Source organism: Melospiza georgiana, chromosome 24 (assembly GCF_028018845.1).
Source record: "Melospiza georgiana isolate bMelGeo1 chromosome 24, bMelGeo1.pri, whole genome shotgun sequence".
In the NCBI taxonomy this organism is placed as follows: Eukaryota; Metazoa; Chordata; class Aves; order Passeriformes; family Passerellidae; genus Melospiza; species Melospiza georgiana.
In genome coordinates this window covers 4,529,901-4,671,329 of record NC_080453.1, presented here as the reverse complement: position 1 = coordinate 4,671,329, position 141,429 = coordinate 4,529,901, and the positions used below count along the sequence as shown (strand labels likewise).

General features: G+C 55.5%; 1 protein-coding gene across 1 annotated transcript; it reads left to right on the top strand.

Moving 5' to 3' along the window:
- Positions 1-50,712: 50,712 nt before the first annotated feature.
- On the top strand, positions 50,713-98,020 carry FOXO6 (forkhead box O6). Its single transcript, XM_058040455.1, has 2 exons — positions 50,713-51,681; positions 96,598-98,020. Exons 1-2 carry the CDS (start codon positions 51,259-51,261, stop codon positions 98,014-98,016), a joined length of 1,842 nt encoding a protein of 613 aa, XP_057896438.1. The 5' UTR covers positions 50,713-51,258; the 3' UTR covers positions 98,017-98,020.
- The last annotated feature ends 43,409 nt before the right edge of the window (positions 98,021-141,429 follow it).

Below are 141,429 nucleotides of genomic sequence, written 5' to 3'. Positions count from 1 at the left end.
TGCATTGCAATCTTCAACATATATATTACATTAAAACTATACTAAAAGAATAGAAGAAAGGATTTCATCAGAAGGCTGGCTAAGAATACAAAAAGAAAGAATGATAACAAAGGTTTGTGGCTCAGACCCTGTCTGAGCCAGCTGACTGTGATTGGCCATTAATTAGAAACATCCAACATGAGACCAATCCCAGATGCACCTGTTGCCTCCCACAGCAGCAGATAATCAATGTTTACAGTTTGTTCCTGAGGCCTCTTAGCTTCTCGGGAGGAAAAATCCTAAGGAAAGGATTTTCCATAAAAGATGTCTGGGACACAATCCCTGAGGGCTGCAGGCCATGGGAAGCAGCTCCTACCCTACAGAAGCTGCAATATTCCCATCAGGTCCCAGAATTTTGGGTACAGCTCCTGCCAAGGAGTGAACCCAAGGACACAGTGCTGATCCAGGAGGTGCCCAGAGTGGGGGAAGATGTGATGGCACTGCCGGAGCCAATTGTGGGGGCATTTAGGGGAGTCCCATTGAGGAGGTTTTTGAGAATTCTGAATTTGGTGGGTTTTGGGGTCCCATTTGGGGGATTTTGGGTCCCAGTTTGGGGACTTCGGGGTCCCTTCCTGGAGATTTTGGGGTCCAATTCTTGTGGGTCTTGGGGTCCCATTTGGGGGATTTTGCGTCCCAATTTGGGGACTTTGGAGTCTGAATTTGGGGATTTTTGGCTCCCATTTGGGGGATTTTGGGTCCCAATTTTGGGTCTTTGGGGTCCTTTTCTGGAGATTTTGGGCCCATCCTTGTGGGGATCCCATTTAGGGAATTTTTGGGGTCCTATTCTTGTGGGGGTCTCATTTGGGAGATTTTTGGGGTCCTGATTTGGGGATCTTTTGGTCTTAATTTGGGGATTTTGAGGTCCCATTTTGGGGATATTTTGGGTTCCATTTTGGGGATATTTTGGGTTCCATTTAGGGGATATTTGGGGTCCCAATTTGGAGGTTTTGTGGTCCCATTTAGGGGGTTTTGGGGTCACATTCTTGCAGGGTTTGGGGTCCCATTTGGGGAACTTTTGGGGTCCTGATTTGGGGATCTTGGGGTTTGAATTTGGGGGATTTTGGGATCCCAATTTGGGGCCTTTGGGGTCCCATTCCTGTGGGATGTCTGTTTGGCACCCCATAATGATGCAGCCCATCCTGCCCCGCTCCCAGCCAGGTCTGGTCAGGCTCCAGGGCTGGAACAGCCCTGAGAAGGACCGACACACTCATCACCCAAGGCCTCTCTGTGCCTTGGAAGGAAGCTCAGCTGCGCTTGCCAACACGGCTGCAGGACAAGCAGCTGCCTGAAGGGATGTCTGGGATGTCTGCACCACTGGTGCCAAATTATCCCAGACAGGACAGTCCTGGGGGAGCTCAGCACAGACCCAAAACAGAGGAGATTCCCGGAGACCTTTCCCAACGCCAATGACCCCACAATTCCCAACTGCTTCTCCCTGTAGTATTCATAGGGAACCCGAGACAAGGGGAGAGAATGATGAGGACTCCATATTATCAGAAGGTTAGTTAATTACTTTATTATACTATATTATTCTGTACTATATTACTTTACATCTAAACTGAATCTGCCAAGCACCCAACCCTGCACACACTGCACAGAATCTCGTGACTATCACCCTACAGTCCCAACACACACACACACACCTGGCCCTGACAGGCCAAGGAACCAAAACCCCATCACTGTGGGTAAAAAAATCTCCATATTGCATTCTACTTTGGCACAAAGGCACAGCAAATGAGTTAAGAATATTCTTGGGAAGAATTGTGCCTTGCTTTTCTCTGTGGAGAGAAATGTGGGGCTGCACACTTGGCCCTGACAGGCCAAGGAACCCAAACACCATCACTGTGGGTGAACAATCTCCATTTTGCATTCTACTTTGGCACAAACATGGGCACAGCAAATGATAAGAATTATTTTTCCTTTCTGTGAGGTTCAAAGAATGTGAAACCCAGAAATATTCTTGGGAAGAATTGTGCCTTGCTTAGAAATGTGGGGATACACACTTGGGCCTGACAGGCCGAGGAACCCAAACCCCATCACTGTGGGTGAACAATCTCCATATTGCATTCTACTTTGGCACAAACACAGGCACAGTAAATGATAAGAATGGTTTTTCATTTCTCTGAGGTTCAGAGAATGTGAAACCCAGAAATATTCTTGGGAAGAATTGTGCCTTGCTTTTCTCTGTGAGGAGAAATGTGGGGCTGCATCTCCCTGCTCCTGTCCCTTCTGTGCTCCCTGTGGGACAGAGTGCATTTCCCCCGCACCAAACCCTTGCTCTGCCTCATGTCCCAGCCCAGGACAGCCCCTCTCACCTGCCCAGCCCCAGGAATTTGGCCCAGGATGGTGCAGGGCCCAGGGAAAAGCAGGAATGGGCAGAATTGTGCAAGGCTGGGAGAGATGGAGAGGCTCAGCTTATTTACTTTATCAAGGGGAGGTTAAGAGGCAACTTGATCATAGTCTATAAATACTTATGGAGGGAGGAGATTTCTGATAATGGAGGGGTTTTTAATCTAGCAGATAAAAAATGTAATGAGATTCATTGGCTGGAAGCTGAAGCTAGGAAAAAAACTAAATTGGAAATAAGATGCATCTTTTAAGCAGGGAGTATAATTAACTATTGGAGCAATTTGCTAAGAGATGTGGTGGATTCTCCATCATTTCTGGTCTTTAAATCAAGACTTTCTAAAAGAGATGCCAGGTGTCCCTGGGCTCCACAGTGCCACTGCTGGGGGAGAGCAGTGGCCACAGTGGGTGCCCTGAGGTGACACCCAAAATCCCTGCTGCCCGCCCAGGCTGGGCTCTCCATCACTCACCTCCCACAAATTCCTGTGTGAGACCAGGACAGCTCAAGACACACGTGGAGAGGATCCAGAGCCCTGTGCATCCTCTTACGCATCTTCAGTGTCCATCCCAGGACCACAAATGATGGAGAATCTACCACATCTCTTAGCACATTGCTCCCATAGTTAATTATACCCACTCACCTTGTCGCCAGCCCCACAAAACCGCTCCAAGGCCCCACAAAGCCCCCCAAGCTCTCCAGACCCCAGCACCACGTCCTGCCCTTGATCCTGCTGCTGCTCAGGGTGGCTTTCCCAGAAGCCTGGCAGCCTCTCACACTCCCTCACTGGTGCTGTTGCTTCCCTGCCTCTTTTTTTTTTTTTTTTTTTCCCCTTGGTTTCTTTCTTGATATTTTTTCCTTGCTGCCCTAATTTTTTTTTTCCCCTATAATTTTCTCCATTGACTTTAATTAAGCTCTCCCCAGGCTCGCTCTGTAGGCAGGCTTCCCCGGGTCTAATTAGACTCTCATCATAAGTAATCTACATGGAAAGCAAACATGTGTGTGTGTGAGAGAGCCAGGGAGATTTATAGAGAGCATGCAGGGAGCAGATGGGTGCATAAAACACTACAAATAATTCTGGTACAGATGCAGAAAAGGCAGGCTCTGTGCTGAGGGCTGGAGCCTTCCCCACATGCTCACATAAGTCAAATCTCTGTCTCACTCTCTCTCTCTCTAGGTATCACCACATTTCCCACCATAAAATCAATAGTGCAGATCAGAGTAAATCATCTCGGGCTGGGTGATGGCAGCCATTCCCAGGTGAGTCTTAAGGAGATGTCTCACACTGATCTGTTCCTAACCAGGTGCTTAGAGCCAAGGTGTGTGCTGAGGTAATTACCAGGGGTGTGCTGGGAGCTCTGGGCCTTTGCTCAGGGCTGGAGGATGGTTTGTGCTGTGGGGCTGGCAGCTGCTGCCCTCTCACCTCCCCAGAAGAGGAAGTTGCCCTGAGGGGAAAGAGCTGGGAAAGAGGCAAGGTTGGAAAAAGAGATAAAAATACCCAGAGCTGGGAGGCTGGGAGCTGATCCTGCCCCGGGCTGCTGCTGCCCTGGAGCCTCCTCTGCCCTGGAACAGGGCTGGGCTGGGGGGTGGGAGGGGTCTGGGATCCCCTGGGCAACTTGTGGGAGAGAGGAGGCAAGGTGCAGCTCCATCCTGACCCTCCAGCTCCATCCTGATCCTTCAGATCCATCCCTGCCCATCCCAGCCCCTCCAGCTCCATCCTGGCCCCTCCAGCTCCATCTCGGCCCCTCCAGCTCCATCCTGGCCCCTCCACCTCCATCTCTGCCCATCCCAGCCCCTCCAGCTCCATCCTGGCCCCTCCAGCTCCATCTCGGCCCCTCCAGCTCCATCCCAGACCTTCCAGCTCCATCCCTGCCCATCCCAGCCCTTCCAGCTCCATCTCAGCCCCTCCAGCTCCATCCCTGCCCATCCCAGCCCTTCCAGCTCCATCCCAGCCCTTCCAGCTCCATCCCTGCCCATCCCAGCCCTTCCAGCTCCATCCCAGCCCCTCCAGCTCCATCCCTGCCCCTCCAGCTCCATCCCAGACCTTCCAGCTCCATCCCTGCCCATCCCAGCCCTTCCAGCTCCATCCCAGTCCCTCCAGCTCCATCCTGGTCCCTCCAGCTCCATCCCAGCCCTTCCAGCTCCATCCCAGCCCTTCCAGCTCCATCCCTGCCCATCCCTGCTCCTCCAGCTCCATCCCTGCTCCTCCAGCTCCATCCCTGCCCCTCCAGCTCTCAGGGGCAGCACCAGACTTGGCCTTGTTAATCCTGAGAGATTCCCATGGCTGTCCACAGCCTGGATTTTCCAATATTCCCAGTTTTACCTGTGCATTTACAGCATAGTGTGGCTAAAGCTGGTAGGCCAAGAAACACAGTGTTTTGTAATTAGGAAATAATTGGCTTCTGATTGTTATAGCGTGAATTATAACATCTGTATTGTCTCACCCTTCCCATGAGAATGAAAATGGAATAAAAGTTTTAAAAACACCTCTCAGTTGCCCCATCTCTGGGTCAGAAAAGGGATTAATCTGACATTTACCCCCCCAGGACCTGGAGTTGCTGTCCTGTCCCTGCCCTGTGTCCTGCTATGTCCAACCCCCCGAGCCCCACACCAAACATTCCCAGCCTGGCAGGGGTTTGGGGCTGCTCCTAACATCCAGCAGAAGGATTTGCAGGTGTCAGAAATCATTCATTGCTGAGTGAGAAATCCCAGCCGGCTGTGTCCAGTTTCACCCACCACCACTCCAAATCCTTCTCCCAGGGTTGCTCTATCTGGATCCATCCTAAAAGTTTCTCCCTGCCCTGTGCGAGGTGAGGAGGGGGCCCAGCACCCACCATGGGGATCTGAGCTCTGCCTTGGAGCTCCTGGGGCTTCTCTGGCAGGATAAGGGGTCAGTCCTCTGCCCATGCCACAGCCTCAGGGGTTTGGTGCCCCATCCCCTCACCTGGATCCGCATGGACAACCACAGGGTGCAGAGAGGAAGCCACCAGAGCTGGCTGAGACGTTTCTCTGGTGGCTGGCACTACCCTAGGCTGTGACATTCACACTTCACCCCCCTCACTGGGGAGCCTGGGCCCAGCTCCCATCACCTCCTCCCATCTTGGACAGTCTCATGGCCACACCTGGGATGAACTGAGTGACCTCAACAAGGTTGGGAGAAACAGTCACAGTCTGCACATCCCCTCTGGACCCTCTGAGAGCTCTGCCAGTTGTCTGCAGGCTCTAAAACCCCAAATCCAGCATGAGGTTTGAAGGCAGCTGTGGAGGAATGGTGGCTGACCAGGGGACACAGGCATCCACTCAGGCAGTTCACAGCAATCTCAGTAACTCAGCACTCCTGCAGCTCAGGAACCTCCTCTGGGCTCTTGTGATGCTTGTGGGGTCTGAGCTCTAGACCTGCACCTCATTTCTGTGGTCATAAAATCATTTAGCACTAACCGTGCAGGGCTGCAGAAACCCTCAGCCAGCTCTTCTCAGACTCTTCACACGTGAAATTAGACTGATAATTGAGATTACTATTATTTTTAGGGTGATTTGAAAATGTTTGTCCCGTGTAGATGTTGTTTGACATTCTCCTTAGGTACCAAGAGCCTGAAGAGCCCTTCATTGTCCTCGCCTGTTGGAAGTGCTTCCTCCCAACCACACGGAGCAGAGATGCTGAAATGCTCCCTGCTCACGTCTGCCTCTCCTGCCTCGTTATGAGCAATTTCCCCGTCTCTGTGGAGCAGCACCCTCTGCCATTGCTGGGCTTTCTGCTGCTCCTAATAGACCCCTAAAACCTCTTCACTTTGCCAGCCCAGTCCTTGTGCCACTTGTGCTTTGAGGGCTGTCCCTGTCTGCCAGGAGTGGAGAGTGTGAGAGGATAGAGAGGGATGGAAGGATGGGGTGGACACCAGGAGGGGCTGGGAAGGATCAGAGATGTGGCCACAGGTTTAAGCTCCTCCTGGAGGGCAGATACTCAGATATTCGGATATTCTGTGATTCCGTGACTGATAAAAGGTGCTCCTGATGGAATCAGATAAAACAGGGAGCTGGAGCCTGCTGAGCCGGGGCTGTCAAAAACCCCACAGCTGGCCCTGGTGGCATGGGCAGACAGAAGCCTGAGAAGGTAGGAGCCTGAGAAATCCCAAATTTCTGGCTGTTCCAGATCGCAATGCAAGATGTATTCCATTACCATCTGTATGGCAGATTATCTTTTGTCAAGTGGGCAGTTTGCCTTATCTCTCTCTCTGAGTGACCACAATTGCTCCTCCCTCAGGAGGGGACACTGCTGATAACAGCTATTGAATGTCCCTGCATGGCTGATAAGAACTACAGCATCCCATTGGCAGATGGGAGCCCAGAGGGAGGAGCCAAGCATTCCTACCCGGATAGAATCTGGAGATTCTGGAACACCAGCACGGCTTCTGCACTGGATTGCCCAGAGGAACAGCAGCTGCCTCTGCCCCTGGATCTTCAGAGGCAGAGACTGCACCTTTCTCCAGGATCCCTGCTCCAGCAGAACCAGCCCTGACACTGCAGGAGGGCTGAGCCACAATTCCAATGGCACTGCTGCCAACAGCCTGACCCACAGGGTGTCAGGTTGGGTTCTGGCTCTGGCAGTGTTGGTTTAGTTCACTGCATTGTTTCTTTTAGCCTTTTATTTTTTTTCCTTTCCCTATTAAAGAATTATTATTTCTGCTCCCATATTTGTTGCCTGAGAGTCCCTTAATTTAAAATTGATAGCAATTGGGAGGGGTGGGGAGGGTTTACATTTTCCATTTCAGGGGAGGCTCCTGCCTTCCTTAGCAGACACCTGGCTTTCCAAACCAAGACATTGGCATTGCCCAGAGACACCTGTGAGAGGAGGAACATTCCTGATGTTGGTACCTGACTTGGTGCCAGGGTTTAGTGAAGGTGTTTAGGGCATGGGTTGGACTTGATGACCTCGAAGGTCTCTTCCAACCCAGTGATTCTGTGATTTGTAGCCTCTCTTGGCTCCCAGCCTTTGCTGCCTCCATCCCCTGGTGTGGGACGGCCCCTGTATGATCTACACATGGATGTGGAAGGACACAGAGAGCAGGACACAACCCCAAGGCTGTGTATTGCTGGTCCCCTTGTCCTGCTGAGGGCTCCTTCCATCCCATGCAGCCCCAGCAGTCTGACAAAGCACTCACTGAGGATTTGTCTCAGATATTTAAATACATCTCAGGGTTCAGATCGCAGCTTCTCAACAGCAGTTAAATAAGTAACACATTCATATTTTGTAAACTGTTTCTCACAGCTTGTTTATTTAGGGTTATAACTCGATTTGGGCTCCTTATGGAAGTGTGACTCATTGTTTAATGTGTCAGCTCATTAGCAATACTTGTTTTTGCCTTATATTTCTGTGCTACCACTAATTGCTGAGCCCACTGTGAGCTTCAGCTTCCAATGACACTGTGGAAAATGCAAGAAAATAGATCAGTTACTAGATAAAAGGCAACAGAAATAAACAAACTCATGAACCTGCAGAGGAAGCTTTTTAGCTGCTGTGATTTTACTTCACAAGGAGACCTCCCTCGATTGGGAAATTGATACCACCATCTCCTGGGATCTTATGTCAAGAGGATTTGAGCAAGAGAGGAAAACCACAGGCAAGGCCAATGAGTCAGGGTCATTTCTGCACATCAACACAGGTGGGTGGAACACCTGCAGCTCGAGGGCCGCCAGCCTGGTGCCCTGGCAGAGGAGAAATCGAGGGGCTGGGCTTGAGTGTCTTCACAGTGCAATCCATTTATTTGATGCACAGTCCCTGAGGGCCTTTGCTGAGAAGACACATCCCAAGCAATGCCTGTGGGAACTCAGTGCATCCCTTTGGATGCCCAGAATTGCCAAGAACCCCATCAGGGGCCTCAGAGACCCTGGCACACAGCCCAGAACACCTGGGGATTTGATTTTGACCCCTGGAGCAAGTTACCAGCTTTGTGTGAGGACCTGAAAGTCACTCAGGTTTGAATGGTGTAATAATAAAATATTCACAGGGTGAAAATGTAGATTTTAGGATTTTTGATATGGAGGTTATGGGGATAAGATGGAGGAACTTGGGCATGTCCAGCCTTTCTCCTTCTTCTTCGTCTTGTTCTCCATTTTCTGCAGTGATGTTGGCACTTCGGGATTGGTTTAGAGTAGAAGTGCACTGTCTAACATAGGTGATAGGTATTGGGAATTAAGTGTAAATATGTTATATGTAGTTTGTAGTATAAAAGGACAACACAGAGAGTGCCTGTGGCTGCCCTGCTGAGCAGACCTCGGCTGGGCAAAAAGAAAATTTTATAGATAAAAATTAATAAACAACCTCAAGACTGAAAAGTGAAGAGTCCAGACTCATTCTTCAGCCACGCGGGCCGAAGCAGAGACACCCTGCACATCTCAGGGCAGAGAATATCAACAGCTGACCCGAGAAATGCCTATCAAGGACTTGCTAAGGAGCAAACCTGACCAAAGCATCCCTTTGGAGAGCTGCAGGTGAGGCTGGGAGCAGCTTCAGCTGTTGCAAAAGGCACCATGGCAGGATCGTGGCTCCCCTGGGGCTGCAGGTCTGGGCTCAGCAGCTCCTGCTCCATCCTGACCCCTCAGCCTGCAGCAGTTGTTAATAGGAGAAGTGTCCTGGCCACAGGAGAGGTGGTTTCCACCTTGGGGTTTTCTGCTCAGAGCATCTGACATCTCTAGGAATTGACAGCTGGAGATGGAAGAGCCCATTTTTGTCATTTAGATTTCATGGGCTCTCTGGAACAAGGCTGGAAAATGCTGATGTTCATGGTCACAGTCTTTGGCAAAGCAATTGTTCTGGACATGTGAAAATCAACCTTCCTTGCCTGTGTCCCTGCTTGCTTCCTGCCTTCCTTTATTCCTTACTTCTCTCTGCATCACTCCAGCAAGATTTTTTTTCCTGCTCTGCTGGCAGAAGCTTCTTTCTAAGAAGAAAACGGCTGCTTGTTTCCACCTAGTTTTATGAGCTTTCATAAGTATTTAAAGGAACAACAGCCACTAAATGAAAAACATTTTATGGGAGAGAGAATGAAGGAAAAAAACCCACAGAAGTGGAGGGGTCGGTGATGACGACGAAGAAAGGGGAAAGGAGCCAGACCTGCCTGATGGATGTGTTTAACTTTTCCTCCTTACAGAGCCCCCAGGGAGCCCTGCTGGAGAGGGGTTGCTGGAAGAGGCTCTCGAGGTCGTGAGGAGTCAGGAGATGTGATTTCTGATCCATCCTGCCAGTGATTGATTTCTGATCCATCCTGCCAGTGATTGATTTCTGATCCATCCTCCCTGTGATTGATTTCTGATCCATCCTCCCTGTGATTGATTTCTGATCCATCCTCCCAGTGATTTCTGATCCATCCTCCCAGTGATTTCTGATCCATCCTCACAGTGATTTCTGATCCATCCTCCCTGTGATTTCTGATCCATCCTCCCTGTGATTTCTGATCCATCCTCCCAATGATTCCTGATCCATCCTCCCACTGATTTCTAATCCATCTTCCCAGTGATTCCTGATCCATCCTCCCAGTGATTTCTGATCCATCCACCCCCTCCATCCTCTGGTCCCAGCACCTCTGCTCCCTGCCAGGAGGGATGGAGCCCCTGCTGCAGCTCCTTCCCCCTGCCCACAGCCCAGCAGCAGTGCCAACACTGCCAGTCCCTCCCTGCCAGCCCTCGGGGAGTGTGACACTGGCACATGTCACACACATGTCCTGTGTCCCTGTGACACGGGAGCAGCACAGGAGACACCAGCACAACGTGCCTGGCCTCAAGAGCAGCATTTCAATCAGGAACAGGAAGGCCAGGGAAGGCTAAGCAAACTCAGGCTGTCCAAAGGAGGCTGCAGGAGCCAAAACTCCAGGGCTGCGTTTCTGGCAAGAAGTGCTGCAGATTTGGAAAATTACTCCACTGGAGCAGGGGAACATCCAGCCTGGGCATGAAACTGCTAGAGAGAGTCCAAAGGAGGGACAAGGAGACAGTCAAAGGTCAGGAGAGGCCACAGGAGGAGCAGCTGAGGGCTCTTGGTGTGTGCAGCTGGAGCAGGGCACACTGAGGGCAGAGCTCAGGGATCTGCAGCTCCTCCCGAGGGGCAGCTCCCATCCCTGCTCTGGGACAGGGACAGCAGCCAGGGCACGGCTGGGGCTGGGCCAGGGCAGCTCAGGCTGGAGATCAGGGCAAGGCTCTTCCCCCAGAGGGTGCTGGCACTGCCCAGGCTGCCCAGGCAATGGGCACGGCCCCGAGGCTGCCAGAGCTCCAGGGATGCCCAGGCTGGGCTTGCTGGGGGCTCTGGGCAGGGTTTGGCTTTGGGATTGATCATCCCTGTGGGTCCCTTCCAGCTCAGCACATTCCATGATTGTGTGAGAGTGAGGGATGGGGGAGATGAAGGATGGGGGAGAAATTTGGGCAGCGCAGCAGGGATGGCCAGGGTGGGGCTGGTCGGGGGGTCTGGGCAGGGCCAGGGGCTGCACTGGATCATCCTGTGGGTCCCTTCCATCCCAGGGTGTTCTGTGATTCCATGGCTGATCAAAGATGCTCCCAATGGAATCAGATAAAACAAACCCTCTCCTGCCCAGGATATGGGGATCACTCCCCAGCATTCCTTATCTGCTCCATTTTCCAAGGCAGCCTTTGGGATATGCCAGGGCTGCACGGGATGTCTCCACACAGCTGAAAAAATTAATTAAAATAAATAAATAAAACAAAAAAAGAAATAAAATAAAACATTAAAGCCATCTGTTATCCTCCCACAGTGACATCCACCACACTGGATGCCCTACAATCTGCCTGTCCCACTGCAGCAGGTCCCGTGCTCCTGGAGCTCTGCAGGAGGAACACTCACCCCACCTACCCCAGCCCAGGACACTCCAGCTCCATTCCTGCTCAGCATTGCAGAGAGAAAGCAAAATTCCTTGTCTGGGAGATGTAACAGGGCAGAATTGCATTTTCCAGCACTGAGGAGGGCTCTGTGAACAATGGAGATTAAAAAATAAATAAAAGCTATAAAAACTGCTCGGCAATGTCCTTTTAAATTATATTTTTTTTCCTGAAAATATGAAATAAATCCCATGCAAGAGCCATAAAAGTACCTGAAATGCTCCTAGAAAGATTTATGGGCACCTTACCACTATTCTCAATAAAGTGAATATGCTGGTTCCAAAATAATTTCTCATCACCCATACTTCAAATTCCTGAACTCCTTTCAGTGAGCCTATCCCAAGAATTACTGTAACGTCAGGAGGGCTGTATTACATCCCCTCAGAAATAACCCTCCTGTCTGATTTATACACCCTGGGATCTTCCTGCTTTGTCCACGTTGCTGAATCCAGAAATTCTCAGCCCTGACCCTGTGCCAAAGAAGTGTCCCTGTAACTTTTCCAGGGAGCTGAAATAACCTCATCATGTCTCAAAGCAGTTTGGAAACTTGGCTTTTGGGATGAACATTCCTGGCAGGGAGCAGGAGGGGAGTCCTGACACCTGCAGATGGGATGGTGTTGGTTGTCGCAGACATCTTTTCATGAAAATCCTTTCCTTAGGATTTTTTCCTCCTGAGAAGCTGAGAGGCCTCAGGAACAAAATGTAAACATTGATTATCTGCTGCTGTGGGATGCAACAGGTGCATCTGTGATTGGTCTCATGCAGTTGTTTCTAATTAATGGCCAATCACAGCCAGCTGGCTCAGACTCTCTGACCAAGCCACAAACCTTTGTTATTCATTCCTTTCTATTCTATTCTATTCTTAGCCAGCCTTCTGAGATGAAACCTTATCTTCTATTCCTTTAGTATAGTTTTAATGTAATATATATCATAAAATAATAAATCAGCCTTCTGAAACATGGAGTCAGATCCTCATCTCTTCCCTCACCCTCAGACCCCTGTGAACACCGTCACAGTTGGCCAAGGGAGGTGTCCAGGAGAAGGTGGGGACAACCTCCCTGTCATGATGGAAATGGAGACAAAGGGCTGGATTGGGACTGGAAGGGCACAAAAAGGCATAAAAAATGGATCCTGTCCCCAGGGCCACCTTGTGAGAGCCCTTGGAGCTGAGCAGCCTCTGTGGGGGACAGGGAAGGGCCTGCATGGCTGGGTTTGGGGTTTGCCATAGCCACCTCAGCTCATCCCCTTCTGCTCTTCCCTTCTCTACCTCATGCCTTGAGGGGCTCCCTGGAACAGGGGATGGACAAAATTAAGATAATAAAGTGGGTTTTTATTAAAGGGTTTTTATTAAAGACCTTTTATTAAAGGTCTTCAACAAACACACATTGGGCGGCCAAAACCTCCCAGAGGCTGCACCCAAGATGGACAATGGTCACCAATATATCAGACAATTATCAGTTTGGTCTGTTCACATATTGGGGTTAATTCTCCAATTACACCTTCAGGTAATGAAGTAATTTACCCCCAGATTGCTCCCCCCAGTTTGTTTTTGTTTGCACTTTTTGAGGTCTGAGGCTGAAGGGTATCCTTGGATCTCAGTCCCAGAGAAGAATTGTTTTGTCTGAATAAAAGGGGAGAACAGCAGCTGACAGGCCATGGAGTTTTGGAGTAATACCCTACAGCAGTACAGGCTCTGAAAAATATAAAAGCTAAAATCCTAAGGCATCAACCAGCCAAGGCTTTCCATCCATCTCAGGACTGTCCCTAAGTGCTGCTGTGGGGCTGGGGGCTGTGGCTTTGCCCCACAAACACTCAGAAATCAGCTATCAGCACAGGGACAGGCTGTGGGATGTCTCTGTGCCCTCCTGTGCCTCCACAGAACCTCAGAACAGCTCGGGTTGGAAGGGCCTTTAAAGGTCAGGTGCTCCAGCCCTTGTTCTGCTCCGCTCTTGCAGCTTTGCTCCCCAAATCTCTGCCCTGGGCAGAGCAGTGCAGCCTCTGGGATGTTCAGAGACAGCTGCCAGAACCTGGCAGCACCGAGCTCACTCAGGGGTGAAATTTATTGAGGAGAAAGCAATAGCACTGGGGAAGAAATGCCCCAAATGTCTGTGGTTTATGTTCTTTCCCCAGCAGGAAGAATGGCTTTTAATTATTTGATTAAACCAGCCATGACATGGAGGAGATTTGGGCTGCTCATCCTCCTTCCCACCTTTCCCATTTCTTTCATTTCACCACTGGTAACCCCAAAAATGTGATGCCCAGATTTACCAAGGACTCTGGGTTTATTTTAGCTTTTCATCTTCATTCTTTGCAGCCCTTTTTACCACTTTTCTAATGTGGAGAAGCTTGCAAAATTGGACATTAGCAAAGGGAAAATTACAAAAAAACCCCAAGGAACAAGGCTGATGCCCTTCATCCTGTGGTAACCAGGGTCTGACAAAAGGATGTGGAAAATAGCAATCAGCTAAAACACCCTGAAAATGGGCAAAGGAAAAAGGAAACAACAACAATGGAAAATTAAAGAAAATCACATCCGTGGGGGTGTTGGTGAAATGACGGATTTTTGATGAGGGGGAATTGTGGTGAATTTCTTGGGATAAAAGTGCTGTTCTCAGAGGCACCTGGGGAAGGTGGCCCTGCTGGGTGGGCAGTGCTGGGAAAGCAGCAAAGGCTTTTTGGGAAGCTCCTCCCTTGGAGCCTGCATCCCCAGCAGCACTGTGGGAACCTCATTGTGCCTTTGTTGTGGGATTTGCTGGTGACAGGCAGTGGTGACACAACCCAAGGGTGGCAACACAGGGCAGGGAGGGATCCCCAGGAGGGCATCAAATCCATCCCTCACCCTTCAACAGGTTCTTCACTGGAGGGTGAACGACCATCCTGCTTTGGAAGGTGCTGCTCTCTTATCTCCAGTGCTGGGGGCACTTTTGGGTGCCATAATATGAGAAGGACTTAGGGCCGTTAAAAAGTGTCCAAATGAGAGACCCAGAGCTGCTGAAGGGAAATGAAGAAATGAATTTCCATTATTTAATGATGTAAATTATATACATTTTTATCTATATATTATATAATATACAAATATATTTATATATTATACATTATACAATAAACAATATATACTATATACTATATGCTATATACTATATACTATATAATATATACTATATAATATATAATATATACTATATAATATATATTATATGTTGTATATTATATTATATATTATATATTATATATTATATATTATATATTATGTATTATATATTATATATTATATATTATATATTATATATTATATATTATATATTATATATTATATATTATATATTATACATTATACGTTATATGTTATATGTTATATGTTATATATTATTATATTTAATTATATAAATTATATAAATTTATATAACTAGAAATTATATGAAAATCCAAACCAAACAACAAAACAAAACAATACCAAAAACCTCCTTGCACTTTCAGAGATGTTTTATTTACATTTATAAAATATTTATATATTATATTATATTATATTATATTATATTATATTATATTATATTATATTATATTATATTATATTATATTATATTATATTATATTATATTATATTATATTATATTATATTATATTATATATATATTTTACATTATGTATTATATAATATCAAAATATGTATATATTATATAGTAAAAAATATAATTTATTGTATTTAATTATATAATTATAGAAATGTATATAAATATAAATTATATGAAAACCCAACCCAAACAATAAAACACTAAAAACCTCCTTGCACTTTCAGATGAGTCAGTGCTATTCTCTTATTTTTAAATGGCAACTGCAATGTTGGAAACTTTGATCTAGAGCCAGGGAAGGAAAGATCTGAGGCCTGGGCCAGAATCTGTGTCCAGCAGTGCCTGAGCAGGGGCTGAGGGACACTTGGGGCACAGGGTGGAGTGGCACAAGGGACACAGATCCATCACTCGCCTTCCAATGGCACAAAGATCCTCCTTGCCCCAAAAAGCTGATGACAGCCTCAGAAATCAGCCTTTTCAGCCCTGACCAAACCTCTCTGTGCTGTGAGCACTGAGAGATGGAGCCTCCAATTTGGGGCCATTCTCAGCTGTCCAGTCATGCATTTCAGTGGTGAGATCTGGGTGTTTGCTTTTCTGCACTGCCAAATAAATCCTGCCCTAAAAACACATTTATTCCTCTCCACTGGTGCCTTGGTGAGAGTCGCAGCTGTGTCCCTCAGATGCTGCAGGAAGCCCCTCAGAAAGAGCCTGAATGAGGGATGCAGGACTCCAGGCTGCTCTCCAAAATGCAGTTTATTCCATCCAAGGTGTTACAGCAATCCAGGGTCATGGGTGACAGAGCTGTGCCCACAGCTGTCAGCTGCAGCTGCAGGCAGGCCTGGACACCCTGAGTTTAGGTTACAAATGCGTTATATACATTTCTTTTGGTTACAATGCATTATACACTTTCTTTGGGTTACAATTCTTTATATACTTTTATTTTGGTTACAATGCATTCTATGCTTTTCTTTGCTGAGCATCACAATACAGCAGAACCAATCTATACCTTAACTTTTATCTCTAGCCTATCATAACTACTATAATTCCCCTATTCATGTTACTGTTCTCCAATCACTAAAAGTCAGTACATTACAGTTTAAGCTAGAAGTTGGTTTTCAGTTTTCTTGCAGGGGAAAATTCTGAGATCTTTTTTCTACTTGCAACACTGGCAGACTTGTTTGCCTGTGCTTTCTGCTTTTTGTTTAAAAACATTTTTTATCAATTTCCCAATTGATAAAAACATCTTTTTGTGTGAGGTGGGTTTATCCTTTGCTCTAAGTCATAAAACCCCTTCTAACTAACATAGCCTCGGTTATCCTCGGTTATCCAGTCAGACTGGCCCAGCAATTCTTTTCTTCTATATCAAAACTTGCTTTCATTTCTATTCCTTCTTCAGATTCTATATTTTAAATTTTTTTTTCTGCCAAGCATATACATATCTGTGGGACTTCCTTGTCAAACTTTCATCCTTCCCTACACCCCTGGAGCGCCCTGGGCTGTCCAGCCCTGCTCCAGAGTTTGAGCCAGTCCATGCTGTGCTCCCCAGACATACCCTGAGGGGATGCAGCCACCCCAGAGCCACAGCCTGACGTGGGCAGAGCTGCCTTGACCTTGAAGCAGTGGTGCCTGAGCCAGGAGTGATTTTCCAGCTGGTTGCCCTTGGCTGCTCCAGTCAGGGCTGGAGCTGACTGCCCTGCTGTGGGGAGTGCCAGGCTCATGCCTGCCTGTGCTGCCTGGAGAGCATCAGCACAGAAATAATCAGGGAGGGAAAATCCAGCGTGGGGAGGAGAGGAGGGACAGCAGCACACGGCCTCTGTTCTGGTGAGAGGGAGAGAAAACCCAGCACTCAAACACTTCAGCAATTAATTGGGAGTGTGACAGGGAACATGCACGGACTGTAAAGCGCTGCCGTGTCTGCAAGCACAGATATGTGAGGGAGGGCACAACACTGGGGATGGGCGGCTTTCCTGGCATTCCTTGACATTCTGGAGGTTTTTTTCTGCAATATTGACCTGCCTTAAGGGAGCTCAGCTGCCCCTCCTTGTGCTCCCTGCAGAGCCAAGAGCACCCTGTGGGCTCTGCCCAGCCCTCAGGGCACTGGCACCTGCTGCCCTCACACCCCACCCCTCTGACGCCTTTTGGGGACTACATAAAAGCACAGGCCAGGCAAAATTCAGGCCATAAAAGGCAGTTTTATTTATTGAAGGGCCTTCAGGGATATTTCAGGCAGATGAAGCTCCCCTGGGGCTGCCCCCAAAAAATGGACTCGGGGGTTTTTGTGCTTTTATAAGTTTGGGCCATTTGTATATTGGGGGTTCATCTTCCAATTACAGCTTCAGGTAATGAAGTCATTCACCCCCAATTTGCTCCCCCCAACTCACTTTTCTCATTTAAATTTCTTAGGGGCTGAGGCAGTGAGGTGTCCTTGATTCCCAGGCCTGGAAAGGAATTGTTGTGTCTGCCCAAAATGAGAAAGCATCAGCTCACACTGTGTGTGTGTAGAGTTTGGAGTTACACACTAAAGAACTACAGGATTATGAATATATGAAAAATATAAAAGCTGAAATCCTGAGGCATCACCACCCAAGGGCAAATTCTCTCCTCCAGGGTGGAGGCACACGTCACAGAACGAGCAAGTAAAGTTATTTGGGATGTTTGGGGCTGAGCAAACGGGTGGGTGAGGCCTCTGTGCCCCCTTTCCCTGCATCCCTGCCCCACTCCCCAGCGAGGGGACACAGGGACAGAGGACAGGGAGGGTGTGAGTGCTGCAGAGAGGCTCCTGTGTCTGCTGAGCTCCCTGTGGGACCCATGTCTCTAAGAATAAGTGTCTGTGTCTCCATGGCCTCCGGAAAGCCAATCAACAGCACTCGTTAGCTGCCATTTGGGCTCCCAGTGTCTCCAGCCTATAATTCAGTGGCTTGCACGCATTAATTGTCAAGCTTGGAGTGCTACAAAGAAGCCCAGCCTGGCTTTCTTGTGGTTTGCACTGGCGCCTCGCAGCACAGCTCTCCATCCTTCAGCTCAGGGACTTGGCACAGCAGCCTGGGCCCAGGGCTGTGCTCTCTGAGCTGCATCCCTGCTCCACGCTCTGCTTCCAGACAGCTGCGCTGCCCCTGGGCTACCTGGGGGCTCTTCTCACCCTCCTCACCCCTTCCTCAACCTCTTCTACCCTTTCTAACCCTCCTCTACCCTTTCCTCACCCTCTTCTAGGCTTTCTCACCGTCCTCACCCCTTCCTCACCTTCTTCTGCCCTTTCTACTCTTCTTCACCCCTTCCTCAGCCTCCTCTACCCTTTCTGACCCTCCTCACTCCTTCCTCACCCTCCTCTACCCTTTCTATCCTTCCTCACTCCTTTCTCACACTCCTCTACCCTTCCTCATCCTCCTCACCCCTTTCTCACCCTTCCAAGCAGATCTGAAGGGATTCATCCATGAGCAGGTCCCCATCCCAGGTCCATCTGCAGGAATTCATTCTCATCCCCAGGCCTCTTTATTAGGGAAGAAAATAAAAGGATAAAATAAACAATGCAGTGAACTAAACCAACACTGTCAGAGCCAGAACCCAACCTGACACCCTGTGGGTCAGGCTGTTGGCAGCAGTGCCATTGGAATTGTGGCTCAGCCTCCTGCAGTGTCAGGGCTGGTTCTGCTGGAGCAGGGATCCTGGAGAAAGGTGCAGTCTCTGCCTCTGAAGATCCAGGGGCAGAGGCAGCTGCTGTTCCTCTGGGCAATCCAGTGCAGAAGCCGTGCTGGTGTTGCAGAATCTCCAGATTCTATCCGGGTAGGAATGCTTGGCTCCTCCCTCTGGGCTCCCATCTCCCAATGGGATGCTGTAGTTCTTATCAGCCATGCAGGGACATTCCATAGCTGTTATCAGCAGGTGTCTCCCCAGCGGGAAGAGTGGGTGTGGAAGAGATAAGGAAAACTGCCCATGAACAGAAGCCAGCTGCCATACAGATTGTAACAGAATACAATAGAACACATCTTGCCCTGCAATCTGGGACACCCAGCCATGGCTGTGTTCTTGCAGGTCATGCCAAGCCCAGAGAGAGCAAACATCTGCCCACAGTGAGGGTCTGCAGCTGTGGGGGCATGTCCAGCATCTCCTGTCACTCTGGAGGCACAGAGGCTGATGAGTGAATTAACAAAGTACTTCAGTTCTTTGTTCTTCAGCCTTTGCAAAGGGCACTGAGACATTCAAGCCCTGCCCCAAGAGCTTGGGTGCAGCCTGGAGCAGAGCCCAGTGAGTGCTGGGGGTGGATTTGTGCTGTCCCAACTGCAGCCCCGCAGCTCCTCAGGTGGGGAATTCCTCAGGCATGATCTAAGCTCTGGAAACACCCAGAGGGTTTGGAACCAGCCCAGGGCTCTGCTTGCACTCACCCCTGCAAACCTGGCACTCCAATCCCTCCCCTTCTCACCATCCTCTCAGATCTCTGGCCATGAGAAGAGCAAAGCCTGGAGAAGAGGAGCTCAGGGAGACCTTCTTGTTCTCTACAATGAAAGGAGGGTCTAGCTGGGGGATGTCAGGGTCTATCCCAGGAAACAGGGATGGGACAAGAGGGAACAGCCTCAAGCTGTGCCAGGGGAGGTTTAGGTTGGATATTAAGAAAAAAATTCTTCGCTGAAAGGGCTGTCAGTCCGTGGCGCAGCTGCCCAAGGCAGTGGTGGAGTCCCCATCCCTGGAGGGACTCTGAAAGAGGTGGAGATGTGGTGCTTGGGGCCATGGTTTAATGGTGCAGTTGTCAGTGTTAGGGAAATATTTGGATCTGATGATCCTGGACATCTCTTCCAACCTAAACAATCCCATGGTTCTGTGTTTCTATAAGAAAATGGTGCAACATGCTGTAAAACCCCTCGAGATGACACCTAGCTCTCAAAGGGATCAATTTGTATCCTTGTTCCTTCCCATGTGCATTCCTTGCATTCACTGGTGCTGAATTTAACCTGCAGCTGTATTTGCCAGCAGCTCCTGTCTGGGTTCATCCCACACACCCCAGCAGCTCTGTGATCTCTGCCCAGCCAGGTTTCCCCACGAGGAGTGGGAGAGCAGCACACCCAAGGCACAGCTCCCCCCATCCTCAGGCAGGGCAGCTGGGCCACCCCAGGGGCTGAGGGCTTGTGAGCAGCTCGAGCAGAGGCTGCTATGGATGAGGGAAGGGGCTGGCAGCTCCTCCTCCTCCTCTTCCTCCTCCTCCTCCTCTTCCTCTGTGAGCAAGGCACGAGGCTCGGGTGGGAGTGATGGGAGCACAAGTGCTGCAGTGCTGGGAGCAGATTTCCAGCTCTGTGTGCTGAAAAATCACTCTGATAGACTGATATTGCAAATCCCCAAACCCTGCACTCCCCACCAGCACAGGCCAGCCCTGCTCTGCTCTCAGAACTCAGTGCATCCCTCTGGGTGTCCAGAGTTGGGGGGCTCAGAGAGCCTGGCACACAGCCCAGAACACCTGGGGATTTCATTGTGACCCCTGGAGCAAGTTACCAGCTTTGCATGAGCACCTGAAAGTCCCACAGGTTGGAATGCTGTAATAACAAAATGATCACAGGGTGAAAATGTAGATTTTAGGATTTTTCATATGGAGGTTATGGGGACAAGATGGAGGAACTTGGGCTTGTCCAGCCCTTCTTCTTCTTCCTCTTGTTCTCCATTTTCTGCAGTGATGTTGGCACTTTGGGATTGGTTTAGAGTAGAAGTGCACTGTCTAACATAGGTGATAGGTATTGGAAATTAAGTGTAAATATGTTATACGTAGTTTGTAGTATAAAAGGACAACACAGAGAGCCTGTGGCTGCCCTGCTGAGCAGATCTCAGCTGGGCAGAAAGAAAATTTTATAGATAAGAATTAATAAACAACCTCAAGATCAAAAAGTGAAGAGTCCAGACTCGTTCTTCAGCTGTGTGGGCTGAAACAGAGACATCCTGCACATCTCAGGGCAGCAATTAACAACCAAAACCCGAGACTGCCTGCCTGGGTCACCTCCCTGGCCTTCCTCAGGCGATGCCACCTCTGCCCTCCCCACTCCTGTGGCACTCAGTAGTTCAGTGCTTTCACCACCGGGTTCCTCAGGCCTCCAGAGCCAAATCCACCTGGTTCTGGTGCTTGGCTCCTGCTTGTGATGGATGGTTCAGTTTGAAATGCTTCCCAGATCCCCATCCCCAAAGAGCTGCTCTGGCACTGGCACCTCACACAGCTCCCCCTGTGAACGATGATGCAGATCATTCATCTGTGTGACCTTTTCCTCACCGAGTGTTTCTCTTACATCTTCACCATCTCTTGGCCCTGCAGACTTTTTGGCAGGCTCTTTGCTTCTGATGTATTTGAAAAAGCTTTTATTACCAGCTTTTACACCATTAGCAAGCTGCTCCTCCAAGTCATTCCTGGCAGGATCTGCCAGGCTTTAATTTTTAGCTCGCTTGCCTTTGTGCCATCCCATTATGTGCACATGGAGAGGGGGCTGGTCCCAGCTAAACCTCCTGGGCCTCCTCTCTCCCCTCATTCCTGAACCAGTGGTTCTCCTGGTGTATAAAAACATGGATGAAACCTTTTTATGCTGCTGCAACATTTGGTGCCTTTCTTAAAGATTCCATTTCTGGAATCAGGTAAATCCCTGGAAAATTCAGGGAAAATCTGGAATCCCTGGAAGATTCAGCTTTTGTTGTCACTTTTTTCCCAGCTCAGAAACAAGGGGAAAGGGAGAGATGAAAGGTGAGTGGAACAGGAGCTGCCTGGAAGCTGCTGTGGGGAGCAGGGGATGCTCATGGATGGGGATCAGAGATCAGCAGGATCTAGCAGTGGAGGTCCCTAAAGGGGAGATGGGATGTGCTATGGGGTCACAGGAGCTTGTGCTGGGATGTGGCTGAAGGCTTGGGCCTGCCAGGGCCTTTATGTAGCATCCAGCCTTGGGCTGGCAGCAGGAGACATGTCTTGTAATGCAGTAATTTACCCCAAATTTCTCTCCCCAATATGCTTTTCTCATTTACATTTCTCAGGGCCTGAGACAGTGAGATGTCCTCAATTCCCAGGCCTAGATGGGAATTGTGTCTGACCAAAATGGGAAAGCAGCAGCTCACACTGTGTATGGAGTTTAGTTTAAAGAACTGCGGGATTACAAATATATGAAAAATATAAAAGCTAAAATCCTAAGGCATCAGCTTTGAGATGGAAATGTGCCCCATGCTCAGAGCCACCTGCTCCTGATGGTGCTTGTGGCTCCTGGGACTGGAAACTCAGCACTGCTGGCAGCTTCTCCTGGTGCTCGTGGTAAATTCAGTGCTCATAAATCCCTGGGGATGTGGTTAAACCTCCATGGTGTTGTTTAGATGCATGTCAGGGGTTCACAGGGACATATCCAGGAGGATGAAGACTTTACCTCAGTGCTCTCCAAGGGGAGCTGCTGATTGTGGGCAGTGTTGGGAGCATTCTTCATCCGGACAATTGAAATAAGAGATGTTAAATTCCAGAGCTCCTGATCTGTGTGAGATTACATAGGCAGTCACACACACATGTAATCCTTCCTTCCTTCCTTCCTTCCTTCCTTCCTTCCTTCCTTCCTTCCTTCCTTCCTTCCTTCCTTCCTTCCTTCCTTCCTTCCTTCCTTCCTTCCTTCCTTCCTTCCTTCCTTCCTTCCTTCCTTCCTTCCTTCCTTCCTTCCTTCCTTCCTTCCTTCCTTCCTTCCTTCCTTCCTTCCTTCCTTCCTTCCTTCCTTCCTTCCTTCCTTCCTTCCTTCCTTCCTTCCTTCCTTCCTTCCTTCCTTCCTTCCTTCCTTCCTTCCTTCCTTCCTTCCTTCCTTCCTTCCTTCCTTCCTTCCTTCCTTCCTTCCTTCCTTCCTTCCTTCCTTCTTTTAGACAAATTTCCTCCATAAAACACCAAATTCTGTCCCCTGACTGATGCAGACTCTGAAGCCACCTGCTTTGCAACCTCTGGGGAACTTTAACTGTGTCCTTGGTCCTGAAGCAGGTGGTGAATCCCCTCACGTCCACTGTGTCCATTCCAAACACCCTTCCAATCTTTCCTCCCACTGCAGCTCTCTGGGTCTCCCAGGGTTGAGGTGGGCACACCTGGAGCTGCTCTCTGGGCTCTGCTGCTCTTTGATACTGAACATTCTGCTCCAGCTTTGGCTGCCAGCTGCCAGGGAGCAGGAAATGAATGGATGAACAGGATATTCCCAGGAGGAGAAGGAGATGAGCCTTCAGCATCCTCCTCCTGCCTTTTCCCAGCTTGCTTCCCCACCTCCTGCTGCTCAGCAGCTTTGGGTGAGATCCCAGAGCCCCAATCCCTTCCCACAAGCTGTCCCCTCCCTGGCTTGGGGAACCAGCACATGCATGGCTGGAGAGGAGGAGGTGGCATGGGGGGATTTGGGACAGGACTCCCACCACAGAAGGACCCCCACCTTGGTCTCAGGCTGAGCCCTGCTTGGGCCAGCAGGGAAAGCCAGGATCTGCAGGGTTGGAGGAGCCCAGGTGTTGCAGATTGCAATGCAAGATGTTTTCCATTACCATCTGTATGGCAGATTATTTTTTGTCAAGTGGGCAGTTTGCCTTATCTCTCTCTTTGAGTGACCACATTCACATCTCCCTCCAGGCAGACCCCTGCTGATAACAGCTATGGAATGTCCCTGCATGGCTGATAAGAACTACAGCATCCCATTGGGAGATGGGAGCCCAGAGGGAGGAGCCAAGCATTCCTACCCGGATAGAATCTGGAGATTCTGGAACACCAGCACGGCTTCTGCACTGGATTGCCCAGAGGAACAGCAGCTGCCTCTGGCCCTGGATCTTCAGAGGCAGAGACTGCACCTTTCTGCAGGATCCCTGCTCCAGCAGAACCAGCCCTGACACTGCAGGAGGGCTGAGCCACAATTCCAATGGCACTGCTGCCAACAGCCTGACCCACAGGATGTCAGGTTGGGTTCTGACTCTGCCAGTGTTGGTTTAGTTCACTGCATTGTTTATTTTATATTTTTTTCCTTTTCCCTATTAAAGAAATGTTATTTCCTGCTCCCATATTTTTTTCCTGAGAGCCCCTTAATTTAAAATTGATAGCAATTTGGAGGGGTGGGGAGGGTTTACATTCTCCATTTCAGGGGAGGCTCCTGCCTTCCTTAGCAGACTCCTCTTTCCAAACCAAGCCACCAGGTCTCCCCCAGCTCCAAGAGCCCTCCAAGGGAGGAGCAGGGGAGCTGAGCAGCCCCCACAGCCCAGCAGCAGCAGCAGAGGTTGAGGTTCAGCCCAAAACCAGCTCCAAGATCTGTGTTGAGATCTCCCTGGGAAGGAACACACAACCTTGAACATTTCAGTTTGATCTGAGGAAGGTGAGAAGCAGCACCTGAGCCAGCAGCAGGGTGAGCCTCCCCTGGGAAGGCAGGTGTGGAATTAACTCTCGCCTTGCTGCCAGGTGTTCCTGCCTGCTGGGGGTCTGGGGGGGTGACAGAGCCCTTTGTTCAGAAAGGAGAACAATTAACAAGAAATAAAATACCAGCGAGCCCTGAAAATCACCTGCAAGATAATAAAGAGAAAACAAATCTACCCTTTTTCATTGAGAGCCCTTCTTAGCTCAGCAGATTTATTGTTGCCTTTTTAAATTTTAACAACTTGCAAGGCCACTGTGCTGGCTCCCATTACATTAAAACTTTTGCTTTTTATTCCCTAATTCGGAGCAGAAGAGAAGCGAAATCACCAGGCAGTGAGAGGTTTGCAGCTGACAGGTGCTGCTGTGAGAGGAAATAGGTTTCTCTCAAGGTGTCCCACTGGGCAGCAGGCAGTGAGAGGGGGGCTGCCTCACCCTGCTCCTCGTGGGGAGTGGGGGCAGTAGGTTCCTGCAGTTTTGCGGGTCCCTAGAGTGAGACTTTGCTGTGAGGATCAGCTCCAGCATTCCCACATCAGAGCTGTGCACTTTCCAGGGCACATTCTGGTATTGGAGATGCAGTTTCTGAGTGCCTGTGGCTCAGGTTTTGAGGTTATTTTTGTTGTTGATGATGTTTTTTTTGGTGTGGGGTTTTTTTTTTTTTTGTGGGGTTTTTAAAGTTTTTTTTTTTTTTGTTGTTTTCTAGGTTTTTTTTTTTTGTTTTGTTTTGTTTTTGTTTTTGGTTTTTTTTTTTTTTTCTTTTTCTTTTGGTTTTTTGGGTTTTTTTGGGGGTGTTTTTTTTTTTTTTTTTTTGTTTTTGCTTTTTGGGTTTTTTGAGTGTTTTCTCTGTGTGTGTCATGATGTGGCTCGGTGTGAACCATCTCTGTGCTCCCACAGCTCTGTGGGCTCTGATCCCTCCCAGAGGTGATGAGGCCTCGGTCCAGCAAGGACAAGGTGATGGAAGATGTGCTTGACCACTCCCCTGACACAAGACACTTCTGCCAAGCTCCAGATGGCTCAGGTTTTGGTGTGGTTTTTTTTTTTTTTTCCTTGTTTGTTTGTTTTTTGTTTTTTGGGCGTTTTTTTTTTTGGTTGTTTTTTTTTTTTCACTTCAGCCAAACTTCATCTGCAAGATGAACCACCAAAAAAATCCTTTCCCTTGAGTGCCTTGCAAGCTTTCCCCAGGTGCCACTGTTTGGGAAGGGCCTGGGAGGCCTCAGAGGGATGCCCATGGTAGTTCCCACATGCTCCAGCAGGCACAGGGCTGCCACACTCCCTCCCTGCTGTGTGGCACTGCTGGCACTCTGCTCATCCCTTACACTCTCAGTGGTGACCCAGGGCTCCATGAGCACGTCCAGCAACTCCCTGGGCTTTCAGAAGGCCTGGGTATGGCAGTGCAGGGAGATGTGTGGGCTGCTGGAGCAGGATGGGCTTTGAGGTCCTTTCTAACCCACTCCACCCAGTGATTCTGCAGTTCAGTGCTCCAAGGGGGCAGCCAGAGCCACCCTGGGGCTGGGAGTCTTGGGCCTCTGTGTTGCTGGCTCTGTGCACTGTGAGTAATTAATGCAATTTGCTGATCCTGGTGGCAATCCAGTGACTTCTTCATTAATGAGGGACAAGGACCTGTCAGTCTGTGCCAGTCTCACAAGCAGGAGGCGTCAGCTCAGCAGCCTGGGGCTGGTATTGAATTTGCAGGGAACCCCAATGAGGGGAGAGAATGATGCATCTGACTCCATCTTATCAGAAGGCTAATTAATTATTATATTATATTATATTATATTATATTATATTATATTATATTATATTATATTATATTATATTATATTATATTATTCTATACTATATTACCCTATATTACATTACGTCTAAACTGAATCTGCCAAGCACCCAACCCTGCACACACTGCACAGAATCTCGTGACTGTCACCCAACAATCCTGATACACACACACTGATAGGCCCTGGTAGGCCAAGGAACCAAAACCCCATCACTGTGGGTAAAAAATCTCCATATTGCATTCTACTGCGGCACAAGCACAGGCACAGCCAATGAGATAAGAATATTCTTGGGAAGCCAATGAGATAAGAATATTTCTTTTCCCTATTAAATAACTGTTATTTCCTTCTCCCATAATTTTTTGTTGCCTGAGAGCCCCTTAATTTAAAATTTATAGCAATTCAGAGGGGTGGGGAGGGTTTACATTCTCCATTTCAGGGGAGGCTCCTGCCTTCCTTAGCAGACTCCTGTCTTTCCAAACCAAGACACCAACCTGCAGCCAAACAGCTCCAGGGCCCATCTGTGGGCTCTGCTGAGCAGCGTTCAGAGCCAGCCCTTCTTTCCTTACAAAGTAAGGATATTTCAGCAGGAAAACAGGTTTTCCTGACCTGGCAGAACTAGTGTCCCCAGTCCTGCAGGTGTCTTCAGTCTGGCATCACCCACATGCCACGGGGAGCTGCCAGCAGCAGCCAGGGGTGATGCCCGGGCTTTGGGTTTCGTCAGGGTGGAAAGGGGAGCGAGATGGCACAGGCAGGGCTTGTGCAACCACGGGGAGTTACTCATGGTCACAGGCAGCACCAGGAACCTGCTTTTCACGAGCAACTCGACTTGCTAATGAGGCCTGAATCTGGGTCAGGCATTTCCCACACTGGGGATGGGTGGACACGGGCACTGGCAGAGCAGCTGGGCACCAGGAGACACAAGCAGAGCGCCTGGGAACCAACAGGGGCAGAACACTCAGGAGCCTGCAGAGACAAGGGCAGAGCTCCTGGAGATGGGGGCAGAGCAGCTGGAGAATAGAGCAGAGCACCTGGGGACCTACAGACAGGGGCAGAGCACCTGGAGAACAGGGCAGAGCACCTGGACACCTGGAGAACAGGGCAGAGCACCTGGCACCTGGAGATGGGGGCAGAGCAGCTGGAGAACAGGGCAAAGCACCTGGGGACCTACAGACAGGGGCAGAGCACCTGGAGAACAGGGCAGAGCACCTGGGCACCTGGAGATGGGGGCAGAGCATCTGGAGAACAGGGGCAGAGCATCTGGGCACCTGGAGAACAGGGCAGAGCACCTCGAAAACAGGCAAAAGCACCTGGAGACAGGGGCAGAACACCTGGGCATCTGGAGATGGGGGCAGAGCATCTGGGCATTTGGAGAACAGGGGCAGAGCACCTGGAGAACAGGGAGGAGCACCTGGGCACCTGGGGACAGGGCCAAGGATCTGGGAACCTGGAAAATGGCAGAGCACCTGGAGACAGAGGCAGAGCACCTGGGCACCTGGAGATGGGCACAGAGCATCCAGGAACCTGGAGAAGAGGGCAGAGCACCTGGAGATGGGGCAGAGCACCTGGAGACAGGGCAGAGCACCTGGAGAACAGGAGCAGAAACCTGCAGGCAGGGCAGAGCACGTAGAGAGAAGGGCAGAGCACCTGGACACCTGGAGACCAGGGCAGAGCACCTGGAAACAGGGCAGAGCACCTGGAGAACAGGGCAGAGCACCCAGATCATCTCTGGCTGCCACAGCCACGGGTGAAATTCTGCAAGGAGCTCTTGGCTCCTGCCTCCTGCCAGTTTCAGCAGGCTGGGGTGTGTGTGTCTCTGCTGCTGCTGTGAATCTGGCCCTGAGATCATCACAGAAACTTGGCTTTCAGCTGCAGGTGTCTGATGGGGACAAGTCCCTTCAGGCCCTGGCTCCTCCTGGCGACCACGGCTGCCTCTCTCCTGGGAGCAAAGCAAAGTTGCTTTGGAGATGATGCATTATTTTCTTCAACACAGATCAGCCAGACTGGGTGCTGCCCTTCCCGAGGTCATCCTGGGGTGGGGGAGAGGCTGACACCAACCAGACCATGCCAAGGGCAGGTCCCGCCCCAGGAGAAGGGAGCTGACACCTCTGAGGTGGCTGCCTGGGTCACCCCAGTGCTTGTCCAACGCTGCCAGGGTGAGAAATCATTCCCTGACACCTCCAGATGGCTGCTTTCCACATGCTCCTGCCATGCTGGGGAGATGCTCCAGCACCCAGGTCTGCTGATGCCCAGTGCTGCTCCATGGGGCAAACAGGAGGCTCCTGTGCAGGATATGATTTATTCCAGTGTTACTCTGTTCTTTGACCAAAATTTTCAAGACTGGGTCCAGCAGCCTCTCTTGTTTGTGTGCATTCCTGGGCTGTGGATGTGAACGTGGAAATGGTGCAGCAAACAGAGGTTAAAGCCCAGGCAAGTGGCAATCAGATCTTATATCCCATGTGCCAGCTGCGATGCCCTCACCTGATCTGCAGGTTACCATTTGCTGAATGCCCAGTGCTGCACCACGGGGCAAACAGGAGGCTCCTGTGCAGGATATGATTTGGGTATTTTATTCCAGTGTTGCTCTGTTCTTTGGCCAAAATTTCCAACACTGGACCCATCAGCCTGTTTCATTTGTATGCATTTCTGAGATCTGGATGTGAACACGGAAATGATGCAGCAAACAGAGGTTAAAGCCCAGGCAAGTGGCAATCAGATCTCAGATCCATGTGCCAGCTGGGATGCCCTCACCCGATCTGCAGGTTACCCTCATCTTGCAGTCCTTTAATTCCTTGATCCAAGCAGCCCATTCCATGGAAATCTGTGGGATCTCAGCACCTCAGGACTGAGGTGCAGAGTGGCCGAGACCACCCTTGGGGGGCTCGGAGGTCCTGGAATGTTGCCAGAAGTGTCTGGTGGCTGGACTTTGATCCTGCACAGGAGACGACACCTGTATGAGGATGGGAGGATTTCACTGGGGTGAATGGTGAAGGGATAAGTTAATTAGAGTGTGAAACACAGGGTTTAGGATTTCTGTACAGGGGGGTCTAAAGAAGTAAGATGGAGGAATTGGGGCGTGTCCTGTCCTTCTTCTTCTTCTTCTTGGCCTCCATCTTCTGTGGTGATGGTGGCACTTTGGGATTGGTTATTACTAAAAGTGCACCGGTTAATAAGGGTGAAAGGTATTGGGGAAAATTGATAAATATTGTATATGTAACTTTGAGTATAAAGATAAGTGACCGCCCCAGGGGCTCTCAGTGTGCTCATGGCTGGCTGCTGGGCAGACCTCTGTTGGGCTGAAAGAAAATCTTTTAGATAAACAATTAATAAACACCGAGACCGAGAAAAGATCAGAAGTCTCTTCTCGTCCTTTGAAGCGCCGGACTGTCCAAGGCCACCCTGGGCCTTTCCAGGTCACCCAAACAGCCGAGAAACCGACAGAAATCAACATAAATAACACTCCTGTGGTTCTGCCTCTCACCATCAGCAGCCCTTGAGTCAGATGGTCCAAAACCTGCCGTCAGCCATTTATTTATTTTTTAAAACGAACCCAGCCTAGAGCAGGATTACACGGATTAGCAGCTGAGCATTCCCCTGCCTGCAGAACATGCCCAGCCAGACGGAGCCACGCTGACAGGAATGCTGTCCTGCAAATGTGACAGGGATTTCCGTGCCCTCCTGGCTGCTGCCATCTGAGCCCATCTGCTTGGCTGATGCCAGCTCTGCCCAGGAGTGCCAGCCTGGGGCAGGGGTGCCCCAAGCCTCTGCTGATGGAGCAGAGAGGGAAACCTCCCTGGGGCAGGGTGCAGGACGTGGCCTTTGTCAGTGAAAGCCCTGCAGGTTCGGGCTGGGGGATGAAGCAGGGAGATACCAGGAGAAATGCCAGGGCAGGAGTGATGGACTGGGCTGCAAAATTGGGCTGTGAAATCTGGGTAAGGAATTGGGCTATAGGATTGTTGTGGGAAATTGGGCTACAAAGTCTGGGTACAGAATTGGGCTACAAAATCTGGGTAAAAAATTGGTCTATAAAGATTCCGTATAAAATTGGGCTACAAAATCTGGGTACAGAATTGGGCTATAGAATTGCTGTGGGAAATTGGGCTACAAAGTCTGGGTACAGAACTGGGCTACAAAATCTGGGTAAAAAAATTGGGCTATAAAGTTTCTGTATAAAATTGGGCTACAAAGTCTGGGTACAGAATTGGGCTATAAATTTCTGTATAAAACTGGGCTATAAAGTTTCTGTATAAAATTGGGCTGTGAAATCTGGGTACAGAATTGGGCTATAAATTTCTGTATAAAACTGGGCTATAAAGTTTCTGTATAAAATTGGGCTACAAAATCTGGGTACAGAATTGGGCTATAAATTTCTGTATAAAATTGGGCTATAAAGTTTCTGTATGAAATTGGGCTACAAAATTTGGCTGCAAAATCCGGGTACAGAACTGGGCTATAAAATTGCTATGTAAAATTCGGCTACAAAACTTCTATATAAAATTTGGCTACAAAATCTGGGTACAAATTTGGTCTATAGGATTGCTATATATTGGGCTACAAAGTCTGGGTACAGAATTGGGCTAAAAAGTTTCTGTATAAACTTGGGCTACAAAATTAGGTTAAAAAATCTGGGTACAAAATTAAGCTATAGAATTGCTATGTAAAATTGGGCTACAAAATCTGGGTACAGAATTGGGCTATAAAATTGCTATATAAAATTGGGCTACGAAATCTGGATACAAAATTAGACTATAAAACTGTTATATGAAATTTGGCTACGAAATCTGGGTACAGAATTGGGCTATAAAGTTTCTATATAAAATTGGGCCACAAAATTGGGGTATAGGATTGCTATATAAAATTGGGCTACAAAATTGGTTTAAAAAATCTGGGTACAAAATCAAGCTATAGAATTGCTATGTAAAATTGGGCTACAAAATCTGGGTACAATATTGGGCTATAAGATTTCCATGCAAAATTGGGCTACAAAATTTGAGTACAAAATTGGACTAGAGAATCGCCACGTAAATTTTGGGTACAAAATTGGCCTGTGGAATTGCTATGTAAAATCGAGCTGGGCAGGTGGGCAGGACAGGGCAGGGTGGGCACACAGGACAGGGTGGGCACACAGGAGAGGGTGGGCACAGAGGACAGCACATGCAGATGGGCAGGACAGGGCAGGTGGGCACACAGAGCAGGGCAGGGTGGGCACACGGGCAGCAAGTCTGCTGCCTTCTGCTGTTCCCTGGGCACACAGGGCAGGACAGGCAGTGTGTGCACAGAGAGGAAGAAGCTCTTGGGAAGAACCTTCCCTTTGCTCCCAGGGTGATGCTGAGCACTGGGAAACACTGGCACTTAATAAAAAATAAATAAAAATCGCTGTGTGGCAGAGCAGGCTGTCCTGTGTCCCTCTGTCCCTGTCCCTGCTGCAGGGAGCTGCCTGGATCCCACAGCTCTGCCAGTGCCAGCTCCCTCTGCTCCCTGCCTGGCACAGTGTGGAGGTGCTCAGCCCCAGCCCCATGCCAGGGAAGCCCGTTTGGCTAAACAAGTTTTCACCGACACCTTTTTATTTTATTTATTTTTTTTTCCTTCAGTGGAATCCTTCCAGCGATTTTTCAATTGCTCTGTGCCAGTGGAGAGCAGCCAGCTCCCTGCCCGCTCCTGGCTGGGAGCAGACAGCTGGCTCTGCCCTGAGCTGGCCTGCCAGGCACTGTGCCAGCTGGGCAGGACGTGTGTCCCACGCTCCCAGCATGGCCAGCGGGTGCCAGGCAGCTGCACAGCCCTGGCATCACTGCCAGCTCTGCCCCAGGACAGGCTCTGCTCTGCCCAGGGAACAGAAGGGTCTGGCCCACAACCTCATCTGCAGCTGCCCTGGGTCCCCTCTGTGAGCCCAGAGGCCAAGGGATGGCAGTGCCAGGCTGGGCAGGTGCTGGGCACCACTGACCCAGTGGGCAGGACCTCTCTGCATCCCTCTGCCCACTGGGTCACACTGCTCGTTATCCCTCTGCCCACACCCAGCACTGCCCTGCAGCCCTGGCCCTCTCTGCCAAGGAGCTCCCCAGGACCTGTCCCTGGGGTTAAAAACTCATTTTCTAAAAATTCATTTTCTAAGTGGTGCCCTGGCATCACTGCCAGCTCTGCCCCAGGACAGGCTCTGCTCTGCCCAGGGAACAGCAGGGTCCAGCCCAGCCCTCATCTGCAGCTGTCCTGGCTCCCCTCTGTGTGCCCAGAGGCCAAGGGATGGCAGTGCCAGGCTGGGCACGGTGCTGTCCCGCTGGGTCAGACTGCTCTGCATCCCTCTGCCTGCTCATCCACACCCAGCACTGCCCTGCAGCCCTGGCCCTCTCTGCCAAGGAGCTTCCCAGGACCTGTCCCTGGGGTTAAAAGCATTCTCTGAGGAAGATGGGCAGAGATGAGAAGAGCAGAGGCTGCATGGAGGAAGGCAGGAATAATTCTGGCGTGTTTGATGGCAGCACAGAGCTGGGGGTTCCTGCCTTGCTCAGGCCAAGAGTGACACAGGATCCTTGTGCCTGGCTCAGCACAGAAGTGGAATAGAATTGGACAGAAAAAGTGGAACATCCTGAGCTGGAGGGACCCACAGGATCATCCAGTCCCACCCCAAACCCTGCCCAGAACCCCACCAACCCCACCCTGGCCATCCCTGCAGCGCTGCCCAAATTTCTCCCCCATCCTTCATCTCCCCCATCCCTCACTCTCACACAATCATGGAATGTGCTGAGCTGGAAGGGACCCACAGGGATGATCAATCCCAAAGCCAAACCCTGCCCAGAGCCCCCAGCAAGCCCAGCCTGGGCATCCCTGGAGCTCTGGCAGCCTCGGGGCCGTGCCCATTGCCTGGGCAGCCTGGGCAGTGCCAGCACCCTCTGGGGGAAGAGCCTTGTCCTGAGCTCCTCCCTGGCCCAGCTCCAGCTCGGGTCCTATCAAGGTTTGGACGTGCAGGATCCTGTGATTCACTGGGAAGCACAAGGAAAGGAAAGTGTTGAGCAGCTTTGTCATTCCAGACACATCACTCCTCCTCCACTGAACCAGGCAGGAGTGCGTGCTGATAATCTGGGATCTCGTAATTAAATACCCTGCAGCCTGAATATGGATAAGAAGGCACAGTTATGGTTTTGTGGACTGTGTCACTTGTGGCATTTCTGTGGGTTGGAGTTGCTTTGCTTTGCAACTTAAGTGCTCGTGTAGCTGCTGTGTGTGGCACGCTATCAATCACGGGTGTGAAAAATCCCCCAAGCCACCAGAAAATGGAAACAATCTCGAATGCTCCTGAAGTGAAAGCGCAAAGCCATTCCCAAGACATTCCTTCAACAGTGAAATGGCTTTTTAAGGAATTCAGACAGAAGATATAATAAGGGGAAAACTGTACAGAGAAAGAATACCACCCCACCTGCAGCAGCACAGCACGACAGGAAAATTGAGGGTGGAGGACTCTGAAGGTCTCTTGTTCAACCTTGTGCTCCAAGCAGGACCAGAGCAGGCTGCTCAGGGATTTTTCCCCATGATCAGTCAGGTCCTGAAGGCCTCCAAGGACACAGAGGCTGCACAGCCTTTCTGGGCAATTTGCTGCCAGGTTTGACCTTCCCCATGGTGAAATATTCCCAACATATCCAGTTCAAAGTTGTTCTGGTTCATCTCTGCTGCCTTCATCCTCCTGGATGGACAGCTGTGGAGATCCTGGGTCTGCCCTCTTGGTGATCTCCTTGCAGGTGGCTGTGGAGGTCCCAGTCTGAGCAAACCTCATTGCCTCAGGCTCTCCACACAGTGGAACACACTCCAGCCCACAGGGCCTGTCACAGACATCTCTTATAAAAATCCTTTCCTGAGGATTTTTCCTTCTGAGAAGCTGAGAAGCCTCAGGAACAAAATGTAAACATTGATTATCTGCTGCTGTAGAATGCAACAGGTGCATCTGTGATTGGTCTCATGTGGTTGTTTCTAATTAATGGCCAATCACAGTCAGCTGGCTCAGACACAGAGCTCAAGCCACAAACCTTTGTTATCATTCTTTCCTTTTCTATTCTTAGCCAGCCTTCTGATGAGAACCTTTTCTTCTATTCTTTTAGTATAGTTTTAATGTAATATATACCATAAAATAATAAATCAGCCTTCTGAAACATGGAGTCAGATCCTCATCTCTTCCCTCATCCCCAGACCCCTGTGAACACGGTCACAGTGGGGTTGTTGGGGGGTCCAGGAGCTGGATCAATGATCTCTGTGGATATTCCAGCTCAGGATGCCCAGGATGAGGTTGTTGGGGGGTCTGGGCAGGGTTTGGGGTTGCAATCCATGCTCCCTGTGGGTCCTTTCCATCTCAGGCTGTTCTCTCACAGCCCAGGGAGATCATTTGTCCTCTGTGGGACAGCACCAAACCCACAGCACCTGCCACCCCCCTGAAAAAACGCCCTGGGGGAGTGTGAGGAGGCAGCAGCACGCAGGGTGGAGATGTCAGTGTGGGGAAATCAGCTTGGCTGCAGCTGCTCTGTGGCAGGGAAAGTGCAGCACCACCCTCCCATCCCCGGGCATGGGGCCAGCACGTCCCGGCACGAACAGGCAGCTCCCAGCACAGGCTGGGGGTGTTTATGGGGGACACGGCTGAAACACTGCTGGAAGGGCTGCTGGAAGGGCTTCCCAAGCCTTCTGTGCCTCTCAGAGGTGTCTGGCACCACTGACACTGCACCCAAGGGCTGTGCCCGTGATGGTGGCCAGGGACTCAAAGGGCAGTGAAAGCTTTGGGCAGAGTTTGCTCCATGGTCCTGCCAGGACTCTGCCTGCAGCAGCTGAAAGGGATGGGCCAGAGGGTCACTGAACAGCCTTTGTCATCAATTTAGGGCTGATTAAAGCTAATTTAGTGCTGAGATTTCAGCAGCAGCTGCAGGGGATGAAGTGCTTGCACCCTCCTTGCTGTGCCACGGCTGCTATGGGAGCCCCAGTGCCAATGTCCCTCTGAACCAGCACAAACTGGGCTCCAGGAACTCTGCTGGGCCTGGCAGCAACAGCCCTGGCAGCCCGATGGCCCCTGTGCTTGGGGGGCTCCGTGCACAGCTCTGCAGGGTGGAGTGCTGGGGAAGGTGAAACAGGAAAGCCTTATAAGTGTGATTGCCTGGCAAAAGATTGTGAGAATATGGAAACTCTAAGTGAGATTGAAATGAAAGCAAGCTTTGAGATCCCTCAGTTACTGAACAACTGGAAAACAATGGCAGGGCCAGCTGAAGGTGATCCCCTTTGGATCAAACAATCCCCTCTGCTTGCAGACAGGCCCAAGGCTCAGAGCAGACCCTGCCAGCTTGGCAGAAGGGCCCAAAGAGGAGTTTTTAGGGTTTAAAATGTAACCCAGTGTGGGAATGTAATGATTCTTATGGGCTGTATGGAAATGCTGTAGGATTTGTATCTTGTACTGGATTGGTTAGTGAGAATGAGAATATTCAGCACAGAAGAAGATTTATGGTATTGTAATGAGAACTTCGCCCTCTTACCCTCTTACTCTCTTATGTTTTTGCTCTCTTGCCCCTTTTAGTCTCTCACCCTCTCACCCTCTCTCCCCCTCTCTTCTCTCAGCCTGCTCTGAGCTGTGTTTGGCAGCTCCCAGCAGGGCCCTGCACCCAGGCCCTTTGCAATAACCCACAAGTTCCCAGCCCTGGCTGCAGAGATCTCTGTTCTCTGTCCATCCCCACCATCCCACCCCTGTCTCTCCTACAGTGGAGCACAGTGCAGGGCTGTCACTGTCCCTGCCTGGGGGTTTGGATGTCACCTGCAGCAGGTACAACCCCTTGGTGCCTTCCTCTGGTGCTCTACAGCTGCTGAAGGCCTGTGGATACCTGTGGAGATTCCCTCTGCTCTCCTTCGGAGCCCTCTGAGTCTCTGGAACCCTCAGACCACGCAGCAGATGATCTGCAGGATGTCTTGCTCGCCATTTGGATCCATTTGGGTCCCTGGGATCCCCTGGCAGTGGGGCAGGTCCTGCTGTGGGGACATCACAGAGGTGTGAGACGCACTGCAAGGGAAGAGGACAGTGCCTGTGGTGTGGGGTGGCCCAGTAACCCCAAAAAAGGCTGCACTGGTTCTGTTAGATCCCTCCTATTGCAAGAAATATGGAAATTAGTGGGGTTTACTTTGCCTTTCGTGAGAGAAACGTGCCAGCTCTCAGGTTATGCCAGAGGACATCCAGGTTGGATATTAGGAGAAGTTTCTCCACTGAAAGAGTGGTCAGGAACCAGCATAGCATGAGCAGGGTGGAGTCACCATCCCTGGAAGAACTCAAAACCCAGCAGGTGTGGCCCTTTGTTACATGGTCCAGTGGGCATGGTGGCACTTGATGGTCCTGGAGCTCTTTCCCAGCCTGAATGACTCTGTGTCTGTCCCCTGACAGCATGAGGGACCTCCTGGAGCTGCCCATGCCTGAGCCCTGAGTGAGGACACAGCTCCCTGTTCACAGAGAGGGATTTTCCTGTGGATTCCCATCCTGAAGTTGCCTGACACAAATGAGGGAGCATGTGGGTGTAGGGGTGGAGGCTCAGGACGTGCAGGAGCGGCTCAGAGTAGGAGTGGGGACGTTGCCCTGCTGTGGGAGAGCATGGCAAGGTTGGGAATGAGGGGCCTGGCAGGATTTGGGATGTTCCTCTCCTGCTCCTGGTGCTGAGGGGCACAAAGAGCTCTCTTGGAGCCCAGGGACAGGAGGGTCGTGCTTCCAGAGGGGACTGATTCTGCTTCCAGAGGGGGTCCAGGGCAGGATCACCTGTCCAGAAAGGGCTCGGTGCTGCTGGACAGGACAGGAGAGGCTGAGGGGATGCTGGGCAGGGGTTCTGCCATGTGCCTTTCCTGCCAGCTTCCATCTCAGCTGCTGAGCCAGTTTGTCCACTGCAGCCCAGTTCCTCCCTGTTTATCCTGGGGCAGTGGCGCTGCAGTGTTTAAATCCAGATTTTCCCTGCAAAGAAACAGTTCATCCCACGCTCCCTGGTGCTGAAAGAGTTCATAGAATCACAGAATCTGAGACTGGCTTGGGTTGAAAGGGATCTCCAACCCCCTGCCATGGGCAGGGAAACCTTCTAATATATCTGGTTGGTCCAAGCCCTGTCCAACCCTGGCCTTGGACACTTCCAGGGATGGGACAGCCACAGCTTCTCTGGGCAGCTGTGCCAGGGCCTCATCACCCTCATAATAAAGAATTTCCTCCCAATTGTCTCAGACATCTTTTATGAAAAATCCTTTCCTTAGAATTTTTCCTCCTGAGAAGCTGAGAGGCCTCAGGAACAAAATGTAAACATTGATTATCTGCTGCTGTGGGATGCAACAGGTGCATCTGTGATTGGTCTCATGTGCTTGTTTCTAATTAATGGCCAATCACAGTCAGCTGGCTCAGACTCCCTGTCCGAGACAGAATATTTGTTATCATTTTTTGCTATTCTATTCTTAGCCAGCCTTCTGATGAGAACCTTTTCTTCTATTCTTTTAGTATAGTTTTAACGTAATATATATCATAAAATAATAAATCAAGCCTTCTGAACCATGGAGTCAGATCTTTGTCTCTTCCCTCATCCAAGAACCCCATCACACCCAATATCCCATCTAAACCCACTCTGTCAGCTGGAAGCCATTCCCCGTGTGCTGTCGCTGCAGGATGATCTGACCACCCCAGCAGGGCAGTGACTCCATCCCCTCCCACAGCAGGAAGGGTTTCCCCAGGGTTACACCCCTGGAAGGAGCCCCGGGCAGGGCAGGAGGTGGTGGCCATGGCACCCACGTTTCCTGGCCCTTGGCTGGAGCCCGTAACCCCAGGAAGAGCTGGCCCCCAGCCCCGTGCGTGGGAGGAGGGCGGGAGCAGAGAGAACACGGGCTCCAATCCAGCAAGGAGGATTCCACCCCAGTCTGGCTGGAGGCAGCACTTCCCAGAGGCTGGGTCAGGAATTCTGCATCCCCCTGACCCTTCCCTGGGCTGTGGGATGCTCAGGGCACATCTCCATGTGCTGGGGACCCACTGGGGGCTGCACAGGGCTGGTGCATGGTGGAGTGAGGAGAGCTCCAGGGTCCTGCACAAGGGCAGAGCCCACCTCACCACGGCCCCCTGCACTCTCTTGTAAACTACACCAGGCTTAGGGGAAACTGAGGCAGGCTGGGCATGGCAGAAGCTTCCAGATTGCTGGAAGCAAAAAGCAATGAGCAGGAAGTAACAAGGCTGTGGGGAACAAGTGACCACATCCACCGTGTCCCTCTGGGCAGGGTGGGAGCTGTTAAAAACGAGAGCAGGCTCCTGGTGCTAAAGTGATTTCAGCATTTATTACAATAAAAGAAAGGCCCAAAGCAGGGGCCCGGGCCGAGCAGGAGCGTTCCCATCGAGGATGGAGCAGTCGAGGATGGAGCAGCGATGTCCCTGATCTCCCAGAGAGAGTGGCACACCTTCCCTGGGTCAGAGGCTTCTTTTTATCCTTTTTTGTCCCTTTGGATTGTTTTCTGTTGGGATCCTTCATTTGCATGAAGGTTTAAGGTGCTTGATTGGCCATTACAGTTCTGTCTAGGCTGGCTTGTTTTGCTGGGGGGTGGTGCACTTTGCTTAAATGTAATTTCTTACAACTCCCCTTTTAACCCCTTTTACCATAACCAAACTAACAGTACATGTTAAAAACGGAACCAGGTTCCTGGTAGTAAAGTGATTTCAGCATTTATTATAATCAAAGAAAGGCCCAAAGCAGGGGCCCGGGCCGAGCAGGAGCGTTCCCATTGAGCAGCGATGTCCCAGATGGAGTGGCACAGATTCAGGGGTCAGAGGCCCCTTTTTATCCTGTTTTTTGTCCCTTTGGATTGGTTTTTGTTTGGATCCTCCATTTGCATAAAGGTGTAAGGCCTTGATTGCCCATTACAGCTCTGTCCAGGCTGGCTCATGGTGCACTTTACTGAGGTGTGTTATGGTACTTTAAGTACTTTATTTTTTATAACTCCCCTTTTAACCCCTTTTACCATAACCAAACTAACAGTACATGTTAAAAACGGAACCAGACTCCCCATGCTAAAGTGATTTCAGAATTTATTATAATAAAAGGAAGGCCCAAAGCAGGGGTCCAGGCTGAGCGGGAGCGTTCCCACTGAGGATGGAGCAGTGACGTCCCTGATCTCCCAGATGGAGTGGCACAGATTCCGTGGGTCAGATGTCCCTTTTTATCCCGTTTTCTGTCCCTTTGGATTGAATCCTTCATTTGTTCGAAAGTTTAGGCCTTGATTGGCCCATTACAGCTGCATCCAGGCTGGCTCGTGGTGCACTTTACTGAGCTGTAATTTCTTATAACTCCCCTTTTAACCCCTTTTACGATATAACAACCAAACTAACAGTATCTTAGCTATCTTAAGCTTAACTTATCTTAAGATTAACTATCTTAAGCTTAACTCTCAACTATTTCCCAACACTTTCCAACCTATTTTTACCAGCACCGAGGGCCGGGCTGTTTGCAGAGCTGTGAGAGGAGCGAAGCTGCTGATGCTGAGCAGGGCTCCGGCTCTGAGCCACGCCGGGGCGGGGGCCGGGCTGGCTCCGGGGATGTCCCGGGGAGGAGGAGGAGGAGGATGCTCCGGGGATCCGAGCAGCTTGGACAGCTCCGAGTTTCCTCCTCCCCGTGGGCAGGGGCCGGGAACGGCACGTCCTGGCTGGGCTGGCCGCCCTGTCCGGCCGGGTCAGCTGCAGGTCCCCGCTGGCCAGGGAGAGCCGCAGGAATGCTGGAGCGCAGCTCGCATCCCGCGCTGCTCGGCTGCAGCTCGGTTAAAAATATCCTCTGACAAATACCTGCGCAAACAAGGGAAAAAAAACAAACCCACCTCGCCCTTATTAGAAAAAAAAAAGGAGCTGTAATTTTCCACAGCACCGAGGGGCAGTTTTTGGCGACCCCGTCCCTTGTCGCAGCGCCCTGTGCCGGTGCCTTTGCTGGGGGATGGAGCGATGGAGCGGGAGCGTGTCCTGCCCGGCGGGGCGAGGCTCCGGAGGTGGGAGCTGCCGCCCAAGGCTTCCCGGCAGGCTCTGGCACCGGCTGCGCTGAGCTCAGCCCAGCCCTGCTGCTCCTCCGGCTCCCCATGCTCTGGGCCGGCCGGCATTGCCAGCGCTGGGCACATCATCATCTTCCTCCCTGGGCACCCCTGGGCACCTCATCATCCTCCCTGGGCATCTCACATCCCTCCCTGGGCATCTGCTCTTCTTCCCTGGGTACCTCATCATCCTCCCTGAGCATCCCCCTCCCTCCTTGGGCACATCACCATCCTCTCTGGGCACACCATCATCCTCCCTGAGCATCCCCCTCCCTCCCTGGACACCTCATCATCCTCCCTGGGCACCTGCTCTCCTTCCCTGGGCACCTCACCTCCGTCTCTGGGCACCTCATCATCCTCCTTGGGCACCTCACATCCCTCCATGGGTACTTCACCTCCCTCCCCTGCAGGGAGGACCCTGGGAAAGGTGGGCTCCCCTGGAGGGGCATCCCTGACCCCAGGCTGGGGCTTTGGCAGGTGAGGGATGCTCCCTGGCTGAGCCTCAAGCCCACAGGTGTGCGGTGTGGAAGCAAGAAACACCTCCAGCAGTACAGGCTGCCCATCCAACTGGGAAAAGGAGAGGAAGGAGTGGCTCAGCACAGGGGCAGAGAGTGCCCAGGTGGGCACAGGGTGCAGGGCTGGCTGGCACCAGGCTGGGCATGGGGCACAGGGCTCAGCCCTCTCTGAAGAGCAGGCAGGCCTGGGCTGCACACAGCAGGAGAGGGGAAGAACCAGAGGGCTGTCCTTGCCATCAAGAGTGGCCCTGCCATGGAGTGTGTCCATGTCCATGCCATGGAACCTGTCCCTACCATGGCACTCTTGGGCAGGGAGCATGAGATGAACCTCCAGATCCTTCCTCCCAGCATGAGCTCCTGTTCCCTCCCTTGGAAATGCTGTTATTTACCTTCCCCTGTACCTGGCGCTGGTGAGGGCACACCTGGAGTGCTGTGTCCAGCGCTGGCCCCTCAGTTTGGGAAGGATGTTTAGATGCTTGAGAACATCCAGAGAAAGGCAACGAGGCTGCTGAGGGGCTGGGAACACAAACCCTGTGAGGAACATTTGAAGGAATTGGGGCTGTTCAGCCTGGAAAAGAGGAGGCTTAAGAGGTGACCTTATTGCTCTCTAAAACTCCCTGAAGGGAGGTTGACAACTTACAGAACCAGAGGACACAGTCTGCAGCTACGGCAGGGAAGGTACAGGTTGGATATTAGGAAAAAAATTTCTCACCAAAAGAATAATAAGGTACTGGAATGCTCTTCCCAGAGAGGTGGTGGAATCACCATCTCTGTGTTGTCATTACATTGCAGGGGTTCTATACTGTTGTCTCCTTATTGCAAGAGTTTCACACCTCCTTGATGTTTCTCGTGGGCAGCTCCTCAGAGCACTGACTCGAGACCCCCTCTCAACTAACCAACCCACTCTTTTATAGCACTCCTCATTGGCTACACCTGTGGCCTGTTAAAGTCAGGCCTGTTCCTAATCTCTAATAATTGGCTCAGCTGCAACTCCTTAGGGGTAAGATTACTTTCTATACTACCTTTATTTTCTAACATTCTATCCCCCTACATCTATGGATGTGTTTAAAAACAGACTGGACGTGGCACTTGGTGCTATAGTTGAGGTGTTAGGGCCTGGGTTGGACTCAATGATCACAGAGGTCATTTCCAACCTCATCATTCTGTAATTCTGTGATTTATATGAGAAAATATGAAAGCGCCTCCAGTCCCTGCTCAGTGACCTTCAAAACCATCCAGCAAATTGTGCTTGGATGCCGAGCCCGGCCAGATGGCCCCTCTCAAACCCTCTGGCCATGCAATCGGGGCTGCACTGCTGGGCTGCAGCTCCAGGCAGCCTCGGGAAGTGCTGGGGGCTGAGCTCCGGGCAGGCGGCCACAAAAGGGAGGAGCTGCTAGGGCTCGGCTGGGAGGGGCAGGGCCGGCAGCCCGCAGGCTCCAGGGGTGGAATATGCCTGGTTTAGCATTGGCTCTTTGCAAATATTCAAATGAATGCTATGTGTGTTGTGTTAGAAAGTGATGCTTAATTTTCTTAAGTAGTGTGTTAAATATAGTTTTATATTTAATATAATTATTATAGTATAGTATAGTGTAGTATATTATATTATAGGGTATTATATTATATTACATTACATTATATTATATTATATTATATTATATTATATTATATTATATTATATTATATTATATTATATTATATTATATTATATTATATTATATTATATTATATTATATTATATTATATTATATTATATTATATTATATTATATTATATTTTTGTTCATATCATATCATATCATATCATATCATATCATTATAATATAACATTAAAATAGAAACTGTGCTATGTAAGATACTTTTTTTTTAAAGAAAGGACTCACACTGAGATAGGAGCCACAGGACACCTAAATCTTTCAGAGAAAGAGAATTTATTGCTCTCTCATCATAAGAAACAAACTTCTTCCCACCTTGCTCAGCCCTGAAGACGCTGGTTAGGATTAAGAGGAAGAAGTTGACACTGACCAGACAGAATGTGTTGTGTTAGAAAGTGATGCTGTGTTAATTCTCTTAAGTAGTGGGTTAAATATAGTTTTATATATAATATAATATAATATAATATAATATAATATAATATAATATAATATAATATAATATAATATAATATAATATAATATAATATAATATAATATAATATAATATAATATAATATAATATATAATGTTAAAATAGAAACTATGCTATGTAAGATACTTTTTCTAAAGAAAGGACTCACATCCAATAGCAGCCACAGGACACCTAAGTCTTTCAGAGAAAGAAAATTTATTGCTTCATTATCAGGAGAAATGAACTTTTCCCCACCTTGCTCAGCCCTGAAGACACCATCAGGATCAAGAGGAAGAAGTTGACACTGACCAGAGAGAATCCTGTGTTTGAATGGAATTTATGCATCATGTATGAGGTGTATGAATATGCAACAGGCTGTTGCTTTTAAGGGTTAATCCTCTGTTAATGTGTGTCCTTTTTTGGGCTTATTTTACCCAGAAAAAGGTACCCAGATGTCCATAACTCTTTGTTTCTGTTGTCTCATATTGTCCTAACCCAAATTGTCCAAATTATCGTTACCCTAATTATATTACTATTTTTATAACCATTTCATTACTATTAAACTTTTACAATTTAAAAAAAACAAGTGATTGGCGTTTTTCACAGGGATGTAATTGAATTGGGAAGGGCAGAGTTAGGCAAGGGGGATCCCAAATTGGAGGGGACAGGGCTGGGTGTGGGCACCCGGGGCTGCCAGTGCTGTGCCCCGCTGGGATGTGTGTGGAGGTGGAAGGTGCTGGAAGAACCTCTGGTGCTGGTGGGGATGGCAGGGAATGGGGCCAGGGCAGTGGGGACTCCTGGAACACAGGAGAGCAGAGAGAAAACCAAAATAGAGTCGGGAAGGTTTGGGAAGGTTTGGGAAGGTTTGGGAAGGTTTGGGAAGGTTTGGGAAGGGAAGGTTTGGGAAGGGAAGGTTTGGGAAGGTTTGGGAAGGGAAGGTTTGGGAAGGGAAGGTTTGGGAAGGTTTGGGAAGGTTTGGGAAGGTTTGGGAAGGTTTGGGAAGGTTTGGGAAGGGAAGGGAAGGGAAGGGAAGGGAAGGGAAGGGAAGGGAAGGGAAGGGAAGGGAAGGGAAGGGAAGGGAAGGGAAGGGAAGGGAAGGGAAGGGGTTAAGAGACCTGTCAGAGCAGTGCCTCACTGGAAGCACAGGAGACAGCAGGAAAAGATTTAAATATCTCTCTGCTGTGTGTCTGGGAGCTGTGGGTGCCAGAGAAAGGTAGTCTTATTTCTGATAATATCTGGTCTGACACACTCAATGTGTTTAACAGTTTTCAGCTCACTCAGGCAGATGAGCCTAACTAGGAAGCGACCACGCAGGGATTCCAGGATGCTTCATTAGCATGCAGGCTGGAGAGGAGGCTCTGCCTCTACATGCAAAGGGAGGCTGCAGCTATTGCAACAGCTGTGCCTGAGGGATCCATCCCCCAAACTCAGGGCTGACCTGCAGGGATGCTGGGGACCTGGGGGGATCCATCCCCCAAATTCAGGGCTGACCTGAGTGCCACCCTGGAGGGATGCTGGGGACCCTGGGGGGATCCATCCCCCAAATTCAGGGCTGACCTGAATGCCACCCTGCAGGGATGCTGGCGACCCTGATGCAGTGCCCAGAGGGGTGCTGAGGCTGAGGGCTCTTTGTCACCAACCTCCCCAGTACCATCTCCCCCAGGCACTCCTGCTGTCTCTCCAGTCACCTCTCCTTGGTCAGTGGGAGGCACTGGGGGAGGTGGATGATGCTGGGGGCTTTGCCTCCAGGTCAGCAGCACCAGGAACCTGGGACGTCTCTTCCATACAGACCTAGGAAGTGGAGGGGGGGGTCCTGAAGGAGTTCAGCTGCTGATAAATGCTTCCCAAAGGGGTTGGCACAGCCCTGCTGGTGACCTGAGCCTCATGCACTCACCTGTGGGACACCAGAGAGGAATCAACCATATCCCCTGAGGTCTCTTGCCCTTAGTTACTGGGGGGCTCTGCCTGGGGGGACAGGACTGTGACAAATGCCTGTGAACTGCCAGGGGGATGCTGAGTGTCTTGGTTTGGAAAGACAGGAGTCTGCTAAGGAAGACAGGAGCCTCCCCTGAAATGGAGAATGTAAACCCCCTTCCTGAATTGCTATAAATTTTAAATTAAGGAGCTCTCAGGCAAAAAATATGGGAGCAGGAAATAACAATTCTTTAATAGGGAAAAGGAAAAAAAAAACTTAAAAGGATAAAATAAAAAATGCAGTAAATTAAACCAACACTGGCAGAGTCAGAACCCAACCTGACACCCTGTGGGTCAGGCTGTTGGCAGCAGTGCCATTGGAATTGTGGCTCAGCCCTCCTGCAGTGTCAGGGCTGGTTCTGCTGGAGCAGGGATCCTGGAGAAAGGTGCAGTCTCTGCCTCTGAAGATCCAGGGCCAGAGGCAGCTGCTGTTCCTCTGGGCAATCCAGTGCAGAAGCCGTGCTGGTGTTCCAGAATCTCCAGATTCTATCCGGGTAGGAATGCTTGGCTCCTCCCTCTGGGCTCCCATCTCCCAATGGGATGCTGTAGTTCTTATCAGCCATGCAGGGACATTCCATAGCTGTTATCAGCAGGTGTCTGCCTGGAGGGACGTGTGAATGTGGTCACTCAGAGAGAGAGATAAGGCAAACTGCCCACTTGACAAAAGATAATCTGCCATACAGATGGTAATAGAACATATCTTGAATTGCAGTCTGGAGCACTGAGCCCAGAGGAGCTGCTGCATCCTGTTGGAATGCAGACAGGGAATGGTGAGCTGGGCTGCAGATTTCCCTGCCCTTGTGCTTGGCCAGGGTGGCTGCACCAGAAGGGGAGATTAGAGGGTGAGTGAACTTGTTGCACGACATGCACCATTTTCTGTGCAGCAAAGGTGTGTTTAATCTCATGGAACTGCTGCCAAGAATTAACATTCAAAACTATTATTAGGCATTGCTATTATTAAAGAACAGATTTCCCCCTAAATGCTGTTCTAGAGCAAAATACAATACCTGGAGTGAGCACCAGAGGTTGATCAGAAATTTCCTATCAAAGGTTGGTCAGCAATTTCCCACCCAAGTGGTATCACACGAAAAATGAAGCCATCAGCTACATGAGACTATTCTTAAAGTATCTGTCTGTTTTCAGCAAAACCCCAGCCATTTGAAATGCAACTATTTGGGTTTTAAACTAAAAAAAAAAAAAAAAAAATCAAAAAAACCTCTTGAAATTTCCCCAAATAAGAATATGAAAATATAATCCCAGTGTGATGCCCTTGGTTTGACATGATGTGATCTTGAAGATGGGGACACGAAGAGGGGACAAACCCTGCTGCTGTTGGACACCTGTGCCTCGTGCATGGACTGAGGGTTCAGCATCAGTCCTCATGTGATGGTGGGGAATCCAGCCCAAAGGTGCATCCTTTAATAATATAATAATATCAAAATAAAATAATAATTTAATGATAATAAAAATAAAGGCAGATTGCCTTCCCTGCTACTGTTCTGGGGACTGAGGCAGGTGCAGGTGTCACCTGGAATCCTGTTCTCTGCACAGGGCTGAAGGACTCCCTGGAGTGGTTTTCCATCAGAAATCAGGGGTTTGTTGGAATCAGATCTTTCCCTGGGAACTTGTCGATCTCGCTGCCATTTTCCCAGGAAGAAGCCTCACAGAATCACTTTGACTTTCTTGTTTCAGCAGTGTCAAAATGTTTATTCCGCTCATGTCAAAACACGAAGTTCATTTCAGCAAAGTAAAAATATTTCATTTTGACTTTATCATTTCCTTCACTTAACTTCCACTTTATGTGCCATGAAAGTGCTTTTTAATAGGCACTGCCTGAGATCTCCTTGTGCCACCATATCCCAGGGAGAGAGGGTCACTCGTGGCATGTCCATGGCCCAAATTAGTGTCACCCTGTTTTTTTAAAGTTTTTCTAAACCTTCTGTTGTTCACATTTTTGTAATGAACTTTCTCACACGCTTTATGTAAATAACATTTTTTGCGTTATTTTATGGAGGAGGAGAAGTTTGATGGACTGTTGGTTTGTCCAGTGTCATTGGAGAGGTGGCACTGTCACCCTCCAATCCACTGTCACTTTTGGAAATCTATAAATGTTGGAATCAGAAATTAAAAGTTCTCTTTTTTACCTTGGAGAGCTGCGTGTCCACATAATTTTATTTCGTGTTTTGCAGTGACAAAATCAGCATTTGGGGGAATTTTCATTTCACAGAATGTGCTGCATGTGTGGCTCTGCCTCCCAAAGCAGAGCAGGCACCTGACACACTGCTGGGGCTCTTTTGGTGCTTCCTCCCACCCCAAAACTGCTCTGCTGCTTCTTGGGAGCTGCTTGGGTGGTGAAGGGCATGGGGGCTTCAGGGCAGCCCCCAGGTGCCAGTTTGGGGGCTGGCAAGGAGAGAGGGATGCATGGGATGTTGTGGAAATGACATGGAGATCCTGCTGGCCTGGTGGGGTGGGATGGGAGGTGACACCAGCACCAGGTGAGGACACCAAGCCTTGGCTCTGCCCAGAGGTGCTGGGGCAGGGGGGCTCAGTCTGTGACCATTCCCAAGGACGTTGGAGATTTGTGCACTCAGACCTTGCAGCATCAACTGCCCATCACCATCTTCACTGTGTTGGGATCAGATCCCTGAAATTCCAGGTGCCACCCACAGAGCCCCAGCTTCCCCAGGGGGACCTGGCATCTGGGACCCTGGGGTGTGGGGGACAGAGGGGACAGCTTGGTGCCCCCCAGCTCTGCCCCCTGGCCTGTGTGTGCCCACGGGAGGTGGCTGAGCATTGGGGCTGCAGCTCCAAGGGGAGGGGTGGCTGATGGAGGTGCTGCCAGGAGGGTGAGGGATAATTACCCAGGTGTTTGGGAAGGGGAGGCTGAGCCAGCCTCGAGTTTCTGCCGGGGGCAGAGGATTCACCACCCCCCCGTGGGCATCCCAGAGCTGGGTGTGCCCTGCACGCAGGAATGGGAACACCTGCACCCAGGAATGTGCTGCTCTGCATCCACGGGGATGGGTGAGCAGCTCAGGGATGAGCCTTGGGCAAGCCAGGGGTGGGATGGGATGGGATGGGATGGGATGGGATGGGGTGGGATGGGATGGGATGGGATGGGATGGGATGGGATGGGATGGGATGGGATGGGATGGGATGGGAGCAGTTTTGCTTGAGAGGAGCCACAAAGCTGTCCAACTTGTCACCTTCTTTCACCTCGGGGAACCCCTCAGCTCCCCTGGATAAGCCACCCTGGCTCTCCTGTCCCCACAGGTGCAACACCCCCGGCATGTCCTGCTGTGAGGGGACCCCCCCACCCTTCCCATCACAGGCAGGGTCCCTCTGGATGCTGGGCTGGGGTCTCTGACCCTTCAGCAGCACGGGGCTGGAGTGCGACCTCCCCAGCAGGGATGGTGGAGCCCCCTCACATCCCCCTGCTGTGCTGCAGTGCTGGTGTGGCTGTGAGGAATCCCCTTTCCTCCTTCCCACCTCATTTTGCTCTCTCCTTTTGGAGGTTTTCATCTTCTAATTTTTTTTTTTTTTTTCTCTTTTCCCTCTCTCCATGCCTGCCTGGAGGGGCTGCACAGGTGGGGAAACTGAGGCAGCAGGTGAGCCAGAGCAGCTTTGGGAGCTGCCAAAGCTCCAGGGTGAGCTGGCAGCGTGGGCAGGGAGCTCACCAAGGGCTGAGGAGGCTGAGGGTGAGGGCAGGGAGAGGCACCTGCTGCAGGAAAAGCGCAGTGGGAGGAATGGAGCAGCACCATGAGGGAGAGGCAGCCACGGGAAGGCTCTGCAGGCTGGGACCCTCTGCTTGGCTCTGCTGGGCTGGGAAAACAAGGCTGGGAGAGAGTGAGAAATGTGGGAGGGTTTTGACTAAGAAAGGCAAGACTGAGGGAAAAAAACATCCCCGGCTCCAAGTGGGCAAAAGGCTGCGAGAGAGAGGAGGGAACGGCGCCCTGGGGCACAGGAAGGAGGTCACGGGTGTGTGAAGCACAGCCAGGGAAATTTGGGATGGATCCCTGGAGAAACGCTCTGGGGAGGAGGGAGGCGCAGGGCAGCACTCGGGATCGGGGGGTTTTGGGGTCAGGTCCGTCCTGAGGGCTGCTCTGGTGCCAGCCTGGCTGAGCCTCCCCGGGGCAGGGACACCAGGAGCTGTCAGAAGGGGCTTGGTCACAGGTCCCCAGCTGCCGGGCAGGGCTCAGGGGACACAGCCCCCTCCCCAAGGCCCCCGCTGCTGGGATGTGCCCCCAGGGCCAGCTGGAGCTGTCACTGTCACTGCGGGTTGTGAAACAGAGCACTTGTCAAGTCCCGCCTGTATATTGTATTATATTTATTACATTATATTCTATCTATTAGATTATATTCTACTTTATTATATTATTAGAGCTGTCAGGCCGAGCACTTCCAGGCTGGAAGCATCAGCTCCTTGAGTTACTTGGGTAACCTCAGGCCGTCCCTTTGGGCCAGCAATGGGGCTGCAGGATCAGGATTGTGCCGTGATTGTGGCGTGAAAGAGCTGTCACCGGAACAACTGGTGGCACCGGGGGTGACAAAGAGCAGGAGGATGCGGGGAACGCAGTGACAGCGTTCCCCGGCATGGCTGCTGGGCAGGGACAGGGCAGAGCGGGCAGCGTGGAGGGTACCGGAGGTGGTGGGGAAGGGACAAAGATGGGGACAAAGCACAGACAGTTCTGTCCCTAGTGCGTGCAGTGTGTCCCCAGGGGATGGTGAGGAGGGGGATGCTGGGGTGGATGCAGGGGGCGGGGGTCAGGCGGGTGTCCCCAGTGGGTGCACGATGAGGGGTCTGCACCCTCGGGGGTGCCGGGCTGTGTGCGGATGGAGGAAACAGCGCTGTCCTGTCCTGCCCTGCCGGGCCAGGGGGGTCCGGTCCCTCGGTCACCGCATGGCGGTGGGGACAGCACCGGGAAGGGACCCGGCTGATGGGCCGCGGGCAGGACAGGCCTGAGGAGACCGGGATCGGGACTGGGATTGGGATCAGGGTCGGGATTGGGATCGGGGTCGGGATTGGGATGAGGATCGGAATCGGGATGGGGATCGGGATCGGGGTCGGGATTAGGATTGAGGTCGAGATTGGGATCGGGATCGGGGTCGAGATTCGGATCGGGATTGGGATCGGGATGAGGATCGGAATCGGGACGGGGGTCGGGATCGGGGTAGGGATCGCCCCCGGGATCGGGATCGGGATTGGAATCGGGGTCGGGACTGGGATCGGGATCGCCTCCAACGTAGGCGGGGGCGTGTCCAGTGGGGGGCGGGGCTGCGCGGCGGTGGGCGGGGCCCACTCGGGGTCTCCCCGACCGCGCTGCGGGGGCGTGGCCGAGGCGGCGGGGGCGTGGCCCGTAGTAAAGGGGCGTGTCCCGCCGCGCGGCCGCGTTGCCCGGGGTGACGCGCGGATGCAGCCTGCACCCGTGACGTCACCCGAGGGGCGGGGCCTCTCCCCCATTCATCCCCCCCGCGCGCGGAGCGTCCCGCCGGCGCCCATCCAATCAGCGGGCGGGGGGGCGTGGCCGCCGAGCCCCTCCAGCCAATGAGGCGGCGGCGGCGGCCCGGGGCAACAATGGGGGGCGCCCGGGGCGCACGTGGGGCCGCGGCGGGGCCGGGCGGGGGCCGCGGCCCGGGCCGGGCGGGGGCAGCGCGGTGCCGGGGCTCTCCGCCGGGGCTCTCCGCTCCGCTCCGTCCCGCCCCGCCGCTGCCCCGCCAGCCGCGGGGGCACTCCCCTCCCCCGCCCTTCCCCCGCCCCTCCGGGCCCTCCCCCTGTGTCACGGCGGCGCCCGCATTCGGGAACGGGCACGGCGGAGGGAGGGAAGGAGGGAGCGAACGAGCGAGCCGAGGAGAGAACGAGCGAGCGAGCCGCGGCCGCCCCAGCATGTGGCCCGCCCGCGCCGTGGCGGCAGCGCGGCGGCGGCGGCGGCGGCGGGCAGGTGCGCGGCCGCTGAAGCGGAGCGGGGGGGCGTAGGGGCGGGAGCCGCCCGCCGCCGCCCTCGCCGGCGCTGTCAGGTGCGTGCCGCCCGCCAGCATGGCTCCGCCGCGCCGCCGGACCTAGCGCCGGGCCGCCCGCGGGAGACTGCGCCCGCCGCAACGAGGGCTCCCCCCTATCTCCGTCCCGCTTCTCCCCGCTTAGCTGCCCAGCCGCCCGGCCCCGGAGCCCGCCGGTCCCCGGCCGAGGATGCCGCCCGCCGCCGCTCGCTCCAGTTCATCTGTTGCTGCCTGACCGCGCCGCCAGCCCGATGGATGCGGCCGCCCCCGCGCCCTGCCCGCCCGCAGCCGCCCCGCTGGCTACTGAGCCGGGAACCGCTCCGGAGCTCCGCGGCTGCTAAAAACCAAACCAAAACCAAATCCGAACCAAAAAACACCCCCCAGCTTCGGGCCGGACTGGAGAGGCGGCCGAGGAGCATGCAGCGTGTCCCCCGGCTCGGCGCTCCCGGCGCGGCGCCGGGCACAGCCGCCTCCTAAAGCCGCCGGAGCCGAGGCTCCCCGGACTCGGGGCTCCCCCCGCCAGGACCCGCGCACCCAGCGCCTCCTCCTTCCCTTCTCCCTCCAGCCGGGCAGGGAGCCCGCCTTCGCACTCGTCTCCCTCTCGAGATTTTGGGTTTTTTGTTGTGTGTTTGGGTGTTTTTTTTTTTTTTTTTTTGGGTGGAAACCGCCCGTAACTCCGGGGGGAGCTGTGGGGTGGCAGCGGGGAGGCGACCATGGAAGAAAAGCTCCAGGCGCATCAGGTGGAGATCGACCCGGATTTCGAGCCGCAGAGCCGTCCCCGCTCCTGCACTTGGCCTCTCCCCCACCCCGACTTGGAGGAGGAAGATGGGGGCGCGGGGGGAACCCCGGCGCTGGCGGCCGGCGGGGACGGAGCGGAGAACGCGGCGGCGCCGGTGGAGCGCAGAGCGGCCGCCGCTCCCCCGCCGCCCCACGGCGCGGATGTGGGGCAGCTCCGCAAGGCCAAGACCTCCCGGCGCAACGCCTGGGGCAACCTCTCCTACGCCGACCTCATCACCAAAGCCATCGAGAGCTCGCCCGAGAAGCGCCTCACCCTCTCGCAGATCTACGACTGGATGGTGCGATACGTCCCCTACTTTAAGGATAAAGGAGACAGCAACAGCTCGGCCGGCTGGAAGGTACCTGACCCCCTGAGCCCATCCCCAGCGCAACTTTGCCCTCTCTCCCGGAGCTGTGTCCCGGAGCTTGGAGGGTTCTCCCGGGGCAGCCGGAGCTTGGTCCTAGCGGGGAGGTTTGGGGGGATCCCCACCGTCGTCGCAGTTGGCGAGATAAGGGCTCGGTTAAGTTTGGGGAGAGCTGGCGCTCCGTGGCGGTGTGTTTTGGAGCCGGGGTGAGCTTGTCCCTGTGTCACCCGGGATGGGGGTCGGAGCGGTGCCGCTGTCCCCCGGCGGGTCGGGGAGGGGGACAGCGACAGGCAGCGGGGTCGCGGGTGAGCCAGCACTGGGTACAGCGAGTGCCAGCCCCCGGTGCGGGGGTACAGTGGAATTACGGGGGTACAGTGGGTGGTAGCCCCAAATATGGGGTGGTACAGAGGGTGATAACCCCGATTACGGGGGTACAGTGGGCGATAGCCGCAAGAACGGGGGTACGGTGGGCGGTAACCCCAATTACGCGGGTACACAGCCCCAAGTACGGGGTACAGTGGCTGATAAGCGGGGTACAGCTGGTGATAACCCCAAGTAGGGGAGTACAGTGGATGGTAAGCCCAAATATGGGGTACAGTGGGTGATAACCACAAGTACGGGGGTGCAGTGGGTGATAACCCAAATATGGGGGTACAGCGGGTGATAACCGGGGTACAGTGGGTGATAACCCCAGGTACGGAGGTACAGAGGGTGATAACCGGGGTACAGTGGGTGATAACCGGGATACAGTGGGTGATAACCGGGGTACAGTGGGTGATAACCGCAAATACGGAGGTACAGAGGGTGATAACCGGGGTACAGCGGGTGATAACCGGGGTACAGTGGGTGATAACAGCAAATACGGGGGTACAGCGGGTGATAACCGGGATACAGTGGGTGATAACAGCAAATACGGGGGTACAGCGGGTGATAACCGGGGTACAGCGGGTGATAACCGGGGTACAGTGGGTGATAACCCCAGGTACGGAGGTACAGCGGGTGATAACCCCACGGCCGCAGCTCTCCGGGTCCCGGCGTGCCCGTGGCGTGGCCGGCAGGGCAGCCGGAGGGCGGGCTGTCCCCAAACAAACAGCTGTCCCCAGCCTGGCTGTCACCCGGGGCGTCCCCGCTGGCTCAGCCCCCGCCTTCCCCGCGGCCGCGTCCCCCTCCCCGGGGGCCAGGCTGGCAGCGCAGGGTCCCCGCGGCATTCCAGGCTGGCATTCCAGGCTGGCATTCCCCGGCTCTGCGCTCGCCTGGCACGGTGGGCTCGCTAGGATTCCCTGGCGCAGGCAGCGCTCCCCGCTCTGATGCTGCGAGTGGGGATCCGGTGATGGGTCTGGGGTCACCCCTGTCCCTCTGCTGGGCTCTGCGCTGGCAGGGCAATGAGATCGGCTGTGTCCAGATGGTGTCAGTAAAAAGGAGCCGGTTCCTCTCAGTCCTCCCCTAAGCCCTGTCACCTCCAGGGTGATTAGTGTGTTAGCGGGCTCCGGGGCTGCCACACCAGCCTGTGGCCCTGGCACGCGTGTCCTGCCTCTGCTGGGGACACCCAGCTCCAGCCCACTGGGTGCAAACCGGGCTCTTTTGGGGCAGGAAGGCTGGGCTATGTGGCTGGTGTTGTGTGGAGGCTGACACCCACTCCTGGTGGTGGCCTGGGGGCAGCTGGAGGGATGTCAGGGCTGTGGAGGTGGCAGGAGGTGATGATGCCTGTGTGGGGTCTCTCCAACCCCCACCTGGGGGAAAAGGGTCTGCCAGGGCTTGCCCACCATGGGGACATGCACTGCTGGGGTCTGGAGATGTGTCAGGGGGCTGGCATGAGGAGTGAAGGGGTTCCCAGGCTGTCACACGTGTCACTGGGGGTTTCACGTTGTGAAGAGTGGAGGACAGGCTCAGAGTCCAGGATCATTTTCAGGGCCTCCCCTGTGTGCACCCCATCTTGGGGTGCTCTCCCCTTTCCTGGCCCAGCTCCTCTCTGCCTGGGCTGTGGGCAGGTGCTTCAGCTGCCTGGCTGCTTCCCTCCTGGAGCCTGCCTTGCCCCCTGCTTTCCACTGGGATTGGAGCCCCCCAGCTGGGCTGAGGACTGTCCCCTGAAGTGCCCTGGAGTGCCCAGGAGCCTCTCCTGGTGCTGCAAGTGGGGCTGGCAGCAGCCTGAGTGAGAAGCAGAGACCCCCTTCGCGTGGTGGTATCATCAGACACCAGCATGTCAGGGGTTAAACACCTTGCCCACAGCCCGTGGTCCCTCCTGGCTGTCCCCTGCTGTGTCCCCCTCCTCTGTGTCCCCTCCCCAGGGCACTGGGCAGTTTTCCCTGTGGCCCCAGGCATGGCAGAGGTTCAGCTTTTCACTGCCAGAGCCGGAGGCAGGTCTCACTCCTCTTTTTGGCTGGTTCCTTCAGAGCAGGATGGTGCTGGGCAGAGCAGGATGGTGGGGTCTGGGGGCCCAGTGTGCCCATGGGCATCGGCTGGGCTGCTGCCCTGGCAGGGCTCTGCAGGATCATGGAGTGCTTTGGGTCAGAAGGGACCTTAAAGAGCATCTCACCCCAGCAGGGACACCTTCCACTAGACCAGGCTGCCCAGAGCTCTGTTCAACCCGGCCTTGAGCACTTCAAATCCCACTCTGGACTTCTCCAAACCCTCTCTGGGGGGACCTTCACAGGGAGACCCCTCCCTGCATGCAGCTGCCAGTGGGGATGCTGTGTCCATCAGGAAGGTGTGCCCCAGGCTGGTGTTGTCTCTGGAAAGGGAAGGCTGTTGGCAGGAGTTGCATTTTTGGGGTCAGGCCTCTCCTTCCCCGCCAGGCTGCGCGTTGCATTACGCGGTTTCATAAAATCACAGAATCTTGGAGTGGTTTGGGTTGGAAGGGACCACAAGGCTCATCTCCTTCCACCCCCTGCCATGGCCAGGGACACCTTGCACTATCCCAGAGTGCTCCAAGGGATAGTGCAAGGTGTGCAGGGCAGCCAAATCACTCATGGTGAGGCAAACAGAGGGATAGAACCCAAACAAGCCCAGCCTCGGGACCAGCACCAGCACCAGGACCTGTCTGGGTGTGCTGGAGAGCACGGTGGGGATGCTCTGCCTGCTGATCCTGGGGAATTGCATCCCCCAGGGCTGAGCTGGCTTGTTGGGCTTGTGCACCAGGAGCTGCTGCTGCTGCTGCTTCCCAATGCAGGGCAGCGGGCGCCCGCTGACTGACAGTTCTGCTTAATTAGGGAGTTGTTATTTTATCAATTCCAAAGCGCTTGAAGTTTTCTGCTCCAGCTCACGCTTTCCTCTTGTTAATGGGAAACCAACACCCTCCGTCAGAAAGGCAGTGGCGCTGATGCATTTTAAAGGGTTCTGCTTGCTCCGCTTTGACATCCAAAATATAACAATCAAGCCATCAGCTGGTGGATGCCTGTTTGATGCGGCTCTGACAGTGCTGAAAACCTTCATTTCCCAGCCTTCCTTCCTTCCCTCCTCCTCCTCCTCATTTATATTGCAGGGTCGGTGGCGTCGGGCCGGGGCTGCCATGCAGAGACACCCCCCTGCCAAGTGCCACCGTCCTCCTGGACTGGAATTAATTAGGCAGAAAAAGGTGTGGGAATGGTGGTGTGGTCAGGCTTCTCATTGCTGCTCGAGGGTTTGGGGGTTTGGGGTGCCAGGCTGTGTCCCCTCGTTTATATTTTGTGGGGTTGGTGGCGTGGCGACCGTGCCTGGCATGGGGGCTGCCATGCAGAGACACCCCCCTGCAAAATGCCACCGTGCTCCTGCAGGGCAGGACAGGCATTAATCAGGCAGAAAAAGGTGTGGGGATGGTGTGTGAGTGGTGGTGTGGTCAGGGTTCTCATTGCTGCTCGGGGCTTTGGGGTGCCAGGCTGTGTCCCCTCCCTGCTGCACTGACCCCCTGAGCTATGGGCATGGGGAAGGTCCTGCTGGGCGCCCCGAGGATCCTCCCAGGCAGCAGCTCCTGGCTCTGTGGCTCTCTCAGTGGTGCCCTTCCCCTCTTGGATGGGGACAGTGCCTCTGGAGCCCTGCCCAGTGCGGCTGGAGAGGCTCCAAGGCAGCGCCTGGGAGCGATGGGGATGGCTCTGCCCTCACTGGGCCGTGGGTGCTGCCCCTGGGGGTGGCACAGCACTGAGGGGGCAGCCACAGGGAGGGTGAGGTGACCTGGTTCTGGGGTGACCTGGCTCTGGGGGTGCACCCAGGCTGGCTCCTGTTTGCGCTGGGTTAGTGGTGCAGGCAGTGCCAGGCTCGGGGTGGGCACAGCCCAGGGCTGAGTGCGGGCTGGCAGCTCAGGGCTCCCCTTGGGCACTTTGGCTGGGCTCAGCTCGGCCAGGGATCCCATCCTGGCCTTATAAGGAGATTTTTCCAGCAGCACAGAGAGCCTGATGCTCCCCTTGGGCTGCCCTGGGCTGGGAGAGCCCTGTCAGGAGCTGCTGGTTCCTGCCCCTCGGGGAACCCCTCTGCCCCAGCCCCACAGTGCTCCTGGATGAGCCAGCTGGGCTGGGACAGCCCCAGGAGCATTCAGGGTTGGGGGAGCTGCTGCTTCTTCCACCTCGGGGAACCCCTCAGCCCCCCAGGATAACCCACCCTGGTTCTGCTGTCCCCACAGGTGCAACATCCCCTGGTGTGAGGAGACCCCTCCCCACCTTTTCCCATCACAGGCAGGGTCCCTCTGCATGCTGGGCTGGGGTCTCTGACCCTTCAGTACCACTTGGAGTGGGGTCTCTCCACAGGGATGGTGGAGCCCCCTCACATCCCCCTGATGTGCTGCAGTGCTGGTGTGGCTGTGAGGAATCCCCTTTCCTCCTTCCCACCTCGTTTTGCTCTCTCCTTTTGGAGGTTTTCATCTTCTAATTTTATTTTTTTTTTATCTTCCTTTTCCCCCTCTCCCTTCTTGTGGAATCGCTTCTCATGCAGCGCTAACTGCTGAAGTAACACAAACCTGCTAAATGGTCCGGCTTTATGATGGCATAAAAATGATACTACAGAAGCGAGTGGGGCTTTATTAAACCCCAGGGAAAGGCTCCAAATGAACAGCTTGCTCTGCTCTTAGCTCCCCCCCTCCCTGCACTTCCCCCTTTATTTTTAATAACCACTGGAATATAAACTACAGTTAAGATCCTGTGGACTAGAAGAGTGTTTGCAGCCTGGCGTTCTCACCCTCCTGGATCCCTGTGTGCATCCCTCCCTCTGTTTCCTGCTGCTGGGGTGGGAGGAGGACCAGCATTCTGGGCTAGAAAATGGATTTTGTGATTAAAAAGCCTTGTAAATATTTTTTTTGGGATGCTGTGGGTCAGGCCAGGTGTGTTTTGGGGGTGAGCTGGCCAGGCTTCCCATCCTAGTGGGACCCTCACTGGAATGCTGCTGGCAGTGGGAGGCTCTCAAGGAGTGGGGTTGGGCACCTGTCACCTTGTAAATATTGTAAATATTTTTTGGGGGGCTGTGGGTCGGGCCAGGTGTGTTTTGGGGGCTCCTTGGCCAGGCTTCCCATCCCAGTGGGACCCTCACTGGAATGCTGCTGGCAGTGGGACATCTTAAGGAGTGGGGTTGGGCACCTGTCACCTTGTAAATATTTTTTTGGGGGGCTGTGGGTCGGGCCAGGTGTGCTTTGGGGGCTCCTTGGCCGGGCTTCCCATCCTAGTGGGACCCTCACTGGAATGCTGCTGGCAGTGGGAGGAGGTCCTTGGGGCTGAAGGAGTGGGCTTGGACCCCTGTCACCTCTGGTCCTTGCAGGGAATTTATAGGAACGGGATGAATGTCCCCTCCCCGTGCATCCACAGGGTCTGGGCATGGTTGAATCCCCATCCCTGGGGTTCATCCCAGGCCTCACAGCCGCCGTGTCCTTGTCCATGGGGACGCTCTGGAGCTGGCTCGGGGTCTCCCCTCACTGTGTCCCCTCCCTGTGGTGACACAGCTGCCTCCTGCCCCTGCACCCACCTCGGTGGGCTCCCTGCTCCCTGCTCAGGTTACTTTTAATTACCCTGGCACTGCCGGCTCCCAGGGAAGGTGCCTGATTAGTGCCGAGGTGAAAGGCACTTTGGGTTACGGAAGGACACGCGGAGGCTCGCCTGTCTGCCGCTGAGGCTCATTTTGGACAGCATCTGTTCATTATTATGTGGTGCCTTGGCCGGGTGCCAGCCAGGGGAACTGAAAGCCCCGGCACAAAGCTCGCTTTCACTGCTGTGGGGAGCAGGAGGAGGAGGAGGAGGAGGAGGAGGCACCCGGCGCTGGGCGGGGAGCCCGGGGACCCCCAAAGCAGGCGGGGATGCTGCAGCATCCCAGGGCATCCCAGGCTGCTGGGAGGTGTCACAGAATCACCATCAGACTGGTCTGGGCTTGAGGATCATCTTGTTCCAACCCCTTACGTGAGCAGGGATGACTTCCACCAGGAGATGTCCACCCCTGGGGCTGGTGCTGGCCTGGGGGTGGGTGTCAGCAGCAGAATAGGGGTGATACTGGGGTCCCCTTTGTCATTCCTCCCCTCCCCAGGACCCCCACGCCTCTCTGTGCATCCCTCCATGCCCAGCAGGGTTTGGGGTGGGGAAGATAGGGAACACACATGGGAACACAAGAGGAACACACGAGGAAACACAAGAGAGAACACAAGAAACACAGGAGGGACACGCGAGGGACACACGAGGGAAAACACATGAAACCACACATGGAAACACAGGTAACACACATAGAAACACACAAGGGAAGAGGAAACACACAGAGAAATACACGAGGGAACATGCGAGGGAACACACGAGGAACACGTGAGGGAACACACACCGAGCCACGGCTGCAGCAGTGATGCAGCCCCTGGGGCCTGTAGGGCCGAGGGGGTTTCCCAGGATGTGGCACTGGGGTGGCTCCACCCGCATCCCCTGGGGCTGCCAGACCCCTCCTGTGGGGCTGGGCACATCCCAGCGGGGCAGGCAGCGGTGCTGCTGGGCACCTGCAGCCTCCCTGGGCACGTGTCCCCTCGTGTGTCCCCTCGTGTGTTCTTATGTGTGTTCCCTTACGTGTTCTCTTGTGTGTGTTCCTTCATGTGTTCCTCTTGTGTTCCCTTATGTGTGTTCCCTGTCGTTCCCTCATGTGTTGCCTCACATGTTCTTATGTGTGTTCTTATGTCTTCCCTCGTGTGTTCCCTGTCTTCCCTCATGTGTTCCTCTTGTGTTCCCGTGTGTGTTCCCTGTCTATCCTCATGTGTTCCCTCGCGTGTTTCTCTGTGTTCCCTCTTTCCTTGTTTCCCTTCGTGTTTCTATGTGTGTTCCCTGTGTTTCCATGTGTGTTCTTTCGTGTTCCCTTGTGTGTTCCTGTGTGTGTTCCCTCACGTGTTCCTTGTGTGTTCCCTCGCATGTTCCCTCGTGTATTTCTCTCTGTATTTCCTCTTCCCTTGTGTGTTTCTATGTGTGCTACCTGTGGTTTCATGTGTATTCCCTCGCGTGTCCCTCCTGCGTTTCTTGTGTTCTCTCTTGTGTTTCCTCGTGTGTTCCTCCTGTGTTCCCTTGTGCGTTCCCTCACGTGTTCTCTCACATGTTCCCTCATGTGTTCCTGTGTGTGTTCCCTCTGTCCCCTCGTGTATTCCCTCTCCCCTCGCGTGTTCCCTCTCATGTTCACCGTGTCCCCGTTTCTGTGCCCGGGCTGTGCCAGTCTCCCCACACTCGCTCAGCCCACGCCCTGCACCAGGCCGTCTCAGGTGTGCCAGGGCAGCACGGGAGGGACCCTCCAACCCCTGGTGACCGCTGCACCTCCCTCCTGGCACGGTGGGCTGGCGGCAGTGTCCCCTTGTCCTTGGAGACCTCGGGGACAGCATGTCTTGGAGACACAGCGTGTCTTTGGGGCATTCCAAGGCTGTGTGTGGGCGCACGGGGGTGACCCAACCACCTTTAATTTACTTGGGACGGGGGGAAAAGCGCCCCACGGACTCCAAACCACCCCAACCAGCCCCCAAAAACGAGAGAGGCAGTGTGAGGGAGGAGAGGCGAGGCAGGGAGGGCGGTTGGCAGGCGGCTGGCGCGGTGCCAGCGCGGGGACGCTCCGGAGCAGACATGCCAGGCTGTAATTGCAGACAGGCTCATTTCGAGAGACGAGACGAGGTTATTTTTAACTCGCGTTAAGGTAATGCACTGATCTCCTGCCTGTGGGTTCAAAAGTTCACCCCCCACCCTCTGCCCAAAAATCCCCCTTTGCTCGCCTGCCCCACTCTGGTCAGGCTGTGGGTGACCCCTGGGATGCCCGTCCTGGTGCCCACAGGCCCTCACCCGGGCACTGCCCGCAGCCTCGCCCAGCTCCGTGTCTCCCAGGGAGTCTGGCTCAAATCCTGGGGCACCGGGAGGAGGCTGCAGCCAGGCCAGCCCTGGGGTGTGGAGCAGACGGGCATTCCTGGGGCTGTGCCAGCTCCGTGCCCAGCCCTGGTGCTCCTGAGGCCCCCAGGGAATGTGCAGAGTGTGGGAGCTGTGTGCCAGGAAATGTGCAGGGGATGGATGCTGCATGCCAGGGTGCCAGGTCCTGCTGGGGCTCCCAGGGGATGAGTGCTGTGTGCCAAGGTGCCAGGTCCTGCTGGGCATGTGGAGGGGATGGGTACTGTGTGCCAGGGATGCCAGGGGATGTGCAGGGGATGGGTGCTGTGTGCCAGGGTGCCAGGTCCTGCTGGGGGCCCAAAGGAAGAGCCTTGCCATGCTCTCAGTGGTGGCACTGCCCTCAGTGGTGGCACTGCCCACGTTCCAGGTGCCCAAGCACTTTCCAGCCCTGCCACATGCACTGGTGACTGTGCTGCCCCAGGCCCTGCTGGCATCTCCTCCAGACTGGCAGGCGTGGCAGGGCAATGGGGGGTGACAGGATGTGGGCTCCCCCCTCCTCATCCTCACTGGGTGCCCACAGGAGGGCTGAGCCTGCAGGGCACCCTCTGGCTGGGGCAGCCCATGAGCCTGATGCCCTCAGTGCCATTCATTGGTGTGGCCACCTCAGCCCTGGGTTTGTCCTTAAAACACATTGCACAGTGCCAGGAGGGCATTTGGGGCACCTTGAAACACATTGCACAGTGCCAGGAGGGCATTTGGGGCACATTAAAACACCTTGCTCAGTGCCAGGAGGGCATCTGGGGCACGTTAAAACACCTTGCACAGTGCCAGGAGGGCATTTGGGGCACCTTAAAACACCTTGCTCAGTGCCAGGAGGGCATTTGGGGCCTTAAAACGCATTGCACAGTGCCAGGAGGGCATTTGGGGCACCTTAAAACACATTGCTCAGTGCCAGGAGGGCATTTGGGGCACCTTAAAACACCTTGCACAGTGCCAGGAGGGCATCTGTGGCACCTTAAAACACATTGCTCAGTGCCAGGAGGGCATTTGGGGCACCTTTAAACACATTGCTCAGTGCCAGGAGGGCATTTGGGGCACCTTTCCCACCCTGAGACAGGCTGGGGAGCCTGCAGCTGAGCCTGGCACCTGCTCCCCAGCCCTCTGCCCAAAACAGAAGGCAAAACAGAGCAGGAACGCCCCGAAATGTGCCAGCTTTGGGCTTGTCCTGGCTCTGACGAATCCTTTCCCCCGGCGGGGATGTGGCTCTGCTGTGTCCAGCCCCTGTCCCCAAACGCCCTCTGGCCCTGCCCGGTGGCGTCAGCGCCGTGCCAGACTTGTCCCCGGGAACTCCCTGCGTGCCTGGCATGGCTTTTGTCCCCGGCTGTCACACGGCCAGGGCTGCCAGCTGCAGGTGCTGCCGGCTCGGCACCGCGCACGGTGTGGGAATACCGGGATTTGGGGTTTGGGAGATCCAGGGGCAGCTTTGGGGGATCCAGGGAGAGCTGGGGCTTTGGGGGGGGATCCAGGGGCAGCTTTGGGGAAATTCAGGGGCAGCTTTGGGGGATGCAGGGGTGATTATGGGGGAATCCGGGGGCAGCTTTGGGGGAATCAAGGGGGAGCTTGGGGTGATCCAGGGGCGGCTTTGGGGGATCCAGGGGGAGCTTGGGGTGATGCAGGAGCAGTTTTGGGGATCCAGGAGCAGTTTTGGGGATCCAGGGGCAGCTTTGGGGGATCCAGGGGCAGCTCTGGGGGGATCCAGGGAGAGCTGAGGCTTTGGGGGATCCAGGGGCAGCTCTGGGGGAATCGAGGGGCAGTTTTGGGGGATCCAGGGGTGGCTTTGGGGCAATCCAGGGAGCGCTGAGACTTTGGGAGGATCCAGTGGCAGCTTTGGGGATCCAGGAGCAGTTTTGGGGATCTAGGGGCAGCTTTGGGGGATCCAGGGAGAGCTGAGGCTTTGGGGGAGGGATCCAGGGGCAGCTCTGGGGAAATTCAGGGGCAGCTTTGGGGATCCAGGAGCAGTTTTGGGGGTTCCAGGGGCAGCTCTGGGGGAATCCAGGAGCAGCTCTGGGGATCCAGGGGCAGTTCTGGGGGGATCCAGGGAGAGCTGAGGCTTTGGGGGATGCAGGGCCAGCTTTGGGGGATCCAGGGGGAGCTTGGGGTGATGCAGGGGCAGCTCTGAGGGGATGCAGGGGCAGCTTTGGGGATCCAGGAGCAGTTTTGGGGATCTAGGGGCAGCTTTGAGGGATCCAGGGAGAGCTGAGGCTTTGGGAGGATCCAGGGGCAGCTCTGGAGGAATCCAGGGGCAGCTTTAGGGGATGCAGGGGCAGCTTTGGGGGATCCAGGGGCAGCTCTGGGGGAATCCAGGGAGAGCTGAGGCTCTCTGAATGCTCCTTGGCATTTCACCGCCCGCCCCCGCTCGCTGCTGATAAATCAGGGCTGGAGCCCGGCTGTGCGGGCTGTGGGTGGTGCTGCCATTATCCCTGATGGGCTCCCTGGGGATGGCAAAGCCTGGCACAGAGGGAGCCTGGCCAGGGCATTCCCAGACTGTGAGCCTGGCAGGGATGTGAGAGCACACACAGCCGCGGTTTTGGGCAGTGCCAGCAGGAGGGAAGGGCGTCCCCACACAGGGATGGGCACTGGGGGCGTGGGGACACCCCTGGCTCCACGCTGGCACCTGTGGATGTTGGGGGAGTGGGCACCACTCCATGGCACTGTGAGGTTTGGGGCATCCCCGGAGCCCCCTGGGGCTGCTGGATGGGTTTGACAGTGCAGGGCTGGAAACATCAGTGAGGTGGGAGAGCCTGGGGCAGTGGGACCGTGAGCCTGCTCCGGATCCTGCTCAGGGCCCTGCTCCGGATCCTGCTCAGGGCCCTGCTCCGGATCCTGCTCAGGGCCCTGCTTTGGATCCTGCTCAGGGCCCTGCTTTGGATCCTGCTCAGGGCCCTGCTCCGGATCCTGCTCAGGGCCCTGCTCCAGATCCTGCTCAGGGCCCTGCTCTGGATCCTGCTCAGGGCCCTGCTCCGGATCCTGCTCAGGGCCCTGCTCCGGATCCTGCTCAGGGCCCTGCTCCAGATCCTGTTAGGGCCCCGCTTTGGATCCTGCTCAGGGCCCTGCTCCGGATCCTGCTCAGGGCCCTGCTCCAGATCCTGCTTAGGGCCCTGCTCCGGATCCTGCTCAGGGCCCTGCTCCGGATCCTGCTCAGAGCCCTGCTTCGGATCCTGCTCAGGGCCCTGCTCCGGATGCTGCTTAGGGCCCTGCCCAGGACCCTGCTTAGGGCTGTGCTTAGACCCTGTTTGGGGCTGTGCTTAGACCCTGTTTAGGACAGTGCTTGGGACTGTGCTTAGGGCCCTTCCTAGCACCCTGCCTAGGGCCCTGCTTAGGACTGGACCCTGCCTAGGACCATGATTAGGGCCATACTTAAGGCCGTGCTTAGGACCCTGCCAAGACTCTGCCTAGGACCCTGCTTAGGAACCCTGCTTAGACCCTGCTTAGGGCCCTGCTTAGGACCATGCTTAGGAACCTTGCTTAGGAACCCTGCCTAGCACCTTGCTTAGGGCTCTGCTTAGGAACCCTGCCTGGACCCTGCTTAGGGCCTTGCTTAGCACCCTGCTTAGGACCATCCTTAGGGCCCTGCCTAGGACCCTGCTTAGACTGTGCCTAGGGCCCTGCTTAGGACCATGCTAAGGACTGTGCTTAAGAATCCTGCTTAGCACCCTGCCTAGGGTCCTGCTTAGACCCTGCTTAGCACCGTGCTTAGACCCTGCCTAGGACCATGCTTAGGACTCTGCTTAGGACTGTGCTTAGGGCTCTGCCTGGGACCCAGCTTAGACCCTGCCTAGTTCCCTGTCTAGTTCCCTGCCTAGGACGTGCCTAGGACCGTGCTTAGGACCCTGCCTAGGGCCCTGCTTAGACCCTGCCTAGTTCCCTGCCTAGGACCGTGCTTAGGACCCTGCCTAGGGCCCTGCTTAGACCCTGTTTAGGACCCTGCTTGGGAACCCTGCTTAGGGCCCTGTTTAGCACCCTGCCTAGGACCCTGCTTAGACCCTGCTTAGGAACCTGCTTGAGACCCTGTTTAGCACCCTGCCTAGGACTCTGCTTAGGGCCCTTCTTAGGGCTGTGCCTAGGACCCTGCCTAGGACCATGCTTAGGAACCTTGCTTAGGAACCCTGCCTAGGACCCTGCCTAGCACTGTGCTTAGGGCCCTGCCTGGGACCCTGCTTAGGGCCTTGCTTAGAACCATGCTTAGAACCATGCTTAGGACTGTGCTTAGACATTGCTTAGCACCCTGCTTAGGGCTCTGCTTAGCACCTGCCTAGGACCATGCTCAGGACCCTGCCTAGGACCATGCTCAGCACCCTGCCTAGGACCATGCTCAGCACCCTGCCTAGGACCATGCCTAGGACCATGCTTAGCACCCTGCCTAGCACCCTGCCTAGGACCATGCTCAGCACCCTGCCTAGGACCATGCTCAGGACCCTGCCTAGGACCATGCCTAGCACCCAGCCGTGCCCTCCTTTGTCAGGGCTCCTTCCTGCAGTGCTTGCAGGGCCCTGGGAGCTCTCCCATGCCATGACAGAGTCACTTGGAGCTCTGCTGGGAGCGCTCCCATCCCGTGGCACGGCTCCTTGCAGCTCTGCAAGGGTTAGGGTCAGGGTTAGGGGTTAGGGTCAGGGTTAGGGGTTAGGGTTAGGGGTTAGGGTTAGGGGTTAGGGGTTAGGGGTTAGGGTTAGGGGTGAGGGTTAGGGGTTAGGGTTAGGGGTGAGGGTTAGGGGTGAGGGTTAGGGGTGAGGGTTAGGGTTAGGGGTTAGGGTTAAGGGTTAAGGTTAGGGTTAGCAGGGCTGCCCTGCAGCTGGCAGGCCATTCCACCAGAATAAAGATGGGCAATGCCCATCTGTGCCCAGCCCCACCGCCAGCTTTGGGCAGCCATCATCTCCTCCCAGCCTGGCCTCCCTGCCCCAGGTGTGTGCAGCAGGCAGGGGAGGGATTCACAAACTCATGGTGAGACAGACTTATAAATTTTGCCTTTTTTTTCCACACTGTCAAACCTCTTTCCTGTCCCAGGGATGTAAGACAGCATTTTATTGCTGCCTGCTTGATGGTTGTTCCCTTCCCCTCCGTGGCTGTGATTTATCTCTGCACTTTGCGCTGATTGGATTAGAAGTTTAAATGCTAAGGGTGCATAACAATATATTTTTCTTATTAATATTAAAAAATCATTATTGGATTTTTTATAGTTCTGTTTTGAATTGAATCCCCTTGCTTGATTTATTCTCTCTCCCAGAGTAGAATTTAATGCTAATAGGAACAATCATTGCTTTGTTTTGAATCTTTGACTGTTTGGAAAACTTTCCGTGCAAAGGGAAATTACAGCATTATTAAGAGTCCATTAAAAGAGGGTTTGCCCATTCCTGGCTATTACCTGTGAGCTGGAGGGAAAACAGAAAAAGCCAAGAGAAGGAGGGAAAACAAAAAAAAACAAGAGAAGGAATCTCTTTTCAGGGTTTGTGTTCACACCCTGGCTGAGGTGCCAGGCAGTGTTGGTGCTGGTTGTTCAATCAGCTCTGTTCTGTCTCAGGGATTCATTTTGGGTCCTGTTGGGCTGGTGAAGGCGTGTGTGGCACTGGAGCTCACAGGAGCTCACTGTGGGGCTGGGGATAGCTCGTTTTCCCTCTGGATTTCAGGTTTTTAAGGAAAATAGGAGGAGCAGCTCCTGGCTGGTGTGGCAGCGTGCCCCCAGCACTGCGGGCACCAGGCACAGGGTGCTGAGCTCCTCCCTGCGCTGCCCTTTCCCTCTGCCCACGCGTGGGGACCACCCAGTGCCCACCCAAGCCCTGGTAGCCACCATGTCCTCGTGGTTGTGCCCATTGTGCCTCAGCTTCCTGCACGGGCAGGGACAGGCAGAGGTGGCATGGGGCAGGGGCTGGGGACAGGGTGAGAATGGGGCAGGGGCCGGGGACAGGGTGCCAGGCATGGGGCAGGGGCTGGGGACATGGTGCCAGGCATGGAGCAGGGCCTGGGGACATGGTGCCAGGCATGGGGCAGGGCCTGAGGACATGGTGCCGGGCAGGTGGGATGGGGACAGGATGCCAGGCAGGTGGCTTGGGCTGGGGACAGGGCACCACAGCTGCAGACGTGCCTGGGGCGGGCACAGCAGCAGCAGCAGCAGGAACAAGGAGCTGTGCCAGGCTTGGCACGCAGCAGCAGGGTTGGCAGGGCACCGCAGCCTGCCCGGGCATAGCAGGGCAGGCCTGGGCACCCCCGGCCCTGCAGCAGTGGGGGAGCAGCAGGGTGGGGTGTGGGGTTGGGGTGTGGGGGGCACAGCTGGGAGTGGCAGGAGTGTCTGCCCCGGGCACGCAGGGGCTGCGGGGTTGGCATGAGCTGCTGTGCCAGGCACCACCCTGCACCCCAAAACCTGCACCTGGCACCCCTCACTCTGCTCCCCAAAATCTGCACCCGCTGTCCTGCACCCGCTCCCTGTGCCATGCACCCTTCACTCTGCACCCCAAACCCGTGCCCTAATCCTGCACCCCTCACTCTGCACCCCAAATTTGTGCCCTAATCCTGCACCCCTCACTCTGCACCCCAAATTTGTGCCCCTAATCCTGCACCCCTCACTCTGCACCCCAAATTTGTGCCCCTAATCCTGCACCCTGCACTCTGCACCCCAAACCTGTGCCCCTAATCCTGCATCCTGCACTCTGCACCCCAAACCCGTGCCCTAATCCTGCACCCCTCACTCTGCACCCCAAATTTGTGCCCATAATCCTGCACCCTGCACTCCAAGCCTTGTTCCCCACACTCTGCACCCCAAACCTGTGCCCCTAATCCTGCATCCTGCACTCTGCACCCCAAACCCGTGCCCTAATCCTGCACCCTTCACTCTGCACCCCAAATTTCTGCCCCTAATCCTGCACCCTGCACTCTGTGCCTTCCTCCCCACACTCTGCACCCCAAACCTGCAGCCCTAATCCTGCCACCTGTCCCTGGGGGGACACTGCCACCTCCTCCTGGTTTCCCAGTCAGCCCAGTGTGCTCTGACGCTGGGACACCCTTGCTGGGGCTCTGTGCCCACAAATCCTTGGCTTGTGCTTGGCTCTGTGCCCTCTGTGCTCTCTGGGCTTTGGGGTGTCACAGGGGGCAGCCCTGACCCCCTGGCACACCAGCAGAGGTACCTGGGATGGATCCCAGGCTGTTCTTTGGTGTCACAGGGGATGCCCTGATCCCCTGATCCCCTGGCACTCCAGCAGAGGTACCTGGGATGGATCCCACATAGTTCTGGGGTGTCACAGGGGATGCCCTGACCCCTGGCACACCAGCAGAGGTACCTGGGGTGGATCCCAGATGGTTCTGGGGTGTCACAAGGGGATGCCCTGACCCATGGCACACCAGCAGAGGTACCTGGGGTGGATCCCAGATGGTTCTGGGGTGTCACAGGAGGAAACCATGATCCCCTGACCCCATGGCACACGAGCAGAGTTACCTGGGATGGATCCCAGGCTGTTCTGGGGTGTCACAGGGGGCAGCCCTGACCCCTGGCACACCAGCAGAGGTACCTGGGATGGATCCCAGGCTGTTCTGGGGTGTCACAGGGGATGCCCTGACCCATGGCACACCAGCAGAGTTACCTGGGATGGATCCCAGATGGTTCTGGGGTGTCACAGGGGATGCCCTGACCCATGGCACACCAGCAGAGTTACCTGGGATGGATCCCAGATGGTTCTGGGGTGTCACAGGGGATGCCCTGACCCCCTGGCACACCAGCAGAGGTACCTGGGGTGGATCCCAGATGGTTCTGGGGTGTCACAGGGGATGCCCTGATGCCCTGACCCCCTGGCACTCCAGCAGAGGTACCTGGGATGGATCCCACATAGTTCTGGGGTGTCACAGGGGGATGCCCTGACCCCCTGGCACACCAGCAGAGTTACCTGGGATGGATCCCAGGCTGTTCTGGGGTGTCACAGGGGATGCCCTGACCCCATGGCACACCAGCAGAGGTACCTGGGGTGGATCCCAGATAGTTCTGGGGTGTCACAGGGGGATGCCCTGATCCCCTGGCACACCAGCAGAGGTACCTGGGATGGATCCCAGATGGTTCTGGGGTGTCACAGGGGATGCCCTGACCCCCTGGCACACCAGCAGAGGTACCTGGGATGGATCCCAGGCTCTTCTGGGGGTGCTGTGCTGTTCCTTGCTGCCCTGGGCTGAGGATTCCCGCATTCCCACACCCCTGCAGTCCCAGGTTCCCAGCAGGCCCTTCTCAGGTGTCCTCCCCCGTGCCAGCCCTCCCTGGCTGAGCTCTCTCTCTGCCCATTCCAGGCTGGGCAGTTCTGGGATCCCGGCAGGATCCTCTCCCCCCACCCCGAGCGGATTTCTTGGCTCAGCCTCTCCTGTTTTCCCTCCAGCCTGGAGCCTGAGAGCAGCAGCCAAGGAACAGGAGGCTGTGCCAGGGCTGAGCCTGGCCCTGACCGGGGGCTTTGAGCTGGGGACCCAGGCTGGGGGCACATGGGGTTACCACCACGGGGTTACCACTCTGTGCCCATCCCCGAGGTCAGGGACACCTCTGTGTGCCCATGGGGGACTCAGGGGACAGCCCCAGGGCTGGGGATTGGGCAGTGAGCTGGGGACGTGTGGGGTGCAGGGCTCTGGGAAGGCTGGGGTGCAGGGCTGAGGCATTTGGGGTGTGGACTGTGCAGTGTGGGCTGCAGGGCTGGGAGGTTTGGGGCTGCTTGCAGAGGTCCAGTCTGGCTCCCAGTTTAACCATTGAGGTCCCAGTAAGGTCCCAGTGCAGTGTGGGGTGCAGGGCTGAGACTTTTGGGGTGTGGACTGTGCAGTGCTGAGAGATTTGGGGTATGGGCTGTGCAGTGTGGGGTGCAGGGCTGGGAAGGGGCTGCCTGCAAGGGCCCAGTCGGGCTCCCCAAAGCTCCCAGTTTAACCAGCAAGGTCCCAGTAAGGTCCCTGTGCAGTGTGGGGTGCAGGGCTGGGAGGTTTGGGGCTGCTTGCAGAGGTCCAGTCTGGCTCCCAGTTTAACCAGCAAGGTCCCTGTGCAGTGTGGGGTGCAGGGATGGCACATTTGGGGTATGGACTGTGCAGTGTGGGGTGCAGGGCTGGGAAGGGGCTGCTTTCAGGGGTCCAGTCGGGCTCCCCAAAGCTCCCAGTTTAACCATTGAGGTCCCAGTAAGGTCCCTGTGCAGTGTGGGGTACAAGGCTGGGAGTGGAGCTGCTTGCAGAGGTCCAGTCGGGCTCCCCAAAGCTCCCAGTTTAACCATCGAGGTCCCAGTAAGGTCCCTGTGCAGTGTGGGGTGCAGGGCTGAGGGAAGGCTGCGGTGCAGGCCTGGCAGATTTGGGGTGTGGACTGTGCAGGGCTGCCTGCAGGGGTCCAGTCTGGCTCCCCAGAGCTCCCAGTTTAACCATCAAGGTCCCAGTAAGGTCCCCAGTTGCAGGGCTCTGGGGCAGGACCCCCCCGCCAAGGTGCTGAGGTGGCTCCTCAGCAGAGACAGATGCCTGGGGTCCCCTCCTGCCTCACTGGGGCACCCACAGGGTGATACAACCCAGGGGGGACAGGGCCAGCAGTGCTCCCTGGGACCCCCTCCCTATCCCACAGCCCAAATCCTGTGTGGGGACAGTGAACCAGGGCCTGCAGCAATTCTCCTGGTGCCCTGAATAATTCATGGCAGCAGAGTCTAGCAGAGCCTCTCCCCGCCCTGCTGCACCCCCAGTTCCTCCCAGTGCTGCTTTGGGGGTGCTGTGGGTGAGGGCACAGTCTGGGGGGACAGAATGGGGTTTGTCACCTGCAATCTGCTGCCCCCAGTTTCCCCAGTATGGCTGTGGGGGTGCTGTGGGTGAGGGCACAGAATGGGGTGGCACAGAGGGGGCTTTGTCACGAGCCCCCAGTTCCTCCCAGTATTGCTTTGGGGGTGCTGTGGGTGGGGGCACAGTCTGGGGGGGGACAGAATGGAGTTTGTCACTGCAATCTGGAGCCCCCAGCTCCTCCCAATATGGCTTTGGGGGTGGTGTGGGTGCTGTGGGCACAATCTGGGGTGCCACAGAGGGGAGTTTGTCACTGCAGTCTGCTGCCCCCAGTTCCCCCAGTATGGCTGTGGGGGTGCTGTGGGTGAGGGCACAGAATGGGGTGGCACAGAGGGGGCTTTGTCACGAGCCCCCAATTCCTCCCAGTGTTGCTTTTGGGGTGCTATGGGTGGGGGCACAGGCTGGGGGGGGACAGAATGGGGTTTGTCACTGCAATCTGGAGCCCCCAGTTTTTCCCATCATGGTTTTGGAGTTCTGTGGGTGGCACAAAAGGGGGTTTGTCACCCACAATCTGCTGCCCCCAGTTTCTCCCATCATGGTTTTGGGGTTCTGTGGGTGGCACAAAAGGGGGTTTGTCACCCACAATCTGCCGCCCCCAGTTTTTCCCATCATGGTTTTGGGGTTCTGTGGGTGGCACAGAGGGGGGTTTGTCACCCACAATCTGCTGCCCCCAGTTTCTCCCATCATGGTTTTGGGGTTCTGTGGGTGGCACAAAAGGGGGTTTGTCACCCACAATCTGCTGCCAGGGGTTGGGGTGGCACAGACAGGGGATGGAGGGCAGGTCCCCCGTCACTCCTGCCCTGCCTCGCTGTGCCTCAGTGTCCCCGTTGTCACTGTGCCAGGGATTGGGGACTGAGCTGTGCTGCCTGGCACAGGACACCCCACTTTTTTCGGGGCTCTCTGCACAAGTTCAGCTCCTCCCTGCAGGGCTGGATTAGCTCCGGGGTGGGGAGCAGCGAGGGGTTAAACGCTCTAAATCCAGCGCGAAACTTTTGGCTGGGGAGCCGCAGGCACCAAGTGCATTTGCAGCCGCAAGTGGCTGCCTTGAAGACGATCCAGATTTGTCTGGGAGCCGTCTGCTGCTAAAACCCTTTGATCCACTTACTCCTCCCCGGGGAGCTCCCCGCAGCTCTGGTGCTAATGCCCCCGTGGCGACAGGGGCTGGGCTGCCAGACGGAGGCAGGGGAGACCCCCCTGCGCTGCCAGGGGGGAGAGCAGCCGCTAGAAATGAGGAGGGGGGGCAAAAATAGAGGGGTTGGGGGATGCAGGAGTGATGCCAGCAGGGTTAATCCATGGGGTGAAGGGAGTGGGAGAGGGTTTGGGTGTTCTCGGGATGTGGGGAGGGATGGAGGGATGGGAGAGTGAAGGGATTCGGGGATGGAGGGATGGGGGCTTGGAGAGTGAAGGGATTCAGGGATGGGGGCTTGGAGAGTGAAGGGATTCGGGGATGGAGGGATGGGGGCTTGGAGAGTGAAGGGATTCAGGGATGGAGGGATGGGGGCTTGGAGAGTGAAGGGATTCAGGGATGGAGGGATGGAGGAGGTTTGGTGTTTTTCAGGATGTGGGCAGGGATGGAGGATAGAGGGATGGGAGCTTGGAGAGTGAAGGGATTCAGAGATGCAGAGATTCAGGGATGGGGGCATGGAGAGTGAAGGGATTCAGGGATTCAGGGATGGAGGGATGGAGGAGGTTTGGCGTTTTTCAGGATGTGGGCAGGGATGGAGGATAGGGGCATGGGAGCTTGGAGAGTGAAGGATTCAGGGGTTCAGGAATAGAGGGAGGGAGGGATGGAGGAGATTTGGTTGTTCTCACGATATGGGGAGGGATGGAGGATGGAGGGATGAGGGCTTGGAGAGTGAAGGGATGGAGATTTGGCTGTTCCTGGGCTGTGGGCAGGGATGGGAGATAGAGGGATAGGGGCTTGGAGAGTGAAGGGATTCAGGGATAGAGGGATGGAGAATGGAAGAGGTTTGGGTGTTCCTGGGCCGTGGGCAGGGATGGGAGATAGAGGGAGAGGGGCTTGGAGAGTGAAGGGATTCAGGGATGGAGGAGGTTTGGCTGTTCTGGGCTGTGGGCAGGGATGGGGGCATGAAGAGTGCAGGGATTCAGAGAGTCAGGGATGGAGGGATGGATGAGGTTTGGCTCTTCTCAGGATATGGGCAGGGGTGAAGGATAGAGGGAAGAGGGCATGGAGAGTGAAGTGATTCAGGGATTCAGGGATTTGGGGATTCAGGGATTTGGGGATTCAGGGATTCAGGGATTCAGGGATGGAGGAGGTTTGGCTGTTCTCAGGGTGTGGCCAGGGATGGAAGGAGCATTGCCAGGTGATTCCCAGGCTGCCAGGCCTCGTGGGGATGGTGGTGCTGTGGTGGGCAGGGTTTGCATGGTTGGTGTCTCCCCAGGAGTGCTGATCTGGGGGGGTCCCAGCCCCAGGGCTGCCTGCCCCAGTGCTCAGTGGGCAGATCCCACTCAGCAGCCAGACCTGCTGTGGGATCCAGGGGGTGAAGTGGCTGAGAGGGGAAGCAGGAGAAGGGCAGGCAGGAGCAAATCCAGGGGGTTAAATGGGATTCTGGCAGTCTGGGATCACAGGGGCTCTTGCTTTTACCATAGGAAATGTTTAAAGATCGGGAAGCTGAAATCAGCTTCTGTACTGGGCCTCAGATCCCAGAATCCCAACCTGGTTTGGGTTGGAAGGGACCTTAAAGCTCAACCTGTCCCACCCCATGCCATGGGTAGGGACACCTCCCACTGTCCCAGGTGCTCCCAGCCCTGCCCAGCCTGGCCTTGGGCACTGCCAGGGCTCCAGGGGCAGCCACAGCTGCTCTGGGCACCCTGTGCCAGGGCCTGCCCACCCTCACAGGGAGGAATTCCTTCCCAATACCCCATCCATCCCTGCCCTCTGGCAGTTTAGTGGGAATTTCCCATTTCCCAGTGGGTGTCAGGGGTGCAGGTTGTGCTCAGCTCTCCCATGTGGGCAGCCCCATCTCCCACCCTCCCCAGACCCCGCTGTGGGTGGGTGTCACCCTGTGCCTGTGTCACCCTGCGCATCCTGGCAGGGCAGCAGCAGTGATGGGGGTGGCACTGGGAGGGGGGGGACACCCCCTGCACCCCCATAACACCCCTGGGTGAGTTATGGATGGGCAGGATGAGGCTGGGGGCAGCATGGAGGGACAGTGACAATGTGGGCAGGGTGAGGGGGACACTATGGGGGCAGCGTGAGGGGGACAGTGTCACTCTGGGGGCAGCATGAGGGGGACAGTGACAATGTGAACGATGAAGGGGATGATGAAGGGGACTGTGACCTCCTCACTCCTTGGGTTGGCACTGGGATTTGTGCTCAGGAGGGGTTTGGGGGACGCTGCCAGCATCCATGGCCGGGCTCGTGGGGAGGGGAAAATCCATTGAGGCGCCGGTGGAGCCACAAGATAGGCCAGGGGACGGTCAGGGTTGGGGACAGCCGGGGCTGGGGACGGTCAGGGCTGGGGACAGCCGGGTCTGGGGACGGTCAGGGTTGGGGACAGCCGGGTCTGGGGACGGTCAGGGTTGGGGACAGCCGGGTCTGGGGACGGTCAGGGTTGGGATAGCCGGGTCTGGGGACGGTCAGGGCTGGGGACAGCCGGGTCTGGGGACGGTCAGGGTTGGGACAGCCGGGTCTGGGGACGGTCAGGGCTGGGGACAGCTGGGTCTGGGGACGGTCAGGGTTGGGGACAGCCGGGTCTGGGGACGGTCACAGCCGGGGACAGCCGGGGCTGGGGAGGGTCACGGCGGGTGCAGAGGGCTCCGGGAGGCTGCAGGGCTGGGCTGGAGGTGTGAAGGGAGGCGAGCGGGCAGCGAACAAAAGCTGCATTGAGTGACAGAGCCCGGCCGCCAGCGGAGCAGGAGCCCGGCCAGGAAAAACAGCCCTGGAGCGGGGAGCAGCAGCACATCGTGTCCCTGGCCGCGGCCGCCGCGCTCGGGACATTCTGTAGCGCAGGAAGCTGGCGCGGGCACGGCTGGCTCGGGCTGACCCCGGGACAGCGCGGGGGCTCCGGCAGCGCCGCCCGGCCCGGCGGTACCGCGGGACTGAACCCGGTACCGAACCTGGAACCTGCCGAGCCTGGTACCGCGCCTGGTACCGAACCTGGGACCCTGCCGAGCCTGGTACCGCGCCTGGCGCCGAACCTGGGACCCTGCCGAGCCTGGTACCGCGCCTGGCGCCGAACCTGGGATCCTGCCGAGCCTGGTACCGCGCCTGGCACCGAACCTGGGACCCTGCCAGCTCCGGGTACCGCGGTACCGAGCCCGGTACCGAACCTGGGACCTGCCGAGCCTGGTACCGAACCTGGGGCCCTGCCAGCTCCGGGTACCGCGGTACCGAGCCCGGTACCGAACCTGGGACCCTTCTGGCTCTGGGCACCCGGTACCGAGCCCGGTAACGGCACTGTGTCCCTGCCGGCTCCGGGTACCGTGGTATCGAGCCTGGTACTGAACCCGGTACACTCGGACCCTGCCAGCTCCAGGCACCGCGGGACCAAGCCCGGTACCGAACCCGGTACACTCGGACCCTGCTGGCTCTGGGCATCGCGGTACTGGCACTCGGAGCCTGCTAGCTCGGGGTACCCTGGTACCGAGCCCAGTACCGAACTCGGTACATTCGGACCCTGCTGGCTCTGGGTACCGCGGGACCGAACCTGGTACCGAACCCGGTACACTCGGACCCTGCTGGTTCTGGACACCGAGCCTGGTACCAGCATGGGACCCTGCTGGCTCTGAGTACTGCGGTACCAAGCCCAGTACCGAACCCAGTACACTCGGACCCTGCGGGCTCTGGGCACTCGGTACTGGCACTTGGACCCTGCCGCTTCTGGGTACTGTGGTACCGAGCCCGGTACCAGCACTCAGAACCTGCTGGCTCTGGGCACTCGGTACCGGCACTGGGTCCCTGCTGGCTCTGGGCACTGTGGTACCGAATTTGGTACCGGGACTCCGTACTCGGAGCCTGCCAGCTCTGGGTACCCTGGTACCGAGTCCAGTATTGGCATTGGGCACTCGGAGCAGCGCAGTACCAAGCCGGTACTGGCACTGGGTCCCTGCTGGCTCTGGGCACTGCGGTACCGAGCCCAGTACCGGCTCTGGGACCCTGCCAGCTCTGGGTACCACGATACCAAGCCTGGTACCAGCTCTCAGGGCACCACAATACCGAGCCCAGTACTGACACTCAGACCCTGCCAGCTCTGGGTACCGTGGTACCGAGCCAGTACCAGCACTGTGTCCCTGCCAGCTCTGGGTACCGTGGTACCGAGCCAGTACCAGCACTGTGTCCCTGCCGGCTCTGGGCACCGCGGTACCAATCCCGGTACCAGCACTGTGTCCCTGCCAGCTCTGGGTACCACGGTACCAATCCCGGTACTGGCACTGTGTCCCTGCGGGCTCTGGGCACCGCGGTACCAATCCCGGTACCAGCACTGTGTCCCTGCCAGCTCTGGGCACCGCGGTACCAATCCCGGTACCAGCACTGTGTCCCTGCCGGCTCTGGGCACCGCGGTACCAATCCCGGTACCAGCACTGTGTCCCTGCTGGCACTCAGAGCACCGCGGTACCAATCCCGGTACCAGCACTGTGTCCCTGCCAGCTCTGGGTACCGCGGTACCGATCCCGGTACCAGCACTGTGTCCCTGCTGGCACTCAGAGCACCGCGGTACCGATCCCGGTACCAGCACTGTGTCCCTGCCAGCTCTGGGCACCGCGGTACCAATCCCGGTACCAGCACTGTGTCCCTGCGGGCTCTGGGCACCGCGGTACCAATCCCGGTACCAGCACTGTGTCCCTGCCAGCTCTGGGCACCGCGGTACCAATCCCGGTACCAGCACTGTGTCCCTGCGGGCTCTGGGCACCGCGGTACCAATCCCGGTACCAGCCCTGTGTCCCGCCGGCCCAGGCCCGGCGCTGGAGCGGCCGCGGGCGGGGATGCAGCGGGGAGCGGGCGCCGTGCCCAGGAATTCGAGGATGGTTTGCAGGCGGCGCTGCCCGGGCAGCAGCGGCTAATTCAGGCTAATTCAATTACAGCTCCGTGTCACGGAGCCGGGCCCGGCCGCCGGGGGCCCCGCGGGCAGGGGCGGCCTCTGAGGGGCTGCCAGGGCCCCAGGACACCGGGATGGGGGGGTGCTGTCACCCCCTGCTCTGCCGGGAGACCCTCAGGCAGGAAAATCCCCATTTTGCCAGTGCAAGATGGGAATTTCCCACTAAACTGCCAGAGGGCAGGGATGGATGGGGTATTGGGAAGGAATTCCTCCCTGTGAGGGTGGGCAAGCCCTGGCACAGGGTGCCCAGAGCAGCTGTGGCTGCCCCTGGAGCCCTGGCAGTGCCCAAGGCCAGGCTGGACATTGGGGCTGGCAGCACCTGGGGCAGTGGGAGGTGTCCCTGCCATGGCAGGGGTGGCACTGGATGAGCTTTAAGGTCCCTTCTAACCCCTAGACTGGCACCACAGGCAGGTTATTGTACCCAGACTGGCACTCCAGAGGCAGGGTGTTGTACCGAGCCTGGCACCACAAACAGGGCATTGTACCCATACTGGCACCATAAGCAGAGTGTTGTACCCAGACTGGCACCACAGGCAGGGTGTTGTACCCAGCTTGGCACCACAGGCAGGGTGTTGTGTTGTACCCATACTGGCACCACAGGCAGGGTGTTGTACCCAGCTTGTCACCACAGGCAGGGTGTTGTGCCCAGACTGGCAGGTGCCCACAGCCTGGGCATGCTGAGCTGTGCCCCCGGGTGCTCAGACCCCTCAGGCTGGGATTCCAGAGGGAAGAAGAGCCGTGAGGAGCTGCTTTCCTGCAGGGAGCTGTGACCTCGCCTTCCTTCCACACCTCCTCCCTTGTGCCTTCTCACCCTGGCATCCCCCCCAGCCCTGCTGCACCCCCACCTGCCAGGAGCACCCCAAAATCCACACCCGGGGGCTGGGGATGGGCTCAAAGCCCTGGGGTCGAGATTCAGGGCACTGTCAGTGCACTCCAGAGCTGCTTTGTGCTGGTTGCTCTGAGCCCTGGCTCCTTCTGCCCGTCTTTGGGCATTTTGTGACACCCTCCCACCCAGACACCTTTTTTGGGTAGTTTCATTTCCAAGTGTCTGATTGCTCTGACTGCCACACAAACCCAGAGATCAGGGAAGGCCCTGGGGCTGATCCCACAGCCCGCTGCCAGTTTGTAGGGGACAGCTCTTGCTCCAGAGGGACCCATCAGCAACAAAAGCCAGTCCTGAGGGTGCTGCAGGGCTGGCCCAGAGCATCTCCTGCTCCTCCTGGCTGCAGGAGGGGCTGTGGCAGTGCGGGGTGGATCCCGATGCTCCCTCGGGCAGCACCGGCTGCCTGTGCCTCGGCAGCTCCGGCTGATGCAATTTTTGCCATTACAGATCAAACTGGCAGACTCCCCCGGGGCAGGCAGGAGGGGTTGTTGTGTTCCTGTTGCTTTGCAGCAGCCTACGGGGATGCCGCTGCCTCCCCAGGGTGGCTGCCTGCTTCCCCTCCTCCTCCTCCTCCTCCTCCTCCTCCTCCTCGGGCTGCCGTGCTTGGGGGGCAGATCCTGCTCCAGAATTGCCCCACTGGCTCCTTGTTACCCCTGGTGCTGCCGCTTTGTGCCAGAATTCCCTCATCCCCCTGCCTGCGTCCCTGGATCCTGCAGGGATCCCTGCCCGTGGCTTTCCTGCCACCCCGTGTGACCAAACAGCCTCAGAGCATGGGGACACCCTGCCCGGGGGATGGAGCATCCCTGGGAGCAGAGTTTGGGACGCTGGGAAAAATCTCGGGGTGTCCCTGGTGCTTCCAGCCCTGGGAGGGAACAGCAGAGGCTGTGGTGGAGCTGGAGGTGGCACAGGGGTACAGAAATCCCTGAGAGAGAAAAGCAGAGTTTGGGATGGAGCTGGAGGTGGCACAGGGGATACAGAGGCTGTGGTGGAGCTGGAGGTGGCACAGGGGTACAGAAATCCCTGAGAGAGAAAAGCAGAGTTTGGGATGGAGCTGGAGGTGGCACAGGGGATGCAGAAATCCCTGGGAGGGAGCAGCAGAGTTTGGGATGGAGCTGGAGGTGGCACAGGGGATGCAGAAATCCCTGGGAGGGAACAGCAGAGGCTGTGGTGGAGCTGGAGGTGGCACGGGGGTACAGAAATCCCTGGGAGGGAAAAACAGAGACTGTGGTGGATCTGGAGGTGGCACAGGGATGCAGAAATCCCTGGGAGGGAAAGCAGAGTTTGGGATGGAGCTGGAGGGGGCACGGGGATGCAGAAATCCCTGGGAGGGAAAAACAGAGACTGTGGTGGATCTGGAGGTGGCACAGGGATGCAGAAATCCCTGGGAGGGAAAGCAGAGTTTGGGATGGAGCTGGAGGTGGCACAGGGATGCAGAGGCTGTGGTGGATCTGGAGGTGGCACGGGGATGCAGAAATCCCTGGGAGGGAGCAGCAGAGGCTCTGGTGGAGCTGGGGATGCAGAGCTCCAGCAGCTCCCTGTGACGGGGCTGGAGGTGGCACAGGGATGCAGAGCTCCCCCTCGGTGCTGTGGGCTCTTTGCCAGCCCCTGGGCTGCAGGGAGGAGCTGCAGCTCCTGCTTGGGGCACCTCCTGCGTCCCTGCTGGGTGTCCCCGGGGTCCCCGGGCAGGGTTTGATGTGCCTGGCCTCGGGCTGGGAGCAGGGAATGTGTGCTGGGTGTGTTTGTTGGGGAGGGAGCGGAGGGCAGGGAGGGAGTGCCCAGAGCTGGGGCATGGTGGCTTCTGTATCCCTGCTGCAGCAGCCCAGGTGGGGTGGCACTGTCCCCAAGGGGAATGTCCCCTCCTTGGCATTGCCCCAGGGGGCTGGCAATGGCAGAGCCAACCTTAGGGCAGCCCAAGTGAGGTGGCACTGTCCCTAAGGGGAATGTCCCCTCCTTGTCACCTCACCAGTGCCCTGAGGGGATGGCAATGGCAGAGCCGACCTCAGGGGAATGTCCCCAAGGGGAATGTCCCCTCCTTGTCACCGCACCAGTGTCCCAGGGGGCTGGCAATGGGAGAGCAACCTCAGGGCAGCCCAGATAGGGTGGCACTGTCCCCAAGGGGAATGTCCCCATGGGGGATGTCCCCTCTTTGTCACCTCACCAGTGTCCCAGAGGGATGGCAATGGCAGAGCCAGCCTCAGGGGAATGTCCCCATGGGGAATGTCCCCTCCTTGTCACCTCACCCGTGCCCCAGGGGGCTGGCAATGGCAGAGCCAGGGCAGCCCAGGTGCGGTGGCACTGTCCCCAAGAGGAACGTCCCCTCCTTGTCGCATCCCCAGGGGGCTGGCGGGGGCAGATCCCCCCTCAGTGCCCCCAGGGCGTGTGGCACAGGGCAGCAGCCCCCCCGGGCTGCAGTGCCAGCCCCCAGCCCGGCACCCCCTCACCTGCAGGGTGTCTCTGCAGTTTCCCTGGCAACGGCGGCGCTGCCATCCCGCACACCTCGGGCAGAGTTTCCCTTCCCCGCCTCCCCTGCCATGTCATCGCTGCTGTTTCCCGGGTAACCCAGCTCCGGGAGCTCCTCCGGCAGGTACGGGGGGTCCCCAGCTGCCTCTGCCGTGCCCAGCCTGCCACACAGCCCTGCTGGGCTGGCCTGGGCCGCTGGGCACAGCTGGCGAGTCCCAGAGCTGCTCTTCCCAAGGCGGGCATGGAAGGATGAGGCACCAGCCTGGCGGTGTGTCCCCATTTGTCGTGGCTTAACCCCTGTGGCACAAAATGCCCCACCCTGGTAGGATGGGGACAGAGCTGTGAGCACATAAAAAAACCATGGTTGAGATGAGAACAGTTTAAGAAATTAAATAATGGAATGAAATGAGAGAGAGAGATAAATGAATAAACTCGAATTAAAACATTAAACACAAGGTCTCCCTCCAGCTGTTGCCCTGAGATTGGTGCCTCAATCCCCCAGTTTAAATATTGGGTACCAATACCCCACCCTGGTAGGATGGGGAGAGAGCTGTGAGCAGGTAAAAAAAAACCATGGTTGAGATGAGAACAGTTTAATTAATAAAATAATGGAATAAAATGGGGGGGAGAGAGAGGTAAATAAATAAACTCCAATTAAAACATTAAACACAAGGTCTCCCTCCAGCTGCTGCCCTGAGATTGGTGCCTCAATCCCCCAATTTAAATATTGGGTACCAATACCCCACCCTGGTAAGAAAAACCATGGTTGAGATGAGAACAGTTTAATTAATAAATTAATGGAATAAAATGGGGGGGGGGGGGGAGAGAGATAAATAAATAAACTGCAATTAAAACAATAAACACAAGGTCTCCCTCCAGCTGCTGCCCTGAGATTGGTGCCTCAATCCCCCAATTTAAATATTGGGTACCAATACCCCACCCTGGTAAGAAAAACCATGGTTGAGATGAGAACAGTTTAATTAATAAAATAATGGAATAAAATGGGGGGGAGAGAGAGGTAAATAAATAAACTCGAATTAAAACATTAAACACAAGGTCTCCCTCCAGCTGCTGCCCTGAGATTGGTGCATCAATCCCCCAGTTTAAATATTGGGTACCAATACCCCACCCTGGTAGCATGGGGAGAGAGCTGTGAGCAGGTTAAAAAACCATGGTTGAGATAAGAACAGTTCAATAAATTAAATAATGGAATGAAATGAGAGAGATAAATAAATAAACTCGAATTAAAACATTAAACACAAGGTCTCCCTCCAGCTGCTGCCCTGGAATTGGTGCCTCAATCCCCCAGTTTAAATACTGGGAACATCTTCCTGCAGGATGGGATGAGCCCTGCCCGTGACAGAGCTCAGCCCCAACTCTGCTCCCTGCAGGTGCCTCGTGGGTCTGCTCAGTGTGGGGAGCCATGGGCAGCTCAGGGATGGAGGAGCAGCAAGGCTTGGGCACCCCGTGCCTGCACACAGGGCTGGGCACCGTGCCTGGGCTTGTGGGCGCTCGGTGTTGCCAAGGGAAGAGCACCAAGGGATGTTGGCAGGGCTCCAGGGCAGCTGGGGCTCTGCTGGTCACCCTGGGCTCACTGGTTTGGGCAGGAGGGCACTGGGGAGGTGGGTAAAGCACCCCAGGACAGGCTGGAGCTGATGGTGCCTTCATGCCATGAGCCCATGCCAGCCCAGGGCAGCTCCCCATGCCCTGGGAGCAGCTGTGCCCTGTCCCACCCCATGGGGCATGTGCCCCTGTTGGGGAAGGTGAAACAGGAAAGCCTTTTAAATATGATCGCCTGGCAAAAGATTTTGAAATATGGAAACTCTAAGTGAGATGGAAATGAAAGCAAGCTTTGAGATCCCTCAGGTACTGAACAACTGGAAAACAATGGCAGGGCCAGCTGAAGGTGATCCCCTTTGGATCAAACAATCCCCTCTGCTTGCAGACAGGCCCAAGGCTCAGAGCAGACCCTGCCAGCTTGGCAGAAGGGCCCAAAGAGGAGTTTTTAGGGTTTAAAATGTAACCCAGTGTGGGAATGTAATGATTCTTCTAGGCTGTATGGAAATGCTGTAGGATTTGTATCTTGTACGGGATTGGTTAAGTGAGAATGAGAATATTCTAATTCTCAGAATTAGAATATTATAACACAGAAGAAGATTTATGATATTGTAACAGGAACCTCGTGCTCTTACCCTTTTGCTCTCTTTACCTCTCTCACCCTCTCCCCCTCTCTCCCCCTCTCTTCTCTCAGCCTGCTCTGAGCTGTGGCTGGCAGCTCCCAGCAGGGCCCTGCACCCAGGCCCTTTGCAATAAACCCCAAATTCCAAGACCAGAAGAAGATTTATTGTATTGTAACGGGAACCTCACCCTCTGATCCTCTCTTTTACTCTCTCATTCTCTCTTTCCCACTCTCTTTATCTCTCTCTCCCTCTTTGGGGCTGCTCTGAGCTGTGGCTGGCAGCTCCCAGCAGGGCCCTGCACCCAGGCCCTTTGCAATAACCCACAAGTTCCCATCCCTGGCTGCAAAGATCTCTGCTCTCTGTCCATCCCCACCATCCTACCCCCATCTCCCCTACACCCCTACTCCCTGTACACATCCTGGGGAGCCCAGACTCCCCTGAACCCCACGGGATCGGGGTTCAGAGCCCGGGCAGGGCAGGCTGGAGCCTGTTCCGATGCTGTCTCCAGCCGCGGCTGCAGAGCCAGGACATTCCCGTGTGCTCAGCCCTGCCCGGGGAATGTGTTTGGATGAAACCCGAGCCTGCAGCGCTTCCCCCGGATCCTGAGCTGTGCCCCGTGGGCTGGGCTGGGAAATGCTGTGGGGTGGATTTGGGGAGCCCTGCTGGCAGCCAGCCCCTCTCATACACAGGATCCCTTGGGAGCAGCACCCAGGGGATCCAGACACCCTGTCCTGCTGAGCCCCTGGGGCAGAGGTGTCCTAAAAATCTTCCTTTTCCTATCCATCAGTGGGGCTGTGCCCTTTTCCCACCCTGTGCCTTTTCCCCCTCCATCAGTGGAGCTGTGCCCCTTTTCCCCCCATCAGTGGGGCTGTGCCCTTTTCTCACCCTGTGCCCTTTCCCCATCAGTGGGGCTGTGCCCCTTTTCCCCCTCATCAGTGGAGCTGTGCCCCTTTTCCTCCTCATCAGTGGGGCTGTGCCCTTTTCTCACCCTGTGCCCTTTTCCCACCCTGTGCCCTTTCCCCCCCATCAGTGGAGCTGTGCCCCTTTTCCCCCCATCAATGGGGCTGTGCCCTTTTCCCACCCTGTGCCCTTTCCCCATCAGTGGGGCTGTGCCCCTTTTCCCCCCCATCAGTGGAGCTGTGCCCCTTTTCCCCCCATCAATGGGGCTGTGCCCTTTTCCCACCCTGTGCCCTTTCCCCATCAGTGGGGCTGTGCCCCTTTTCCCCCTCATCAGTGGAGCTGTGCCCCTTTTCCTCCTCATCAGTGGGGCTGTGCCCTTTTCCCACCCTGTGCCTTTTCCCCCCCATCAGTGGGGCTGTGCCCCTTTTCCCACCCTGTGCCCCTTTCCCCCTCATCAGTGGGGCTGTGCCCCTTTTCCCACCCTGTGCCTTTCCCCCCTCCATCAGTGGGGCTGTGCCCTTTTCCCACCCTGTGCCCTTTTCCCACCCTGTGCCCTTTTCCCCCTCCATCAGTGGAGCTGTGTCCCTTTTCCCACCCTGTGCCTTTTCCCCCCATCAGTGGGGCTGTGCCCTTTTCCCACCCTGTGCCTTTCCCCCCCATCAGTGGGGCTGTGCCCACGAGCACAAAGGAGTTTGTTGGTGATACCAGGGCTCTGTGGGGTGATACCAGGGCTCTAGGTGATATCAGGGCTCTGTGGGGTCACACCAGAGATGCCTGTGGTGGCACCAGGGCTCAGTCCCAGCAGTGCTGGGCAGAGCTGTACCCGGTGGGTGCCCGGAGGCTGCTGGGTGCTGGCAGTGCCTGGGTGGCACTGGGGTGTGTGGGAGGGCTTGGGCACCGGGGGGCTTTGAGCACACACTTGGGCAGCTGCTGAGCGTGGGAGAAGGCTCTCCTCCTCATCCTCATCCTCCTCCTGCCTTCCTCTCCTCCCGGCTGTGCTGGGAGTGAGCACAGGCTGTGGGACCCACCTGGGGCTGTCCTTGGCAGGAGCAGAGGAACGGACAAAAAAGGGACAGCTGAGCCAGCAGGGGTGGCAGGGGCCATGGGAGAGGGTCTAGGGACGGGGGACATGAGGAGGGCTGTGACTGCAGGTGCCCTGTGCAGAGAGGTGCCCATTGTGCTTTTGGGTGTGTGACACCCCTTGGCAGGCTGGGGACACCCCAGGCAGGGCCATGACCCCCCCAGGCTGCTGCAGGGCTGGGGGCTGTTCTTTCAGCCCCCTGGGATGGTTTTTACCTGTCCCCTGCCATACCTTTGCCTTTGGCTCCTGCCCAGCACCCAACAGGTGAACCCCCCGAGCTGTGGCTGCCACCCCTGGGCACAGCAGGGATGGGCTCCCCATCCCCTTCACCCCCTGGACCCTACACAGGACACAGGAGCCCTCCCAGCTGTGACCCCCTAAGAGCCTCCCCCTTGGGGACACCCCAGGGTTGTGTGGGGTGTTCACAGAATCCTGGTTTGGCTTTGAAGGGACCTCAAAGCCCACCCAGTGCCACCCTTGCCATGGCAGGGACACCTCCCACTGTCCCAGGTGCTCCAGCCCTGTCCAAGCTGGCCTTGGGCACTGCCAGGGATGGTGTGGAGGGTTTTGGAGGGTGTCAGTGTGCCAGGGATGGTGTGGAGGGTGTCAGTGTGCCAGGGATGGTTTGGAGGATTTTGGAGGGTGTCAGTGTGCCAGGGATGGTGTGGAGGGTTTTGGAGGCTTTCAGTGTGCCAGGGATGGTGTGGAGGGTTTTGGAGGGTGTCAGTGTGCCAGGGATGGTTTTGGAGGGTTTCAGTGTGCCAGGGATGGTTTGGAGGATTTTGGAAGGTTTCAGTGTGCCAGGGATGGTTTAGAGGGTTTTGGAGGCTTTCAGTGTGCCAGGGATGGTTTGGAGGATTTTGGAGGGTTTCAGTGTGCCAGGGATGGTGTGGAGGGTTTTGGAGGCTTTCAGTGTGCCAGGGATGGTTTGGAGGATTTTGGAGGGTTTCAGTGTGCCAGGGATGGTGTGGAGGGTTTTGGAGGGTGTCAGTGTGTGCTGGCATGGGCGGCTCTGCCTCGAGGGCTGCCTGGGGACAGCAGGGACAGCCCAGAGCCTGCCAGGGTGCCATGGGCTCGACCAGATGGACTCAGCCTCACCACTGGCTGGAAACTGCCCCTTATTTCCAGAGCTGTTTTTTAAATAGTGCTTCTTGCCACGTTTCTGCACAGCAAGTCCCCGTGGTGAGGATTTTCTCCCTTAGAGGCTTCACTGAACCCTCCCCTGCTCCACCCTCTGGGCCTGGAACCTGCAAACTGCTACAAACATTTGTTTGCCTGAGCAGCTGGGATTTAATTTTTTTTTATTTTATTTTTAATAAAACTGTTCCATGGAGGATCTCCCAGCCAAGGGTGGTGGGGATGTCCCTGCTGTCCTGGCCACTCCTCAGGGATGAGAGCCCCGAGTTCTCCCAAGCCTTTGCCATCTGTGCATGCTGCTGGTGGGGTGAAATCTCTTGCAGGAGGAAATTCCTCCCTGGGAGGGTGGGCAGGCCCTGGCACCGAGCAGCTGTGGCTGCCCCTGGAGCCCTGGCAGTGCCCAAGGCCAGGCTGGGCATTGGGGCTGGCAGCACCTGGCACAGTGGCAGGTGTCCCTGGGCTGCAATCAGCTGCCATTGAAGATCCCTTCCCACCCAAACCACTCTGGCATTCACATTCCTGAACCAAGGATGGAAACCAGCAGCAAAACCCATTGCAGCAAATGGAGAAAGGAAAGGAAAGAATGATTTCCTGGCTGGTTCCAGGTGCCCCCAGTGCCATTTGCCACAGGGGGTTTGTAGCCTGGCAAGGCCTGGTTAGAGAGGTTTGGGCTGTGCCAGGGTGCCCAGAGCAGCTGTGGCTGCCCCTGGAGCCCTGGCAGTGCCCAAGGCCAGGCTGGAGCACCTGGCACAGTGGGAGGTGTCCCTGCCATGGCAGGGGTGGCACTGGGTGGGATTTAAGGTCCTTTCCAAACCAAACCAGTTTGGGATTGTCTGACTGTGTTTGAGAAGGAAAAGCCCCTTCCCATGCAGGGCACAGCTCAGAGGGATGGGGGGCACCCCTGGGGGGCTGCTCTGCAGGGCTCACTGAGGATGGGGGGCAGGAAGGGAACCCCCAGAGCAGAGTGTGGGGAACATGGGGGGACATGGGGGGACACGGGGGGACATGGGGGGACAGGGAGATATGGGAGAACAATGGGGGGGATATGGGGGGATAGGTGGGGAGCACAGGGGGGACATGGAGAGAACAGGGGGGACATGGGGGACATGGGAGGGATATGGGGGGAACAGGGAGGGTACATGGGGACAACAAGGGGGGACACAGGGAGACATGGGGGAACAGGGGAAGAACATGGGGGCACACAGGGGGAGCACGAGGGGACATGGAGAGACACGGGGGGAACAAGTGGGGACACAGGAGGACATGAGGGGACAAGGGAGGGATATGGGGGGAACAGGGAGAGAACAGGGGGGAACAGGAGGGGAGCATGGGAACAACAAGGGGGGACATGGGGGGACACAAGGGGACATGGGGAGATGCAAGGGGAACATGAGGAACACAGGGAAACGATGAGGGAACAGGGGAAGAACATGGGGGCACACAGGGGGAACACGAGGGGACGTGGGGGGGACATGGGGGGACATGGGAGGGATATGGGGGAACATGGGGGGAACACGGGGAGAGCAGGGGGAATAGGGAGGGAACATGGGGACAACAAGGGGGGACACAGGGGAACATGGGCGGACCCAGGGGTCATGGAGGGACATGGAGGGACACCAGGGGACATGGAGGGACATGGAGGGACACCAGGGGGACACGAGGAGACACGTGTGCCCCGGTGCTGTCCCCCTGCCCAGTACCTCGCTGGGACCAGCCCAGCTTGGAGGCAGCTCCGGGCTGGAAATCAGGCCAGCCCTCTTGGTACAGACAGGGCAGGATGAAGGTGAGGATGAGGATGAGGACGGGGCTGGGGATAGGGATGGGGATGGGGATGAGGATGAGGATGAGGGTGAGGATGAGGAGGGGCTGGACTCCTCGGCTCTGGGGCTCCTGCTGCTGCCCATCTCAGGGGGCTGTGTGGCTCAGTGAGCTATCAGGATGGTGACACAGGGATGACACACGTGGCTGTGTCCCTCCAGGTGATGTTTCATGGCACCACACCCTCCCACGGGTGTCTGAGCATCGCTGTGGCTCACGGGGTGCTGCTCCCCCCTTCCTCCCGCAGGAGGAGGAGGAGGAGGAGCGGGCAGTTTTCCTCCTGGGAACAGGCCCAGGGCTCAGCATCCTGCTCGGGGCACCTCCTGCATCCCTGCCGGGTGTCCCCGGGCTCCCAGCAGGGTTTGATGTGCCTGGCCTCGGGCTGGGAGCGCTCCGGGCTCTCTGAGCACAGCCACGAGTGCCTGGGGGCACTGGGACACCGCTGTCCCAGCGGGGACATCAAGCGGTGCCCGAGGAGAAGGGAGCGCTGCTGCTTTAATGATCTGGCTGCGGGGAGAACTCGGTGTGGCGGAAATTGAACCCAGGGGAGAAAATGCTGTAATTCCATGCAGAAATGGGCACGGCAGCAGCTCGGGGTGGTTTACTGCCGCTGTTTTGGTGGGCAGCTCTGGGGTGTCATTAGAGCATTACGGGGTGACAAAGGGTCCCCCAAGGGTCTGAGCTGCTGCAGGGGGGGTCTGGGTGGGCAGGGAGTGTTCAGGGTGGGTTTGTCCCCAAAGGAGGGGGATGATGCCAGGGGCACAGAGCTGGGATGGGCAGCACAGCTGGCGCCAGGCCCTGCCCTCTGGGATGGAGGTGGGCAGGGGTCCTGGCTGTGGGATTGATGGGGGAAGCACGGTGGGGATGGACAGAGAGCAGAGATCTCTGCAGCCAGGGCTGGGAACTTGTGGGTTATTGCAAAGGGCCTGGGTGCAGGGCCCTGCTGGGAGCTGCCAGCCACAGCTCAGAGCAGGCTGAGAGAAGAGAGGGGGAGAGAGGGTGAGAGGGTGAGAGAGTAAAAGGGGCAAGAGAGCAAAGTTCCTGTTGCAATACCATAAATCTTCTTCTGTGTTGAATATTCTAATTCTCACTAACCAATCATACCCAAACAAGATACAAATCCTACAGCATTTCCATACAGCCTATAAGAATCATTACATTCCCACACTGGGTCACATTTTAAACCCTAAAAACTCCTCTTTGGGCCCTTCTGCCAAGCTGGCAGGGTCTGCTCTGAGCCTTGGGCCTGTCTGCAAGCAGAGGGGATTGTTTGATCCAAAGGGGATCACCTTCAGCTGGCCCTGCCATTGTTTTCCAGTTGTTCAGTAACTGAGGGATCTCAAAGCTTGCTTTCATTTCAATCTCGCTTATAGTTTCCATATTCTCAAAATCTTTTGCCAGGCAATCATATTTATAAGGCTTTCCTGTTTCACCTTCCCCAGCACTGGCTGTGCCCTGCCAGCCCTGCAGTGGCACCTGCAGTGACCCCACAGCCAGGCAGGGTCCGGCACTGTGGGGCTGTGCCCCTGGTGCCAGGGCAGCTGCAGCTGTGTGCCCACAGCTCTGTGGGGCTCCTGCAGGAAGGTTGGGCTATCCCCAAACATCCCCAATCCCATTGGGGGATCCCCATCTCCCCACACATCCCCCAGTCCCATAGGGGGGTCCCCAGCTCCCAGCCCTGCCCCAGAGGGGATCCTGTTCCTGCTCGTTATCCTCAGCCCTGCTCTGATCTAATGAGCCCTCTGGGGAGCCTGTGGGGCACCAGGGGGTGCTGGGGATTGGCAGGGCTGTGGTTCTGCACACAGGCTGCACAGGGATCACTGCCTTCCTCATCATCATCATCACCCCCTGTGTGTGCTACCCCCGGGCTCCTCTTCTGCCCCTCAGGTCACCCCTTGCTGCCCACAGACCTCGGGCTGGTGGGGCAGGACAGAGTTTGGGGGATGCTTTGGGGTGATGGGACCTGTGCCAGCTGTGCTGGACCAGCTGTGGTGGCCCCTCCTGTCCTGACCCAGCCTGGGAACGGCTGTGGCTGGAGAAGGAGTCACTCAGGGCAGCTTTGGGGCTGCTCTGGCCCCATCAGGAGAAGGCCAAGGCAAGGAGGGGGTGTTTGTGCAGGCTGTGGGAGCTGGATTGACCAGGCAGGTGTTCCCCAGCACTGGAATCACTCAGTACCAGGCCTAATGCTGTGTCCGTCCATCCATCCATCCATCCATCCATCCCTCCATCCATCCATCCATCCATCCCTCCATCCACCATCCATCCATCCATCCACCATCCATCCATCCATCCATCCATCCATCCATCCATCCATCCATCATCCATCCATCCATCCATCCATCCATCCATCCATCATCCATCCATCCATCCATCCATCCATCCATCCATCCATCCATCCATCCATCCATCCATCATCCATCCATCCATCCGTCCATCCATCCATCCATCCATCCATCCATCCATCCATCCGTCCATCCATCCATCCATCCCTCCATCATCCATCCATCCATCCATCCATCCATCCATCATCCATCCATCCATCATCCATCCATCATCCATCCATCCATCCATCATCCATCCATCCATCCATCCATCATCCATCCATCATCCATCCATCCATCCATCCATCCATCCATCCATCCATCCATCCATCCATCCATCATCCATCCATCATCCATCCATCCATCCATCCATCCATCCATCCATCATCCATCCATCATCCATCCATCCATCCATCCATCCATCCATCATCCATCCATCATCCATCCATCATCCATCCATCCATCCATCCATCATCCATCCATCCATCCATCCATCATCCATCCATCCATCCATCCATCCATCCATCCATCCATCCATCCATCCATCCATCATCCATCCATCCATCCATCCATCCATCCATCCATCCATCATCCATCCATCCATCATCCATCCATCCATCCATCCATCCATCCGGGTGGCACACAGAGGGGTCAGGGGTGGCACAGGGGTGGCATACACTGGGGTCAAGGGGTGTTCAGGGATGGCACAGGGGTGTTCAGGGGTGGCACACAGAGGGGTGTTCAGGGGTGGCAGACACAGGGTCTGGGGGTGTTCAGGAGGGTTCAGGGGTGGCACACACACAGGGGCCAGGGGTGTTCAGGGGTGGCACACAGAGGGGTGGCACACAGAGAGGTGGCACACAGAGGGGTGTTCAGGGGTGGCACACACAGGGGCCGGGGGTGGCACAGAGGTGGCACACACAGAGGGGTCATGGGGTGGCTGGCACAGGGGTGGCACACACAGGGCTCGGGGGTCGTTCAGGGCTGGCACACACAGGGTCCAGGGGTGCTCAGGGAGGGTTCAGGGGTGTTCAGGGGTGGCACACAGAGGGGTGGCACACAGAGGGGTGTTCAGGGGTGGCACACACAGGGGCCGGGGGTGCTCAGGGCGGCTTCAGGCTGCAGCAGCCGTGCCCAGCTGTGCCGGGCTGAGCGCACACCCCAGGGGTGATTAGCGCTCCCTAATGAGCTGTCGGCGGCGCCGGGGGGAGGCGGGGATGCTCGGGCCGTGCCCCCCGGGCTCCTCGCGTGTCAGCCACCTGCCCCTCGCAGCTCTAATGGGCATTTGCTTCAATTAGCGGCGCGTCAGCCCCGCTCTGCTCAGCCCGAGCGCTGACCCGAACGCGCCGCCGCCGGCCAGACCCCGCGCCGGGGGGCGGCTGCTCCCCCTGCCCTGCTTCCCCCTGATTGCCCCTTCTCCTGCCTCCCCCAGCGCTGTCCCTGTCCTTGTCCCTGCCCCTGCTCCCTCTGTCTCCCCCTGATTCCCCCTGCCCTGCTTCCCTCTGCTTCTGCTCCCCCTGCCCTGCTTCCCCCTGATTGCCCCTTCTCCTGCCTCCCCCAGCCCTGTCCCTGTCCTTGTCCCTGCCCCTGCCTCCCCCTGTCCCTTCTCCTGCCTCCCCCTTCCCTGCTCCCCCTCCCCCTGTCCTCCCCCTGCCCCTGCCCTTTCTCCTGTCCCCCTTTCCCTGTCCCCCTGTCCCTATCCCCGTCCCTACCCCTGCCCCTTTCTCTGTCCCTGACCCCATCCCTGTCTCTGCCCCTGTCCCTTTCCTTGCCCCTGTCCCTTTCCTTGTCCCTGTCCCTGTCCCTGTGTCCCTGTGTCCCTGTCCCTTTCCTTGTCCCCGTCCCTACCCGTTGTCCCTGTCTCTCCTTCCTCCTGCCATCAGCGCTGAGCCCACACCAGATAACAACCAACGGGCTGCTTGGCTGGGTGGCCCAGCAGCCTGGACAGACAGGCAGACAGACAGACAGACCTCTGAGAGCAGGTGTGGGGAGCAGCTGGGGTTGAGTTTTGCGTGGAAAACACGTGGTGCTGGGCATAGGGGAGGGGGGTGGCAGCTCGGTGGGGACAGCACAGGGTGCAGGGATGTGCCAGGCATGGGGAGGGCCCCAGAGCGCCTGGTTTGCTCTCCCCTCTCTGCCCAGGGCCTGCTCCTGTTCTTGCACTCCTTTCCCCCCACGCTGCTCTCCTCGGGGCACGCAGGAGAGAGCTCAGCCCCACTCCCTGCACCCCAACACTCGTGGGCACCCCAAGGCTGGGGTGGGCATGGGCAGTGCCCGTCCTGGGCTTGGCACCCGTGTGGGTGGCTCATTTTGGGGCCAGGGCTTCATCTCAGGGTCAATGCTTGTTTTGGGGTCCAAGGTTCATCTTGAGGGTCAATGCTTGTTTTGGGGCCAGGGGTTCATCTCAGGGCTTGATGCTCATTTTGGGGTCTGAGGCTCATTTCGGGGCCCGGGGTTCATCTTGAGGGTCAATGCTCATTTTGGGGTCTGAGGTTCATCTCGGGGGTCAATGCTCGTTTTGGGGTCTGAGGTTCATCTCAGGGGTCAATGCTCGTTTTGGGGTCCGGGGTTCATCTCGGCTCGATGGTCATTTTGGGGTCTGAGGTTCATCTCGAGGGTCAATGCTCATTTTGGGGTCTGAGGTTGGTCTCGGGGGTCAATGCTCATTTTGAGGTCAATGCTCATTTTGGGGTCAATGCTCGTCTTGGGGGTTCAATGCTCATTTTGGGGCCCGGGGTTCATATCGGGGCTCGATGCTCATTTCGGGGCCTGAGCTTAATCTCGGGGTTTGATGCTCATTTTGGGGTCTGAGGTTCATCTCAGGGGTCAATGCTCATTTCGGGGTCCGGGGTTCATCTCGGGGCTCGATGCTCATTTTGGGGTCTGAGGTTGGTCTCGGGGGTCAATGCTCGTTTTGGGGCCCGGGGTTCATCTCGGCTCGATGCTCATTTCGGGGTCTGAGGTTCATCTCAGGGGTCAATGCTCGTTTTGGGCTCCGGGGTTCATCTCAGGGGTCAATGCTCGTTTTGGGCTCCGGGGTTCATCTCGGGGCTCGATGCTCGTTTCGGGAGCCCGGCCTCGGGGGATGAAGCTCCCCGCAGCACCGTTGTCATCCTCACCGTCTCTGCCAGCTGCCCATTGACAGTCGAGGCACTCTCGCGCACAATGGGTCCGGCTAATCCCGTTACAATGGCACTAATTGCTAATCAGACCGATTTCACACTGCCGGCTCCCCTGACAATGAGGCTCGCCGGAGGAGGGCTCCGGGGGGGGTGAGGGGCTCTGTGGGTGCCCGCAGCCCCCCCTCCGGCCCCGCAGACGGGCACCGCCCTGGCACCGGGGTCTTCCAGCCTGGCAGAGCCTCCGGCAGCTGGCACGGCCTGGCACGGGCTCAGCCGCGTCCTGCCCTGGTGCCAGCCAGGCCGGGCAGGGGGTCCGGCGCACCTGCAGCCCCGGGGCCACCTCCAGCCCGCCCTTGTGCTCCACAGAGCGTCCCGGTGCCCTCGGCTGGGCTGCGGGGCCGGGCGGGGGTCCGCGGTGTGGGTGTCACCCTGGCATGGGCTGGGTGTCACCCCTACCACAGGCTGGGTGTCATCCTGGCCTGATCTGGGCGTCACCCCTGTCACAGGCTGTGTGTCACCCCTGTCACGGGTTGTGTGTCACCCCTGTCATAGGCTGTGTGTCACCCCTGTCATGGGTTGTGTGTCACCCCTGTCACGGGTTGTGTGTCACCCCTAGCACAGGCTGTGTGTCACCCCTGTCACGGGTTGTGTGTCACCCCTAGCACAGGCTGTGTGTCACCCCTGTCATAGGCTGTGTGTCACCCCTGTCACAGGCTGTGTGTCACCCCTGTCATAGGCTGGCTGTCACCCCTAGCACAGGCTGTGTGTCACCCCCAGTACAGGCTGTGTGTCACCCCTAGCACAGGCTGTGTGTCACCCCCAGTACAGGTTGTGTGTCACCCTTAGCACAGGCTGTGTGTCACCCCCAGTACAGGCTGGCTGTCACCCCTGGCAGGGGCTGGGTGTCACCTCTAGCTCTGAGCCCAGACTGATGCCCTTGCCCAGTGCTGTTTGGGGTTTGGGCACCGAGGGCTGTGGGGCAGGATTAGCAGTGAGGGGCTGAGCCGCAGGGATGGGCAGGGGTGACAGGGGGACAGGCAGGGTGGCACAGCGGGGCACAGAGCACAGCCAGCCCTGCAGTGGTGCTGCAAGAAGCGATGCAGGGCAGGGGGTGGTGCCGAGCGTGTCGGGGTGCTAATGAGGAGAGAGCCGGGTGTGCTGCACCTTGCGCTTAATTGCTGCTGGCTTCTGGCTCCTAATGAAGCTCGGCTGTGTGAGAAGGAGCAGCCTCTCCTCGTCTCCTCTGCCTCGGGCAGCCTGACCCTGCCAGCCCTGTGCCCTGCCTCGGGCAGTGCGGGGTGCCCTGTGCTCCCTCTGCGCTGGGAGGATGCTGAATGTCCCCCCCGTGCAGCTGTGACGTGCCCAGAGCCCATCCCCTGTCCCTGTGCTCTGCATGGCAGCTCCAGCCCTGCTGCTGCATCTCCTGCCTGCTGTGCTGGGCAGGCTGGCAGTGCTGCCAGGGAGGGACTGTGGCTGTGCCAGGGCCCAGCAGGGACTGGGCATCACTGCTGCAAGCCCAATTTGGCATCCCCAGCTCCTGCCAGGGCCCAGCAGGGACTGGGCATCACTCCTGCAAGCCCAGTTTGGCATCCCCAGCTCCTGCCAGGGCTCAGCAGGGACTGGGCATCACTCCTGCAAGCCCAGTTTGGCGTCCCCAGCTCCCCACTGTCTGTGGGTGCAGGGCAGCACCATGGGGCTGAGCTGGGTGGTGGCCTGGCCCTGCCAGACAGTGACAACTATTGCTGTGCTTCTGTCCCTGCTGCTTGGATGGTGGCTGGGTCCTGGATGGGAGTTTGGATCATCCTGTCCAATGATGGACAAGATGGGAGTTTGGTCGTGGATGGGATGGGAGTTTGGATCATCCTGTGGCTTAAGGAGAGCTGCCAGAGGGGTCAGGGGGATTTTCCCTGCCAGGAACGGTGGCTGGGCCCTGGATGGGAGCTTGGATCCTCCATTCCAATGATGGACAGGATGGGAGTTTGGTCCTGGATGGGATGGGAGTTTGGATCACCCCGTGGTTTAGGGAGAGCTGCTGGAAGGGTCAGGGGCACTCTCCCTGCCAGGAACGGTGGCTGGGTCCTGGATGGGAGTTTGGATCATCCTGTCCAATGATGGATAAGATGGGAATTTAGTCCTGGATGGGATGGGAGTTTGGATCATCCTGTCCAATGATGGATAAGATGGGAGTTTGGTCCTGGATGGGATGGGACTTTGGATCATCCTGCAGCTTAAGGAAAGCTGCTGGAGGGGTCAGGGGGATTTTCCCTGCCAGGGCTTGACTTGCTCTGCTGGAAGGTGGTGAGCCCTGCTTGGGCAGCTGTGTCCAACCATCCCCTGGGCGCCCTCCCCAGCCGTGCAGGAAGGGGTTAATGGCTGGCCCATACCTGCAGTTGCATTTTAAAGATGTGAAATTAAAGCCCGTAATTTATTCTCCCCACACACGAAGGAGCAATTAGTTCTAAACACGGCTTAATCAGTCAGTGCGAGATTGATTTCTGTAGACTTGGATTTGGTGGCTGCTGGCGAGGAGCCAGCCTGGGAGCAATCTCCAAATAAATGAAGTGCAGAGAAGTAAGCCATTACATAATATGATAGATGAGGCTGGAGCTCACTTGCCTCTTCATTAGTATTCCACTGTACACCACAGCAGCACCAAACTTTCTCCCCTCTTCCTCCTCCTCCTCCTCCTCCTCTTCCTCCTGCTCCTCCTCGTCCTTCTGCCCCTCCTGCAGCTGGGAAGGGGCTGGGGAGGAGCCTCCAGCAGCCCCTGGCCAGCCCTGAGCCTTTGGGCAGAGCTGGGGAAGGGTCTCAGTGCTGCAGACTCTTCCCTGGGCTCTGCACTTTTTCTCCTGGGGAAACTGAGGCACAGGGAGCTGGGGTGGCTTCCCTTGAGATGCATGTCAGCAGGGGTAGGCAGATGACAGAGAACCCCAGGGTGGTTTGGGCTGGAAGGGACCTCAAAGCCCCTCCCATCCCATCCCATCCCATCCCATCCCATCCCATCCCATCCCATCCCATCCCATCCCATCCCATCCCATCCCATCCCATCCCACCCCATCCATGGCAGGGACACCTCCCACTGTCCCAATTTCCAGCCTGGCCTTGGGCACTGCCAGGGCTCCAGGGGCAGCCACAGCTGCTCTGGGCACCCTGGCACAGCCCAAACCTCTCTAACCAGGCCTTGCCAGGCTACAAACCCCCTGTGGCAAATGGCACTGGGGGCACCTGGAACCAGCCAGGAAATCATTCTTTCCTTTCCTTTCTCCATTTGCTGCAATGGGTTTTGGTGCTGGTTTCCATCCTTGGTTCAGGAATGTGAATGCCAGAGTGGTTTGGGTGGGAAGGGATCTTCAATGGCAGCTGATTGCAGCCCAGGGACACCTGCCACTGTGCCAGGTGCTGCCAGCCCCAATGCCCAGCCTGGCCTTGGGCACTGCCAGGGCTCCAGGGGCAGCCACAGCTGCTCTGGCAATTCCAGCCCAGCCCCTGCCCACCCTGCCAGGGAACAATTCCCAATTGCCAAGATCCCATCCAGCCCTGCCCTCTGGCACTGGCAGCCATTCCCTGCCTCCTGTCCCTCCATCCTTGTCCCCAGTCCCTCTGCAGCTCTCCTGGAGCCCCTTCAGGCCCTGCAAGGGCTCTGAGCTCTGCCTGGAGCCTTCTCCTCTCCAGGGCAGCACCCCCAGCTCTCCCAGCCTGGCTCCAGAGGGGCTCCAGCCCTGCAGCAGCTCCGGGGGCTCCTCTGGAGCAGCTTTAACAGGTCCATGTCCCTGCTATGCTGGGGATGGCAGGGCTGGAGACAGCTCTGCAGATGGGATCTGACAAGAGCCAAGGGGAGGAATCCCCCGCTTGCCCTGCTGGCCTCACAGGCATTTGGGCACAAGGTGTCACACGGTGCTAACAGGTTGTTTAGGGCTGTGATGGTGCTGATGTGCCCTGCACAGGGCAGGTGTCGGTGCTGAGGGTGGAGGGGAGCACATCAGGAGTGATGCCAGGCAGGGGAAAGGGCTTGGAGTCCCCTCCAAAGGGATCCCCTCTGTCTGTGGAGCTGGTGGGGAGCGGGCTGGGATCTCCACAGAGGTGCTGGCTGTGCTGGGAGCATCCTGTGGGATGTGCTGGGAGCATCCTGTGGGATGTGCTGGCTGCGTGGTGTCCTTGGGCTGGGAGGGATGGGCAGAGAAGCCCTGGGCCTGTGCGTGGTCCTGACCCCATCACTGCATTGTTGCCTCTTCACCCTGTCCCTCTGCTGCCTCCTGCCAGGGAAGGAAGGTCCCCTTGGTGCTCCCCTGGCTGCTGTGGGTCCCTGGGAGCTGCTGTGGCAGGATCTGTGCCCCAGACAGAGCTGGGAGGTGCAGCAAGAGGCTGTGACCTGCGGGATGTGGGGGGGGACCTGCCAGCCAAGCTCTCCCAGCTCCAAACCCTCAGCTCTGGGGGATGGAGCCCAGGTGGGTCCCTGGGAGCTGCCACGGCAGGAATTGTGCCACAGACAGAGCTGGCAGGGAGGGATGGCGAAGCCCTGGGCCTGTGTGTTGTCCTGACCCCATCACTGCATTCGTTCCCTCTTCGCCTTGTCCCTCTGCAGGCTCCTGCCAGGGAAGGTGGTCCCCTGGGTGCTGCCATGGCTGCCGTGGGTCCCTGGGAGCTGCCACGGCAGGAATTGTGCCCCAGACAGAGCTGGGAGGTGCAGCAAGGGGCTGTGGCCTGTGGGATGTGGGAGGGACCCACTAGCTGAGCTCTCCCAGCCCCAAACCCTCAGCTCTGGGGGATGGAGCCCAAGTGTCCCGCGGTGTCCCACAGTGCCCCGTGGGTGTCCCTTTCCTTCGGGGTGCCCTCCCTGCTGCTGACCCCGCCCCTGTCCTTGCTGTCCCCTTGCAGAACTCCATCCGGCACAACCTGTCCCTGCACACGCGCTTCATCCGCGTGCAGAACGAGGGCACGGGCAAGAGCTCCTGGTGGATGCTGAACCCCGAGGGCGGCAAGACGGGCAAGACGCCGCGGCGGCGCGCCGTGTCCATGGACAACAACAGCAAGTTCCTGCGCATCAAGGGCAAGGCCAGCAAGAAGAAGCAGCTGCAGGTGACGCAGGAGCGCGGCGAGGACAGCCCGTCCTCCCAGCAGCCCAAGTGGTCGGAGAGCCCCGCGTCCCACGCCAGCGACGAGTACGACGCCTGGGCGGACTTCAGGACGCGGGCCAGCTCCACGGCCAGCACGCTGAGCGGGCGCCTCTCGCCCATCATGGCCAACCACGAGCCGGACGAGCTGGAGGAGGACGACGGCACCCCCTCGTCGCCGCTGATGTACCCCAGCCCTTCCAGCACCATGTCTCCTTCCCTGAGCGCCCGCTGCTCCGTGGAGCTGCCCCGGCTGACCGACCTGACCGGCACCATCAGCCTGAACGAGAGCCTGGGGGAGAGCATGCTGGAGGACCTGCAGGACGGCTACAGCATGAGCCCCTCGCAGCAGCTCCCCCCGGCCGCCCTGCGGCAGAGGAGCTCCAGCTTCACCTTCAACTCCAAGTGCTCCAGCATGGGGGCCGCCTCCAACACCTACTGCGGGACCATCTACAGCCAGCCGGCCATGGGCCTCATGCGGCGCCTGCCCATGCAGACCATCCAGGAGAACAAGCAGGCCACCTTCTCGCCCGCCGGCTCCTACAGGAACGCCTCGCTGCAGGACCTGCTCTCCTCCATCTCCTACGCGCACAAGGAGAGCATGGTCCCGGGGGAGCTGCCCCCGCTGCCGCAGGCCAGCCCCATGGTGCCGGCCCGTGGCCACAGACACAACCCGCTGCTGTGCGGGGCTGGAGAGCAGGCGCTGTCCTCCTACCCGCCCCACCCGGGCTCTCTGATGAAGAGCAACGCCCTGTACCACCCGTCACCAGCCGGCCACCACCCTGCGGTCAGCACCAGTGCCTTAGCCAATCCTGTCAGCCTTATGAGCCTGCCCAGTGAGTCGTGCAGCATGACGGCCGTGCCGCACCACCACGGGCACCTGCATCCCTACGCCAATAGCCAAGGGGCACACATGAGCCTGCTGGATTCGCTGCAGGGCCCCTACCCGGGGGCCGTCCACCCGCCCGTGTTGGGCCAGGACAGGTTCCCAGCAGACCTGGACCTGGACATGTTCAACGGGAGCCTGGAGTGCGACGTGGAGTCCATCATCCTCAATGACTTTATGGACAGCGATGAGATGGATTTCAACTTCGACTCGGCGCTCCCGCCGCAGAACGGGCTCAACGTGCCCGCGCTGCCCGGGGGCCCGCAGCCCACGAACCAGAGCTGGGTGCCCGGGTGACCCTGCCCCTGCTCGGGCTCGCCACCGGGAAGCCACCAGGGGAACATTGAGACTCACTGATTTTTTTTTCCTTTCTCTTCTGCCTTTGTTTGTTGAGATAGGCGAGAGCCATCGGTCTGAGCTTAAGGTCGAACACGAAACACAAACCGGAGGGTGAAATGTTGAGATGGGGGAGGACGCCCAGCCCCAGGTGTGCCAGGTCCTGCCAGCATCCTCTGGAGGACACAGGGCAGGTGGGAGGGAGAGGCAGCTGGAGCCAGGCAGATCCAGGGTGGTGGCAGGAAGGGAAAGCCTTTCCAGACAGTCCCAGTGCCCCGTGGTGCCAGTTGGGTTTGTCCTTGGGCTGGGGGACAGAGTGGTGGTGGCTGGTGCTGTGGGACCCCTGGGGAAGAGCTCTTCTCTGAGCCACCTTGGGAAATGAGTCCTCTGGGCAGAAGTGTCAGGAGTGGGGACCCTGCCCCAGGGCAAGGGGGGGCTCGTGGCCTCTCAATCCTGGTGGAGATGGGAGCTCTGCTGAGCCCACCCTCCCCAGGCCAGCTCTGCTGGGCGTCCTGGTGGCTGCAGGCAGGGTTCCTGGCCGAGCAGTGAGCAGGGGGTGGTGATGGTGTGCAGCCAGCAGCTCTGGAGCAGCCCCTGGCAGCCCTTGGGGGTGCAGGAGAAGCTGCAGCCCCTGCCCAGAGCAGGCTGGGCACGCTCCAGGGGGTCCTGGTGGCAATGAGGGACCTCTGGGCTGGCAGTGAGGGACCCCTGGGCTGGCAGTGAGGGACCCCCGGGCTGGAGGCTCAGGGGCAGCTCGCAGGGGCGGGGAGGGGGAAGTATTTATTTGATTTCATGCACTCTTTTGCCATTGAGTTTTTGCATTGGAAGGAAGAAAAGGGTCGAGCTTAGGGAGAGGAGAGAGGCCATGGGCGATGTGTCCCCTCACATGGGACACACACATGTGTCCCATCACATGTGTCCCACAAGATGGCTCATCTTGGCTTGGCTGGTGGCTGTGTCCCATCACATGGCTCATCCTGGCTTGGCCGTGGGGGTGTTGGATGTTGGGGTGGAAGCTGGGGGCTGTGCTGTGGGCCACCCTCCAGGAGGGGCTCTGTGTGTGTGAGGAGGGAGGGATGTGGTGGCCCAGGCCTCTGGATGCAGCATGGGGTCCATCCTGCTCCAAGCTGGGGTGACCCCCATTGCTCAGGGAGCTGCCACGGGGGCTCCTGGGGGGGTCAGTGCCACCATGGCTGTCCCAGTGTCTCACTGCCCACCCCTGGGGTGCCAGGAGCTGTCAGCAAGAGGGGTGCACCCACCTGCCAGGGGCTGGGGCTCCGTGGGGGTGAGGACCACAACTCACACATGGTCCTGCTGTGTGTCAGGACCCCAGACTGACCCCATTCTGTGGGGCAGGAGAGGGCCAGGGGTGTCCCAGCCACTCCACACAGCTGCCAGGAGCAGCAGGGTTGGGAGGGGGTCAGGCTGGTGAGCACCTGGTCTGGAGAGGATGGAGGGGCTGGGAGCTGCTGCTGTGTCCTGGGGGGTCTCTGCTCAGCTTTTCTGCTCCTGGGCACCACAGGCTCTGTGTGACCCCCAGGCCCTGGTCAGTGCACAGAACCAGCACATTTTCCCAGCCCAGCTCTTCCTTCCCCAGAGCTGGGTCCCAGCCAGCCACAGGGACAGTGTCAGGGAATGGGGACCCATGGGTGGCACCTCCTGCTCCTCTCCTGACCCACAAGGCTGTGACAGAGGAGCCCAGTGTGCCACTGCCACCTTCACCCAGGGCACACGGCAGGCACGGTCTCTAAAGACATCCTTACAAGTTAATTAATTATGTTTACATTATTTGATCATGTACAGAATTTAATATATTCTATTATATATAATCTTTCTTGAATGCTTTTTTTTAAAAAAGGATTATTTGGTCAGGATCATTACCGCGTTCCTTTTATAAACACCACCTCTCCTTTCAGGCATCTTTCAAATCCTTGGAAACTGATTGCAAATGGCTCTTTAACCCCTGAACCCCCAGTTCAGCACGTGGTGAGAGGGACCCAGAGGCAGGAGCAAACTGGGGCCTCTGCCCCCCAGGAATGGGAGAAAGGGATGGAGTCCTGGGTTCTCCAGGTGTCTGATCTCCAGGAATGGGAGACAGGGATGGAGTCCTGGGTTCTCCAGGTGTCTGATCTCCAGGAATGGGAGACAGGGATGGAGTCCTGGGTCCTCCAGGTGTCTGATCTCCAGGAATGGGAGAAAGCGAAGGGCTCCTGGTTCTTCTAGGTATCTGCCCTCCAGGCACAGATCCAGCAGCACACCAGCATGCCGAGCAGCACTCAGGCAGTTGGAGATGGGATTCTCCCATGCTGGGATCCCTGAGTCCCCTCCGGTGTCACAGACACTGGCTGGCCATCAGTGTGACGGGGGAGCCACCCCAACAGCAGGAGGGAAGTGTCCCCTTGTCCCCAGAACAGGAGGGAAGTGTCTCCTTGTCTCCAGCAGCAGGAGGTAAGTGTCCCCAGCACTGGAGGGAGGTGTCCCCTTAGTGCAATACAACATTTCCTTGTCCCCAGCACAGGAGGGGAGTGTCCCTTGTCCCCAGCACTGGAGGGAAGTGTCCCTTTGTCCCCAAACTGCAGGAGAGAAGTGTCTCTGTGTCCCCAGCAGCAGGAGGGGAGTGTCTCTTTGTACCCAGAACAGGAGGGAGGTGTCCCCAGCACAGAAATGTCCCCAGGAGCAGGAGGGGAGTGTCTCTTTGTACCCAGAACAGGAGAGAAGTGTCCCCAGGAGCAGGAGGGGAGTGTCCCCTTAGTGCAGTTCAACATCCCCTTGTCCCCAGCACAGGAGGGGAGTGTCCCTTGTCCCCAGCACTGCAGGGAGCTGTCCCCGTGCCCGCCGTGCCGCCCCGTGCCCCTGCCCCGCTGCGTGGGCACGGCCCCTGGCCAAGCTGTGTCGTGGTTCGTGACCGTGGGGTTGTCGTGTGTGCGGTGCAGTCGTGTTGGTAACGTCAGTCCGTCAGTCAGTCAGTCAGTCAGTCAGTCAGTGGTGTGTTCAGTGCCCTGCGGGGCAAGGGGCGGCTATGGGCACCCCCGGGGGGGCTGCAGGGCTGGGTGGCACAGCTGGCCCTGCCACAGGGCGCCAGGGCAGGTGGGGCTGTGTGTCCGGGTGGGTGCAGGTGATGGATTGGGGGTGGCTAGCATGGCTGTGCCCCCCTGTGACTGTCACTGTGGGGAAGGGGACACCCTCCAGGGCTTTGTGTCACTGCCTGACGCTCTGAGTTCCCTCTCTGCAATCAGCAAAGCCACATCCCACCTCACTGATCTCCATCCTCTCCATCAGCCATTCCCCTCTGGGACCAGGAGCTCCCTCCCTGCTCCCACCCTGCCCTGCCTGGAGCCAGTGTGGGGGGACACCCAGGACCCCCCAGTTTGCTTCCCCTGGCGGTTTTGGGCCCGTTTCCCTCGTATTTATAACTGTACAGACTGGGGGGGAGGGTCTCATCTCTCACACACATTTATTGTAGGCAATGGTAACTTTCTTGGTTGTGCTATTAGAGTTTGTGTATGTGGCAATGTAAAGAACTGTGTATAGTGCATTGTACAGCATATTTTCATGAATAAAATTGTTTTAAATATTACAAGGTGGGGCTGCTGCTGCTGTCAGTGCTTGTGTGTGTGGGCTGAAAGGGGGAATGGTGCCCCCAAGGCAACTGGGGAACATGGGAGAGTTACCAAGGGGAAAATGGGGTTTTGGTGGAACTGAGCTTGCACCCAGAGCATGGGGATGGTTGGGCTGTGGAGGTCATAGAACCACAGAATCATCATAGAAAAGGAGACTCAGGGGTGCCCTCATCACTCTCTGCAACTCCTGAAAAGGTTTTTCACAGAAAGGTGATAAAGTTCTGGAATGTTCTGCCCGGGGAGGTGGTGGAGTCACCATCCCTGGGGTGTTTAACAAAGCCTGGATGTGGCACTGGGTGCCAGGGCTGAGTTGTGGGGTTGGGGCTGGGTTGGACTCAATGGTCTGGAAGGTCTCTTCCAACCCAGTGATTCTGGGAATTCTGGGCAGAACATTCCAGAACTTTATCACCCTTTCTGTAAAAATCCTTTTCCTGATATCCAGCCTGTATTTCCCTTGGTGCAGCTCGAGGCTGTGTGCTCTGGTTCTGTCAGTGCCTGCAGACAGAGCCCAGCCCCAGCTGAGCACAGGCACCTTTCAGGAGCTGTGAGAGTGATGAGGGCACCCCTGAGCCTCCTTTTCTCCAGGCTGAGCACCCCCAGCTCGCTCAGGGGTTCCTCTCAGGGTTTGTGTTCCCAGCCCCTCTCCAGCCTCGTTGCCCCCTCTGGATGTTCTCAGGCATCCCAACGTCGTTCCCAAGCAGAGGGGCCAGAGCTGGGCACAGCACTCCAGGATGATTTCCTGCTTCTCCTGGTTCTCTGGCAGGTGCTGGTTCTCCTCCCTGCACTGCAGCCCCCCCGTGCTGGGCACCCCCAGGCAGTCCCAGCACAGCCCCGTTTCTGCATCCACGGCTGTCCCCGTGCAGCGGCTCAGCGGTGCTGACAGCCTGTGCCTGCTCTGCACACTCTGACCTTCTCCCAGAGCCATCTCTGAATGCCACCACGCCACCAGCAGCCCACAGCCCCCATGGGAGCCCGGCTGGCAGCCTGCTGTGAGGGTGGGATCTGATTTGTGCCAGAGGTTGGGCAGGAGAGGTCAGAGGCTGGGCTGGGCTGAGCTGGTGGGGGAGATGAAACAGGAAAGCCTTATAAATATGATTGTCTGGCAAAAGAGTTTGAGAATATAGAAACTCTGAGCAAGACTGAAATGAAAGCAAGCTTTGAGATCCCTCAGTTACTGAACAACTGGAAAACAATGGCATGGCCAGCTGAAGGTGATCCCCTTTGGATCAAACAATCCCCTCTGCTTGCAGACAGGCCCAAGGCTCAGAGCAGACCCTGCCAGCTTGGCAGAAGGGCCCAAAGAGGAGTTTTTAGGGTTTAAAATGTAACCCAGTGTGGGAATGTAATGATTCTTATAGGCTGTATGGAAATGCTGTAGGATTTGTATCTCTCCTGCCCCGTGCCAGCTCTGCCCTGCCTGCACAGCAGGAACATCCCTGAGGGACAGGGGACACATCTGGGGCCACAGAGATTTGTCTCCATTGGCAGCTGGGGCTGTGCCACTGACCCTTCACACCCCATCCATCCCACAGGGACACAGCTGGCTCATCCCACGGGCTGTGGGCTTGTCCTGACAGCATCACAGAGAATCACAGAATCACAGAATCAGAGAATTCACAGAATCACAGAATGACCAGGTTGGAAGAGACCTTCAAGATCATCGAGTCCAACCCAGCCCCAACAGCTCAACTCAACCCTGGCACCCAGTGCCACATCCAGGCTTTGTTAAACACCCCAGGGATGGTGACTCCACCACCTCCCCGGGCAGAACATTCCAGAACTTTATCACCTTTCTGTAAAAATCCTTTTCCTCATATCCAGCCTGTATTTCCCTTGGTGCAGCTCGAGGCTGTGTGCTCTGGTTCTGCCAGTGCTGCCTGACACATTTCTCTGTTCTGGCAGATAACACTTGGGAGGTTTAACTGCAGAGTGCCCAGATTTCTGCCCCTTTGGAGACAGCAGCCCCTGTGGCCACCAATGCTCTCTGTGCTGCACCAGCTCCCTCTGCACCTCCCCTTGGTTCCATTAGCTCTGGGATGTGCCTGAGGGATGCAGCCCACAGGCACTGAGTTATCCCTGAGGGGATGATGCCTTGGGAAGGCTGACCCACAGCTGAGACCAGACTGAGCTAAAGAATAAAGCAGGGATTTATTAAAAGGATCCTCCATGGATCCACCTTGGGCAGCACAAGAGCCCAGCCAGGGCTGCACCTAAGATGAACCAAAATGGTCCCAAAATGAACCCAAGATGAACCAAAATGGTCCCAAAATGAACCCAAGATGAACCAAAATGGCCCCAAAATGCACGACCAGGCACAGGGTCTCTCACTGTGATCAGTTCTGCTCCATTTGCACCTTGCAGTTCATTGTCCCATTCCAGCTTTAGCCCAGGCAGTCCCACCCTGCTTGTTTTTCTCTCTCCAGCCCATGGTGTTTGTGCTCTTGGGGCTGAGATTTGGATCATTTGTCCTTGGTGCCCAGCTGGAGCAGGAATTGTTTTGTCTCCCTGCTCTGTGCAGAGAGCTCACCATCCCTTAGTATGAAGCCCAGACTCACACACTAAAGCATCACAGAACCTGAAAAATATAAAAACTAAAACCTGACGCATCAGGGGCAGGAGCTAGAGCAGGAATTGTTTTGTCTCCCTATCTGTGCAGAGAGCTCACCATTCTCTCATATGAACCCCAGACCCACACACTAAAGCAGAATCTGAAAAATATAAAAAACAAAACCTGAGGCAGGAGGGGCAGGAGCCAAGGCAGGGTGCAGCATCCCCTTCCCAGATGTCCCCACAGCTGCCCCTGGAGCATGAGGAAGGGGACAGGGACAGAAGGGTGCAGACAAATCAGGAGCAAAGCCTTCAGGAGCATGTGTCTGTCATAAGATAGTCCCCAGCAGAAATCTTGGAAACCTTAGAAAGAGTTTTTGCTCAATGTTATTAATTAAGGCAAAAGAATCCCCATATGGAAAGAGAAACAGTCGAGTTATATTTTTGCTAAATACTTGGCACCATATGGTAACATACAGAGAATTGGCCACATAGGCAGCCTGCAATATATGTTACCATATGTTCATATGTACTTTAGAATTCCTTTGTTTTTGAAAAAGGGCATTGTCTTGTGGGGCAAAAATGAGCAGCCCACCCCAGGGAGGAGGAGAAACAGCACAAGCTGCTCGTGCTGAACGAAGCCCAAGGAACCAACCCAGCCACCTGGCCTGGGGCTGCCAGGAGGAGCCAAACCAGGGCAGGCAGAGCTGCTTGAGGCTGCTCCTCATCCTCCCTGGCACCCCTGGGCATGGGCTGCAGGGCTGGCACAGCGAGAGCAGGCTGGGCACGAGGGGCTGTGCCCAGGAAACCTTCAGGGCCGTGCAGGAAAAGGGAGAAAAGGGTGTGATGGGGGAGTGTGGAGACCTTGGGGAGTGTGGAGATCCTCCATGCCCAGCCTGTGAGAGCAGAACTGCAGCCCTGGGTGTGCCAGGGGTTTGCCATGGGTGTGCCAGGAGTGTGCCAGGAGTGTGCTGGTGTGTGCCAGGGGTGTGCCCAGCCCAGTGTTCTACACACACAAGGTTTCCTGTCCCCAGCAAAAAAGAGAGAAAAAGGTGAGCAGGGGAAGTGTGGAGACCTTGGGAAGTGCAGAGATCCTCCATGCCCAGCCTGTGAGCACCTGGGTGTGCCAGGGGTGTGCCAGGTGTGTGCCCAGCCCGGTGTCCCCACAGAGAGGTGGCTCTGTGTGTGTGTGTGTGTGTGTGTGTGTGTGTGTGTGTGTGTGTTCTGCCCAGGTGTGGCTGATCCTGCCCCGCACACCCTGTGGGTGATTTCAGATGATTTCAGATCTCTCTGCTGCTCCTCCCATCCCCAGTGGCTTTGGTGAGCTGCCAGCTCACAGGGAGTGCAGCCCCAGCTGGATGCCCTGGCACCAGGTGCTGAGTGTGCCACAGCTGCAGGGTGGGCACAGGGGGCTCAGGGCTGTGCCCATCCCTGCTGAGCTCTCACTGAGCTCATCCTCCACAATAATTGGGCAGAGGGGCTCTCTGGGGGTCATTCCCTGCTCAGGAGGGGGGCAGGACATCCCAGAGAACAGGTCCTGACAGAGCACAGTGCCAGGTGTGCCCAGGGGTGCAGTGCCAGGTGCTGCCTCCCTGCGAGGCACTGGGGACACCTGGGCAAAGGTGCCCCTGAGACCCAGACTGCCACCTTAAAGCTCGAATGCAGCATGGCATCACATGTACTTGGAGGAAGATGAAGCCATTCCTTAACTGCTTCATGAATTAATTGGTCGAGGGATTCGAGTAGGCCCACATTCACCTCGGTGTGATCAGCCAGATATCTCAGTCTCTGCATGGTATCAGTTGTGAGTATAATCACCTTCTGAAGGGGTTTAAGGGGTGAACAACCAATCTGATGGAGCCATAGTCGAGGATCTGCAAAGCCAGTCCAAGGCTCAACCCACGTGCCAAGATATTTATCTGAGCTCCCTGGGTTGGCAGGATGTTCCAGAGAACAGGTCCTGACAGAGCACAGTGCCAGGTGTGCCCAGGGGTGGAGGGCCAGGTGTGCCCAGGGGTGGAGGGCCAGGTGCTGCCTCCCTGCAAGGCACTGGGGACACCTGGGCAAAGATGTCCCTGCATTTGGTCCTGCTCAGGACAGCCTCAATCACTGAACAGAGGAATGGTTTGGGTTGGGAGGGGCCTTAAAGGTCATCCCATCCCAGCCCTGCCATGGCAGGGACACCTGCCACTGTGCCAGGGGCTCCAGCCTGGCCTTGGGCACTGCCAGGGCTCCAGGGGCAGCCACAGCTGCTCTGGGCACCCTGGCACAGCCCAAACCTCTCTAACCAGGCCTTGCCAGGCTACAAACCCCCTGTGGCAAATGGCACTGGGGGCACCTGGAACCAGCCAGGAAATCATTCTTTCCTTTCCTTTCTCCATTTGCTGCAATGGGTTTTGCTGCTGGTTTCCATCCTTGGTTCAGGAATGTGAATGCCAGAGTGGTTTGGGTGGGAAGGGATCTTCAATGGCAGCTGATTGCAGCCCAGGGACACCTGCCACTGTGCCAGGTGCTGCCAGCCCCAATGCCCAGCCTGGCCTTGGGCACTGCCAGGGCTCCAGGGGCAGCCACAGCTGAATCTCCCACCTAACCCAGCCCTCTGGCAGTGGGATGTGCTGGCACTCCAGCTCCTTGTCTGAAGTCCCTTCTAAGTGCCTTTTCCCCGCTCCAATTCCCCTCCATCTGCCCTTCATCCTCCTCCAAGGACAGGCTGGAGCTTTGTCCTTCCTTCCCCTGCCCAGCCCCAGCCCCAGCAGCAGCTCCTGGGGAATCCAGGATTTAATGCCAGCCCCAGGGCAGGGACTCGGGCTGCTGATTAAGCCCATGGTTCTGTGGGATTCTGTGGGATTCTGTGGGGTTCTGTGGGGTTCTGTGGGATTCTGTGGGATTCTGTGGGGTTCTGTGGGATCCTGTGGGATTCTGTGGGGTTCTGTGGGGTTCTGTGGGATTCTGTGGGGTTCTGTGGGATTCTGTGGGATTCTGTGGGATTTTGTGGGATTCTGTGGGATTCTGTGGGATTCTGTGGGATTCTGTGGGGTTCTGTGGGGTTCTGTGGTGTTCTGTGGGATTCTGTGGGATTCTGTGGGGTTCTGTGGGATCCTGTGGGATCCTGTGGGGTTCTGTGGGGTTCTGTGGTGTTCTGTGGGGTTCTGTGGGATTCTGTGGGGTTCTGTGGGGTTCTGTGGGGTCCTGTGGGGTTCTGTGGGATCCTGTGGGATTCTGTGGGGTTCTGTGGGATTCTATGGGATTCTGTGGGGTTCTGTGGGATTCTGTGGGGTTCTGTGGGATTCTGTGGGATCCTGTGGGGTTCTGTGGGATTCTGTGGGATTCTGTGGGGTTCTGTGGGGTTCTGAGGGGTTCTGTGGGATTCTGTGGGATTCTGTGGGGTTCTGTGGGGTTCTGAGGGGTTCTGTGGGATTCTGTGGGATTCTGTGGGGTTCTGTGGGATCCTGTAGGGTTCTGTGGGGTTCTGTGGGATTCTGTGGGATTCTGTGGGGTTCTGTGGGATTCTGTGGGATTCTGTGGGGTTCAGCTTTTCTGGCATGCTGCAGGCAGCTCTGCCAGGCTGGGACTGTGCTGAGCACTGCAGGCAATGCCCTCTGAGTCCTCCTCCCCAAAACCCATCAGCACCAAGCTGGACCCTCAAAAATCCTTCCCTGGCAGGACCTGTGGGGCCAGAGCCAGGTGGGCAAGGCAGAGCTCCATGCCAGGAGACACCTTGGCTCCTGTCACTGGTCTTTTCTTGGTGCCAGGGGACATGCCAGGCTGGGCTCTGCTGCAGACACACCTGGCAGGTGCTCAGTCCCTGCTGGGAACCCAGGAGCTCCTCTCCTGGATGTTCTCGGCTCTCCTGGACGTTCCTTGGCTCTCCTGGACGTTCCTTGGCTCTCCTGCCCTGTGCACTTGATGCCAAACACAGCCCTTGGTCCTGCAAGGTGAAGGCTGCAGGTCCTGGAAGGTGGGGATTCTGTGTCCCAGCAGGAACAAGGCCTGCTCAGAGCTGAGGGAGTGACACCAGTGTCCCCAGTGTCCAAGAGTTACCAGAGCTGGGACAATGTAGAAACTAAAAGCACAACTGTAATTTTATATCCGGTTTCATTCCAAATGGGGAATTGTGTGTGATGTGGAGAGAGAAGGACAAATAATTGGTTTGAATGCCAAGAAATCATTTTGATTGCTTTAAATCCTTTTCCATGAACGGTTTTCAAGTGTTAGACTGTAAAGGGAATAATGCCACCAACGTTCTCAGGGCTGTCCCCACTCCCCCTGTGTGGGTTTCTGCAGCCAGGGGCAGGAGCAGGGATGGGGTCCCACTGTGGGATCTCAGCACCTCAGGACTGATGTGCAGAGTGACCGAGACCACCCTTGGGGGGCTCGGAGGTCCTGGAATGTTGCCAGAAGTGTCTGGGGGCTGGACTTTGATCCTGCACGGGAGACGACACCTGTATGAGGATGGGAGGATTTCACTGGGGTGAATGGTGAAGGGATAAGTTAATTAGAGTGTGAGACACAGGGTTTAGGATTTCTGTACAGGGGGGTCTAAAGAAGTAAGATGGAGGAATTGGGGCGTGTCCTGTCCTTCTTCTGCTTCTTCTTGGCCTCCATCTTCTGTGGTGATGGTGGCACTTTGGGATTGGTTATTACTAAAAGCGCACTGGTCAATAAGGGTAAAAGGTATTGGGGAAAAATGATAAATATTGTATACGTAATTTTGAGTATAAAGATAGGTGACCGCCCCGGGGGCTCTCAGTGTGCTCATGGCTGGCTGCTGTGCAGACCTCTGTCGGGCCAAGAGAAAATCTTTTAGATAAACAATTAATAAACACCGAGACCGAGAAAAGATCAGAAGTCTCTTCTCGTCCTTTGAAGCGCGGGCTGTCCAAGGCCATCCCGGGCCTTTCCAGGCCACCTAAACAGCTGGGAAACCAACATCCCTCTGTCCATGGCCTGTGCAGGCTCTGGCACTGCTGCTGCAGCTCTGGGGGTGCTGTGGGAGCTCTGCCCAGCCCTGAGGTCCTTCCAAGGTTCTGACAGGCTTGGGAGCATGCTGGGGCCCCCAGCCCTGCTCTGCACCCGCAGGAGATGCACCAGGTGCCAGGGTGGGTGTGAGCCCCATCCCCACGTGCTGCAGGGTGAGCAGGGAGGTTCCCCTGCCCCACACCCACATGGGATGTGTTTTTTAGGGGATGAGCTTTTCCCCTCTGATCTCCCAGAAAGAGGAGGGTGGGCTGTGTCGGTTTCTTGGCTGTTTGGGTGACCTGGAAAGGCCCGGGGTGGCCTTGGACAGCCCGTGCTCCAAAGGATGAGAAGAGACTTCTGATCTTTTCTCGGTCTCGGTGTTTATTAATTGTTTATCTAAAAGATTTTCTCTCGGCCCGACAGAGGTCTGCACAGCAGCCAGCCATGAGCACACTGAGAGCCCCCGGGGCGGTCACCTATCTTTATACTCAAAATTACGTATACAATATTTATCAATTTTCCCCAATACCTTTTACCCTTATTAACCAGTGCACCTTTAGTAATAACCAACCCCAAAGTGCCAACATCACCACAGAAGATGGAGGCCAAGAAGAAGAAGAAGAAGAAGAAGAAGAAGAAGAAGAGGACACGCCCCAATTCCTCCATCTTACTTCTTTAAACCCCCCTGTACAGAAATCCTAAACCCTGTATTTCACTCTAACTAACTTATCCCTTCACCATTCACCCAGTGAAATCCTCCCATCCTCATACAGGTGTCGTCTCCCGTGTAGGATCAAAGTCCAGCCACCAGACACTGCTGGCAACATCCCAGGACCTCCGAGCCCCCCAAGGGTGGTCTCGGTCACTCTGCACATCAGTCCTGAGCTGCTGAGATCCCACAGGCTGTGGCAGCACCCAGGGCTGGGCTGGGGTGTGGGGAGCACAGGGAGCCTGACCCCGAGCAAAGCAGCTCCAAACCCACAGCCCTGCCTTGATGTGGGTCCCTCTGGGTGGTCCCAGCCTCACCAGGGAGGTGGGAGGAGGAATGGGTGGGTGCCCACCTACCCAAAGAGGAGAGACCCCTTTGGAGGGGGACACGGCCAAATGCAGACACAGGCAGGGCTGAGCAGAGCCCCTGTGCCCCCAGGAGCTCCTCAGCACAGAGCACAGGCAGGGTGCCACCCTGGTCCTGCAGGACCTCCAGGACCTCCCACCCTGGTGGGGCAGCAGGACCTGCAGGATGTCCAGGACATCCCATCCTGGCAGAAGCTCCAGGACCTCCAACCCTGCCAGGGCAGGAGGACCTGCAGGACCACCTACCTTGGCAGGACCTGCAGGATCACCTACCTTGGCAGGACCTCCAGGATCTCCCACCCTGGCAGGACCTCCAGGACCTTCCAGACCTGCAGGACCTCATAGCCTGGGAGAACCTCCAGGACCTCCTACCCTGCCAGGGCAGCACAACCTCCAGGATCTCCAGGACCTCCTATCCTGGCAGGACCTCCAGGAGCTCCGACCCTGGCAGGGCAGGAGGACCTCCAGGACCTCCAGGACCTCCCTCCCTGCCCAGGCAGCTGCAAGTGAGCTCTTTGTGCCAGGGCTGGGTGGCTGTGGCTGCCCTCCCAGCCCACCCCAGGGGCCTCCCAGCCCATCCCAGTGCCCACCCAGCTCATCCCAGGGCCCTCCCAGCCCATCCCAGTGCCCCCTCCCAGCCCATCCCAGTGCCCACCCAGCCCATCCAGTGCCCACCCAGCCCATCCCAGTGCCCACCCAGCCCATCCAGTGCCCATCCCAGTGCCCTCCCAGCCCATCCAGTGCCCTCCCAGCCCATCCAGTGCCCACCCAGCCCATCCCAGTGCTCTCCCAGCCCATCCCAGTGCCCTCCCAGCCCATCCCAGTGCCCTCCCAGCTTTCCCCACCACCCACCCACCCTATCCCAGCTCCCTCTCAGTCTTCTCCACTGCTCTCCCAGCCCACCCATCCCTCCCCAGCTCCCTCCCAGCCCATCCCAGTGCCCTCCCAGTGCCCTCTCAGCCTTCCCCACCACCCACCCAGCCCACCCCAGCTCCTTCCCATCCCTCCCAGCCCACCCAGCCCTCGGCAGCCAGCCGGACTCCACACGAGCACAGGCAGCCTTTGCTTCCAGCCCCACTTCTGAGCTCCCCCTCGGCTTTGGAGCAGCTTCATTAAAAGGAAACACAAACCAGAAGCAGAAGGAAGCACTTTTAAGTTGCTGGCAGCTTCGCCTGTCTGTGAGTTATGAGGTCTTGCTTTATTCATGGGGCAGGAAAGAAATGCTTATCTCCTCGAGTCCATTATGTTTCATTTGGAGCCCGGGTGTAGTCGGTGCTTTGGCAGAAATATCCCAGTGCCCCGCTCACCCTCCCCAAACTTTATCTCCCTATTTCATTACTGGGAGTTGCACTCGCCCCAGTTTATCAGTGGTGATGGAGTGGATTGCTGACTTCTCTGCTGTCCTAGCAAAAATGAGGATGGAGACATTCTGCTCCAGGTTCCTGCTATTTTCAGAGACCTTGGCTGCATGATTTATTCATAAAAAAGCCATTATTTATGCCAAAGAAAGAAGACAGAATGGGTTAGCTTTTTAAGTGCTTATAATGCATTATATGGTACCTTAGCCTGCCAGACATCATTTATAATTGTAGAATCCCTTAACCTCCTTTTTCTGTTTTCCCTACCCTTCACATCAGTGCAGAGGGTGATAGCAAACTCGGTAATTAGCAGAAGTTGACAGATGTGGCAAGGAGAGGTAAGGTGAAATATCATCGAAGGAGACGTTTCTCCAGCACCTCCAGTGAAGGAAGACCCTCCCTCCTCCTCCCAGCCTTGATCTGCCAGCACAGGCAGAGCTGGGATTAGCTCATGGGGCTGACTCTGGGCTCCAGCCAAGCTGCTGACCTGGCCTTGGTCTTCTCTGGTGGCCTGGAGATCTCCCAGATGGCTGCTGTCCTGGGGAACCCATCCCTGCTGTCCTGAGCCCATCCCTGCTGTCCTGGGGAGCCCATCCCTGCTGTCCTGATGAACCCATCCCTGCTGTCCTGATGAACCCATCCCTGCTGTCCTGATGAACCCATCCCTGCTGTCCTGAGCCCATCCCTGCTGTCCTGATGAACCCATCCCTGCTGTCCTGGGGAACCCATCCCTGCTGTCCTGTGGAACCCATCCCTGCTGTCCTGGGGAACCCATCCCTGCTGTCCTGATGAACCCATCCCTGCTGTCCTGATGAACCCATCCCTGCTGTCCTGTGCTCATCCCTGCTGTCCTGGGGAGCCCATCCCTGCTGTCCTGAGCCCATCCCTGCTGTCCTGGGGAACCCATCCCTGCTGTCCTGAACCCATCCCTGCTGTCCTGGGGAACCCATCCCTGCTGTCCTGGGGAACCCATCCCTGCTGTCCTGGGGAGCCCATCCCTGCTGTCCTGAAGGGCCCATCCCTGCTGTCCTGATGAACCCATCCCTACTCTCCTGTGCTCATCCCTGCTGTCCTGGGGAGCTCATCTCTGCTCTCACTGAGAGGAGCCCATCCCTGCTGTTCTGGGGAATCCATCCCTGTTCTCCTGATGAACCCATCCCTGCTCTCACTGCAGAGGAGCCCATCCCTGTCCTGTGCTCATCCCTGCTGTCCTAAGGAACCCATCCCTGCTGTCCTGATGAACCCATCCCTGCTCTCCTGTGCCCATCCCTGCTGTCCTGAGGAGCTCATCTCTGCTCTCATTGAGAGGAGCCCATCCCTGCTGTCCTGGGGAACCCATCCCTGTTCTCCTGATGAACCCATCCCTGCTGCCCTGTGCCCATCACTGCTCTCCTGATAAACTCATCTCTGCTCACACTGCAGAGCCCATCCCTGATGTGCTCAGGAGCCCATCCCTGCTGTCCTGAGGAGCCCATTCCTGCTGTCCTGAGGAGCCCATCTCTGCTGTCCTTAGGAGCTCATCCCTGCTCTCATTGAGAGGAGCCCATCCCTGCTCTCACTGCACAGCCCATCTCTGCTCTCCTGATGAACTCATCCCTGCTCTCCTGTGCCCATCCCTGCTGTCCTGTGCCCATCCCTGCTGTCCTAAGGAACCCATCCCTGCTGTCCTGTGCCCATCCCTGCTCTCCTGATGAATCCATCCCTGCTCTCACTGCAGAGAACCTTTGGGTTCCTGCTGCTGCCACAGGAGCTCCTGCCCTGGCCATCAGGGGAGGGACCTGCTGTTCCACAGCCCTTGGGAGCTCCCTGCTCCCTTCACCCAGACCCCAAGCCCCCCTTCCTAAGTTCGTGCACAGTCAGAACAAATCCCAGGACAGCATCAGCCAAAAAAACCAATGCCCCAAACCTGCAGATGCTGAATTGAAGAGCAGAGGGGCTGTGGGCAGAGTCTGACACAGGGGAAGGGGGTGGCCACTGGGAGGGCACTGGGAGGGCACTGGGATGGGCTGGGTGGGCAGCCACAGCCACCCCAAACCTGCAGATGCTGAGTTTCAGAGCAGAGGGCCTGAGGCTGGCACAGCTGAGGGCTGCAGCAGCAGCTGCACCATCACAAGGCCATACCATTTGTCACCAAGCAATGCTGTGTTTGTCACTCTTGGGGCTGTGCTGTGCTGCTCCAGGTGAGAGCAGGTCCCACCTGAGCTCAGCTGGGCAGGCCAGGACAGCCAAAATCCTTCTTGCTCCCTGTTCCTGCCCCCAGCCCCAGCACAAGTTGGGAAATGCCTCCAGAGACCAATACCTGCTCCAGAGACCATCTTCTCCTGCAAACAGGGCTCTGAGGGGACCTCAGGCACCTCACAGGGTCATCAGGGGTGGAAAAGCCCTCCAAGATCATCAGTCCAAGCATTAAGCTCTTTGCAGGGCCTGCTGCTGTCACGTCTGTGTCCTCTCATCACTACTAAGGGCCTCATCAAGGCTGAAAGCATTGGGGAAGGGATTTATATCCCAGAAGAGAGCTCAGCATTCCCAGTATAACCCATCCTGCATTGGGAAAGGGATTTATATCCCAGAGGAGAGCTCAGCATTCCCAGTATAACCCATCCTGCAGTGGGGAAGGGATTTATAACCCAGAGGAGAGCTCAGCATTCCCAGTATAACCCATCCTGCATTGGGAAAGGGATTTATATCCCAGAAGAGAGCTCAGCATTCCCAGTATAACCCATCCTGCATTGGGAAAGGGATTTATAACCCAGAGGAGAGCTCAGCATTCCCAGTATAACCCATCCTGCAGTGGGGAAGGGATTTATATCTCGGAGGAGAGATCAGCATTCCCAGTATAACCCATCCTGCAGTGGGGAAGGGATTTATATCCCAGAGGAGAGCTCAGCATTCCCAGTATAACCCATCCTGCAGAGGGTGCGGTGATTTTAAATGCAATATGATTTTAAAAGCAAATTTAAGTCCCAGCTGTCAAATCTGAGTGTTTGGGACAGGCTGGAATAGCTGCCCTGTGCCTGTGTCCAGATTGAATGGATGCAGGGAGGGAAGGGGTTGGTTTTCCATGGGGGCCCAGTGAGTGCAATGTGATTTTCACGGGGTCACAGCCCCCCACAAACTCACCCAAAATTTGGGGGGGAGTTTTTGCTGTGCTGTTCCCACCTGGAATGAGACGCCCACGCTGTGGACTGTGAGACAAACCACAAGAAAAACAATTAGTGATGGAGGTGAGAGGCAGCCTTCCCCTCCAGGCTGGATTCAAGTAGGAGAAAATCCCCATTAAAAGGCAGTGCCATTTCCAAGCTTCTCGAGTTCAAAAGCAAGAGACAGAAATCTCAGCTCTGATTCTGCTTTTTAAGCCTAAGATAAATAAAAATGTAAGAGACGGGAAATAATGTAATGTAATCATCAAGGAGAAGAGAAACCAAAGGCTCGGCTCTCACACGCACACCCAAATATAAACACACACGCAGAACACATTTTAAAACCAATTAAAATCCCTTTGCAGAGAAAGCTCTTTCACCCACTCTCTGGGATACAGGCTATCTGCTTCCTTGGCGCGCTGGATATGAATAATTAAAAGCTAAACATATGTTAAAAAATGCAAACAGTACATGATCCTGGAAACTTCCTCTCCTTATTATTATTTCCACAAGAAAAGCTGTTAAATGGTTATAAAACTCGTGAAAATGCGCCAACCTTGGCGTCTCATGTGATTCCCTGCTCTGGCTAGGAAGGAGTTAAAACCATTTGGCAGAGACTAACCCATTAGGCCTAATAATTATGAAATTATAGAGGTACTCAGGTGACTGTTAATTTCACACATACTGTTCAGCTCGGTGGCTAATGAGAGCCTGAAGAACTCAAGTGCCTCATCTTTCTTGTTGAATGGTGACCTGCAATTAATGAGCTTCTGCAAGAAAAGGCAGCATTTTGCACTTGGGGCTAATAAGATGGCTTTTGTGCAGCAGCATTGTGATACCAGGAGCTTTCGAATGAAGATTAAGAACTTTTCTCCTTATTTATTTATGAGCTCGACGCAGTCCAAGAGACCACACATGCAGAGAAGCGGCCCTGGTGTGAGTCTTGGAAGAAACTTAAGAGCACACTCGCTCCGAGGCAATGGCAAAAATCCTCCTTCCTCTGCACTGGGTAGTAATGAGAGGGAATTGCAGAGCCCCAGCCCTGCAAGTGTTCAAGGGCAGGCTGGATGAAAGCAGCCTGGGGTGGTGGAAGGTGTCCCTGCCTGTGGAAGGGGGGTGGGATGGGATGAGCTTTAACCTTCCAGCCCAAACCTTTCTGGGATCCAGGATTCTCTGGGATGAGCTTTAACCTTCCAGCCCAAACCTTTCTGGGATTCCAGGATTCTCTGAGCTGAGCTTTAATTGTCCAACCCAAACCATTCTGGGATTCAGGATTCTCTGAGCTGAGCTTTAGCTCTCCAATCTAAACCATTCTGGGATCCAGGATTCTCTGGGATGAGCTTTAACTTCCAACCCAAAACATTCTGGGATCCAGGATTCTCTGGGATGAGCTTTAATTGTCCAACACAAACCATTCTGGGATCCAGGATTCTCTGAGCTGGGCTTTAACCTTCCATCCCAAACCTTTCTGGGATTCCAGAATTCTCTGAAATGAGATTCAACTTCCAGCACAAACCTTTTTGGGATTCCAGGATTCTCTGCGATGAGCTTTAACCCTCCATCCCAAACCTTTCTGGGATTCCAGGATTGTCTGGGATGAGCTTTAACTTCCAACCCAAATCTTTCTGGGATCCAGGATTCTCTAAGCTGAGCTTTAATTGTCCAACACAAACCGTTCTGGGATTCAGGATTCTCTGAGCTGAGCTTTACCCTTCTAACCTAAACGTTTCTGGGATTAAGGATTCTCTGAGCTGGGCTTTAACCTTCCATCCCAAACCTTTCTGGGATTCCTGGATTCTCTGGGATGAGCTTTAACCCTCCAGCCCAAACCATTCTGGGTGTCCAGGGTTCTCTGAGCTGGGCTTTAACTCTCCAATCTAAACCATTCTGGGATCCAGGATTCTCTGGGATGAGCTTTACTTGTCCAACCCAAACCATTCTGGGATTCCAGGATTCTCTGAGCTGGGCTTTAACCTTCCATCCCAAACCTTTCTGGGATTCCAGAATTCTCTGAAATGAGATTCAACTTCCAACACAAACCATTCTGGGATTTCAGGATTCTCTGAGATGAGCTTTAACCCTCTAACCTAAACCATTCTTAGATTCCAGGATTCTCTGGGATGAGCTTTAACTTCGAACTCAAACCAGTCTGGGACTCAGGATTCTCTGAGCTGAGCTTTAACCTTCTAACCTAAACCTTTCTGGGATTCCTGGATTCTCTGGGATGAGCTTTAACCCTCCATCACAAACCTTTCTGGGATATCAGGATTCTCTGGGATGAGATTTAACTTCCAACACAAACCTTTTTGGGATTCCGGGATTCTCTGGGATGAGCTTTAACTTCCAACCCAAACCATTCTGGGTGTCCAGGGTTCTCTGAGCTGGGCTTTAACCTTCCATCCCAAACCTTTTTGGGATTCCAGGATTCTCTGCGATGAGCTTTAACCTTCCAGTCCAAACTGTTCTGGGATTCAGGATTCTCTGGGATGAGCTTTAACTTCCAACCCAAACCTTTCTGGGATTCCAGGATTCTCTGGGATGAGCTTTAACCCTCCAGCCCAAATCATTCTGAGAAAAGGTCCTCAGAAAGGACCTACCCCCTTAACTAAGACCCTCCTGGAAATGTGCCTGAACACCAAGGGTCACTATGATAAAGTGAACATGGAGGTACAGCAGCCCTCTCATTTCCTAGTACTCATTTCCTTCTGGGATGCAGGATTCGCTGAGCTGGGTTTTAACCCTCCAGCCCAAGCCTTTCAGGGATTCCAGGATTCTCTGGGATGAGCTTTAACCCTCCAGCCCAAACATGTCTGGGATCCAGGATTCTCTCACCTGAGCTTTAACCTTCCAGCCCAAACCATTCTGGGATTCCAGGATTCTCTGGGATGAGCTTTAATTGTCCAACCCAAACCATTCTGGGATCCAGGATTCTCTGAGCTGAGCTTTAACCTTCCATCCCAAACCCTTCTGGGATTCCAGAATTCTCTGAGCTAACTGCAGAGTGATCACCTTTGGTGAGGAGGATGGGGCAGAGGGGTCTGGAAGAAGAAACAGCCCAAGCCTCCTTTTCCATCATGGGTTCCCACAAAGAACCCAAAATCAGGCCCTTATGTGATCAAGCACAGATCCTGCCTTCGTGACAATTTCCTGAAATCAATCCCAGAGGTTTCCAGAGGTGCCAGAGCATTTTCTGGCTGTTTCCAGAGCTGCATCAGTGCTGTGAAAAGTGCCTCAGGAAGGCCCAGGGCTGCAGCTGCTGGGCAGCAGAGCCAGAGCCCAGGCAGAGCTGCCCAGCCCAAACAGAATCACAGAATCACAGAGAATCCCTGAGGCTGGAACAGCCCCTGAGACCATCGAGTCCAACCTGTGACCATTCCCCACCTTGTCACCACATCCAGTCGTTTCTTCTCCAGGGATGGTGATTGAGGCCCCTCCCAAAGCCGGACCACCCTTCCAGTCAAGAAATTCTGTCTGATATCCACCCCTGGCCCAGCCTGAGGCCGTTCCCTCTCCTGGCAGGAGCTGTGCAGAGCCACAAGGTCCCCCCAGAGCCTCCTTTGCTCCAGGCTGAGCCCCTTCCCCATCTCCCAAACCCAATCTGGCTGCAGCTCACCGAGCACAGACATTTGTCAGAATCCAAGCCATTCCTGCTCTCGCTCTGCAGTTATTCTTGGTGGCAGCATTATCATAATCATTGTTATTAACACCAATTTTATCTTGGAATGCCTGCGTGCAGTGACATTTGCTTCATGCTCACACACAGAGCACTGACCCCGCTGGAGATGAAGCCAACCAGCCCCTGAGGGTGTTCCCAGCCTCACCTGGGTCAGAGCAGCTCAGAAATGCCTGCTCCCACAGCTCTGGCTGTTCCCCCTCCTCCAGATGCCCCTCTGGCTCTTGCTCCAAGCTCAGGCATTCACAGAGAGAGGAGAAGATGGACCAGGAGCAGGGATCCAGGATCCAGGGGCTGCTTCCATGCTCCTTTTCCATGGGTGGGGAGCCCATGCTGAGCAGGTCTGGCTCTGGTTTGTGCTCCTGCAGTTCCCCATCACTAAAAGCTCCCCAGCCTCCAGGAGACTCCAGCTGATCTGCCATGAGTTTCCCACACAGAAATCTGGTGGAGAAGATTTCTGGGCATGCCAGCAAGGTCTGTCCCCTCCTGCCAGGTGGGTCCTGGGTCTCCATGGGCTCATTCTTGTGCTGCTTTTCCAGAGTGAGCCAAAGATGGTGGATCCCAAGTGTGTCACAGAATCACAGACTTCCCAGAATCACTGGGTTGGAAGAGACCTTCAAGCTCATTGAGTCCAACTCAGTCCCAACCCCTCAACTCAGCCCTGGCACCCAGTGCCACATCCAGGCTTTGTTAAGCACCTCCAGGGATGGGGACTCCACCACCTCCCCGGGCAGAACATTCCAGAACTTTATCACCCTTTCTGTGAAAATCCTTTTCCTGATATCCAACCTGTATTTCCCTTGGTGCAGCTCGAGGCTGTGTGCTCTGGTTCTGTCAGTGCTGCTGCAGACAGAGCCCAGCCCCAGCTGAGCACAGGCACCTTTCAGGAGCTGTGAGAGTGATGGGGGCACCCCTGAGCCTCCTTTTCTCCAGGCTGAGCCCCCCCAGCTCCCTCAGGGCTTCCTCACAGGGTTTGTGTTCCCAGCCCCTCTCCAGCCTCGTTGCCCCCTCTGGATGCCCTCAAGCATCTCAACGTCTTTCCCAAGCTGAGGGGCCAGAGCTGGACACAGCACTCAGGGTTTGCCCTCCCCAATGCAGGGGCAGAATGACCTCCCTGCTCCTGCTGGCCATTCCATTCCTGTTCCAGGCAGTCTCCCAGTCCTTGACAATGCACAAAACAAGTTTGGGTTGGAAGGGACCTTAAAGATCACTGACAGAAGCTGTTGACTCTGCTCCAGCACATCCAGACTCCTTTGAAACCACGGAGTGCAGCTGTGCTTTCCTTGGCCCCGGTTTATCTCCAAGGCTGCAAACAGAGCACTCAGGTCCTGGCAGGTGCCTCCTCACTGTAATCCTCTGCATTATTTCTACTGTTTATCCTGTAAGGCCTGAGACAGGAGCAAACCTCTGCCCATGGCACAGGAGAGCCCACTGTTGAAAATTGCAATGCAAGTTGTTTTCAATTACCATCTGAATGGCAGTTTACCTTTTGTCAAGTGGGCAGTTTGCCTTATCTCTCTCTTTGAGTGACCACAATCACACCTCCCTCGGGAGGGGACATTGCTGATAACAGCTTTGAATGCCCCTGCATGGCTGATAAGAACTACAGCATCCCATTGGGAGATGGGAGCCCAGGGGGAGGAGCCAAGCATTCCTACCCGGATAGAATCTGGAGATTCTGGAACACCAGCACGGCTTCTGCACTGGATTGCCCAGAGGAACAGCAGCTGCCTCTGCCCCTGGATCTTCAGAGGCAGAGACTGCACCTTTCTCCAGGATCCCTGCTCCAGCAGAACCAGCCCTGACACTGCAGGAGGGCTGAGCCACAATTCCAATGGCACTGCTGCCAACAGCCTGACCCACAGGGTGTCAGGTTGGGTTCTGACTCTGCCCGTGTTGTTCTAGTGTACATTGTTTATTTTATCCTTTTATTTATTTTTTATTCCCTAGTAAAGAACTGTTTTTTCATGCTCCCATATTTTTTTGCCTGAGAGCCCCTTAATTTAAAATTGATAGCAATTGGAAGGGGTGGGGAGGGTTTACATTCTCCATTTCAGGGGAGGCTCCTGCCTTCCTCAGCAGACTCCTGTCTTTCCAAACCAAGACACCCATGGAGCCCCACCCTGGCCAGGGATGGTCACCCAGAAGCACCTGCAGGCAAAGCCAGGCCTTGTCTCTGCAGAAAGCAGGTGCAGGTCATGGAATCCTAGAGCAGTGACCTTAAAGATCATTTAATTCCAGCCCCTGCCATGGGCAAGGCTGTCCCTCACTAGCTCAGGGTCTTCCCTGTCCCTGCAGAATTGTTTTCCCCCCTGAGCCTGGTCTGTGTCTGTCACTATTGAATTGAGCATGGGTGAATAAAGCACACAGAGACTCCAAGGCCTTCAGAAGGCAAATGCAATTTTATTAAAAACCACACACTTTTTATAGACAGCTACAATACAGGTGGGCCTGAGAGATCTCCCATCTCTCCCACACTCCTGGGGTGCCCCATCCTGTCCCCTCCCTTGGGGACCTGCAGGGTGACTGCTGCCAGCTGCCAGAGACTGACAAGTGTCACACGGGGGGAGGCTGTGGCAGCTGTCAGGAGCTGGCACTGCCGTTCCTCAGGTGCCCTTTGCTTGTTTTGCCTTCTCCTCTCCCAGTCAATCATGCGCAGGAACCCTGGGCCGGATGCAGCAGGGAGGGGGCACGGGATGGATGTGACAGGGGGGTGACAGCTGCCACCCTGCCAGGCTGGGCTGAGCAGGGGGGCAAGGGAGGGCTGGGATGGGGTCTGAACCCTCTGCAAAGGAGCTGGGGCACCAGGGGCTCTTCCTTGAACCATAAATTGGTAAAAAACATTAACTGGTTAAACCACAAAGCGGTTAAAACCCTAAACTGGTTAAAACCATAAACTGGTTAAAATCCTAAACTGGTAAAAAACCTAAACTGGTTAAAACCATCAACTGGTTAAAACCCTTAACTGGTAAAAACCCGTAACTGGTTAAAACCCTAAACTGGTTGAAATCATAAACCAGTTAAAACCCTAAACCGGTTAAAACCATAAAGTGGTTAAAACCCTATATTGGCTAAAACCCTAAACTAGTTAAAACCCTAAACTGGCTAAAACCCTAAATTGGTTAAAACTATAAAGTAGTTTAAAGCCTAAACTGGTTAAAACCCTAAACCAGTTAAAATCATAAACCATGGCTGTCCTCTGCCTCAGTTTCCCCATCCACATGATGTGAGCTATCCCAAGGGAATGGAGAGAGCAGCAGAACCTTTCCCTGTGAAGTCCTTGCAGCAGGCAGAGCTGAAGGGTTCATTTTTGTGTAATTTTTGTGCATTTTTGCATCATTTTTGTGCATTTTTGTGTTGTTTTTGTGCATTTCTTTGTCATTTTTGTACATTTTTATGTGGCCAAGGAACACTGAAGAAGCAGAGGTGAGACAGGGAGGTCCCTCAGCTGCACAGAGCCCTGCAGGGCAGCAGAGTTACTGCTCCAGGGCAAGGGCAGACCCCTGGGGCAGAGCCATGTGGGGTGCTGTTGTTATATGACACAAAATAAAATGACGTGAACACACAACTCTCTAAGGTAAAAAAAAAAGAGTTTTTAATTTCTGACTTTTTATAGTTTTTTATAGTTCTTTTGTAGATTTCTAAAAGTGACAGTGGATTGGAGGATGATAGTGCTGCCTTTCTGATGACACTGGACAAACCAACAGTTTGTCAAAAGAATGCAAACCAATAAGTGATTTACATAAAATATGTTAAAAAAAAAAAGTTCATTACAAGAATCTAAACATCAGAAGGCTTAAAAATTTTTGAAAAAACAGGGAGACAGGGTGGAGGGAGCCCTGAGGGGACACCCTGTCAGTGAGGGCAGGACAAAGCAGAGACTGCAGTGCCTGGGCTGCCTGGTCCTCAGAGGGAAGCTGAGAAGTGTTTTGTTTGCAGTGTGTAAGTGCCTTCATGGGGATGAAATCCTGTCGGTATCTTTAGCTGCTCAGAGTGACCCCGAGAAGAGTTGGAAAGTCTCTTTTCCCAACCCAGTGCTTGAAGAAGGAGTCAGGGATCTTCATTTCTTGGTCTCAAGGTTGTTTATTGTTTCTTATCTATAAAACTTTTTCTCCTGTCCAGCTGAGGTCTGTCCAGCAGGACAGACAGAGGCACTCTGGCCACCCTCAGGGCAGTGTTGTTATCTTTTATACTAAAAATTACGTGTACAATATTTACAGTTACTTTCCAATACCTATCACCTATGTTAGACAGTGAGCTTCTACTCTAAACCAATCTGTAAGTGCCACCATCACAGCAGAAGATGGAGGCCAAGAAGAAGAAGGAGAAAGGCTGGACATGCCCAGTTCCCTCCATATTTCCTCCTGGACCCCCATACCAAAAACCTAAAATCTACTTTTCCACCCCATGATAACTTCACTAATATTCTACGTAAACTGTTGTGGCTTGCTGATCTCCATCTAAGGTTGGCAATTTTCTCCACGGGTCATAATCAAACCCACAGGTGTTCTGGGCTCTGTGCCAGGGTCTCTGAGCCCCCTAGCAGGGGTCTTGGCTGTTTTAGACAGCCAGAGGGATGTTCTGGGTTCCCACAGAATCCCAGGAACTAAAGGGCCCTTTAATGTGGCTGTGCAGGGCAGAGCAAGGAGCAGCAGCTGGGGCAGATCCATAGAAGATGCGTTGGGAAATGAGGGAAATGAGGCTTGGGGTTCATGGAGGCAGAGAGAGGGGAGCGAGCAGCCAGGGGTGGCTCAGAGCAGGGCTGCAACCCTGGCAGAGCCCGCCCAAATCAGGGGGTGCACATGGGCTGCGTGGGGGACACACCCTGCACAGGTGTGCTGGGGCCCCATGACACCCATGGGGAAACTGAGGCACGGAGGGGCAGATGTCGACAATGCACCCGCATGGGCTGCGAGGGCCGGGTGTGTGCACACAGGGATCAGGTGTCTGTGCTCAGGTGTGTCCCCTGGCAGCCCCCTGCTGACACCCAGTGCCACCTGGGGCAACCCAGGGTAGCCCACCTGGCCGCCATCTGTCACGCCAGAAGGGCACAGGTTTCCTGCAGCTCCCGTGTCACATCTGCCAGCCCTGTGTGCAGGGGAAGGTGAAACAGGAAAGCCTTATAAATGTGATTGCCTGGCAAAAGATTGTGAGAATATGGAAACTATAAGCGAGATTGAAATGAAAGCAAGCTTTGAGATCCCTCAGTTACTGAACAACTGGAAAACAATGGCATGGCCAGCTGAAGGTGATCCCCTTTGGATCAAACAACCCCCTCTGCTTGCAGACAGGCCCAAGGCTCAGATCAGACCCTGCCAGCTTGGCAGAAGGGCCCAAAGAGGAGTTTTTAGGGTTTAAAATGTAACGCAGTGTGGGAATGTAATGATTCTTACAGTAAATATAGTATTTCTATATAGTAGAATACTGTATAGTATTTCTATACAGTAAATATAGTATATCTATATCTATATATATGTATAATATAATATATATGTATAATATAATATAATATAATATAATATAATATAATATAATATAATATAATATAATATAATATAATATAATATAATATAATATAATATAATATAATATAATATAATATATATGTATGATATAATATAACATAACATAACATAACATAACATAACATAATATAATATAATATAATATAATATAATATAATATAATATAATATAATATAATATAATATAATATAATATAATATAATATAACTGTAATCTATCATAGAATATCATATATAAAAATAATATATATAATTAATATAATTATATATATATAAGTAACTCTAGTTCTTATAGTATGTAATAGCTATATACAGATCTTATAGTATGTAAAGGTCATGTACTAATCTTATAGTATGTAAATGCTGTAGGATTTGTATCTTGTACTAGATTTGTTAGTGAAAATTAGAATATTCAACACAGAAGAAGTTTTATTGTATTGTAACAACAACTTTGCTCTCCTACCCTTTTACTCTCTTTCCCTCTCATCCTCTCTCCCCCTCTCCTCTCTCAGCCTGCTCTGAGCTGTGGCTGGCAGCTCCCAGCAGGGCCCTGCACCCAGGCCCTTTGCAATAACCCACAAGTTCCCAGCCCTGGCTGCAGAGATCTCTGCTCTCTGTCCATCCCCACCGTCCTACCCCCATCTCTCCTACACCTCTGGACATGGCTCAGGTCCCCCTGAGCTTCTTGGATTGCACCGAGGGCCTGGGCACCCCCGCTCCCTGCAGAGCCCACTTTTGGCACAGCAATTATTGTGCTCAGACTCTCAGATGAGCGAGGCCCTGTTTCATGTGGCTCTCCCCAGGCACTTCATTACACCAGCCCGACATGAGGAGAGCTGTGATGCCAGGCCCCTGGCAGGCTCCCTCCTGCCTCTGGGAGCTGGTGCTGCACGTGTGGCCGCTTCCCCTGGCGGCACAGATGTTCAGGCAGGACATCTGATACAGCAGGATTAGCTCAGTGGGTAATGAGCTGCCTAAAGACTCAGGTAGCCCTGGCTCCGGGCAGGTGCTCTGAGCCCTGCAGGGTCCCCACGGGTCAGGCACTGCTGTGAAATGGGGTTGGTGGGGTGAAATCATCACAAAATCATCACAGAGATGGTTTGGGTCAGAAGGAACCTTACAGATCATCCCATTCCACCCTGCCATGGCAGGGACACCTTCCACTGTCCCAGCTTGCTCCAAGCCCTGTCCAAACCAGCCTGGGACGCTGCCAGGGATGGGACATCTGTGGGACTGGCTGTTTCTGTCCCTTCTGGTGCTGGAGCAGTGCTGGAGGCAAAGGCAGGAGCCACGGGTGCTGCTGAGGCTCTGTTGGCTTTAGGGCACAGAGCCAGGTGTGGGAATCCACAAAATCAGAGGGTTTTGGGAAAGCTGCAAAAGGCAGGCCCCAGAGGCAGCAGAACTGTGATTGGAGCTAAGCAGCAGCCATGAGATTGGTCAGCAGAAAAATTATTTAAAAAGTAGAAAAGCAAAGACAAATAGAACAATGGTCTGTGTATTAACACTTGTCTAGAATAACTCCCTATGCTACAGAAAAGTTTATCTAGCAAGATATTAGGAAGTTTGAAGCATAATAATAATAATAAGAGTAATAATAATTGTAGCCCCAGAAGGGTTTGGACAATGCTGTGAGGCACAGGGGGGATTGCTGGGGGTCTGTGCAGGGCCAGGATGATCCTGTGGGTCCCTCCCAGGCCAGGACATTCTGTGATTCTCTGATTGATTCACCTCACTGGAGATCCCAGCTGGCACAGAAGGCTCCAGTGATGGTGGGACTGAGCTCTGGAAAGCCTCTGACTTTCTCCTATGTGAAGATTTGAGGGCACAGAGCCAGGCTGGAGCTGGGACAGCAGCAGGAGCTGCACATAAGGGTCCTGTGACAGTGGGACTGAGCCCTCTGTGTGCTGGAAAGCCTCTGACTTTCTCCCGTGGGAAGATTTGTGGGCACAGAGCCCGACCGGAGTCACACCTGTGAGTTTCAGGGAGGGGCTGAGGCAGCAGCAGTGCCCTCTGAACGAGCTGGCACCAGCAGGTGTGCCATTTACCCATTGTCTGCAGGCACCCAAACTCGTGCCTGCTGTCTGTGCCCTGCCAGGCTTCCCACAGAAACGGTGCTGGGGTGTGGAGGGCAGCTGGGAGATGCCCTCAGCCCTGGCACACCAGCCTGGGGAAGGGCTGCCGTGCCTGCCAGAGGAGCAAACTCAGTGCCAAGTGTGATGGAGAGGGAAGATCCTGCTCCTGTTGTGCTGTTTTGCAGCAGCAGGCAGTGGATGAAACTGTAAAACCCCAGGTAATGCTTCAACCTGCCCAGCTCAGGAAGGGCAGGGTCACAGCAAGCAGGAGCCTTTCCAAAACGGTGACAGGGCTCTGTGTGTCCCCCTGGCTCTGTCCCTGGCTGCAGAGCTGGGAGAACACCTGCCAGCCTGCCTGGGAGCTCTGGGGACGCCGTTTGCTGGCAGCTCTCCATCTGCACAACCTCTGCTGCTGACAAGCCCCACGGAGGGCTGGGAGGGAGCCAGCACCTGGCTGCAGCCCATCCCTCCCCTCCCTGGCTCCAGCAGCACAAAGGGCTGCAAATCACCACTAGAAAAGGGGCTGGAGTGTGTGTGTCAGTGCCCTGGGGACACCCTGCCACCTTGTCACTGTGGCACTGTCACAGGTCGCTGCCCCTGGAGCATCTGGTGCCAAGCTGTGCCTGTGCCACGGTGGTGTCTGCTCCTCTCTGGGGACCCCTGGCTCCCTCCCCAGGACAAGAGGCCTGTGACAGGCTGGAAAATGACACTCCAGCCCCATTGGAGGCCTCTGAAGCTGCAGGTGATGACTTTACCCCAAGGGAAAGTGTGGCAGCCAGGCCTGAGTTGCAGTGGGGAAGGCAACTGCTCTTTGAAAAACCCCAACTTTTATTAGATGTGGGGGCACAGAGGTGTTTGGAGCAGCATCACAGCAAACGCTGCTGGGATCCTGCACACCCAACCCACTGCAGGCAGCTCTGCCCTCACTCTCTGTTCTCTCAGGCGGCTGTTTTGGTTCCCTGGCTGAGGAGAGGTGCCTGGGTCAGGTAGTGAAGGCTCTTTCCAGTCAATGGTGCTGCCATCCCACAGAACCATGCTGTGGTTCCATCCAGGACACAAAGGCCATAGTGTCCCCAAGCTCAGGAGCCCAGCTGGGGCTGCTAGCCCAGGTAGGGTCGTTGACCCAGTTAGGACAGGGCTGTTAGCCCAGTTAGGACTGTTAGCCCAGTTAGGACAGGGCTGTTAACCCAGTTAGGACAGGGCTGTTAACCCAGTTAGGACAGGACTGTTAGCCCAGTTAGGACAGGGCTGTTAGCCCAGTTAGGACAGGGCTGTTAGCCCAGTTAGGACTGTTAGTCCAGTTAGGACAGGGCTGTTAGTCCAGTTAGGACAGGGCTGTTAGCCCAGTTAGGACAGGGCTGTTAGCCCAGGTAGGGCTGTTAGCCCAGTTAGGACAGGGCTGTTAGCCCAGGTAGGGCTGTTAGCCCAGTTAGGACCATCAGCCCAGGGCCATTAGCCCAGTTAGGGTTATTAGCAAAGTTTGGGCTGTTAACCCAGTTAGGACAGGGCTGTTAGCCTAGTTAAAGCGGTTAGCCCAGTTCGAGCTATTGGCCCAGCTGGGGCTGTTGGCCCAGTTTGGGCCATTAGTCCATTTACGACTGTTAGCCCAGTTAGAGCTGTTAGCCCAGCTCAGGCTGTTAGCCCAGCTCCAGCTAGGACTGTCAGCCCATTTGGGCAGCTCCAGCAGCCACAGCTCAGCCTCTGCTGTTTGATACCCCCCAGAGCAGCCCAGGACGGGACATTTGCCCTGCTCTGAGCCGGGAGTGTGGCACGGAGCTGGCCAGGTGACAGCCACAGCGGGGCTGGGACATCCATTGGAGCAGAGCAGGGCTGCAGGATTGGCCTGGTTGACATTTAAAGGTCCTTTTCAACCCAAACTCCTCAGAGAATCTCCGGAGGAGTAAGGCCATGGGGGGTCTGGCTCGTAGTGCTCTCTCCTAATGACAACCAGCTCTTGTGGCTTCTCCCCGAGGGCAGGACCTGCTGCAGAGGGGCTGATGAGCTGCAGATGGGGCAGCCTGTGCCCATCCACAGCCAGAAAAAGGGAACTGTTGGGGAAGATGAAACAGGAAAGCCTTATAAATGTGATTCTCTGACGAAAGATTTTGAGAATATAGAAACTCTAAGTGAGATTGAAATGAAAGCAAGCTTTGAGATCCCTCAGTCACTGAACAACTGGAAAACAATGGCATGGCCAGCTGAAGGTGATCCCCTTTGGATCAAACAATCCCCTCTGCTTGCAGACAGGCCCAAGGCTCAGAGCAGACTCTGCCAGCTTGGCAGAAGGGGCCCAAAGAGGAGTTTTTAGGGTTTAAAATGTAACCCAGTGTGGGAATGTAATGATTCTTATAGGCTGTATGGAAATGCTGTAGGATTTGTATCTTGTACTAGATTGGTTAGTGAGAATGAGAATATTCAGCACAGATGATTTATGGTATTGGAACGGGAACCTCGCTCTCTTACCCTTTTACACTCTTACCTTTTTTACTCTCTCACCCTCTCTCCCCCTCTCTTCTCTCAGCCTGCTCTGAGCTGTGGCTGGCAGCTCCTAGCAGGGCCCTGCACCCAGGCCCTTTGCAATAACCCACAAGTTCCCAGCCCTGGCTGCAGAGATCTCTGCTCTCTGTCCGTCCCCACCATCCCAGCCCCGATGCTCCTACAGGGAACAACACAACCCTGCTCCTTCTCTCCCTCCCTCCTGGGGGGCTCGGGGGTCGCTGCCCCCTCACCACGGCAGCATTGCCCTCCCCAGGGGCGCTCGGAGCACCGGGGCAGGCTGGAATTCGCCGGGCAAGCTCGCTGGCCCTCCTCCAGCCTCATAAGCATGACAATTGCTCTCTCGCCTGCTCTGTTTCAGATCCTACCCTTAACATTTAACCACTCCCCATTAATTTCCCAATTGCCACACACATCGCGGAGCCGCCGCTCTCAACGCCGGGGCCGGGCTATTCCCAGGGAGGCCGGGGCCGGGGGGCAGCCCTGGCTGCGGACCCCCGCTCCCGGGAGGGAGTCTGGGAACAGGAGGGGAAGGGAGCTGGGGAGCCGCCACTTGGCTTTGTCTGGTGGCAGACACATGGAGCACATTAGCAGCCTTTCAGTGGAAGTTTGATCGATGGGGAAGGCTTTCTAACTGACTATCAAAGCACGCATGGTATGTGAGAAGCAGACACCAATTAGTGATGTCTTTTTAAAGGCTGCCTTGTTAAGAGGGGAATAAGGGGAAAGAATGAAATTGGCCAGAAAACATGGAGCTATTTAACCTTAATTAGGAGAAAGGTGTGGGCTTTGTGAAAAGGCCATTTCTGAAAGGGGTTTTTCTCCCTGGGTATAAAGAGATCCTGCCTACTTGTTAGAGACTTGTTAGAGTTTATAAGGCTGGGCAGGAGGCTAACTTGTAGAAATGCCTTTTATGCCACTTGAATGTGTGGCTTGCTTATTATAGTCTGCCATCCTGCCAGGGTGGCTGGTGGAGAGGAGAGGAGAGAGCAGCACTGCCAACTGGCTATAAATTTCATGAACATCATAAATGTAAGTGCTTTCTGGAGAGCTGTACAGATTGCACATAAAAGTCCCCCTTCTGTCCCTGTAAACTAAAAAGAGGGCTTTTTTGGCAAATTAAAAATTGTAGAGTGTCTTCCATGCTGAGCTAGGAAGCAGCCAGGCTGCAAATCCACAGAGCAGGGAGGTCTCCCGCACACGCTGGCACTGCCACTCCGTGTCCCCATGTACCGGGGGGAGCGGGACAAGCAGCGCCCAGCGGCAGGACCGGGAGATGCTGTGCTGCCAGAGCCCCTTGGGGCATGCAGGAGGTGCCACCCTGGTGCCCGTGTGTTCTGGTGTAGGGCAAATTTGGGAGAAAACCTCCAAAAGGTGTTGCAAAAGCACACAGCCCCTCCCCACAACCGGGTCGGGAAGGATTCCTTGGAGAGAAGTGGAAAGAACCTGTTTATTTAACAGGCACAGCACCCCCAGCACAAAAAATGGACAATACCAGATGACACCATGTCGCAGACATCTTTTATGGAAAATCCTTTCCTTAGGATTTTTCTACCTGAAAAGCTGCGAGGCCTCAGGAACAAAATGTAAACATTGATTATCTGCTGCTGTGGAATGCAACAGGTGCATCTGTGATTGGTCTCATGTGGTTGTTTCTAATTAATGGCCAATCACAGTCAGCTGGCTCAGACTCTCTGTCCAAGCCACAAACCTTTGTTATCATTCCTTCTTATTCTATTCTTAGCCAGCCTTCTGAGGAAATCTTTATTTCTATTCTTTTAGTATAGTTTTAATGTAATATATATCATAAAATAATCAATCAGCCTTCTGAAACATGGAATCAAATCCTCGTCTCTTCCCTCAACTTGAGACCCCTGTGAACACGGTCACAACACCACTCTGTCACCGCTCTGACAAAGATGACAAATTCAGAAAGTCTCTCTGGGGGGTGGTCGCTCTGTTCTCAGTCCCTCAGTGCTGGGGCAGCTGCTGCCCAGAGTAGGCCCCACCAGGCCCAAGGTGCAAACTCTCGGTGTTCCCAGGCCCCAGGCTGGAGCAGGTTCGAGTGGGTCCAAAAAAGGGAAAGGAGAAACAGCCCAGGGAAAATTTGGACTGCTGAGCTAAACTGACTAATGAACAGGAGCAAAAAGAGAGAGCAAAGCAGGAGCAAGAGCAAAGTGAAAAGCAAAAGCAGCACCATGCACTGCCCTGTCTGTGTGTCCCGCCAGCCATGGGGGAGCGGCTGAGAGCAAAACCAAAACAAAATATTCGCTCTTCAGAGCCAGTCTGGAAGGCACAGAACATGATATCCAGCATGAACAGAACATGGGAATGGGGATACAGCATCATAACCTCACCCTAGGACACTGTGCCAGCTGCTGGAGGCTGTGGGGACAAGAGAGGGCTTTTCTGGCAGCCGTGGCACCGAGTGCTGCTCTGGGCAGTCCCTTGGGCACTCGGGGCACCTTTGGGACTCGCTGTGCTGACAGCAGGCCTGGGCTGGCACAGGGGCACACCTGCTCATGCCCTGTTGTGGGGATGTGATAAATAAGCCCAGAAAAGGGGCATTTTCTCCTCCAGCTGAACAAGCCCGAGCTTTATCCCCACTTTCAGGGTTTGTATAACTGTGCATCACACTCTCTGCCCCATCAGACAGCCCATGAAACGTAGGATAGTCCGCATCACACGCTATGCCTCTCCATCAAAACCCCAAATGTTATCTCCTAGATGGATGGTATTCAGCCAGCACACCCACCAGATACATTCTTGTTTCAGGTACCACATAGCCCAAGTGTTCCTGCCCACAGCCAAGCCACAAGCATTCCCTGCTCCTGGTACCAACCCAGCCCCAGGGTCCCTCCCTCAAGGGGCAGTGCAGGGATGGCGCCTGCTGTCTGCACAGCCCAGCGATCTCAGCTCCTCGCTGCACGGATCAGGGCTGCTTTCTCTGCCTTGCTGTTTAATAAGGATCATAAATATCCTCTAATGACTGCATGGAGCTGGCGTTCGCAGCAGTCACGGCACACACACACACATGCTCAGGAGCTGCTCCCACCAAGCACCTGAGGCCTGGGGCAAGGTAGAGGGATAAAGGGCTCCAGCCCAGGCTGACACACACAGCCAGCCAGGGCACAGCCCCTCTTTGGTCTGGGTCACTGCTGTCTCTGCATCCCTGCCAGCTGTGAGGGCTGTGCTGCTTGCTCAGGGTCAAAATTGATTTTGGGGGCACGGCCAAGTGGGACTGCCCCAAAACCACATGCAGACAAACTGATGGGGCCCTGGCACCACCCTGTGCCAGGGAGAGATGTTTTAGTCCCCTGGGGCAGCTTCAGCCTTTACCTCCTGTGGGCTGCTCCTGTTCAGTATTAGCCTGGAGCCTTGTGGAGGTGGGGGAATTTTTATTTGGAGACCACAGCAGGCACAGGTCCTGGATGTTTTGGAGTTTCAATCCTAGAACACCCTGAGCTGGAAGGGACCCACAGGGATGATCAATCCCAAAGCCAAACCCTGCCCAGAGCCCCAGCAAGCCCAGCCTGGGCATCCCTGGAGCTCTGGCAGCCTCGGGGCCGTGCCCATTGCCTGGGCAGCCTGGGCAGTGCCAGCACCCTCTGGGGGAAGAGCCTTGCCCTGATCTCCAGCCTGAGCTGCCCTGGCCCAGCCCCAGCCGTGCCCTGGCTGCTGTCCCTGTCCCAGAGCAGGGATGGGAGCTGCCCCTCGGGAGGAGCTGCAGATCCCTGAGCTCTGCCCTCAGTGTGCCCTGCTCCAGCTGCACACACCAAGAGCCCTCAGCTGCTCCTTGTGTTGCCCCTCCTGACCCTTCACCATCCTCGTGTCCCTCCTTTGGATGTTCTGCAATATTTTTGGATCCTTCTTTTGCTGTGGTGTCCAAAACTGCCCCCAGCCCTCGAGGTGAGGCTGCAGCAGCACAGAGCAGAGAGGGACAGTCCCCTCCTGTGACCAGAGCCATGCTGGGCTCCACGAGGGCATTGCTGTGGAGCCATGGAGCTTGTCCTGCCATCCCACCTCCTCCAGGGTCTCCTGGGCCAAGCTGAGTGAGAGTTCCAAACCCTTGGGGCTCCTTTCCCTTTCTGCAGAGTGCACGTGCCCCAGCTCCCACTAGCAGCAGCAGCAGCAGCAGGGAGTTGTGGCTTCAGCTAAATGAGAACCAGGGCGCAGCCAGGCTGCTCTCCAGCGTGACAGCATGTCTGTGTGTGCAGGAAGCACCCTCAGCTCAAACCCAAGGAAAAGCACGTTTCTGTGGGCCTCAGAGTTGATTCCCTCACAGCCACCCAGCTGGGACACATCACCCAGGCTCCCTCAGCCACCGTGCTGGGGATTTGGGCAGCCCTGCTCTGTGCCTGGTGCTTCCCCAGCAGGAGATGGAACTCCCACCTTTTGCTGGGCTCCAGGATGAGCAGGAGAGGTGGTTTGGAAAGCCAGGTGTCTGCTAAGGAAGGCAGGTGCCTTCCCTGAAATGGAGAATGTGAACCCCTTTCCTGAATTGCCATAAATTTTAAATTAAGGGGCTCTCAGGCAAAAATATGGGTTAGGAATAACAGTTCTTTAATAGGGAAGAAAATAACAGGATAAAATAAACAATGCTGTACAGTAGAACAACAGTGCCAGAGTCAGAACCCAACCTGACACCCTGTGGGTCAGGCTGGTGGCAGCAGTGCCATTGGAATTGTGGCTCAGCCCTCCTGCAGTGTCAGGGCTGGTTCTGCTGGAGCAGGGATCCTGGAGAAAGGTGCAGTCTCTGCCTCTGAAGATCCAGGGGCAGAGGCAGCTGCTGTTCCTCTGGGCAATCCAGTGCAGAAGCCGTGCTGGTGTTCCAGAATCTCCAGATTCTATCCGGGTAGGAATGCTTGGCTCCTCCCTCTGGGCTCCCATCTCCCAATGGGATGCTGTAGTTCTTATCAGCCATGCAGGGACATTCCATAGCTGTTATCAGCAGGTGTCTCCCTGGAGGCAGGAGTGGGTGTGGAAGAGATAAGGCAAATCTGCCCAATTACCAGAAGACAACTGCCATACAGATGGCAAATAGGTACAACTTGCTTGGCGATGCAGGAGAGCAGGGGAGGTGTTCATGGCTGGAGAGCAGCCTGTGATGGTGTGGTGCCATGCACAGGCACTCAGGCGTTGGCACAGCTCAGGGACACCGAGGAGACCCAGCGTGGGCACCGAGCCGCAGCCACTGAGGGCCCTTCCCAGGGGCACCCTGGGCTCTGCATTCCTCTCTGGAGGCTCAGGGAATTCCCTGGCAATCAGGGGCACTTGTGTTTGGCCTCAGTTTGCAGCAGCTCCCCTGGGCACATTGAATTCACTGCAGAGAGGGTGAGCCCCGTGTGTGACCCTGAGGCCGGTGGGGCTGGGCTGGACACACTGGGGCTGTGCCAGAGGTGAGCTGGGAGCCCAGGGCACATCTACACGCTCTGCCATGCCACCCACAGTCCTGCACCAGTCCCCAGCCCCACTTTTGGGCATCTAAGTGCTGCAGGGGACCATTTCCACCTCCCTGCTGCTGTTCCTGAGTGCTACAGCCCCTCCCAGGCTGGTGCTGCCCCATTTTCCCCCCGTGTCCCATGGGATGAGGGGGTGGCAGCAGCGGAGGAGGGCAGACACGCTGGTGCCAGCCTCTCCCAGCTGGCAGAGGGTGAGGTCCAGGCAGCCCTTCTGGAGGGCAATCCTTGCCAGTGAGGCTGCAGGGACCTGCCAAGGGACAGGGACACCCAGAGCCCAGCGTTCTGGATGGGCAGCTGCCTGTGACAGTGGCTCAGGACTGGGATGTCACCAGCAGGGCTCGTGTCAGCCTGTCCCCAGCTCAGCAACGTGCTTGGCAGCGTCCCCAGGGGAGCAGGGTGGCTGTGCCAGGGTGAGAATGTTCCCAAACTGCATCTGGAGCCCTGGGCAGTTTTCCTGGGGGTCTTTGCTCTCTCAGAGGTCTCCTTGTCCCTTCTCATGGACCCCCCTGTGCCGTGCAGAGACAGGCTGGGCTGGAGCATGACCTGTCCTCAGATGACTGAACTAAACCAAAATAACCCCGGCCCAAGCCAAGCCAGGCTGCCAGGACAGCCTTTTGCATCAGTTCCCTAAATTAGAATAATACTGAAGAGAAGCTGGCCCGGGGACAGGCCTGGTGCTGGGAGGGAGGCAGGAAGGACACAGCACATCCCTCACAGCCTGGGCTGGGGCTCCTCCATGGGGAAGGGGCTCTGAGGGGCAGGGCAGGGCTGGCAGCCCCTGCCTGGCCCAGCATGCCCAGCTGGGAGCACGAGTGGCCTTTCCTCATGTTAAAAATGGGACCAGACTCCCTAAATCACTAAAGTGATTTCAGCATTTATTATAATAAAAGAAAGGCCTAAAGCAGGGCCCCGGGCCGAGCAGGAGCGTTCCCATCGAGGATGGAACAGCGCCAGCGCTGGGGCTGCTCAGCCGCAATGTCCTGATGCCTTCCCTGGGTCAGATGCCCCTTTTCATCCTGGTTTTTATCCCTTTGGATTGGTTTCTTTTGGATCCTTCATTTGCATGAAGGTTTAAGCCCTTGATTGGCCATTACAGTTCTGTCTAGGCTGGCTCGTGGTGCACTTTACCGAGGTGTGTTATGGTACCTTGAGTACCTTATTTCTTATAACTCCCTTTTCCACCCCTTTTACAGTAACCAAACATTAAAAATGGGACCAGACTCCCAGTACTAAAGTGATTTCAGCATTTATTCTAATAAAAGAAAGGTCCAAAGCAGGGAGCCTGGTCCAAACAGGAGCGTTCCCATCAAGGATGCTGAAGCCTGCATTGAATCTCCTTGAGCAGCGATGGCCCCGATGTCCCAGGGGAGCAGCACACCTTTTCTTGGTCAGAAGCCCATTTTTATCCTGGGGTCAAGGTCTGGAGGGACAGGAGGCAGGGAATGGCTGCCAGGGCCAGAGGGCAGGGCTGGATGGGATCTTGGCAATTGGGAATTGTTCCCTGGCAGGGTGGGCAGGGGCTGGGCTGGAATTGCCAGAGCAGCTGTGGCTGCCCCTGGAGCCCTGGCAGTGCCCAGGGCCAGGCTGGGCATTGGGGCTGGCAGCACCTGGCACAGTGGCAGGTGTCCCTGGGCTGCAATCAGCTGCCATTGAAGATCCCTTCCCACCCAAACCACTCTGGCATTCACATTCCTGAAGCAAGGATGGAAACCAGCACCAAAACCCATTGCAGCAAATGGAGAAAGGAAAGGAAAGAATGATTTCCTGGCTGGTTCCAGGTGCCCCCAGTGCCATTTCCCACAGGGGGTTTGTAGCCTGGCAAGGCCTGGTTAGAGAGGTTTGGGCTGTGCCAGGGTGCCCAGAGCAGCTGTGGCTGCCCCTGGAGCCCTGGCAGTGCCCAAGGCCAGGCTGGAGCACCTGGCACAGTGGGAGGTGTCCCTGCCATGGCAGGGCTGGGATGGGATGATCTTTAAGGTCCCTCCCAACCCAGCCCATTCCATGGCTCCATGATCTCTGGTTCTCTGGTCCCACCATGTCCATGAGAGCCTTGTCCAAGCACTTCTCCACCTGTGGCAGGTTTGGTGCTGTGTCATTGGCCTGGGATGGCAGAAGGGGTTTAGTGTCACCCCCTGACCTTGGCACAGGAGGGGACAGTGGCTGTTGGTTCCCCACGTGGACCTGTGACCTCAGAGGATCAGATGCTCTGCACTGCAGAGCTCTCTCCAACTTGGCCATTTATTTGTGCCTTAAACAGCAATTAAGGAAAAAAAAGTGGAGCTGCTCAGCCTGCGAGAGGCTCTGCCTGACTCCTGCCTCCTCACTGCGGTGCTGCTCTGATTTCCATCTCATGCATATCTTATTTAACATTCTGGATACTGTTTTGAGTGCCCCAATATTTTAAAATAAATTGCTGCATGTAAAAGACTTAATGTCACATTCTGTTATTCTGACTGTTGAAAGAAAAGTGAAATCTTCAATGGGGCCAGTGGAGCAGAAGCAATCACGCAGAGGGAGGTCCTATTAATGTGTATTACGTTTCATTATTGCAGCTCTGCATGTCAGGCAGCTTCTCATCAGAGCTCACGCAACACATCACAGACTTAACTCCTTGCAAGCAAACGGGGGGGCAGCTTTGAAACTCCTGCTCTGCTCCTCGCCTCCGTGCTGCCGTTCCCTGGTCCCTGTCACCGTTCCCTGGTCCCTGGCCCCGGTGCTGGGCACGCCCCGGCCCCTCCCGGCCTTGCTCCCACCCGGGAGGAGCCGGGCTGAGAGCGGGAGGGGCCCCAGGCAGGGAGGAGACAGCGGGGAGGAGAGGGAGGAAGGGAGGGTGGAGAGGGAAGGGGGTGATGGAGATGGAAATGGATGATGGAGATGGAAATGGATGATGGAGATGGAAATGGATGATGGAAAAGGAAGGAGATGATGGAGAGGGAATGGGATGATAAACAAGGAATGGGATGGTGGAGATGGAAATGGAAGATGGAAAAGGAAGGAGATGATGGAGAGAGAGAAGGGGAAGATGAAGTGGGAAGGGGATGATAAAGAGGGAACAGGATGATGGAGAGGTAAGGGGATGATGGAGAGGGAAGGGGTGATGGAAAAGGAAAGGAGATGATGGAGAGGGAATGGGATGATAAACAAGGAATGGGATGGTGGAGATGGCAATGGAAGATGGAAAAGGAAGGAGATGATGGAGAGAGGGAAGGGGAAGATGAAGTGGGAATGGGATGATAAAGAGGGAACAGGATGATGGAGAGGTAAGGGGATGATGGAGAGGGAAGGGGTGATGGAAAAGGAAAGGAGATGATGGAGAGAGGGAAGGGGATGATGGAGAGGGAATGGGAAGATGAAGGGGGAATGGGATGATGGAGAGGAAATTGGATGATGGAGAGAGGGAAGGGGATGATGGAGAGGGAATGGGAAGATGAAGGGGGAATGGGATGATGGAGAGGAAATTGGATGATGGAAAAGGAAAGGAGATGATGGAGAGAGGGAAGGGGAAGATGAAGTGGGAATGGGATGATAAAGAGGGAACAGGATGATGGAGATGGAAATGGATGTTGAAGAGGGAAGGGGATGATAAAGAAGGAATAGGATGATGGAGACGAAAGGGGTGATGGAAAAGGAAGGAGATGATGGAGAGAGAAGGCGATGATAGAGAGGAAATTGGATGATGGAGAGGCAATTGGCAAGATGAAGTGGGAATGGGATGATGGAGAAGAAATTGTATGATGGAAAAGGAAAGGCAAGACGAAGTGGGAATGGGATGATAAAGAAGGACTGGGGTGATGGAGAGGAAATTGGATGATGGAGAGGGAATGGGGTGATGGAAAAGGAAGGAGATGATGGAGAGGGAAAAGGATGATAAAGAGGGAATGTGATGATGGAGAGGAAAGGGGAAGATAAAGAGGGAATGGGCTGATGGGGATGGAAATGGATGATGGAAAAGGAAGGAGATAATGGAGAGGGAAAGGTGTCTCCTTGGCAGGGAGCAGTGAAGTGGGAATTCTGTGCCTCTGGCTTAGGGGAGGGGTGCTAGGAATGAACATGCCAAGGTGTTGGGGGTGCTCCTGGAGTTGCAGATGATATTTTTGTGGAAAATAAAACTCCTGGAAATAAAAAAACTCCTGTGCATTGTTGTGGCAAAAAAAGTTGGGTGGGTTTTATTTCCATTTTCTGTAGGTTTGGTTTGTTTTCTGCCCTGGCTTTTCCCAGCCTTCCTTCTTGTATTGCTCTTTTTTTTCTTTTATTTTTTTTCCTCTTGTGGTTTTGAGGGATTGAGGCTTTTCTGCTGCAGCAGGTAAAGTTTGGGTTAGGAATTCCGTGGGAAAAGAGCTCATTTTGCACTTCAGTCCATTTCAAGTTGAACACCTGATGCTCCCAGACCAGCTCAGAGCAAGAGGATGATGCATTGCTGCTGGGAGGGGCTGGGGTTGGTGAGGGCTGAAGGTTCCAAATCTGGGGCTCACCCCCTGCACCCCAGGAGTGCCCAGAACTGCTCTGATGTCCCTTGAGCTGCTCCCCATCTTGTGTGGGTCCCTCTGGGCTGTGGCAGGGCTGAGGGGACAGCAGTGCCACCTCTGACCACAGCTACCTCTCCTCAAGTGAGACCTGAGAATGACAGAACCTCCTGAGCTGAAGGGACCTCAATGATCATCCAATCTAACCCCAAACCCTGCCCAGACCCCCCACCAACCCCACCCTGGCCATCCCTGCAGCGCTGCCCAAATTTCTCCCCCATCCTTCATCTCCCCCATCCCTCACTCTCACACAATCATGGAATGTGCTGAGCTGGAAGGGACCCACAGGGATGATCAATCCCAAAGCCAAACCCTGCCCAGAGCCCCAGCAAGCCCAGCCTGGGCATCCCTGGAGCTCTGGCAGCCTCGGGGCCGTGCCCATTGTCTGGGCAGCCTGGGCAGTGCCAGCACCCTCTGGGGGAAGAGCCTTGCCCTGAGCTCCAGCCTGAGCTGCCCTGGCCCAGCTCCAGCCGTTCTCCTGTCCCAGGAGCTGCCCATTCTGGATGAGATTTTGCTCTCCCTGAGCCTCTCCCAGCCCCATCCAGAGCCCACCCGTGGGTGTGGGAGCGGATCAGAGCTGGGATTGTCGGGATTATTGAGCACTGAGCTGTCAGAGCAGCAGCCCTGACACACGGGACAGCCATGGGGACACATGGCACAAGAGCTGGCTGGACCCTCCCATAGTCTGGCATGGGCTGGCCGTGTTCTGCTGTCTCTGAAGTGCAGCACAGCCTGGCCAGGCTGCTCTGAGTCACACTGGGGTGTCCCCATGCTCCTGCTTTTGTCCCCCGGGGCTGTCCGTGTCTGTCCATGTCCTTCTGTCACTGAAGGCAGCACAGCCCATCAGCCTGGCCAGGCTGTTCTGAGTCACCCTGGGGTGTCCCCACTCTCTTGCTTTTGTCCCCCAGGGCTGGCCTGGGCTGTGGCACCTCCCGTGGCTGAGCAGGAGCTGTGAGGTGACCCCTGACATTCACCTAATTGTTCCCTCTCTTTGATTAGATGCACCACAAAGTTGGTAAATGGATCAAATTAAATTTGAGTGGCGGCAGCACAGCTTTGGAACGCTGATTAGATTTGAAAATACCACATTTAAATATCTTAGCATTTGTGGGGATTAGGAGAAACAGGGGAGGGGGGTGTGTGTGAGTGGGGAGGGGGAAGCAGAGGAGGGGGAGAGGCAGTGGCAGCCCCCAACCCACACCCTGTGCTGGGGGGCTCAGCCTGGGCACCACAGCAGCTCCTGCCTTGGCCAGTGGGAGGGATGGGGAGAAGCTTCCAGAATTGCACAGCTGGGAGTGCAGGAGCCCAGGGAGGGGCTGGGGGCTGCCTGGGCACTCCTGTTCTGGCAGCAATGGCATCCTGGCAGCACAGAGATCACCAAACCCATCTCTGTGCCCATCTCCAGGGCTCTGGTCCCTCTCTGGGCACCCTCAGAGGGCTCTGAAATGCCTTTACAAGAGGCAGGGAAGGGAAGGAGAGAGCAAAGCTCCTGCTGGGGCATCCCTGAGCATCCCAGCACCGAGTCCAGCCACTGACCAGGGCCAAGTCCCTGCTCAGCTCCTTCCTCCAGCCAGGAGAGCTCCAGGAGAGGGAGAAGCAAAATTTCAAAGGAAAACCAGCGTGGTGTGGTGAGGAGGAGGAAGGGAAGAGCAGCCAGGGCTGGGGAGAAGCTTCCAGAATTGCACAGCTGGGAGTGCAGGAGCCCAGGGAGGGGCTGGGGGCTGCCTGGGCACTCCTGTCCTGGCAGTACAGAGATCACCAAACCCAGTGTGAGGTCCTGCTCTGTCCTCACTCTGCCCATGGGTGCCCATCTCCAGGGCTCTGTGCCCTCTCTGGGCACCCTCAGAGGGCTCTGAAATGCCTTTACAAGAGCCAGGGAAGGAAAGGAGAGAGCAAAGCTCCTGCTGGGGCATCCCTGAGCATCCCAGCACCGAGTCCAGCCACTGTCCAGGGCCCCTGCTCCAGCCAGGAGAGCTCCAGGAGAGGGAGAAGCAAAATTGCCAAGGAAAACCAGCGTGGTGGGGTGAGGAGGAGGAAGGGAGGAGCAGCCAGGGCTGGGGAGAAGCTTCCAGAATTGCACAGCAGGCAGAGCTGGAGCTGCTGGGAGCAGCTGGGAATGCAGGAGCCCAACCAGGGGCTGGGGGCTGCCTGAGCACTCCTGTCCTGGCAGCACAGAGATCACCAAACCCATCTCCAGCGCCCTGGTCCCTCTCTGGGCACCCTCAGAGGGCTCTGAAATGCCTTTACAAGATCCAGGGAAGGGAAGGGAAGGAGAGAGCAAAGCTCCTGCTGGATCATCCTTGAGCATCCCAGCACCGAGCTCAGCCACAGCCCAGGGCCCTGCCCTGTCCTCACTCTGCCATGTGTGCCCATTTCCAGGGCCCTGGTCCCTCTATGAGCACCCCCATCTGGGTGTCCAAGAGGAGATTTCTGTTAATAGCAGCAAGATGGGGGGCATTCAGCTGTCAGCAATAAATCCCATCCCAGAGAGGATTTACAGTTACACAGGGAACATCCCACTGGAAATTTGGACATTTCTACACGATTTCCATGCTGAGAAAATAATGAGTGTTTTAAAAGTGCAGAGTCCCAACACCTCCACGAGGTGTGAATGCTGGGGTGGGATTGAAGGACGTGACTTCATCTGAGCAAAATGGTTTTGTCTGCCTGACATCCAGATGGGGTGGTTTGGGTCCATCACAGCCTGTGTGGAAGGCAGGAGCTCTTCCTCCCATCCCAGGTAGCCAAGATGGGTCAGGACAGGCTGGGGGATGCTGGGCACAGCAGCTGGGAGCCCTTTTTGGTCCTGCAGGGATCCTGTCCTGTGTGGAAAGCTCTGGCTCCTCCAACTGAGGTGCTGAGTGCAGGGACCCCTCAGAAATCTGAGAGGAGCAAGGACTGGGCAAGGCAAACTTCAGATTGATGGGGC

Coding starts and splice junctions, on each gene's coding strand:
- FOXO6 (XM_058040455.1), top strand. CDS start 51,259: ATGGAAGAAAAGCTCCAGGCGCATCAGGTGGAGATCGACCCGGATTTC. Junction 51,682..96,597: donor ACAGCTCGGCCGGCTGGAAG/GTACCTGACCCC, acceptor GTCCCCTTGCAG/AACTCCATCCGGCACAACCT.